We start from the raw sequence: 144179 nt of genomic DNA on the forward strand, positions 1-144179 counted from the left end.
CATGCCTGGGAGCATACTATCCATGTTGCTGCCTGAAGACTGGTGGTGGAGGTGGCTGCATGGCTGTGACTGGTGGTGGAGGTGGCTGCATGCCTGTGACTGGTGGTGGTGGTGGAGGTGGCGGCATGCCTGTTTGCAGCCTGGTGACAGGAGGTTCTGTGGAGGAGTCAAATGATGATAGGGATTAGTACAGTCATATATATGTCCATGTGGGCATACAATGTACATTGATACATGCTAGGGACAATACTCATTCTCATGTCAAACTGTATAACATGCATGTGCACAATGTGATTTGTGATATGAGGGATTTTAATCTGCACAGTATACAGGTATTTGTTTCATACAATAGTTATGTGTACATGTCAGTGATGGAGAAAATGTGTTCTTTAAGTGACACTATGGTCACACAATTTATTTTAGCCTGATGTAGGCACAGAACCTGCTTTCGGAGCTAAAAGTATTGTGATGGCTATAGTATCCATTTACTGAAAACTCAACATGTGGCTTGTGGCCTGTGTTACTCTGAGACATGTTAGTATTGCACTATTCCACCTCATATCATGAATTGCATTGTGTTAAGTAGCATTAATGTCAAATATAATTGTAGATGTTTTTGTTAGTAGGCCAAATACCATGCTCCTCATTGTGTACATGAATGTGTGACATTAAAGGATGTTATGTCTCAAAAACATATAATACTGGTGTGTGGGATGTTACTCACCAGCATGAGGTGCTGTGGTTGCAGCCCCTGAGTCACGAGCCCCTGGAAGTCCATGGACTGCTGTGATACTCAGGGACCTGCGTATCATCTCCTGCCAGGTGTTGTATTCTGGGTCCAGGGGTGGACCCCCTCTGGTGCATGGCTTCCTGCCCCATCTTCTCTTTCACCCACCTCTTGCAATCGTTCCACCTTTTTTTAAGTCCCTCGACAGTCCTCCTCTGCGGGGCCACACTGTTTACAGCATCCTCTACCGCCAACAATGCTGCCTTATGCCTTCGGGCAACGCCTTTGCCCTTCTCCTGGCCAAAGAGGGCACTGTGGTTGTCCATGATGGCCTGGACTAGCGCAACATTCTCATCAAATGAAAAGTTTGGGCATCTCATGCGCTCCTCCTCTGTGGCCACCTGGCTTCCTCCCTGGGATGTCCCTGGTGTGGGTTCCTCCCTATCCTCTCCCTCCTCCCCCCTTCTGTCCCCATGTGCACCCTCTGTCCCTCTTCTAAGTGTCCCTGGTCTCTGGGCATCTCCCCTCCCATCATCCCTTCTAACTCTCCCTCTCCCCACTCCACTAACTCCCTGACGGGGACCCCGCTGCTCCTCCTGTCCGCTACAATACTCCTCTCCCTGCAACTCTGCTCCCCTCCTCCCCTCTGCCCTACCTCTCCCTGACATCCTCACACTACACACACTCACACACTCACACTCACTCCCAGTTCAATCACACACAATCACAACCAAACACTCAGCCTATCACACTGTAAAATTTAAATAAAATGTGTGAGGTGTTAGAAAAAAAAGTGTTGTGTATTTTGTATATGTATGTATGCAATATGTGTGCAATATGTAAAAATAAGTGTAAGTAAATGTACAAGCTTACCCAAACAAAAATCCGACTTAACTAACTATTATGCTGTGCCTCTCTCACTACTCTTACTAATCCTAAACTCACTGTAGTGTGCTGTAGCTCAATGAACCATCCAAACACACTAAAGAAAATGGCGGCTGCGCATGGGTTTATATATGACTTTTGAATAGCGTAATTACGTTGCGCATTTTTAGATGGAGTCGCGGGTAATTTTTACGATTCTTAGCCAAATTTGCATAAAACTACACTTTATTGAGACTTTAGTGAACAAAATACTGGCGTAAGTACTTGCGACGACTAAAATGTGTATTTGCGCACTTTTCGGAACAATGCCAGTTTGTCCTACTTACACCACTTTAGCATCTGATGGCGCCGTATATTGGATAGCCCGATGTGCGAGGTTAAATTACGGGCGGTGCGGGTTCCCTCGCTTGCGCCGAAAACTACGCCGTATATCGGATCGAGCCCCAAATCCTTTACCTGTGGCTAATTTAGAGTTTTTGGATAAAAGTCCCTAAGGTGGGGCTATTTCTACTATTGCCGAATGTAATTCTATCTTATGGAAGATATTTTTTCTTTTAAGGATCCTTTAGATAGGAAGTTCGTATCCTATCTTAAAGAAGCATATTTACATATTGGCTATGGGCGCGATCCAATATACGGCGCATGTTTCGGCGCAAGCGTGGAAACCTGCGCTGCCCGTAGTTTCAGCTCGCACATCGAGCTATCACATATACGGCGCCGGCAGTTGCTAAAGTGCCGTAAGTCGGACAAACTAGCGATGTCCAGAAATAAGCGTAAGTACAAATTTCTGGAGTCGCCAGTGACTTACGGCACTTTAGAAACTGCCGCCGCATAAAAAAAACTAACTAAAATATTAAATCTCCCGTTACTGTCTAACACGCCTCCCAAAAATAACCCGACACGTATAACCCTCTATCCGCAATCCCCCCTCTCACTCCTAATAATAAATATATTAACCCCTAAACCGCCGCTCCCAGACCCCGCCGCAAGCTACATTAAATGTCTTACCCCCTAATGTGAACTCCCTACGCCGCCGCCAGCTACTTTAAATGTCTTACCCCCTGATGTGATCCCCCTACACCGCCGCCAGCTACATTACATGTCTTACCCCCTAATGTGATCCCCCTAGACCGCCGCCACCTATATTAAAATTATTACCCCCTAATATGATCCCCCTACACCGCCGCCACCTATATTAAAATTATTACCCCCTAATGTGATGCCCCTACACCGCCGCCACCTATATTAAAATTATTACCCCCTAATGTGAGCCCCCTACCCCGCCCCCACCTACATTAACTATATTACCCCCTAATATGATCCCCCTACACCACCGCCACCTATAATAACTCTATTAACCCCTAATCTGAGCCCCCTACCCCGCCGCCACCTATTTTAACTATATTAACCCCTAATGTGAGCCCCCTACCCCACCGCCACCTATATTATATTTACTTCCCCCTAATCTGACCCCCTTACACCGCTGCCACCTATATTTAATTTATTAACCCCTAACGTGAGCCCCCTACACCGACGCCACCTATATTAAATTTATTAACCCCTAATCTAATCCCCCCTACACCGCCGCCACCTATATTAAAATTATTAACCCCTAATCTAATCCCCGCTAAGTCTAACCCTAACACCCCCTAACTTAATTATTATTAAAATAAATCTAAATAATATTAATAATATTAACTAAATTATTCCTATTTAAATCTATTCTAATCAGCCAATAGAATTACAGTAGCTCTTATTCTATTGGCTATTCAAGTCAGCCAATAGAATTAAAGTAGCTCTCATCTGTTTGGCTGATTTGAATTTGAAGGCTCAAATCAGCCAATAGGAATTCAAGGGACGCCATTTTTAATCGCGTACCTTGAATTCCTATTCAGTGTACGGCGGAGATCGTATGAAGAGGATCCTCCACGCTCCATGGCTCCGGTCTTCAGTTCCATCATCGACAATCTTCAGTTCCAGCATCGCCGGTCTTCATTTCCAGAGAGGACGGTCTTCAGCTCCGCGGTCATCGGTCTTCAACTCCTCCGCTCTGCGCCGGCTGGTTCCTGGAAGAAGAAGAGGTTGTCGCCTGAAAGAAGACTTCTCCGCCTGGAACAGGACCTACTCCGCCGGTCTTCAGGACTGGTAAGGACCACTTGGGGGTTAGACTTAGGTTTTTTTAAGGGGGGATCGGGTGGGTTTTAGAGTAGGAGTGTGTGGGTGGTGGGCTGTAATGGGGGGGGGGTTGTTCTTTTTTTTAAAGGTAAAAGAGCTGATTACTTTGGGGCAATGCCCCGCAAAAGGCCCTTTTAAGGGCTGGTAATAGAGCTGATTACTTTTTTAATTTAGTTTAGGGTAGGGAAATTGTATTATTTTGGGGGGCTTTGTTATTTTATTAGGGGGCTTAGATTAGGTGTAATTAGCTTAAAATTCTTGTAATCTTTTTTTATTTTTTGTAATTTAGTGTTTTGTTTTTTTTGTAATATAGATTAGTGTATTTAACTGTATTTTAGTTGAGATAATTGTAGTTAATTTAATTAATTTATTGATAGGGTAGTGTTAGGTGTAATGGTAACTTAGGTTAGGATTTATTTTACAGGTAATTTGGTAATTATTTTAACTAGGTAGCTATTAAATAGTTATTAACTATTTAATAGCTATTGTACCTAGTTAAAATAAATACAAAGTTACCTGTAAAATAAATATAAACCCTATAATAGCTACAATGTAATTATTAATTATATTGTAGCCTTCTTAGGGTTTATTTTATAGGTAAGTATTTAGATTTAAATAGGAATAATTTAGTTAATATTATTAATATTATTTAGATTTATTTTAATAATAATTAAGTTAGGGGGTGTTAGGGTTAGACTTAGGTTTAGTGGTTAATATATTTAATATAGGTGGCGGCGGTGTAGGGGGATTAGATTAGGGGTTAATAATTTTAATATAGGTGGCAGCGGTGTAGGGGGATTAGATTAGGGGTTAATAAATTTAATATAGGTGGGGGCGGTGTAAGGGGGTCAGATTAGGGGGTAGTACACATAATATAGGTGGCGGCGGGGTAGGGGGCTCACATTAGGGGTTAATATAGTTAAAATAGGTGGCGGCAGAGTAGGGGGCTCAGATTAGGGGTTAATAGAGTTATTATAGGTAGCAGCGGTGTAGGGGGATCAGATTAGGGGGTAATACATATAATGTAGGTGGCGGCGGGGTAGGGGGCTCACATTAGGGGGTAATACATTTAATATAGCTGGCGGCGGTGTAGGGGGATCAGATTAGGGGGTAATACATATAATGTAGGTGGCGGCGGGGTAGGGGGCTCACATTAGGGGGTAATACATTTAATATAGCTGGCGGCGGTGTAGGGGGATCAGATTAGGGGGTAATACATATAATGTAGGTGGTGGCGGGGTCCGGGAGCGGCGGTTTAGGGGTTAAACACTTTATTAGGGATTGCGGCGGGGGATTACGGTTGACAGGTAGATAGACATTGCGCATGTGTTAGGTGTTAGGTTTTATTTTGTAGGTAGTTTAGGGAGTTACGGGGCTCCAATACTCAGCGTAAGGCTTACTACGCCTGCAATTTGTGGCGAGGTGAAAATGGAATAAGATTTCTCCATTTTCGCCATGTAAGTCCTTACGCTGTATATTGGATACCATACTGCGTGGGTTTGGTATATCACTCTATGGGGAAAAAAAACTATGGCTGAAGGGTGAAATATACGAGCATAACTTCTATGTTACGCCGTATATGTGATACCAAACCAGCGCAAAATTTGGCATCGCAGGCTTTTGCGGGCGACGCTGCAAATAACTTTTTGGTTGGACAGTTTAGTTATCAGATCTTGTTTTGTCTAAGCATTGTTCTTTTACTTCAACATGCTAATCATTTCATTTGTGATGCTATATTTTATGTCATTTTAATTTATATTAAATCTTTGTTTTAAGCCATTCTTACTATAAGAGTTTTTATGGCTTAAATCTCTGATATGGTGTCTAAATTTAGATTACTATCTTATCTTTATAGAAAAGTAATTTTTTTGGTTTTCTATTGGATTTTATTATCTCCACTATTACTGGGGGAAAGGGAGTTTTTTCTGCCCCAAGATAAAAAAATCTTAGGGGTCTTTTTTAAGCTCCCAATTATTTTTTACTTCCCCTTAGGCCTTTAGCTCTAATTAGAGATCTACTCCGAATTTGAATAAATCCAAGCTTTATAAATAAAACCAAATTCAGCCCCTAAGACTGCATGAAGGTGCGGCCCTTAAGTTCAACTTGGGGGGGGGCAGATTGAATTTATTTCAACACATTTGGACAGTTTCTGTTCAAAATCAGTGGATTCAGAATGTTATTTTCTCAGGGGTATCGAATAGGTTTCAGAATAAAGACTTCCATGGGAAGATTCTTTCTTTCCCATGTTATAACAAATCCTGTGAAAGCTTAGGTTTTTCAGAAATGTTTTTAAGATCTAGAGTTTTCAGGGGTGATTGTTTCAGTTCCTCTGCAGGAACAGAGTTTGGGTTTCTATTCAAATCTATTCATTGTACCAAAGAAAGAAGATTCGTTCAGACCAATTCTGGATATGAAATCTTTTAATAGTTTTGTAAGAGTCCCAACTTTCAAGATGGTGACTATAAGGACTATTCTGCTGTTTGTTCAGCAAGGTCACTTCATGTCCATAATAGACTTACAGGATGCTTATCTTCACATTCAATTCATTCAGACCACTATCATTTTCTGAGATTCTATTCTCTAGATAAGCATTACCAATTTGTCGCTCTTCCATTTGGCCTAGCGACAGCTCAGAGATTCTTTTCAAAGGTTCTTATGCCCATCTATCTGTAATTCAGAGAGCAGGGTATTGCAGTGTTTCCTTATTTGGACAATATCTTGGTACTAGCTCAAATCTTTTCATTTAGTAGAATCTCACTCAAAACAATTAGTGTGGTTTCTTCAAAGACATGGTTGGTTGAAGGATCAATTTACAAAAGAGTTTTTTTGGAAAGTGTTATTTCTTTTGGCTATCTCTTCTGCTAGAAGATTTTCTGATTTGTTTGTTTTCCATCAAGATAAAGCTGTTTTGAGGACTTCATTAACATTTTTGCCTAAAGTTGTGAATTCTAACAAATTCAATAAGGAATTTGTTGTTTCTTCTTTGTGTCCTAATTCTAAGAATACTCTTGTAAGGTTTTTTCATGTTTTGGAAGTGGTAAGAGCATTGAAATATTATGTTGAGGCTTTTTAAGATTTCAGAAAGACTTATAGTCTGTTATTTCTCCTGGCTCCAGGAAAGGTCAGAAAGCCTCTGCTATTTCTCTGGCATTTTGATTGAAACTTTTGTATCACAAAGCTTATTTGAAGGCGGGGCAGTTTCCGCCTCAGAGAATTACAGCTCATTTTACTAGATCAGTTGCCTCTTCTTGGGTTGTCAAGAATAAAGCTTCAGTTGATTTAATTTGCAAAGCTGTAATTTGATTTTCCTTTGCATACTTTTTCTTAATTTTACCATTTTGTTGTGTTTGCTTTTTCGGAAGCAGCCTTTGGTAGAAAGGTTCTTCAGGCACTTATCTCAGTTTGATTCTAGTGCCTTTGATTTGAGTTTTTTTGAAATTTTTTAAGAAAATGTATTTATATTTTGAATTTAATTTCTCAGCGGATTTAGCTGTTGTTATTTTATCCCTCCCTCTCTAGTGACTCAGGGATTTCCACATCTTGGGTATTATATCCCATACGTCACTAGCTCATGGACTCTTGCCACTTACATGAAAGAAAACATAATTTATGTAAGAACTTACCTGATAAATTAATTTCTTTCATAGTGGCAAGAGTCCATGAGACCCACCCTATTTTTGGTGGTTATGATTTTTTTGTATAAAGCACTTTATTTTTTCCAGTTCCTCTTTTTGTATGCTTTTTACTCCTTCTTTTACTCCTCACTTCTTGGGTACACATTAAACTAAGGTATGAGTGAGATGGGAGGTGTACTTATAGGCATTTCGAGGTTTGGGAAACTTTGCCCCTCCTGGTAGGAATGTATATCCCATACGTCACTAGCTCATGGACTCTTGCCACTATGAAAGAAATGAATTTATCAGGTATGTTGTTACATAAATTTTGTTTTTTTGCTGATTATTATGGTGATTGACTGAGCCTTGCCTGTTGTCCTTGTTGCAATCCTGCCTTGTTGCCATTTTGCTTACAAAGGGACGCGAGTGTGCGAACACAGTTTTCTGTAAGACAAATCCTGTTGGGACCCTCTTTCTAGATAAGTGATTATTGGGCTTAAATTCTCTTCCAAAATTGGTGCAATTTTTCCCCACAAATGACAATAGAGTTACTGGTAACGTATTAGCAGTTGTTTTATATTTTTAATGTTTTAAATCAAAGGTATTCTATAGCTATAGTTAAATTGTAGCTGTGATTTGTAATTGTAATTTGTAGTTACAGGTAGGTGTTCCATAGGCCTGTGTAGTCTATAAATAATCTAGCATCAAGCAATTTACTGTTAAGAGGAAAGGTTTTGTATTCCATATTGATAAATTCATTTTTATTTACTGTGAACTCTCTTAAGAACTGCACATAAATTGGCTATTGTGTTGAATTGATAATTGTATAACAATCTCTGGTTGATTATTTGAAGTATTTTAAGAATCTTTTGACCCAAATAGTTTAATTGTATTTTTCTGGAAGTTCTATTAGATTTATTTAGATTTGGTAATATTTGTGTTGAAATATTTGGTTATATTGTTAACTAAGCATTGTTAAGTTAGTAGTCCATATTTTGGTATTGGAGTAAGTGTTGCTGGTTAAATACAAATTGTTCTTGTAAAATTAATGTGGAATATTTTTTTATTGATTCATTTTGAGTTAAGATTAATTTATATAAATATTATGTCCATACATGGGATAATAGACAATATCTATTAAATAGTAATTAATCTAAATATCTCTATAGCCTGCTTTATATTTTAATATTGTATTGATAAATTGATAGATATTACTGGGCATAGCTACTACATAAATATTATCAAGGTGTATATAAAGATTAACTGATCAGAATTTAGGAATATTTTATAGTGAGATTAAATATAAATTTTTAATAATAATATTGTTGTCAAATTTATAGATATCCCAATAGTGATATTTTGGGGTACACTACAGAGATTTAACATCTTACTGGAATGTATTGACAAAATACTACTATATTAATTGTAGATATCGCTGACAATAATTGTATACTGCTATTAGTTATTAATATTCATAATTACAATACGTAACACGTTGGTGGCAACTGCTGCTGAGAAATACACCAACATTACTGAAGGACACTCCTGAGACGTATCAAAAACATCATTCCTATACAACCACGTGAATTTAGGCGTTATATTTTCATGAAGGATACCAAATAAATCCACAGCTAATACTGCCATCCCAATATCCCTAATAATCTTTCTGCGAACACAGGGATCAGCCCTCTGGGACATCAACCACCTCCATTTATTGCGGGGAATAATGTAGGACTACCCAACTCTGATCCCATGCCAAATGGTATACTACCACCTCAAATCTTACAACATCATTGTACAAATGTCAGCAGCTGGTTTACTTCCAACATCATTCCAACCCAAGTGTATACTAATCACATCAGGATGACCCCACTGCCTCTCAGCCTCCTCAAGTGATGTGAGTGAGGGGGGTGGAAGTCTTGGTGAGTTCCCACACTTTATTTTGTAGGACTTGAACCCTGGTTGTTATGAATTAGCAAAGAACTTTCCAACTGTGGTCACTGCTCTAAATACTGCCTAGTGACTTGAACCAGACATGTCTCTCTCACAGAGGATCTGAAGCAACGTTCAAACTACTGATGTCTGGAAACCCTTTACTGCTTTTACTGATAACCAACTCCCCAAACCAAACTAGTCAGTCTCGGACCTCTGTATAAAAACTAACATGTTTACGTTGCAACCACCCATTTAGGGATCTTGTATTGCTCTTCATCAAATTGCTCAACCGTAATGCAGCATGATAAGCTAAAACAAATTTACACTCAAATAGTGTAATCTAGTCCCCACTAATTTTTCTAATCTGTGTAACATAGCAGGCTCCCTCAAATCTGGGTTGTTAATCTTCATGCGATCCCACCCTTTTAGCAATGCTTTGGCAAGAAACATTCTCCCTGGGTCCTTCATATTCAAAGCCTTACAGAAAAATTATAATGCTGCCATCTTAGTCTGCACCACCCCAAGACTCACACTAAAGCCTCTCAATCGCACCATCTATTCTGTCAAAAAGTGGTCGGAAACTGCATGATATTAACTGCATGATGTTCTGTGCACAAAATACCTGCCATTTCAACCAACGTTTCCAATAACTGTGCCATGTAACTGAAGCAACTGCATTCCATAACATTTACAGTGTGCCGACCCAAAGGGGGCACCTGCCAAAAGAATGGTGGACAAACATGACTATGAGCCTCGACCTGTGGTGCCAAAATTCTGAACTCAGCCCACTGGAAATGTGACAGCACATCCGCTAACCCATTGAAAACCTCAGGAACATGCTTAGCTGAGAAGCTGATATTAAATCTCAGGCTGTGAGGGAGTTAGGGTGTGGTGTCTGGGACTCCGAATGCACGAAGAGATACACAGAAGTCTTTTTGGAAGCTTTACTGATTGATAAACAAAAGAACAGTTGGTAGTTTAGATTGAAGATCACAGAAACAACAAGCTTGAACATAGGCCTTATGCAAAACAGTCCAATAGTCCAATATAAGGTTCAGAACTTGTTAGGTAGTTTGCAGAAACTAAGTCCAATAGATACTGGTGCTTAAATTGAATCGAAAGGGTGAGGCTGTCACAGAATAGCTGGTAGGTACAGCAGACACAGCTAGTGAGAGGAAGGCAGACACATGTTTCACAGCAGGCACAGGATACCCAGTGAGTACTGTTGGTGAGACCAGATAGGATAAAAGATAGGTAAAGCAGGCACAGCTGGTTTGAAGAAGGCTGTCACTGGTATAGTAGACACAGGTTTCTTAACTGGCACAGGCTACCCAGCAGGTACTGTTGATGAGACTGTCACAGGATACCAGATAGGTACAGCTTTAGGAACAAGGTGAAAATACACAGGTATCAGGTTAGTCTGCTTGGCTTTCAGGAACCAATTGAGCATTCCCAAATGCAGGTGCAAGATATTTATGATTGGTCTCTGGAACATGGTGTGCATACACAGGTACAAGGTAAGTGTGCATGGTGTCTGGAGCAAGGTGAGCATATGCAGGTATCAGGTAAGTATGCTTGGTCTCAAGAGCAAGGAACAAGGTAGATAAGCCAATAACTCATAGTGATGGGCTGAGTGAGCTTTTAAAAGTTGCTCCTGTACCTGAGTCCCTTTAAATCTAGGTAGTGTGTGGCTGTGTGTGCCTAGAGAGCTGCAGCTGTGGAGTCTCAGTGTTCCTCCATGTGGGACACTGAGATGGAAAATACTGTCTGCGTTTTTCAAGACCTCCCTGTACGGCCATTGTAAGTACCCTCACACCACTTCAAAACTAGAAAACAAGCAACCTAGCCACCGGAGGTGAAACCAAAGCCAGTTAATTTTATAGACAATACTCTGATTATCTCTCCAGAATACCAATGCCCAGTCCAACAACAGCGATGATCAGAGCTCCACTACCACCAACAAAATGTGAAACAGCTCCAGCAAGGTCAAATTTTTAACCAAGCCAGCCCGCCCACTCACAAGATAATAGCCAACACCGGACACCACTTGCTCCAAAACAAAAATAACCAGGAGCATTAGTGTACAAAGCCTTGGAACTGTTTGGAATGGGCTTTTTTAAAAGTCGATAAACTTTTTTCTGCCCTTTTTTTTCCCTTAAAGGAATATTTTTGCAGTAAAGAGTATAAAGAAGGCTGAATAGTGCCCATACCAATGCTGTTACTCTACTTGCACTTTCCTGATAATCAGCACAGTTCCTAATATACTCTAATATCAGCTGCTTAAAGTGAATGTCAAATTTGATGAATCAGTGCCCAGTTTTTAAAAACACTATTAAAAACAGGGGCACTTTCATTCATCAAACTTTACATTTCACTCGTTTTGTTAAAATACTTACCTTTTAATCTTGAAAGCCGCTCCAGCACTTCCCTTGCCCGTCGCAAGCCTCTTCATATGTAAAAAATGACAAAACCGGCTTCCTACAATCACGGCGTTGCCTCAGGCAATGATTCCTGTGTGGGGGGGGGGGGGGGGAGATGTGATTGGAGGATGCCGTATTCATCATTGCTGATGTATGAAGTGACGAGTGGCAGGAGGAGGAATCTCTGAAGCGGCTTTCAAGATATTAAAAGGTAAGTATTTTAACAAAACGAGTGAAAGTTTGATGAATGAAAGTGCCCCTGTTTTTAATAGGGTTTTTTAAAACCGGGCAAAGATTCATCAAACTTGACATTCACTTTAAAGGGATAGTCTAGTCAAAAATAAACTTTCATGATTCAGATAGAGCATGCAACTTTCTAATTTACTACTAGTATCAATTATTCTTCGTTCTCTTGGTATCTATTTAAAAAAGCTGGAAAGTAAGTTTAGGAGCCGGCCCATTTTTGACTCAGCACTTGGGTAGCACTTGCTGATTGGATGGCTACATTTAGACACCAATCAGCAAGCCCTACCCAGGTGCTGAACCAAAAATGGGTCGTTTCCTAAGCTTACATTCTTGCTTTTTAAAATAAAGATACCAATAGAGCAAAGATTAATGTATAATAGGAGTAAATTAGAAAGTTGCTTAAAATTACATGCTCTATCTGAATCATGAAAGTTTAATTTTGACTATACTATCCTTTTAACCTTAAAGCAATAATAAACTTTTTTCTTTCATAATTCAGATAGAGCATGCAATTTTAAGCAACTTTCTAATTTACTCCTATTGTCAATTTTTCTTTGTTCTTTTGTTATCTTTATTTAAAAAGCAGGAATGTAAAGCTTAGGAGCCGGCCCATTTTTGGTTGAGAACCTGGGTTATGCTTGCTTATTGGTGGCTTAAATGTAGCCACCAATAAGCAATCACTTTCCATAAGCAGTGTTATAAGGGTTCAAACAAGACTTTTAATTTTAAGAAAGAAAAATTCAATAATTTAAGGAAATCATTAAATAACATAAATTGGGACAAATTATTCTCTAGTAAAAATACAGAAGATAAATGGATAATATTTAAAACTTTGTTAAATAAATATACATATCAACATATACTACATGGTTATAAAAGTAAAAAAAAAACAATCCAAGCCAATGTGGCTAAATAAAAATGTGTTAGGGAAATTAGGAAAAAGCATAGGGCATTTAAATTGTTCAAAGAAAATAGTACAGACTCAACATACCAAATATATAAGGAATGTAACAAAGCATGCAACAAAAAAAAAGCAATCAAATTAGCCAAAATTTAAAATGAAAGATTAATTGCAATGGATTCTAAGTCAAATCCTAAAAAGGTTTTTTAAGTATATAAATGGAAAACAATCTAAGAAGGATAATATAGGTACATTAAAATGTGTGAAGGTTAGCATGAGTAACAGTGACAGGTAGAAGGCTGAGGTACTAAACCAGTTCTTTTCTACAGTATACACAAGAGAGCAACCAATGGGAGATACTTTGTAGCAAACTAGATCAGGCCAGCCCAAACCATTAACTACTAGGTTATCTATAGAGGATATCAAGAAAAAACTGGATAATATTAAGGTAAATAAAATTCCAGACCCAGATGGAATACACCCAAGGGTTTTTACGAGAATTTAGCACTGTTAAAGCCAAACCTCTACTCTTAATTTTTAAGACTCATTATCCTCAGGCATAGTACCTCAGGGCTGGCATAAAGCTGATTTAGTGCCACTTTTTAAAAAAGGGAAGCAGAGCTGATCCAGGAAGCTATAGACCAGTTAGTCTGACATCAATAGTGGGGAAGATACCTGAGGGGATTATAAGGGATTATGTTGCTGAGTATATTAGTGTAAACAAGATTATGGGGCCGATTTATGAAAGTGCGAGTGGACATGATACGATGTAGCGTATTATGTCCGCCGCACATCAATAAATGCTGACAGCATACGCTGTCGGCATTTATCATTGCACAAGCAGTTCTTGTGCAGGCCGCTAGCAGGGGGTGTCAATGAGCCCAATCGTATAGGAGCCGGCGGATTGATGTCCGCAGCCTCAGAGCAGGCGGACAAGTTATGGAGCAGAAGTCTTTAGACCGTTGCTTCATAACTACTGTTTCTGGTGAGCCTGAAGGCTTGCACGGAAACAGGGGCATCAAGCTCCATTCGGAGCTTGATAATTCGGCCCCTATGAGTTCAAATCAGCATGGTTTTATGTTTAATAGGACGTCAAACTAATCTAATTAGATTCTACGAGGAAGTAAGTCAAAATATAGATAAAGGGGAATCAGTTTATGTGATATACTTGGATTTTTCAAAGGCATTTGATAAAGTGCCACATGAGAGATTAATGTACAAAATTATGGGACTGGGAATAGCAGAAAATGTTAGTTAATGGAAATAGCTGGATAAAAGACAGGAATCAATGAGTAGTAGTAAATGGATCATACTCAGATTGGACAAAGGTAATCAGTGGAGTACCCCAGGGATTTGTACTGGGCCCTGTTCTTTTTAATATTTTTATTAGTGACTTGGAGCAAGGATTAAATAGCAACATCTCTATTTTTGCAGAAGATACAAAGTTGTGTAAGGGCATAAGGGCAGCGCAGGATGAACTTGCTTTACAAGGGGATCTACAAAAATTTGAAGAATGGGCTGGTAAATGGAAAATGAGATTTCATACTAAAAAATGCAAGATTCTACATTTTGGAAGTAAAAATAAGCAGGCAACCTATTATATAAATGGGACTAGACTCAGCAAAACAGAGGAGGAAAGGGATTTGGGAGTAGTTATAGATAGCAAGCTAAAGATGGGTGCGGGGCAGAGGCTTGTACGGCTAATAAGATACTAGCATGTATAAAAAGAGGCATTGATGCAAGGGAGGAAAGCATAATTCTGTCCCTAAATAAACCCCTGGTAAGACCTCACCAGGAATATGGAGTGCAGTTCTGGGGACCGATCTCAAAAAAAGACATTGCAGAGAAGGGCCACAAAACTAATAAGGGTAATGGAGAATTTAAGCTATGAGGAGAGGTTAGCTAAACCGGGTCTGTTTTCTCTATAAAAAGGCACTTTAGAGGTGACATGATTACTTTATATAAATAAATTCAAGGCCCATATACAGAGATGGCAGAAGCTCTGGGTATTCTTAGAAAATTGTTTGTGACAAGAGGTCACAATTTAATTCTAGTGGAAAGAAGATTTAATCTCCAGAAACGTAAACATTTTTTTCACTGTAAGAGCAATAAAATTGTGGAATTCATTATCTAAGGAGGTAGTAAATGTGAATACTTTAGATACATTTAAAAATGGTTTAGATACATTTCTGGCTAGAAACAGAAATCAGGAATATGACTGCTTGTGTTAAAAGGGTCACCTTTTTTAATGGAATTAATTTAAGCTCAAATTGTGCTTTTTTGTAAGTATATTGAGATTTATATAGGTTGAACTCGATGGACTTCTGTTCTTTTTTTCAACCTCATCTACTATGTTACTATGTAGAAGCTAGTGCTGGATTAACGCAGGTGCAGAGTGTAATTTTGGCAGCACTTCCCAGTTTATGCCGATTTTGGCTGGCTGTCACTCTAATTATATGTGTTACTTACCCTGCTTTTTATTGCAGTTAGCTCGTTAGGGGACATAAAGCATTTGCCTTACATTCATTTATACAATAATTATTTATTTATTTGCTCATTACTCTAGGGGTGATGTTTTGTATGTGTGTGATTCTTACCTATTCTGCTGCAGCTCCGCTTCAATTTGCTTGAACTGATACCACAGTTTTGATCCTCTCTGGCTACCGTAGATCTGTGTGTGAGAATTGCGCATGCGCATCGACATATACGCATACCATGTCCCTACCTAGGTAGCCCACAGTGACAGGACTCATATAATAGGTTTGGAAAAGGATCATTATTACAATATACATTGTACAAAAACCAGGCAGAAATAATAATAGTAAATATTTGGCAATTTTTATTACTTGGATCGATTTTTAAATGCAGTGTAAAAATGTTTTGAGTTGCATATCCCTTTAAGTAAATTATAATTACTCTGTATGGTAGTGTTTGTTCCCATCAGTAATACAGTAATAATGTGATGCTAATGCTATTGGGTTTGACAGCCATCTATTTCAATCAGTCCTACAAAGTCATTATAGAAAATATTTATCAAATCTAAATTCTTTTGCATAGATTTTTTTTTTTATTATTTTACATTGGTTTAATTTCTAACAACGCTCCAGAATTCAGTACAGAGTATTGATTGAAGGTGTTTTCTTTGGTTATTTTAGAAGACATCTTGGCTAGGCCACCTTTTTCTTTTCAGCCTTCTCCTCCTCTATGGCAAACAGTCTTTCTCTCTCTTTGATCAATTGTACTCCACAGTAGGTTACAAACCAAATTGAAAAAGTGCTGATAGGGAAACCTAGAATGAAAACGGAAGAAAATGTAAGAGCACTGATTGTACATCAACCCCAATACAGATCACAAATGCTCTGTGTCTGACCTATACGGTTTATGAAGAGCCCCATTTATTAACAAGAAGATGAACAAGGTTCCCAGCTAGGGAATCAGTCTGCCCTTGTGTGAGGCTTGCAAGGCACTATTTGCTGTCTGCAGTTATCACTGTACAGACACTTGTGTGGCTCCGCCCCCCGCTTTAGTGCAACGAATCGCACAAAAGCAGGGCTTGTCAATCATCCAAGGCAAATCAATCCAGCTTGATTTTACCATGCAACCTCTAACTAACAGGTTGGAAGATTAAATGATTGAGCCTGTATCACAATGACTCCAAAGCTTGACAGCTTGATGGATACAGCTCAATGGAGCCAGCAATGTCTACTATTTTTATTAAGAGTCAGCTAACAATATAACAGTAATGGTAAATTGAACAAATGTGCTTTGAAAATCACATAACTTACATTATAAGCCCGTGTCTATGTTGAAAGGCAGACACATAAACTCATGGAGCGAGTGTCTAGAGCACTGTATGGCAGCATCTTTTCCATTTGCAAGAGCACTAGCATTTTTTCCTGCCATGTAGTGCTCCGCGCAGCTACCTGAGTATCTCCTTAGCACCGTGGGAACAAAGCAAATTTGATAATAGAAGTACATTTGAAACTTTTTTTTACAATGTGTGTGCTCTGTCTGAGTCATAAAGGAAAATGTTTGGGTCTCATATCCCTTTATTTAGAGTTCAATAGATAGTTGTTCAGTGGCATAAAGTAATAAAACAGTTGACTAAGTGCTTCCCCAGTCTCAAACAGGGACAAATGCTTAGGTGTGAGCAGAACCAGCTGCATCAGCAAGGCACAAGTGAGCTATGACAGAAGGGCTTTATTAGCCAACCATAAATCACAGAGAGGCATGTGACATGGTTTTGGAATAGGGAAGTAAATTGTATATACTGTATAAATAAAAGAGCCGTCATCCTCTTTCCAATGAAGTGCCCCTCAGGGTAGTAATTGATATTACAGAAATCGTAATCTATTGTTTGCTATGTGCTCTGTGATTCTAAAGAATATATATATATATATATACACATATAAACACATACATCTAATCACATGTATACACACACACATATATATATATATATATATATATATATATATATATATATATAGAGAGAGAGAGAGAGAGAGAGAGAGAGATAGTACATAGCCGGTAGCCCAGCACTCCTTCCACACTGGTGTACTCACGGTCCGGGTGCTGTCCTTATATAAATGTATAGAAATGTCTAAATGTGGAAGAACACTCACAGGACTTATATTGAAGTAAAGAACAGTGAAATTTTATTTCAAAATTAGTTTCACATTCATTTTTAATGTCGACGTTTCGACCCATTTGTGGGCCTTCTTCAAGACAATTTATAATTATTGTAATGCAGCAGGCATTACTCTCAAACGGCATGCAAACCGGACTCCTAACAGAGCAGCGGTATCAGTATATATATACTTTGAAGCCCTTTCCACTCAAATACATTTAAAAACATGAAAAAAATCATTTTTAATCATTTTAATATTTTATAATGTGTTTTACTGTTTTTACTGTAAATATTTTACATTCCAATGTTCTTCACGTAGTAGAAAATGTTCTTAGTATTTTTAAATATATATTCCTATATATATCTGTATATATATATATATATATATATATATATATATATATATATACCTATATATATTCATACAGATATATAGATATCAATATATATTTTACAAAGAATAATCATATATATATATATATATAAAAATATATATATAAAATAAAAAGATCATTATCTTCTATGTAGAGAACACTGGAATTTAAAATAATTATAGATGTCTTCAAATTTAGCGCATATGAAGATTTTTTTACTCCTGTCATATTTTAACACACATGCATGTGCGTTCAACCCAACAGGAGTTATATTAAAGTGCATTATGTATATATTTCATATTAAATATTAAAAAAATGGTTAATGCCCCTCTCTCTATGCTTTTCTGTTATTGTCGGTCCTCTCCGCACAACATCTGAAACATCATCTGTTCTCTATACCTGGGTGCCAGGGTGTGCAACGGGGGGGGGGGGGGGGGGGGGGGGGGTTAGGGGACAGAGAGAGACAATTTCTTTAATTTCTCTATTTTCTTTATTTCCTTTAGTTGCCTTTACGTTAAGCTGTGAAAGATTTACTATGTAACATGTTGAACATATTATGGACTAATTGTTAAAGCAATTTGTTTTTTTTTGTGAGAACTCTAACGGCTAGATTTAGAGTTTTGTCGGTAAGGAGCCGCGTAGCTAACGCCGGCTTTTTTCTGGCCGCACCATAAAAATAACTCTGGTATTGAGAGTCCACATAAAGGCTGCGTTAGGCTCCAAAAAAGGAGTGTAGAGCATATTTAACGCAGCTTCAACTCTCGATACCAGAGTTGCTTACGGACGCGGCCAGCCTCAGATTGAGCTTGCATTCTATTGGCTGTTCCGATCAGCCAATAGAATGCGAGCTCAATCTGATTGGCTGATTGGATCAGCCAATCGGATTGATCTTGATTCTGATTGGCTGATTCCATCAGCCAATCAGAATATTCCTACCTTAATTCCGATTGGCTGATAGAATCCTATCAGCCAATCGGAATTCGAGGGACGCCATCTTGGATGACGTCCCTTAAAGGAACCGTCATTCTTCAGTTGGACGTCGCCGGATGAAGATGGGTCCGCGGTGGAGGTCTTCAGGATGGAGCCGGTCCTCATCGGATGAAGATAGAAGATGCCGCTTGGAAGATGATGGTTGCCGGTCCGGATCTACTCTTCTTCCCGGATAGGATGAAGACTTTGGACCCTCTTCTGGACTTCTTCAGTGGATGTCTAGCCCCCGCTTGGGTTGGATGAAGATATCGGAGCCAGGACGGATCGGTGTGATACCCGGTGAGGTGAAGACAAGGTAGGATGATCTTCAGGGGCTTAGTGTTAGGTTTATTTAAGGGGGGTTTGGGTTAGATTAGGGGTATGTGGGTGGTGGGTTGTAATGTTGGGGGGGGTATTGTATGTTTTTTTTTACAGGCAAAAGAGCTGAACTTCTTGGGGCATGCCCCGCAAAGGGCCCTGTTCAGGGCTGGTAAGGTAAAAGAGCTTTGAACTTTAGTAATTTAGAATAGGGTAGGGCATTTTTTATTTTGGGGGGCTTTGTTATTTTATTAGGGGGCTTAGAGTAGGTGTAATTAGTTTAAAATTGTTGTAAGATTTTCCTTATGTTTGTAAATATTTTTTTATTTTTTGTAACTTAGTTCTTTTTTATTTTTTGTACTTTAGTTAGTTTATTTCATTGTAGTTATTTGTAGGTATTGTATTTAATTTATTTATTGATAGTGTAGTGTTAGGTTTAATTGTAGGTAATTGTAGGTATTTTATTTAATTAATTTATTGATAGTGTAGTGTTAGGTTTAATTGTAACTTAGGTTAGGATTTATTTTACAGGTAAATTTGTAATTATTTTAACTATTTTAGCTATTAAATAGTTCTTAACTATTTAATAGCTATTGTACCTGGTTAAAATAAATACAAAGTTACCTGTAAAATAAATATTAATCCTAAAATAGCTATAATATAATTATAATTTATGTTGTAGCTATATTAGGATTTATTTTACAGGTAAGTATTTAGCTTTAAATAGGAATAATTTATTTAATAAGAGTTAATTAATTTCGTTAGATTAAAATTATATTTAATTTAGGGGGGTGTTAGTGTTAGGGTTAGACTTAGCTTTAGGGGTTAATACATTTATTAGAATAGCGGCGAGATTCGGTCGGCAGATTATTGGTTAATAATTGAAGTTAGGTGTCGGCGATGTTAGGGAGGCAGGTTAGGGGTTAATAAATATAATATAGGGGTCGGCGGTGTTAGGGGCAGCAGATTAGGGGTACATAGCTATAATGTAGCTGGCGGCTCTTTGCGGTCGGCAGATTAGGGGTTAATTATTGTAGGTAGGTGGCGGCGACGTTGTGGGGGGCAGGTTAGGGGTTAATAAATATAATATAGGGGTCGGCGATGTTAGGGCAGCAGATTAGGGGTACATAGGGATAATGTAGCTGGCGGCGGCGTGCGGACGGCAGATTAGGGGTTAATAAGTGTAGGTAGCTGGCGGCGATGTTGTGGGGGGCAGATTAGGGGTTAATAAATATAATATAGGGGTCGGCGGTGTTAGGGGCAGCAGATTAGGGGTACATAAGGATAACGTAGGTGGCGGTCGGCAGATTAGGGGTTAAAAAAATTTAATCGAGTTGCGGCGATGTGGGGGGACCTCGGTTTAGGGGTACATAGGTAGTTTATGGGTGTTAGTGTACTTTAGAGTACAGTAGTTAAGAGCTTTATGAACCGGCGTTAGCCCAGAAAGCTCTTAACTACTGACTTTTTTCTGCGGCTGGAGTTTTGTCGTTAGATTTCTAACGCTCACTTCAGACACGACTCTAAATACCGGAGTTAGAAAAATCCCATTGAAAAGATAGGATACGCAATTTACGTAAGGGGATCTGCGGTATGGAAAAGTCGCGGCTGAAAAGTGAGCATTAGACCCTATTTTGAGTGACTCCAAATACCGGAGGTAGCCTAAAACCAGCGTTAGGAGCCTCTAACGCTGGTTTTCACGGCTACCGCCAAACTCCAAATCTAGGCCTAAGATTTTGAAAATTTTGTATTATATCATGTAATGTTCTCATATAAAGTAATAAAAGTTTTATTAAAAAAAAACAATATTCTATTATTATTTTGAATTATTAATAATTCTTACAAAATATACTTAAATAGAATGATTTATTATAATTGTTAATAACCTCTATAATAATTATTTTTTATAATAATATTTTGCAATATTTTATCAATATAAATAAGTACATAACACACCCTAATATAACTCCTAATAATAACTAAAAATCTGCATGTGCGCTAAAAGTAGTCATTAATACTTTACATTTTTATGTTCTTCACATTGATGAAAATGCTTTTTAGTTTTTAAATATTTATATGTATAAATATATATGTTTATATGTGTATAAATATATATGTATATATGTGTATATATGTATAAATATATATGTATATATGTGTATATATGTATAAATATATATGTATATATGTGTATAAATATATATGTATAAATATATATGTATATATGTTTATAAATATATATGTATATATGTGTATATATGTATAAATATATATGTATATATGTGTATATATGTATAAATATATATGTATATATTTGTATAAATATATATGTATATATGTGTATAAATATGTGTGTGTACATGTGCATGTGATGCTGTTATTGGCACGGAATTTAAAAGGTTACAGCAGCCTTTCCTCAGTGCAGGAGCTATACAATTAGCCAAATCTAACAAAAGTGTGATGGGTTTCTACCAATTGGCATACTATCAACCTTTTAAGTCCCTTTAATGTGAAATAATATTTTTCCTTACAATCAGCACAGTATTCCAGTTACATTAATTATTGCAAAAACAAAACAAATTTGTAAGCATCAATAGATATTTATATAGATTCCCTTTGTTTGATTGGCAGGACTTCTACTACAATAACATTAGGATGAACTGCTTACTGAAATCAAACAGCAAAGGAGTTTCTTCTGTAAGTTTGAGTTCTGCTGCCATCTACAGGTCACTACACGGTAGTGTGTTTTATATAAAAACATAAAAGCCACCGTTTATTGTCTCCATTACTCTCATGCTTGTAACTTACAATTTTTAGAGGTTATGTGGGAGGAATGAAATGTCTGTAAGTTAACAATATTAAAGGCTACTGTTCTAAAAATATCCAAATGAATCAGCATCATCTGAACATGATCTATTTCTTTTTTTTTTTTTTGTGAAAAATGCAAAGTAAGAGCTAATTAAATGCAAACAAATAAATTTGTATCAGTTGTATACATCCTACTAATGCTCATTGGCTGAAAGGAGCTTTCTACTAATGCTCATTGGCTGATAGGTACTGCCGACTAATTCTCATTGGTTGGTAGGTACTGCCTGCTGATTCTCATTGGTTGGCAGGTACTTGGCTAAAAGATGCTTCCTATTAAGGTCTAGATTAAGAATGGTGAGTTAACAGTTACACACAAGCAAAAAGGGGTTTATCATGGGTGTTTGCGCTTGTTGGGTTTTTAGCTCGTATTACAAGTTGAAAGTAAACGTGATCGCATAAGCACAATTGAAGTTAACGTGCGTCGGGTTAGTGCAACCTCACAGCTCTGGTTAATTGTTTTGCAAAACAAAAAAGTGTGACATAAACACATAAAAAATACATAACAAAGTACAGTTACACTCATAATAATACCATCTAATAAATAATATTTTAAAAAAAATATTGCACAAAAAAGTTATAAGGTCTAAAATATAATAGGTCTCAGGTGTTAGAGAAAAAAAGACAGGCAAAGGGCTTTAACATAGAGATACCTACATATACACCTCTAAATATGTATTTTTATTTATATATTAGTTTATTTGTGTGTACATACTGTATATATTTATATGTATGTATTTACAGACATACACACATATAAACAAATAAATACATATGCATACATATACAGATATATATTGGCTGAAAGGAGCTTTCTACTAATGCACATTGGCTGATAGGTACTGCCGACTAATTCTTATTGGTTGGTAGGTACTGCCTGCTGATTCTCATTGGTTGGCAGGTATATATGTGCATTGGAGTCCTTTGCATTCAAGTAAATGAAAACATGAAAAAACATATTTGTGCAATATTCATACTAAACAAAATGTTTAACTGTGTATTTACTGCACATTTCACATTCCAATGTTCTGCACAAAGCAGAATTTGTTATATGTATTTTAAATAGATATTTCTATATATATTTGTATATATCTATACCTATATATAGTCATATATATATAGTACCAAAATACCATCAGATATATGTAGAAATATGTATTTATGAATAAATAGAACATATTCTTCTATATCAAGAACATTGGAATGTGAAATATTCATATTTTCATGTTGAGTTAGCGCATATGAGAATATGTGATCGGGTTTGCGCGCATGTAGGATGTTGGATTTTTCTTCCACTTTTTTTCTCTATTGACTTCTATGGGGGAATACGCAAACGTGCAAGAGAGATTGTAAGTTTTGCTTTTTGCAATCATCAAGTTAGAGCACGAGCGAAAATGGTTTACTTTCAACTCATAATACGAGCGCAACCTGATGCGTGCAAAAAGTTTACTTTTAGCGCAGTTAACGGTCAAGCGGGAGCATTAAATAACGCTCCACTTGTTATCTGGCTTTATATTGGATGTAGGTCTCTTGGAATGCTGCAATAAGGTCTGATGCCCAAATAAAAAAAAAATCCAGTTATGGAGTATGTGTTCTATATAAACATTCCACAGGATAAATGCAATGGATATCTACTATTAAATTGTACTCATTAATAGTTGACTTGGCCTGTGATATGAGTATGGAGAAATAGTTTTTGCGTTTACCTTTGAGTAACATCCTGTTGGTAACCACAATGGCAAAGGGCAGACTGTTAAGAGACAATATATTATACAGAATAATAGCCCAGAAATTGGCTGCTCCAAAAATCCCTCTTATTCTTCTGGACATAGATTCAGACATCTTCGCCTGTTACAAAACAGAATAGTAAGATACATTTTTTTTCCAATCTTATCTTTATTTGAGAAAGAAAAAATAATGCAACATACAAAGTAAATGCACAAACTAAAGATGCAAAACACATTCACCATTGAAATACTCAGTGAGAAAACCACATGATGTTCCTTTCCCACATTTTCAAACACATTCACCTCCCCATTAAGTAAACCCTTCGCTCTCACTTGGCTTTTTCCGGTACAGAAAGTCTCAATGTCCAGAGATGTGGATTCTCCTGCTTTGTCCCCCAAACATTATTGGTGTAAATGTATGTTTTAAGTCTCTTTATTTAATAAACACAGTCTATTTACCATCGCCTAGATTTAGAGTTCTGCATTAGCCGTCAAAAGCAGCGTTAAGGGCTCCTAACGCTGCTTTTTACCGCCCGCTGGTATTTAGAGTCAGCCAGGAAAGGGTCTAACGCTCACTTCCAAGCCGCGACTTTTCCATACCGCAGATCCCCTTATGTCAATTGCGTATCCTATCTTTTCAATGGGATATTCCTAACGCCGGTATTAAGAGTCTTGGCTGAAGTGAGCAGTAGACCCTCTACCGACAAGACTCCAGCCGCAGAAAAAAGTCAGTAGTTAAGAGCTTTCTGGGCTAACGCCGGTTTATAAAGCTCTTTACTACTGTGCTCTAAAGTACACTAACACCCATAAACTACCTATGTACCCCTAAACCGAGGTCCCCCCACATCGCCGCCACTCTAATAAAAAATTTTAATCCCTAATCTGCCGACCGCACACCGCCGCCACCTACATTATCCCTATGTACCCCTAATCTGCTGCCCCTAACATCTCCGACACCTACTACATAATATTTATTAACCCCTAATCTGCCCCCCCAATGTCGCCGCTACCTAACTACACTTATTAACTCCTAATCTGCCGACCGGACCTCGCCGCCACTATAATAAATGTATTAACCCCTAAACCGCTGCACTCCCGCCTCGCAAACCATATAATAAATAGTATTAACCCCTAATCTGCCCTCCCTAACATCGCCGACACCTAACTTCAAGTATTAACCCCTAATCTGCCGACCGGACCTTGCCGCTACTCTAATAAATGTGTTAACCCCTAAAGCTAAGTCTAATCCTAACCCTAACACCCCCCTAAATTAAATACTGACGGAGGACGTCAGTGGAGCCTCTTTCCTGGATAGCAGCGACACACGCTGGGAGCGTGTGTTTGATGAAGAAGCCGGATCAGCAGCATACGGCAGGTGGAGGACAAGTCTTTCAAGTCGGGCAGAGTAAGTCACAGCCCCGGAGTCCTCCTTGCGCCCAGAGCGATCGGCTATCAAGGTATATTTCTACCCTTTTCCTGCATATAGAGGTGGGGGGGGGGGGAATCATCTAAGGACAGCACCGTTATTTGTTTCTTAGGTCCTGGTGAAGATTAGCTCCGGTACAAAGCTTTACACAGACTTTTTTTCTACTTATATTTATATGTGAACTGCTGCAGTGTGCCTATTGCGCCTTCAATTCTAGATATCGTGCATGAGCACGTTTTTCAAGCTAGCCGCTACCGTAAGCAACGCTGGTATTGATAGTTGATGTGGCGGTAAATATGCCTGTACGCTTCCTTTTTGGAGCCTAACGCAGCCCTTCAGAGAACTCTAAATACCAGCATTGTTTAGAAGCAGCGCTAGAAAAAAAACACGGGTAGCTAACGCACCCATTTGGACGCAAAACTCTAAATCGAGGCGCATGTGTGAATGTTCTATCTTCCTGCTGAACAAGCAAAATCTTATCATATAGGATTGGTGATTGCCAACACAATAAGTGGCAACATCCCTCCAACCTTCATCTGACGTTGGCTACGTTCTGCCACTCCTCAATTGCTCTTCCAAGATATAAATATAATTTATTAATAGGCAGTATGACTTGTTGCTGTGGTTCTCGTAATGAGATAATACATGGTTCCCATTTATCTATACATTTTTGCACTCTTTTGTCTATATCACATTTGGTATCATATTGTTCAATGACCATCTGTTCCATCAGACGTTTTTTAAAAGTGTGAACAAGGGGAGGGTCAAGTAAAACTTCTGTGCCATACAATCTAACATGTTTTTCTCAGGGACAGAGACGGTTGTAACCAAAGAATATTATTATGTGAAGGTTGCATATTGCAATTATAAATCCTCCCCAGACACAAAAATATTTTCTGCCAATACTGCTTTATTTTAGGACATTTCAAAATTAGATGAATCATGGAGGTATCCAACCCCATGCACTCCCTGCATTTATTAGGTGAGTTTAGGTCCCATTTATTATAAACCCAAGGATTATATAAACTACATGTAAAATATATCATTTATGCTTACCAGATAAATTAATTTCTTTCATGGCGGTGAGAGTCCATGATCAATTACTTCTAAGAATTATACTCCTGACCACTAGGAGGAGGCAAAGATCACAAAACTCCAAGAGCCCTTAAAAACCCCTCTCACTTTACTGGAAACTAGTCTGATGTATAGTAAAACCAGAAAAAAAAGAAGAAGGTGGGAAAATAAATAAGAACATGACAAAAATGACCATGGAAAAAAAAGAAGTGGATACTTGAACCGTCACCAGAAAAAAACAATCAAGATTTAGAAAATGATGGGCAGGGTCTCGTGGACTCTCACCACCATGAAAAAAAATAATTTATTAGGTAAACATAAATTATATTTTCTTTCATAAAGGGGGTGAGAGTCAATGATCAATTAAATCTGGGAAACTAATACCCAAGCTGTGGAGTTCATGAGAAATCTGGGCGGGACCAGACCTATACTATTCCAAATTAATTGGCTGATTAGTTGTTTTTTTATGCAGAAAAAATATATATTCAATAAAATTTAATGCCCAGAAAAAGCTGCCTGAATGACTTTCCTACCAAAAGCTCCTTCAGTAGAAGCAAAAACTTCAAAGCTCTGATCACATTCAAATTATGTCAAAGCCTCTCCTTAGAATTCTTTGGATTAGGATAAAAGAGGGAACAACAATTTCACATTTGAAATTGTCAGAAGAAACCACCTTAGGCAAAAAAATTAAACTTTGTCTCAAAACTGCCTTATCTAGATGAAAAACAAGATAAGGAGGCTCACAACAAAGAGACAATTCAGAAATGTTTCTAGCAGAAGAAATAGCCAAAAGAAACAAGACCTTCCAGGACAAAAGCTGAATATCTAAATAATGCGGAATCTATTGGTGCTCTACAAATAATAGATAATAATAATAATAATAATAATAATAATAATAATAATAATAATAATAAAAAAAGGAGGAGCCTGCAAAACTCTTTAAACCAAATTAAGATTCCATTGAGGAGGAATTGGTTTAATCACAGACTAATTAATCCTGAGTAAGTACTGGACAAAATTCTGAATATCTGGAAATGTAACAATCTTCTTGTAAATCAAGTATGAAAGAGATCTGGCCCTTTAAAGAATAAAGGATAAACCCTTTATCCAAACCACCCGGAAGAAATGGAAGAATTCTAGGAATTATAAAAGATTGCCAACTGAAATGTTCAACACACCAAGAACAGTCTTCCAAAACTTGTGATAAATTGTCCTTGTCACAGGTTTTACAGGCCTTAACCAAAGTTTCAATGACAGAATAATAAAAATCTCTCAGTCTTAAAACGAAGCATTCTATTTCCAAGCCATCAAATTTAGAGATTTTAGATCTTGGTGAAAAAAATGGACAGAAGGTCATGATGCAGAGAAACTGGACATCTGCACCAGATCTGCAAACCAACTCCTGCGAGGCCAAGCTGGAGTAATCAGGATTACTGATTATACTTCCATCTTGATCCTGGCTATTACCCTTGGTAACAGAATGAAATGTAGGCCATACAAAACAACTAAGGAGCTACTAGAGCATATACAGTACAAACTCCAGTATCTCTGGACCTTGCAAAGTATCTGAGGAGCTTGTTGTTCAAATGATAAGCCATCAGATATACTTCCTGATGAACCCACAGGTCTACAATTTGACCGAAGACTTCCACATAAAAAGACCATTCCCCTGTATGAAACCTCCCTCATCGCCAGAGTTCCCCCTTGATGATTGATGTAAGCCACTGCTGTGACATTGTTTGACTGGAAATGCAGATAAGGCTCTTTTTTCAGGGAGGCCAGAACTGAAGGGCCCTGAAAACTGCACAGAGTTTCAGAATATTTATGGGCAACTTCACCCCCCGAAGTAACCAAACTACCTGTGCTCTCTGGGACCCCCAGACTGCACTTCAACCTGAAAGACTTGCATCTGTCGAGATCACGGTCCAATTTGGACAGACAAAGAATGCCCTCAGAACAATGGACTGATGAATAATCCACCAAGAAAGGGATTGACTTGTTTTGGCATGTAAAATAATCTTTTTGAGCTAAGTATAATCGCTGAACTACTGACGAAGCATACAAAGTTGAAGAGGCCTCATGTGAAACCGAGCAAAAGGAATAGCATCTGAAGCTGCTATCATCAGACCTAAAAATTCCATACAAAGAGCTACAGAAGGAGAAGGAACTGACTAAAGTATTGCACAAGCTAAAGGTAACTTCATTCTTATCTGTTCTGTCAAAGAAAACATCATGGAGTCAATTATTACACCCAGATAAGTAATACTATGCTAGGGAGACAGAGAAGGTTTTTGGAAAGATTTATTTTTAACCATGCTCTTGAAGAAACAGCAAATGTCTGTTGTATCTCATACCATATTATTAAATGTAAAAATGGAGCCTTTACCAAGATATCGTCCAAGTAAGGAACCACCAAAACAACCTGAGCTCTTATCACCAATAAAAGAGACCCCAGCACTTTTGTAAAGATTCTGGGAGCGGTAGCCAAACCAAACGGAAGAGCAAAAAAATTAAAATGCTTGTCCAGGAATGCAAATCTTAGAAACTGATCATGATCCCTGTGAATAGGTATATGAAGATAAGCATCCTTCAGATCAATAGAGGACATGGACTGTCCTCATTGAACAAGAGGAAGAATAGTTTGAATAATTTCCATCTTGAAAGAAAAAACCCTGAGAAACTTGTTTAAAGTTTTCAAATCCAGAACAGGTCTGTAAGTTCCTTCTATCTTGCGAAAAATAAAGAGGATGGTATATAAACCCTGACCCTGTTCCAATTTTGGAACTAGAAGTAATACACCCATAGATTCCAGATCTGAAATTGACTGAAAAAAGGCTTTTGCCTTTACAGGATTATTTGGAACATGAGACAGAAGAAACCTTACCCTGGAAGGCCTTGATCTGAAACATATTCTGTATCCTTGGGAAATAATATTCAGCACCTATGGATCTTTAACAAATGAAACCAAACCTCCTAAAAAATGCGTAATCTACCCCTATCAGAAGATCTGGATCAAGAAACACATCTTCATGCAGGCTTGGTAGTGGAAACAGGCTTATTCGACTGTTTAGACCTGTTCCAATTAGGGTTTGGCTTCCAGGAAAAACAGCAAGAACTCTGCTTCTGGTATGAAGAGAATGACTTCTGATTCTTAGATTGATGAAAGGAAAGAAAACCGTTAGAAGCCCTAGATTTACCCTTAGACTTCTGATCCTGCCCAGTCACCGTAGCAATAATGTCATCCAGACCAGACCCAAACAACACCTTCCCTTTAAAAATAAAAAACTGACGTCAAGATTTAGAAACCATTTCAGCAGACCATAATTTCAACCACAAGGCCCTCCTAAAACACTTGTCTTAAAAGAGAACAAAGGTGTCTAAGTTTAAACAAAAAAGAGGAAGATTCAGTTTCATGAGAGAAACTGACTCTTGAAAACACTTCACCCTCAGAGGATAAAAAAGAAGAACCAGAACTTGGAACATTCAGCTTAACATACTTAGACTTATTAAAATCAGATAAGATAGTAAAAGGATTATCAGTAACCACCCTCTTACGCTTAATTGGACTGGGCATGGCCCCAACATCTCAGATATAGTAGAGTGTATAAAATCTTTAGATCCTGGAGCAAAATCTGAATAATTCCTCTGTGAAGAACAAACAGAAGGAGGACAGATACCCTTAGATGCAAGAGCAACATTAGACTGATAAGAATGCATAAGATTCATACATTATTTGCATAGCTGAGCAGGGGGGATTATACCAACTAGCTTGCAAAAAATGCACTTAATATTAGTAGGAAAGACCCGTTGCTCAGTGTGTCTAGAGGGATATGGCTGCACCTCACTGATGAGGCCCCCAATAGGCCGAAACGTACGTCTAGTGGTTTTGCCGTTTCTCTCGTTCAGAGAGGGATTGCCTGGTATTTCGGGGCAGGACAGTACTGTTAAGTCAGGATCAGATTGATATGCTACAGGAAAGTTCTTCTCTGTGAAAGGCACATATTGAGGAAAAAGAGGCTGCTTCTAGGGTGGTAATTAGCCATAGAACAAGCTATTATGCTGTTCATTCCCAGGTTTAGCGTCTCTCTTTTTATTTATTCAAATTATGACTCTTACGGAAGTCTCCCTAAGTGTGATGCGGGAATCCAGACATGGACCCGTTGCTCAGTGTGCCTAGAGGGATATGGCTTCACCTCACTGACGAGGCCCACAATAGGCCGAAACGTACGTCTGGGGTTTTGCCGTTTTTCTCGTTCAGAGAGGGATTGCCTGGTATTTCGGGGCTGGACTGTACTGTTAAGTTAGGATCAGACTGATATGCTTCAGGAAAGTTCTTCTCTGTGAAAGGCACATATTGAGCAAAAAGAGGCTGCTTCTAGGGTGGTAATTAGTCATAGAACAAGCTATAATGCTGTTGTTCGTTTCCAGGTTGAGCGCTTCTCTCTTTTTATTTATTAGTTGGAAAGTGTTTAGAGGATCTAGCTTCTGAGGTACTAGTATAAGATAAGTATAGAAACCTTGGACCCAAAAAGCAGCTCCTAGAAGTAATGAAAATATTTCTCCCTCACCAGAGGCTTAATCAAGCTTCAGGAGCATTAAATATTCATTTAGCATCAGATGAGCTCTAACAGATTTGCACATGAGATGAAGCGAGCTGAAAAACTAAGCAAGCTAAGAAAACAACAACACGTAAATATCAATTGTCGCGACAAGCATATAAGAATAAAGTAAAGGCACAAAACTAATGCCGACCAGTGCATAAGCCAACGCAAGCTAAAAAAGAAAGAGTGCAAACAAAAAACCGACACGCAAAAAAAATTGACGCCAGGAATAAGACGATAACAAGAAATAAGAGCGAAAGAAAAGCCAGCACAAGCTAAACATAGATAAATTCTTAACGCACCTCAAGGCCTACATAGGGTGAAATAAGGTACTTATATACCCAAGCCTAAATTACCTGACATAATGGTCCCCAGGTTATGATATACCCATAAGTGAGTACCTAATAATAGCCTATAAGCTAAACAGAGGCCAACAACAATGCCCACACTTACCTGATAGGCACCCATACGACTGGACTTACCATAAGCAGAGAAGAACTGCTTCCAGTAGAGAGCCAATACAGTGCTGTACGTGTGACAACAGAGGATCTAAATATATGGAACATAACCTTGAACCAACAGGAGGAGGCTAGGGATTGGTCCCTGCAACACCTGTGGAAGGTCTGTGACTAACTCCCATAGGGTGTTTTTGTGCCATTACCCATACTCCAAAGACATCCCTCTGTCCAAACAGTAGCTCTCTCAAGGGAAACTGGGCCTCAAATTGGTCTGAGAACCCTTCTCACAAACACCTGGAACACCTCCCTTCTTCACCTTCCTCCTGGGAATACAAATAAAAGACTAGTTTCCAGTAAAGTGGAGGGGTTTTTAAGGGCTCTTGGAGTTTTGGGATCTTTGCCTCCTCCTAGTGGTCATGAGTATAATTCCCAGGAGTAATGTATTGTGGACTCTCACCACCATGGGGCATATTTATCAAGCTCTGTATGTCTTCCCAGGCTCACCAGAAACAGCAGTTATGAAGCAGCGGTCACAAAAACCGCTGCTCCATAACCTGTCCGCCTGCTCTGAGCAGGCGGACAGACATCGCCGGAAATCAACCCGATCGAGTACTATCGGGTTGATTGACACCCCCCTGCTGGCGGCCTATTGGCTGCGAGTCTGCAGGGGGCGGCGTTGCACCAGCAGCTCTTGTGAGCTACTGGTGCAATGCTGAATACGACGAGCGTATTGCTCGCCATATTCAGCGAGGTCTGTCGGACCTGATCCGCACTGTCGGATCACGTCCGACAGACCTTGATAACTTGGGGCCCATGAAAGAAATTCATTTGTCTGGTAAGCATAAATTATATTTTTTACATGTAGCTTATATATCCCTAGGGTCTATAATAAATGGTACCAAAACAAATGCAGGGGTTGGATCCCTCCATGATTAATTTAATTTGGTAATGTCCTAAAATAAAGCGGTATTGGCAGAAAATATTTGTCTGGCTGGGAAGATTTTCAATTGCAATCTGCCACCTTCACATGATAATATTCTTTGGTTACAACTGTCTCTCTCCCTTAGAGAAACATGTATTACACAGTGGTTTTACTGGCTAGGAGAGAGATTTTAGTAAGTTGGACAGAGGTTGACCCTCCCATTTTTCACGCTTTTAAAAAGATGTCTCATGGAACAGATGATCATTGAACAATATGATACCAGGTGATATATACAAAAGAATGCAAACATTTTTAGACAAATGGGAAACATTAATTGTCTTATTTCCAGCACCACAGCAACAACAAGTCCTGCCGGCTTTTAAAAATTATATTTATATGTTGGAAGAGCAATTGAGGGTAAAGTAGCAGAACATAGCCAATTTTAGTTGAAGGTTGGGAAGGAAGGGATGTTATCACTTATTTTGTTGGCAATCACTAATGATGAGAAGTTAACTCTTAACTCCATTGCTAGAGAGCAGCGTAGAGTGGTTGGTATACTGTGTATGATAGTGGTACTCTCTACATCTTGACCTAGGATTTTGGTCCACTTGCATTGTACTGATCCTAAAGCTAGAGTATTATGATTTTGATGTAACATATTATAAATTGGGGATATAAAACATAACCCCTGATGAGACAATGTAAGTGGGGTATCAACTTAGGGATGAGCTCTCAATGCCTGAACCTCTTTTAATAAGTTAATCACATAATGTCTGGCTTGCAGGTAACAGAACCTATGATTATTTGGGACCTTGAATACCCTTTACAAATCTTGCATGGATATACATCCCTCTCTGCTGTCCTCCAATAATTGCCCTACCCTGCATAATCCCTTGGTTTCCCATTCCTTAAACAGTTCCATTGTCATGCCTGATAAAAAAAAATCGGATTCTCCCTTAGGGGGAGGTACCTTGTTATTTGATGGTATAACCCTAATCTCTTACACAACCTAAACCATGCTTTCAGTGGATCTCTGAATATTACCATCTGAATTATGTCTTTAGAGAGGTGCCTCAACTCAGCATGCAGCACAAATGCTAAAGAATAGTGGCCACTACTGCGCTCTCAGCCGATAAAGTAGTGAAGTGGCCTTTCAGCCTCAGCCAATCAGGCACAAATTTCATTGCTACTGCTAAATTGTAATTTTTGATACACAGCATGCTCAATCCACCTGTCAATTTAGAGGTGTATTATTTCCTGTAATAATCCTCCTTTTCCCATTCCTCCATGAATGCAGAGTTCAGTTGATTAATATGTTTCTTATATAGAAGAAGAGGAAGCATCTACATTGTATAAAGCAGCTTGTAAAGAGTAATAATCTTTAAGATCCCAATTCTACCTGCTACATTTAAGGGAAGTTCTCTCCATCTAGTTAATTCATCCTGCACCTGTTTGATTATCTAAACTGTTATCGTGTTTGTAATGCATCCGTCGCCATCGGCAGTTGCGCATACATCCTCAAAGGAATGTTGGATGCGCCTGCAGCCACCTCAGCGCGAGACAGCTTCAGGAGCTCCAACTCTCAGTTTTAACATAACAGCTGAGAGCTGGAGCTCCTGAAGCTTCAGACATCTGCTGCATATGGAGCCGGAGCGTGATCGGTGCTCCACCTCCATATAAAGCCAGATGCCTGATCGTTACAGACGGTGACACTATGTGTGCCACTGTCTGTAACGATCTTCTGCTGGTGCCAGCGGAAGGTGTGGGCTGGTGGCGGGAGGTAGGCTCAGCAGGGAAGGGGAGGGAGTGGGAGTGCCCTAATACAGAGAAAGAGAGGGGGGATAGGGAGAGCAAAAGAGAGGGGAGGGAGACAAAATGAGAGGGGGAAGAGGGAGAGCAAAAGAGATGGGGGAGAGGGACAGCAAAAGAGAGGGTGGAGAGGGAGAGCAAAAGAGATGGGGGAGAGGGACAGCAAAAGAGAGGGGAGAGAGAGAGAGAGCAAAAGAGAGGGGAGAGAGAGAGAGTGAAAGAGGGGAGAGAGCAAAAGAGAGGGGAGAGAGAGAGAAAAAGAGAGGGCAGAGAGAGAGAAAAAGAGAGGGGAGAGAACGAGCAAAAGAGAGGGGAGAGAGAGTGAAAGAGGGGAGAGAGAGAGCAAAAGAGAGGGGAGAGAGAGAGAAAAAGAGAGGGGAGAGAACGAGCAAAAGAGAGGGGAGAGAGAGAGCAAAAGAGAGGGAAGAGAGAGCAAAAGAGAGGGGAGAGAGAGAGCAAAAGCGAGAGGAGAGAGAGCAAAAGAAAGGGGCGAGAGAGAGCAACAGAGAGGGGAGAGAGAGAGAGCAAAAGAAAGGGGCGAGAGAGAGCAAAAGAGAGGGGAGAGAGAGCAAAATAGGGAAGCAAGAGAGCAAATGAGAGGGGAGAGAGAGATCAAATGAGAGGGGAGAGAGAGAGCAAATGAGAGGAGGAGAGAGAGCAAAAGAGAGGAAAGAGGGGATCAAAAGAGAGGGGAGAGAGAGCAAAAGAGAGGGGAGAGAGAAAGCAAGAGGGGAGAGAGAAAGCAAAAGAGGAGGGAGAGAGCAAAAGAGAGGGGAGAGAGAGAGCAAAAGAGAGGGGAGAGAGAGCGCAAAATAGGGGAGCGAGAGAGCAAAAGAGAGGAGAGAGAGAGCAAATGAGAGGGGGGAGAGAGAGCAAATGAGAGGGGGGAGAAATAGCAAAAGAGAGGGGAGAGGGAGAGCAAAAGAGCGGGGAAGAGGGAAAGCAAAATAGAGGGGGGAGAGGGAGAGCAAAAGAGAGGGGGAGAGGGAGAGCAAAAGAGAGGGGGAGAGAGAGATCAAAAGAGAGGGGGAGAGAGAGAGCAAAAGAGAGGGGGAGAGAAAGAGCAAAAGAGAAGGGAGAGAGAGAGCAAAAGAGAGGGGGGAGAGAGAGAGCATAAGAGAGGGGGGGAGCAAAAGAGAGGGGGTAGAGAGAGCAAAAGAGAGGGGCTAGAGAGAGCAAAAGAGGGGGGAGAGAGAGCAAAAGAGAGGGGGGAGAGAGAGAAAAGGGGTGATGAAAGAATCCACCTGGATGGATTCTTTCACCACCCTGCCTTTTTCAGAATTCACCTGGATGCAGCTGGATGGATCCAGGTGGATTCCAAATATGGCAGGGTGGTGAAAGAATCCACCTGGATGCAGCGTAAGCTGCATCCAGGTGGATTCTTTCATCACCCTGCCATTTTCAGAATCGTAAGCTGCATCCAGGTGGATTACGAAAATGGCAGGGTGGTACCGTCACCACCATAGGCTCCCCTCACGAAAATGGCAGGGTGGTTCGGTGGTTCCGTCACCACAATAGACTGCCCTCTGGGCAGGCTTTCCCACTAGTAGGCAATAATTAAAAGCATACCAAGTATCAGGATTGGCAAAAAATGTAATCCTTAAATAAGTGAAGTTGTCCTGCACTACCTTAAACAGGAAGATTTACATCCCACCAGGGTGTCTTTTGTATAGCCACAAAAGCTCAGAGTTGTCCCTATTTATTACTAACCCCGATAATTAATTAAAAGCCTCCATGTATTCAATTACAGTTGGCAGGTTTTTAAGATCATACAATTTTTAAGAACTTTCTAGTTTACCTATATTATCACAGTTGCTTCATTCTTTAGCCATCCTTTGTTGAAGAAGCAGTAATGCTGCTGGGAGCTAGCTTAACTCATATTATGAGCCAATGGCAAGAGTCATATATTTGCAGTTACCAATCACCAGCTAGCTCCCAGTTGTGCACTACTGCTATGTAGCCTACCTAGCTAGGATACCAAGAGCAGGAAGCAAATTAGATAATAGAAGTAAATTAGAAGTAAACCAGTATTTATTAACTTTGTTATCTTTTATTGTGATGTATGTTGTATAAGCATTTAAGCAAATCACATTATAACTACTGTTTAAGAACAAACAGAAAGTGAAGCAGAGTGCAATAATGTAAAATAAAAGTGCGCTACTTACCTCCATTTTTGCAAATGATTCCCGTTCGAATAATTTTTGTACCCAGAGTTCAAAATTAAGTCCAAAGCAATTGAACACAGACCATACATAAACAATGTCACATGGACCAAGCCATAAGGTAGTTACAGCAAATGTCGCCACAGTAGCTATTAATTCCTTCTTAATGTTATCATGGTTTTCTCCTATGTAGTCATAGACATACCTATTCAAATAAAATCAGATATTCATTTTTCAAAGCAACATGATAAATACTCTAGAAAAAAACATAAACAAGAGAAATTGTGTGTAATAAAATCATATAGCTCTATTCTTTTAGCATAATGCTAAATCAGTCTTGCCTACATAAGTTTGCCCTCACATGCATGTTAAATATTGCAAAATTGATGTTTCTTATTCCCTAATTACGTTTCATGTTGGGCATTGCTGTAGAGTAATGTCTAGCTGCCCTCACAGAACCTGAAACATCCCTAAAGCATACTATATTCTGTGTAAGAGATGATAAAAGTATTGTTATCATTTTTATTTATCTATTAAACTTGCCAAATTCCATAGCTCTGAGTTAATGGTAAAAAAAGAAATCCAAATACATTACTTAGACTAAATAAAACTAATGAATATAAGTGGAGAACCCTGGTCCAAATAGATTACAATCTTCATTAATCATGATTCTACAATACAAATAGCCATAGTGATTATTCATCTGAACAGATTGTGGCTTTCATTATTGAACAGAGGACACTTAGTATCAATATTTAATTACAAAATCATAGAGTTCTTTAATAAGTATACTAGAAGGACAGGTTTATTATATTTAATTAATTATTGCTTTTCATGTTTAGACACTATTAATGACAAGGTTCAATTATTGAGAAACATAAATAATTGTGTAAAAAATGAATGCTATGCACTATCTGTAAATTGTGTAAGGTGTAATTTATTCTGCCCCATTGGGTTAAAGTTCAAGAGTTTTAATAACAATACAGGATTAGATTACAAGTAGAGCACAACTGATGCGGTATCTTTTTGGTGAACTGGCGCAAAAAAATAGTGCACAATCTGGTATTATGAATCTGGTATTATGAATGATTGGTTAAATATTTTAACCAAAGCATCTTAAAGGGACAGTCTACTCCAGAATTTTTATTGTTTAAAAAGATAGTTGATCATTTTATTACCCATTCCCCAGTTTTTCATAACCAACACGGTTATATTAATATACATATTACCTCTGTGATTACCTTGTATCTAAGCCTCTGCAGACTGCTCAGACTTGCATTTTAGCAAATCAATGGCGGCCTTTTAAGGGCTTAGAAATTATCATATGAGCCTACCTAGGTTTAGCTTTCAACTAAGAATACCAGGGGAACAAAGCAATTTTGATTATAAAAGTAAATTGGAAAGTTGTTTAAAATTGCATGCCCTATCTGAATCATGAAAGTTTAATTTTCAGTAGCCTGTCCCTTTAACGTGTCTGAAACTTTTTTAGCACTCCCTATATATGAATAGTGCAGGGAGCACTATTAGTGCACTGCATGTGCTTGCATTACATGTGGTGAGTTAAGTGTAATACCACTGTAAAATATAGTGATTTTTAAAACCTGAAGTAACTCATTATTAATAATAGTATATGACTGAGCTACATTAAGGACTTCACTACTTGTGCACTGTCTGTTATGTGAGGGCTTCAGCGCACCTGTGCTATCTGACCTGCACCCTAGACTGTCGCTTACAAATGATTAATATTGTAATATTGGCACAACATAGAAGCGCTATTGTTTGTGTTAGAGCGATGTGAACTTATAATAGTGTCAGTATATTTGTGCTTCACTTGTAATCAAGGCCATAATGTGTATGAAATGTTGCAGTGCCTACATGTTTTTACGTTAATGGGTGTTTGATGTCAAAATACTCTACAAAACAATCTATTAACTATCAGGAAATGACTTACTTGCACAGCCAGTCATTGATCCCTCTGTCAAAATGCCTGAGAAAGAACAAATAAATAAAATTAGATTGTGATCAGTGAGTAATTGTGGTTGCATAGATTTTTCTCTTTTCTCTCGGATACAATCGAGATGATTGACACCCCTGCTAGCGGTCGATTGGCCGAGAATGTGCAGGGGGTGGCATTGCACAAGCATTTCTGGAGAGCAGAATGCACATTTGCACAAGCATTTATCGATGTCCGGCTACAGTGGATCATGTCCGCCCGACAGTTGATAAATCTACCCCAAAGTGTAAACAGTATCTGGCAGCAACATCACAACGGTGCTGCCCAGTTGTCATGGGCAGAGATATTATTCGTGCCCAGATCTCCCTGCCCACAATGCCCTGATACAAGTATGTTGTGGATGATGATGACCTTTGTCTAAGGAAAATCTGGGGTAGGATCTGATGTTTAGGATTAGCCACTTCAATAAAATAAATGTCTGTAATATAAAGGGAAGGACAACATCTTTATAATTTCAAAAAACAAATTCTTAATGAGAATTTTTCTGTCCATTTTTACTTCTGATTCCTTTGGAGAGGGGATGTTATTGTGAGCTTTACTTCCCCTTTGCAAGTAGTAATAGATATAAATTGAGAGTTTAGTCAAGTAAAGACTATAAAGACTTTAGCCAATCAGTGCTGACTCCTAAATAATTCCACAGGAGTGAGCACAATGTTATCTATATAACACACATGAACTAGCATTGTCTAACTGTGGGGAAAACTGTCAAAATGCACTGAGATAAGAGGCGGCCTTCAATGCTTTAGAAATCAATTAGCCTACCTAGTTTAGATTTTAACAAAGAATACCAAGAGCAAAGCAAATATGATGATAAAAGTAAATTGGAAAGTTTTTTTTTAAATTGCATGCCCTATCTGAATCATGAAAGTTTAGACTGCCCCTTTAACTGACATTAGGGTCAATCCTGAAAATTCTCCATTAATGTATATGGGTATTTTTGTAGATAAATAATTTGGTAATCTTTTCTAAAGGATTCTTTGATAATATCAACTTTTAATTTAATGTCTGTTTATGTAGTAGGATTGAATCTATTCATTTGCTCACTGGTTTATATAACCTTTGTTTTTTCAAAAAAATAATAAAGAACAAACGCCTAGATTACGAGTTTTGCGCTATAGAGGGTGCGAAACGAACGCAACAAAAGCTGCGTTATTTCACCCCCCATAGCGCTGCATTACAAGTTTCTGAAAAGCCTCCTTGTGCGTGCGATATGGTGACGATAAGCTCCATACCACACAAAAGCCAAGGGCAGAGAATACGTGCACGCTTTCCCCATAGACATCAATGGGGAGAGAGTGTTAGAAAAAAAATACCTGAAGCACGGAATGAAAAGCTCTGTAACGCAACGCCATTGATTTCTATAGGGAAAAAAAAGTTATGTTTAAACCTAACACCCTAGCATAAACCCCGAGTCTAAACACCCCTAATCTGCCGCCCCAACATCGCCGACACCTAAAAAAAGTTATTAACCCCTAATCTGCCGCCCCCGACATCGCCGACACCGAAATAAAGTTACTAACCCCTAATCTGCCGCTCCCGACATCGCCGACACCTAAATAAAGTTATTAACCTCAATCTGCCGCCCCCGACATCGCCAACGCCGAAATAAAGTTACTAACCCCTAATCTGCCGCTCCCGACATCGCCGCCACTAATAAAAGTTATTAACCCCTATTCCTCTGATCCCCAACAATGCCGCCACTATAATACATTTATTAACCCCTAAACCTCTGGCCTCCCACATCACCGCCACTAAATAAACCTATTAACCCTTAAACTGCCAGACCCCCACATCGCAAAAAACTAAATTAAACTTTTAACCCCTAAACCTAACAAACCCCTAACTTCATATTAAAATTACAATATCCGTATCTTAAAATAAATAAAAACTTACCTGCGAAATTAAAAAAACCTAAGTTTAAACTATAAATTAACCTAACATACCTTTTATACTAAACTGTTATACTAAAATTAAAATAACTACCAATCAAAAAATCTAAATTACACATTAAAAAAAACCCTAACACTACTAAAAAAATGTAAATCTAAAATAAAAAAAATAAAAAATACTAAATTACGAAAAATAACACACTAAATTATGAAAAATAACAAACGAAATGATCAAAAATAAAAACAATTACACCTAATCTAATAGCCCTATAAAAATAAAAAAAGCCCCCCAAAATAAAAACACCCCCTAGTTTACAATAATCTACCAATAGCCCTTAAAATGGCCTTTTGTAGGGCATTGCCCTAAAGAAATCAGCTCTTTTACCTTGAAAAAAATACAAAGACCCACCAACAGTAAAACCCACCACTCAACGAACTCCCAAAAATAAAAAAAACAAACTCTAACAAAAATCTAAGTTACCCATTGCCCTGAAAAGGGCATTTGTATGGGCATTGCCCTTACAAGGGCATTCAGCTCTTTTACATTGCCCTGAAAAGGGCATTCAGCTCTTTCAAAAAAGCCCAAACCCTGAGTTAAAAAAAAAGCTAAAAACAGTAACCTCCGAAGATCCACTCACAGTTTCTGAAGTCTGGACATCCATCCTCATCCAGGCGGTAAGAAGTCTTTATCCAGGCGGCGTTTCTATCTTCATCCCGGCGGCGCGGAGCGGATCCATCCTTGAAAACATCCAGCGCGGAGCATCCTCTTCATACGGTCACTGCCGTACACTGGATCTTCAATGCAAGGGAGCCTTTTGAAAATGGCGTCCCTTGCATTCCTATTGGCTGATTTGATTCTTGAAATTCAAATCAGCCAATAGGATGAGAGCTACTAAAATCCTATTGGCTGTTCAAATCAGCAAATAGGATGAGAGCTACTGAAATTCTATTGGCTGAATCAAATCAGCCAATAGGAATGCAAGGGATGCCATTTTGAAAAGGCTCCCTTGCATTGAAGAGCCAGTGTACGGCAGTGACCATATGAAGAGGATGCTCTGCGCCGGATGTCTTTAAGGATGGATCCACGCAGCCGGGATGAAGATAGAAGACGCCGCCTGGATGAAGATAGAAGATGCCGCCTGGATGAAGACTTCTCGCCGCCTGGATGAAGACTTCTCGCCGCCTGGATGAAGACTTCTCACTGCCTGGATGAGGATGGATGTCTGGACTTCAGAAACTGTGAATGGATCTTCGGGGTTAGTGTTAGGTTTTTCTTAACTATTTTGGGTGTTTGGGCTTTTTTAAAAGAGCTGAATGCCCTTTTCAGGGCAATGCAAAAGAGCTGAATGCCCTTTTAAGGGCAATGCCCATACAAATGCCCTTTTCAGGGCAATGGGTAGCTTAGGTTTTTGTTAGAGTTAGGTTTTTTATTTTGGGGGATTGGTTGGGTGGTGGGTTTTACTGTTGGGGGGTCTTTTTATTTTTTTCAAGGTAAAAGAGCTGATTTCTTTAGGGCAATGCCCTACAAAAGGCCCTTTTAAGGGCTATTGGTAGTTTATTGTAGGCTAGGGGGTGTTTTTATTTTATTTTTGTATATAGAGAGCAAAATTATGGGGGGGTATCTGCCCTCTCTTGCACCCCCACCTATGGACACCCATTAGTGTTTAGTTCTATTATCAAATTTGCTTTGTACTCTTGATATCCTTTGTTGAAGATTAAACCTAGGTAGGCTGATAGGAGCTTAGGAGTGTGCACGAATCTTTAGGAGTCTATGGCAGCAGTGTTTGCAACTATGTATAACATTGCTATAAAGAATGTTGCAAACACTGCTGCCAGATGGCGTATGACATTACACACTCCTGAGCTCACCTAGGGTTACTCTTTAACAAGAATACTTTCGGCTAGATTTAGAGTTTTGTCGGTAACGACCCGCGTAGCTAACGCTGGCTTTTTTTCTCCCGCACCTTTTAAATACCGCTGGTATTTAGAGTTCACAGAAGGGCTGCGTTAGGCTCCAAAAAGGGAGCGTACAGGCATATTTACCGCCACTGCAACTCTCAATACCAGCGGTGCTTACGGACGCGGCCAGCTTCAAAAACGTGCTCGTGCACGATTCCCCCAGAGGAAACAATGGGGCAGTTTGAGCTGAAAAAAAACCTAACACCTGCAAAAAAGCAGCGTTCAGCTCCTAACGCAGCCCTATTGTTTCCTATGGGGAAACACTTCCTAAGTCTGCACCTAACACCCTAACATGTACCCCGAGTCTAAACACCCCTAGCCTTACACTTATTAACCCCTAATCTGCCGCCCCCGCTATCGCTGACCCCTGCATATTTTTTTTAACCCCTAATCTGCCGCTCCGTACACCGCCGCAACCTACGTTATCCCTATGTACCCCTAATCTGCTGCCCCTAACACCGCCGACCCCTATATTATATTTATTAACCCCTAATCTGCCGCCCCCAACGTCGCCTCCACCTACCTACAATTATTAACCCCTAATCTGCCGACCGGACCTCGCCGCTACTCTAATAAATGTATTAACCCCTAAAGCTAAGTCTAACCCTAACCCTAACACCCCCCCTAAGTTAAATATAATTTAAATCTAACGAAATAAATTAACTCTTATTAAATAAATTATTCCTATTTAAAGCTAAATACTTACCTGTAAAATAAATCCTAATATAGCTACAATATAAATTATAATTATATTGTAGCTATTTTAGGATTAATATTTATTTTACAGGCAACTTTGTATTTATTTTAACCAGGTACAATAGCTATTAAATAGTTAATAACTATTTAATAGTTACCTAGTTAAAATAATTACAAAATTACCTGTAAAATAAATCCTAACCTAAGTTACAATTAAACCTAACACTACACTATCAATAAATTAATTAAATAAAATACCTACAATTATCTACAATTAAACCTAACACTACACTACCAATAAATTAATTAAATACAATACCTACAAATAAATACAATTAAATAAACTAACTAAAGTACAAAAAATAAAAAAGAACTAAGTTACAAAAAATAAAAAAATATTTACAAACATTAGAAAAATATTACAACAATTTTAAGCTAATTACACATACTCTAAGCCCCCTAATAAAATAACAAAGCCCCCCAAAATAAAAAAATGCCCTACCCTATTCTAAAATTAAAATAGAAAAGGGCCTTTTGCGGGGCTGGTAAGGTAAAAGAGCTTTTCTATTTTAATTTTAGAATAGGGTAGGGCATTTTTTTAGGGTTACGGTTAGACTTAGCTTTAGGGGTTAATACATTTATTAGAGTAGCGGCGAGGTCCGGTCGGCAGATTAGGGGTTAATAATTGTAGGTAGGTTGAGGCGACGTGGGGGGCAGCAGATTAGGGGTTAATAAATATAATATAGGGGTCGGCGGTGTTAGGGGCAGCAGATTAGGGGTACATAGGGATAATGTAGGTGGCGGCGGTGTGCGGTCGGCAGATTAGGGGTTAAAAAAATTTAATAGAGTGGTGGCGATGAGGGGGGGCCTCGGTTTAGGGGTACATAGGTAGTTTATGGGTGTTAGTGTACTTTAGAGCACAGTAGTTAAGAGCTTTATGAACCGGCGTTAGCCCAGAAAGCTCTTAACTCCTGGCTTTTTTCTGCGGCTGGAGTTTTGTCGTTAGATTTCTAACGCTCACTTCAGCCACGACTCTAAATACCAGCATTAGAAAGATCTCATTGAAAAGATAGGATACGCAAATGGCGTAGGGGGATCTGCGGTATGGAAAAGTCGTGGCTGCAAAGTGAGCGTTAGACCCTTTCCTGACTGACTCTAAATACCAGCGGGCGGCCAAACGCAGAACTCTAAATCTAGGCGTAAGAAAACTAAGCAAAATTGGTAATAGAAGTAAGGAAAGTTGTTTAAAATTCCATGTTTTACCCAATCAATTCAAGTTTAATTTTAACTTTAGTATTTCTTTAAAGCAGTGGTCAGATGGTCCTTACCAGTTCTTTATTAGTACCACGGCACCAATATTGTTTAGTAATGTTCAAACTGTGGGCTGTCACTAAAAACTACCAGATATCAAAAATAGTTGTCACTTCTGAGATCTAGCCCTATCATTCATTTGTTACAGATGTTAAAACTGACTATTTGTATATCACACTTGCTTTCCTATATTAAATTATCAAAGCAAAATTACTGATTTTAATGCATTCTGATCTGTTGACTAAATACATTACAATGTTTTAACAGAGCAAACCAAACAGCATTTACAAAAAAACAACAACCCATGTTAACTAGAAAAACTCACGTTTCTGCAAAGACGTAGAGCATTGTGATACACTTAGGTGGTTGTGGGGGGTCCAGATGATCCAGTCGGGCAACAGTGTTTATGACACCAAACATCACAGCTGCTTTTACCCAGTCATACACCAGATTAATATAAGCTAAAGCCGCTGTCCAAAAAAACACAAAACCAGTTAATTCTGACAAGTCACTTGTATTGTTCTGATTATATTTTACACATATTGCTAGGGGTACAGATGTGGTGGGAAATATGGTCATTTATTTTTATATTACTTGCAATTGTCTTGTATAATGTATAATGCAGTACTACAATGCTTAGTAAGCCGGTAGACGCAAATGCAAATGGTAGATTGTAATCTGCAGGGGCTGATGTAGGGGTAATGTTCGATTTCCAATGTTGGGGTATAAGGTTCTTGGCGCACATTAGCACTAATATGAGGAGTAACTTCTGAATACGGTTCGGGAATCTAAAAGGGAGGTGTGACAAAAGTATGCTGGGTTTGTGGTTTAAATCCATCTGTATGATTTTACTAATCTCTTTTACTACCGAGTTTCAACTCTTCTAACAAGGGACATTCCCACCACACATGTAACATAGTGCCCTCCATTCCACACCCCCTCCAGCATGTACCATTAGAGATATGCTAGTGAATTTAAATTAAAATATAACTTTTAATAATATTTATTAAAATAGGATTTGAAATTAAAAACACACTTAGGCTGCATAAGGTAGTAGATACATATAAATTGAGTATTGTGTGGTTCTGCTTCACTTGTTCCCAATCTCTTTGTAACTTTCCAGTATTGTTAGAGGTGGTAGCTCATCTAGTGACTGTTTGGAAAATTTTATTTAGGTTGTCTATTCCATACGTAATTTCTATTAATTATTACGATGGTAGATTTGTTATATACTTTCCAATTCCTTACTTTAAGTTAAAAGGTAACAATGTAGTACGTGGCCTGAGGTAAAAGATAGATAGAATATAGATTGATAGTTATCCGTCCCCTTATCTGATAATGTTATTAGATGTAATTCTATGTAACTTGTACACCCTAAAATTCTGGTTATCAGATAGATTTGTTAATAGACACACTATTCAATATTGAAATTATTTGCATACACTTTATGATTCAAAGTTTATTTTAAAGTTTAGCTGTGTTTTGTTATTTCTATCTTTTATAACCCGCAATCTGTACTAGGTACTTCCAATATTGTTTGTATGATTCTCCTACCGATTTTAACAGTAGTTGAATTATCTTGCTTTTAATTCTAGAGAGAGACGCTACTTATTCAGTGTTCTGATAGTAGCTAAATAATTGTTTGTACGTGTTACCACTGCTTCTCGCACACTAAGTAGAGAGCGTAGAAGGTGATTGATCCGTGTGATAGATTGTATAATGTGACTCTTGTGTATGGGCTGAAACAGAGATACATTTGTCAAGTTGGAACATGATACACCATTCTTTGTCAGTAAATGTTTTTGCCTAGGTCCCTATGCCACCTAGGTGTATGTGTATATGCTGGGAGTGTTTCTTCCGGTGGTGTCAGGAGGAGTCTGTATAATATAGAGGTGAGATGTTTGGGCATATATTGTGCCATGCAGAGTTTTTTGAAAGTGATGGTGTCTCTTAAGAATGCTTGTTTGTATTTATGTTATGTAATGGGTAAGTTGTGCATAGGTGAACCAGTTAAGTGTCAGATTTGGATGTTGTTCTTGTATCGCTTGTCTGGTTTTGATGTTATCTTGTTCAATTAAATTACCAATTCTGTTGACTTTGATTTGTATTGTAGTGTGTGTCCGGGGAGGTTGTATCCAGAGGTCAGGATTGCCATATATGGGTGTTAATGGGGAGTAGACCAATGATATGTTTGAATTTGTATGTATAGTTCTGTCCCATTCCCTCAACATCTCCCCTATTATGGGGAAGTGTAGGATAGCCGCCGGCCTGTGTTTCTTACCACAGCAGGCCAGTAAGCCTAGGTTATCGGTTTGTAGGATACTTGAAATAAGATGTAACTATTTTTTGGTCATTCTGATGGCACCACTCTACTATATGTTGGAGCATTATTGCCTGTCTGTAGAGATGAATGTTGGGTAAGCCTAGTCCCCCTCTCTCTCAGGGGAGATATAGGATTTGTCTATTTACCCTAGGTCGTATTCCCTTCCATACATATTCTTCTAGTAATGCTTTAAGAGATGAGAGATAAGTGTGAGGAAGAGGGATTAGAGCTGTTTGGGATAAGTAAAGTATCCTAGGGAGAACATTAATTTTTATGACCCCAATTCTCCCCAGCCCAGGATAAAGTTTTATGTTTCCATGCAGACACATTGTTAGCAATCTATTTTTTTAAGGGAATATAGTTGTTCTGGAAAATCTCTGTAACCAAACTAGCCAGGTTAATTCCTAGGTATTTAATGGAGTTAGATTTTATTATGAATGGGCAGTGATCTTTTGGCCAGTTTGTGGATGATGTTTATTTTTTTAAGTAATTATATTATTATATATAAATATGGATCCAGCATGCCAAACTCCATGGATTCATACCCACAAAAATAAAAATATATAATTATTTTACACACCCACAGACCAGTCTGACAGACGGCTCACAAACTTCAAGTCTGATGGAATAGTCAAAATGTACATGTAGTGGAAGAAAACATCTACCAAGAGAATCACCATTAGATGAACAACAGCATGGAGCCGAATGTTCCACATCTCATTCTCCTTTCGAGTAACAGAACTGGTGTTAACCTGTAAATATAAAATTGTAAAAACCAAGTGAAGTATATAGAATGAGCTTAGATAGTGCTGACATTGTCTTATGACGCTATGCTAAAGTGACAGTTATAACCACATATCATGAGAGGGCGTATTGCATTATCAGGTTCATCTTTTACTTTTCAGATTTTATACAAAGAACATCCATTTTGTTTTAAACTATATGTACATGTTTACTGCATATCAGAACAAAACGTAATGTCTTACATTGCAGTTTTTATCGTAAAATCTGGTTAAAACCTGTGAGACATTAGTGGTAATATTTTTATTGAAGTCAGCATTAAGGTCTATTTTCATATTTCATAAATATACCTTATAAGTCAGCAGACCCACTTTTTTAGTTACATGCCACATCAGACCTATGGCCTCCACCCAATACTCAACCTTGGTACTACAGACCTTCTGTTAGTTGAATTCTACAACCCACCCTAGCTCTGCAGCCCCTCCATCAGCTACATACCCCCATCAGTCCACACCCTTGGTCTTGCAAACTCAGTTAGATGTATACACACATCAGGCCATACTACTGGTTCTGCAGGAACCTCTATTAGTCACATGTCACCAGATCTCTGGCCCAGAACATCTATATAAGGCACCCTAGTCCCTGCATTGGGGCCTGCTTGTGCCATGGTGTAAGGGGAATATAATTGCTAGATCTGGGTACTTCAATACCTCATTGTCAGGAAGAAAGGACACAACCGTGCTTTATTCTTCAATCCTATCTTGCTTTTCCAGTATGGAATCACATTTACCTACTCTTGTTAAAATATATATAAATTAAAGACTAGGTTAAGCTAGGCATGACATGTTGCATGTAGGAAATAGATAATTCAGAATCTTTCATTGATGTTTCCTAAATCTGGTTTTAATTGTTTTGCTTCCTACTGTTTTATTGTAGATAATAGCACAATGCCTAAAGTGAAGATTGTTACAATGGTGCAATATATATATATATATATATATATATATATATTTACTAGTAGAAGAGCAACATAAACCATCATTTAAAAGGATGGTAAACTCTGTATATATTGAATTAAATATTGTTATTGTTGCATTACATTCAGTTTACACACTCAAACTCATGTTAACGTATCTATGTAAAACACTTACAAATCTTTGTCTAATAGCTCTGTCTAATGCCGTCTTTATCCTTCCCCCTGTGACGTCACAACGATTGTTTATAATATTTAACCAATCAGTAAGCCTGTTGCTAGACAGGCTTACTTCTATGCAACCAAATTTACGCAAGCGCAGTACCACATACCTCGAGCATACGGTCAACCAATCAGGAGCATCAAAAAGCGATGATGAATTTGTGCGTTCATGTTTATTCAACGCATGCGCTTTGAACGATTCATTGTTAATTTGGAACAGTGTATGTAGCTGCATGTAATTATAATCTTGGTTGCGAAATAAACATGTTTATTATTGAAAACGATCTAATAGTATTTTAATTTTTTTTTTATTATTGTCATTTATAGATATTTTATGTAATAACATTATATCAGCTCACACTTTCTATACACTCAAACTTTTACTTTAGACTAACACAAGTAAACATTGAATCTCGTGACTCAATGTTTACTTGGTATACGTAATTTTCTCTAATGCGCATGCGTTTACAATTACAGAGTAGGGTGCGCGCAAATTGTCGGAGATGTAAAGAGGGTGGAGAAAAGGTAAGACTGGAGTTTATTACGGACAGTAAATGAGAGGGGCGGAGCGAGGCAGCGCAAAAGTGGATTGAATAAAAAGCTAAATTTATCTAATATTGCATATAAACTTTTAAAATGGATATTGCGTTTTTATATATTTCGTAATAATGAATAGAATTATGGCACTTAGCAATAGTGGAGTTTACCATCACTTTAACTATTTACTTCATAGACTGTAAATCTACATTCAAATATGATGATTACTGAAGAATAAAAGTATATTTTCTGACATAGGAATGATAGAAAAACTCTACAACATAAAAGACGTTGGGGTAGGTGATCCAGTGGGGGGCTAAATTTATCTAATATTGCATATAAACTTTTAAAATGGATATTGCGTTTTTATATATTTCGTAATAATGAATAGAATTATGGAACTTAGCAATAGTGGAGTTTACCATCACTTTAACTATTTACTTCATAGACTGTAAATCTACATTCAAATATGATGATTACTGAAGAATAAAAGTATATTTTCTGACATAGGAATGATAGAAAAACTCTACAACATAAAAGACGTTGGGGTAGGTGATCCAGTGTCAAAACTAAGAAACACAAACTCCAATAATGGCACAATGAAACTATAAAAAAAAAAAATACATAAAAATCAATAAAATCATAAAAACAATCTAACACTCTAGAGAATATATGAGTTTAGGGCTCACTATCAGATGAAAATGAAGCGTTTTAACATTATTTATTTATCTATATGCTTATAAAATAGAGTAGTGTTTCTCAAATGTTATGACGTGGTACACTGGTGTGCCTCAAGAGAACCAGAGGTGTACCATGCTACACTTGTACGCCTCAAGAGAATCAGAGGTGTACCATGCCACACTTGAACGCCTCAAGAGAACCAGAGGTTTACCATGCCAGTCTTGTACACCTCAAGAGAACCAGAGGTGTACCATGCTACACTTGTACGCCTCAAGAGAATCAGAAGTGTGCCATGCCAGTCTTGTACACCTCAAGAGAGCCAGAGGTGTACCATGCCTCACTTGTACGCCTCAAGAGAGTTAAAGGTATGCTGTGCCACATTAGTGTGCTTCAAAAGAGCCAGAGGTATGCTGTGCCATACTGGTGAACCCAAGAGAGTTAGAGGTGTGCCTTGCCACACGTGTGGGCCTCAGGAGCCAGTGGTGTGGCTTGGTACACTGGTGAGCCTTAAGAGAGCCAGAGGGCTGCTGTGCCATAGTAAGAGCCAGTGCCACACTGGTGTGACTTAAGGGAGCCAGAGGTGTGTTTTGTCCCAACGGTGGAGAGCTAGAGGTGTGCCGTTTCACACTGGTGCACCTCAAGAGAGGTAGTCTACGAGTCATGCTAAAGTGCTGCAACATGCCACAGTAGTAAATGCCAATACAATATTTAGTTTGGTACAGTGGGGGGCAGATAGAAAGCATTAGAGGTTTACATCCTTACTTTACCACATTATAATCACTTGACAGTTTCCACCTGGCACATAACTCACCTGCTGATAGAATTTGTCAAAAGTCATGATTGGGCCAAAGAAAAAGAATGGGACGTAGAAGTTGTATTTGAGAAGCTCCAAAGGAGAATAGAAACCTTCTTTCCTTTCACAGGTCTCTAAGGCGAAGCTCATGCAGCGGAAGATTGTAAATCCACTGCCTCCATAGAAGAGGACATCTTGAAGAGTAAATGTTCCTGTAACATATCCACTCTGAAAGTGTAAAGTGAACAGCAGATTAAATGCCTATTATAAAATATAAATCATGGTGTTTTCAGTAATGTTGTGCCTGGTTCATTTGCACTCGCTCTTAGCTGCAACAACCAACCGCAATTTTACAGCTGGGATGTCCAGTTTGGAGAACTTAAAATTGCAAGAATATTGCCAAAATTTGGAAATGGATTGGAGCTGATCTTGGGGATTAGGGCTAGAGTTAGAGCCATAATTGGGGTGAGGGATTGGGGCTAAAAATAAGGATGGCATTTGGGATTGAGACTGTGTAATATATAGGGGCTACAGTTATGGATTGGGGATAGGCTTAGAACAGCAATAATGGTTAGAGATTTGGGCTAGGGTTAATACTATTGTTAGGGTTAGGGATTGAGGCTAAAATTACGGATTGTGCATAGGGATAGGAATTTGGACTGAGGTTATAAAATTGGGGCTAGGGTAAAAACCAAAAGTAGGGTTAGGAACTGAGGCTAGGGTTAGAAATGGGGCTAAGGATAGGGATGTGGGCTGGAGTTATGGATTGGGACTAGGGTTAAAACCAAAATTGAGATTAGAAACGCCAATTTAATTTAGGGATTTGGCCTAAGGTTATGGATTGGGGCTAGGGTTAGAACGTCAATTAGGGTTATGGATTTGGGCAAGAGTTATAAAATTATGGTTAGGGAGTGGAGCTAGGATTACAGCAACACTTATGGTTAGGGAATGGGGCTAGAGTTATAGATTGGGGCTAGGGTAAGAACAAGAATTATGGTTACGATTGGGGCTAGGATTAGAACCACAATTATGGTTATGGATTGGGGCTAGGATTAGAATCACAGTTATGGTTAGCAATTGGGGCTAGAGTAATGGATTGGGGCTAGGGTTAAAACAAGTTAAGGTTAGAAACTGAGGCTACGGTTTTGGCCTGAGTTATGGAATGGGGCTAGGATTAAGGATTAAGGCTACAGTTTGAGGCTATGTTTAGGGATTAGGAATAGGGTTAAAGCAAGGAATAGGTTGAGTCAAGGGTTAGGGACCCACAATCCTATAAAACATACTTGCCAGGAGATGAATGGTTCAAGTTTGAAGCTCGCCAGACTACACAGGCCTGCAGCAAGGCACAGCCACCTCTGCTTGACCAGCGACACTGTGTAGAGCAGTAAGCAGTGAGACAGGATCAGCATTAGGTAGTTGCTTCCCATGATTGCCAGCACAGTTAGTATCCCATAGAGCATGTAAACCAGTGACCTGTACTGTGAGGAGAAACATGTTAAGTCAGAATGAAATGATTACTACATGCACATAATGTTGCTAACAAAAGCTGTGATACGTCTTGTGAGTCCAGTGTATCATAGACCAGGGGAGACCAGGGGTGAGTAAAATGGGGCAAAAGAATGAAACTATTACAATTATAATAATATCAATAAAGACAAATACAGTACATACACTATAGCATTAGATTATTTAACCTCTACAGCCAATATCTATTAAGTTAAATAATTGCCATATTTCAAAAACCGTATTATAACTAGAGAGTCAAATCACCCATCATTTTAGAAAAATTTAATTTAAACAGTATTCAACATAATATTTTAAAGTACAAAATCCCATTAGTTATTCATCTCATTTAATCAATCATGTTCCATCTAAAGGACAATGTTGAACCTCATTTAAAAGAATATCCCTTCTCTTACAGGGCCTATTATTCAAAACCTTGTCGCTCAGGTGAGATATTCTAAGATTTTTTTTTTTTAGAAATGTTTATGTTACTATGTAGTCTTCTTTATGTGAAACAGAGACCACTATACTACAATACAAAGTCTAAAAAAAATCTCAAACATCTTGGGGTCAATTTATCAAAGCGTCAATCTCAGTGCATTCGCCAGCTTCAATACGCTCGCCATACATCGCTGACGCGGATCTGAATACGATACACTTATTTATCAAAAAAGCCGTCAAAAGCACGCACGTCAAGTACGGTGCGAAGAGCATCGGACTGGTGTTAACTAACAGTCATTGATGTTGCGGTTATTCAGGTTTTTCCCAACTTTATTTATACCATTTCATTACTGTCCATGAACAAGCATATTTCTCTAAAGCTAATCTTTTATTTTTCAACTGTTAATGTCCAAGAAATAGCTAGATTTATACCTCAACAAACAATATCTTATAGAAAGTTATTTTTATATTTATTTGTTATACAAAAAAATCTATTATATGATACTTTCACATAAATTAATGTGTATTTGTATTTCTAGAAGTCATGATATGCTTTTAACTATTTTTTTTTTATAAATTATTATTATTGCTAGAATTTGTACATATATCTTTGCACATAACATAACATAACATTGTTGTCTTTCATATCTCTGTGTTTATTTATGCCACTATATGTATATAGTCTAAATGTATTATTATTCTAAACAGGAATAATTGCAAATATAACATGTAATCAAAGTATCATATATATTTATTTGCAATCAATGGATATTTTAAGAGCTGGGACAGTTTTCTCTCTGTTCTTGTGTAACCCCTCTTGATTGTTGCAATCTAGTTTTAAAAACCACCCCTTTACAGGTGTTATAAAATGGACTGGCATATAAGATGACATTTCTTACTGAAAAATAAATTCAAGAGAAGGAAGAAATACACTCAAAATAGCATAACAGTAAAGAGGTGATTTTATTTTCTGCTGTATCTGAATCATAACAGTTTAATGTTAGGTGGGCTATCCCTTTGAGCTATCATATTAAGATTATATTGAATCAAACATCAATTCGAATTTTAAAATCCTTGCCTAAAATATTACACTGTGTGTCCTAATGTCAGCATCAATGTTTATCTTTAATTATAAATTCACATATACATACTTTAAAAGTATAATACACAATATAACAAATGGCACTTTGTTCTGATGAGTGATCAATGACACAAGTATCGAGCAATTTGATTAGTTAGTGATAGTTTAAAATGTGTATTTGAATCAGATTGGCTGATGTCATAAATCATGTGATTATGCATATTCCAATCAAAAGAGGTTGACAAATTCACTAGTGTGTGGGTTGTTTAGGAGTTTGCGTCATAATTGGTGTGAAAAGTGTTGCGTCAAAATTGGTGCGAAGTGGAGAGTGGGACTTGTATTACATGGCTTAAACATGGTGCACATATATTTTTCCAAAAAAATTAAAAGGAAGTTAGCTATATTATTTTGTGTATTTATTTCATAGTTGTAATGTATTTTTCATTTTTATCCCTATATCTACTAGTGCACCAAATGTGGAGCAATAATATTGTTTAATTTAGAAAGGGTATACAATTTTAATAGAGTTTCTATTTTACTTTTATTATGTAATATACTTCATTCTCTTGCAGCATCGAACATAAACTTTCTGTGTTTTCAGACTCCCATTGAGTTCTATGGCATCCGTGACCTCAAGGGTGGCGGATCGAAAACTAGGTAAGCTGAGTCGGAATAGACGCAGCGTACCTGTTAAATGTTTGATAAATTGGGAAAAGGGTTAAAAAGAGTCGAATCTGAATTAGAAACATCTGTAATGACGCAAGCATCGATCTGTGTCGGATTGAAATAGCGAGATCGTATTTTTACGTCACAAATTTCAACATCTGCCGATCTTGATGCTTTGAGAACTACGGCGGATTAATCTCGCGACAAATACTGCGCGGGATTCAAGCATATTTTCAGTTAACGCTTTGATAAATTGACTCCTTTGTGTGATTTCTCTCCATGCCACTGATTTTGGCATGGATATCAGACCCACAGAATGAAGGGTCTCAGGTGTGTTTTTTATTTAATTTTATGGAACATCATATACAGTATCTCACAAAAGTGAGTACACCCCTCACATTTTTGTAAATATTTTATTATATCGTTTTATGTGACCACACTGAAGAAATGTCACTTTGCTACAAGGTAAAGTAGTGAGTGTAAAGCCTGTATAACAGTGTAAATTTGCTGTCCCCTCAAAATAACTCAACACACAGCCATTAATATCTAAACCGTTGGCAACAAAAGTGAGTACACCCCTAAGTGGAAATGTCCAAAGTGTCAATATTTTGTGTGGTCACCATTATTTTCCAGCACTGCCTTAACCCTCTTGGGCATGGAGTTCACCAGAGCTTCACAGGTTGCCACTAGAGTCCTCTTCCACTCCTCCATGATGACATCACAGAGCTGGTGGATGTTAGAGACCTTGTGCTCCCCCACCTTCCGCTTGAGGATGCCCCACAGATGCTCAATAGGGTTTAGGTCTGGATACATGCTTGGTCAGTCCATCACCTTTACCCTCATCTTCTTTAGCAATGCAGCGGAGTGTGTTTGGGGTTGTTATCATGTTGGGATACTGCCCTGCGGCCCAGTCTCCAAAGGGAGCGGATCATGCTCTGCTTCAGTATGTCACAGTACATGTTGGCATTCATGGTTCCCTCAATTAACTGTATCTCCCCAGTGCCGGCAGCACTCATGTAGGCCCAGACCATGACACTCCCACCACCATGCTTGACTGTAGGCAAGACACACTTGGCTTTGTACTCCTCAACTGGTTGCTGCCACACGCTTGACACCATCTGAACCAAATAAGTTTATCTTGGTCTCATCGGACCACAGGACATGGTACCAGTAATCCATGTCCTTAGTCTGCTAGTCTTCAGCAAACTGTTTGTGGGATTTCTTATGCATCATCTTTAGAAGAGTCTTCCTTCTGGGATGACAGCCATGCAGAAAAATTTGATGCAGTGTGCAGCATATAGTCTGAGCACTGACAGACTACCCCCCCCCCACACCCCTTCAACCTCTGCAGCAATGGTGGCAGCACTCAAAAGTCTATTTCCCAAAGACAACCTCTGGATATGATGCTGAGCACGTGCACTCAACTACTTTGGCCGACCATGGCGAGGCTTGTTCTGAGTGGAACCTGTCCTGTGAAACAGCTGTATGGTCTTGCCCACTGTGCTGCAGCTCAGTTTCAGGGTCTTCAGGGTCTTCCTATAGCCTAGGCCATCTTTATGTAGAGCAACAATTCTTTTTTTCAGATACTCAAAGAGTTCTTTGCCATGAGGTGCCCTGTTGAACTTCCAGTGACCAGTATGAGAGAGTGTGAGAGTGTTAACATCAAATTTAACACACCTGCTCCCCATTCACATCTGAGACCTTGTAACACTAACGAGTCACATGATACCGGGAAAAGAAAATGGCTTATTGGGCCCAATTTGGACATTTCCACTTAGGGGTGTACTCACTTTTGTTGCCAACGGTTTAGACATTAATGGCTGTGTGTTAAGTTATTTTGAGGGAACAGCAAATTTACACTGTTATACAGGCTGTACACTCGCTACTTTACATTGTAGCAAAGTGTAATTTCTTCAGTGTTGTCACATGTAAAGATATAATAAAATATTTACAAAAATATGAGGGGTGTACTCACTTTTGATGAGATACTGTAAATGGTAAATCTCTTAACCCCTTAATGATCAGCGATGTGGTCTTTCAATTGGGATTGCTTTTTACATAGTGCTGTCTCTCAACCTCACTATTTCAGGATGCCTGCAGGGGGTGGGACGTCATAAAAGTGTGGTCATGCCGCTGGTGGTGAGACCAGTGCTCTTATGACCTAAAAAAAAACCCTTAATGACCTGTAACGTACAGAGTATGTCAGGGTCGTTAAGGGTAAATATAGTTCTATGTTATATTGATACCCACAAAAAGGCAGTTGTGAAGTTGAAAACAATGAATGCATTGACTTAAAATATTATTCTTGGATTACCCAATATTTAAGATAACAAAACATATATATATATATATATATATATATATATATATACATATTTAAATTTATTTAATATATATTGGAGTCAATGTGGGCCACCAGCAAAATGATACATCTGCAATAAAATATGTAGAGAACAGCCACCAGTCTTCAAAACTGATCTTGTTACAGATATGTACTGGAATAAAACTGGGGATACTCATTGACAAGCAGTTAAAAAACCCACCTGAGGAACCAGCATTGAAAATATCTTGGCAAAGATGACATGTCCCGACAGGGCAAATATGATATAGTTCCTAAACGTGGTAAACCACATCACCCATTCAAAGTCACTGACATCCTGCAGAGAAAAACAGATCAAATGCAGTGAATGATGGATCCAAGGGATTTATGCTACAAGGTAACTATTCAGTTCTAATACATATGGCTGATATTTTAATAGCATCACAATTTATTTACATCTATAAATCTCTTGGTACAATATTTACTGACATTCTCAAAGTGATATAAGAGCAGGTTAATTTTAAAAGAATTCTGGCATATATTCAAATTTAAATATGTTATTAAATTTACTATAATGGTTAAATTATAATCTATCAATCATCTATCTATATCTATTGGCTATCAAATTACTTTAATGCCCCTTAAAATGGTAGATTGACCATACTGATAGTGCCAGCAGTGCTAGATTACTCAAAAGAAAATGTAGACACCTGCATAGACAAGCTGCTCTCTTAAAGGAATTGCCTTCTTGGCTGGACATTTAAAAAAAAAAAAATCATCATATCTACTTCCCATAGTCTGTTACAGGATACGGGGTGTCTAGTATAGCATACTTCATAGAGCTTATAATGTTTAGGATGTTCTCCAGCAGATTTTTTTTTTTGAGGGGTAGAAGTATGGAGTGAACATATTAATGGTGACAGCACCAGACACAAGTGGTTTAAAAAGTCAAGAAACATTTAATTAACAAACAAGTGCCCAATGGTGTTGTGCATAACTGCTCAGTCCTTTATGCTGGGAGGCAGACCTTAATCACATTGTCTCCTCTTTTTTTCTGACTTACCATTTTCCTACCAACGTAATACCAGCCCTCCTTTATACTTTCTTTAAATGACTTTCGATCCATGCTTTCTGTAAAACAGAATAGAGTTAACATAGAAATGGGGATATTGAATCATAATCAAAGGTTTAAACATGTAAAGTATAGATCAATTAATGTAAGACAGCAAGACTGCATTAATACAAAATCAAAATGATGCTAGTTTAGCTTAAGTAGTAGGGACATTAATGTAAAGTCTCTTAAAAGAAAGAATTTTGACTTACATAAAGACAAACAATTCAGAGGACCAAAATCTGCATGGTTTTACTTCAGGGAGATAATTTCAAACTAATCTAATTGTTTTCTTTGATTATGTAACAAAATTATTAGACCAGGGTGGAGCAATTGATGTAGTATATCTAGATTTCCGCAAAGCATTTTACACCCCCACACACAACAAAGTAATTCACTCAAAAGTTGTGAACTGGGTAATGTTGGCTTAAAGGGACAGTAAAGTAAAAAAAAAATCTTTCATGATTTAAATAGGGCATGTAATTTTAAACAACTTTCCAGTTTACTTTTATTACCAATTTTGCTTTGTTCTCTTGGTATTCTTAGTTGAAAGCTAAATCTAGGAGGTTCATGTGCTAATTTCTTAGACCTTGAAGACTGCCTCTAATCGAAAAGCATTTTGACAGTTTTTCACCACTAGAGGGCGTTAGTTCATGTGTTTCATATAGATAAGATTGAGCTCCGGCACGTGAAGCTCCTAAGAGCAAGCATTGATTGGCTAAAAATGCATGTCTGTCAAAAGAACTGAAATAAGGGGGCAGTTTGCAGAGGCATAGATACAAGGTAATCACAGAGGTAAAAAGTATATTATTATAACTGTGTTGGTTATGCAAAATTGGGGAATGGGTAATAAAGGGATTATCTACCTTTTAAACAACAAAAATTCTGGTGTTTACTGTCCCTTTAAGGATAGAAAACAAAGTGTCTTAGTAAATGCTGTTACTAGTGGTGTTCCTCAGGGGCCAGTTCTGGGGCCTGTTTTGTTTAACATATTTATCAAAGATATTAGCAAAGGGTTTCAGGGGAAAGTACTGTATGTCTGTTTGCAGATAATACAAAAAATTGTAATAGAGTAGATGTTCCAAGGGGGGTGGACAAAATGAGAAGTGATATACAAAAAATTAAGGATTGGACAATGACTGGGATCTAACGTTTAATAATGCAAAGAGCAAAATTATGTATTTAGGGGAGAAAAATTGAAACGTTAATTACAGACTCAAAGACACTTTACTGACTGTTGCAAATGAGGAATGTGATTTAGGTATTATTATTTCAGATTATTTAAAGGGACAGTAAACCTTAAAAATAATGTTATATAATTCAGCACATAGTGCAGAATTATATAACATTATATTAGCGAAAACATTGTAAAACCTAATTTCCCCTTTGAATTTTAAAAAAACCTGCTGTTTTACAGACCCGCTCTCTGTGATCTTCTGAGCGGGTCTGTTTTTTTCAAACAGCGCATCGGGCCAGCTGTATAGTCACAGCCCGGCCCGACCGCGCCATAGCACTAAGTGCAGCTCGCTCCTGCTGTCTGACAGAGCAGGAGCGAGCTGCACTTAGTGCTATGGCGCGGTCGGGCCGGGCTGTGACTATTTTATGGTTTACTGACACTTTAAAATCTAGTAAACAATGTAGTAGTGCAGCGAGTAAGGCCAGTAGAATGCTTTGTTGTATTGGTAGATGTATTTGCAGCAGAAATAGTAATGCTCTTATGCCACTTTACAGATCATTAGTTAGGCCTCATCTTGAGTATTGTGTGCAGTTCTGGAGGCCATATCTCCAGAAGGATATAAGTAAACTAGAATCTGTGCAAAAGAGGGCTACTAAAACGTACCAGGAGAGGCTCAATGACCTAAATATATATAGCTTAGAGGAGAGAGGGGAAAGAGGTGATATGATAGCAACTATCAAGTAAATTAAGGGGCTTAGTAAAGCTGAGGTTGTAAGTATTTTTCATAAAAAGAAAAGTTCAAGAACAAGGGGTAATGATGTCAAGCTGAAGGGTAGTAGATCAAGGAGTAATTTGAGGAAGAACTTCTTTACAGAAAGGGTGATTGGTTCATGGAATAAATTTCCACAAGAGGTAGTAATGACAAACACTGTGGGGGACTTTAAGAATGCCTGGGATAAGCATAAGACTGTCCTACAAACTAGATACCTTTATACTTTTAAGTAATATTGGGCAGACTTGCTGGACCTATAGATCTTATCTTCCAACAAAATCTATATTTCTATTTTTAATAGTTTAATGAGTCATTGTTCATTCCTGGTTAAGCGCTTCTTTTTCTATATAAGCCAGTTTTGCTTACCAACTGCCAACTGATTCATTTCTTATACATATATAATAATGAATCTTAATTAAATATGTATTACATATAAAAAAAAACACAGAGCAGTCCCAGGCTAGAATTCAGTTATTAAAAGACAAACTAGAATGATGCTGGGGGTATATCATACTGGGACATCTGGCTGGCTGGTTATATAACACTATATTTAGGGATGTTTTTTATATCAAATAGTAGAACAAATATCCCCTTGACTTTTCTTCTACTGTTTTAATATTTCTATACATTAAGTTACATTTGACACTCTAATGTTGCATTGGATATTGGAAAATATTTAACAAAAATTAAAAAAATAATAATAAATAAAATTCATATAGAGCATACAGCAGTGTATGAAGAAATGTTACCTGTAGAGGGAGCTACATCAGGGTAAATCTGTAGAGGGAGCTACATCAGGTAAACCCATGGGTCTGCCTTCATTTAATATTATTATTATTATCATTTATGTGTATAGCGCCATAACACTCAGTTGGATGTCTCTTGACCAAGAAGAGTTGCTCAATTTTTTGTTCAGCCTTTTTCATTAAACAGTGTTTCTAGCTGTACAACCTATTGGGCTAAAGCTACTGTAGTGTAAAGGTCCCTCTACTGGGTGCTTGTATAACATTGTAGGCATGTGCACACACCTAAGCCTACTTCACTATGCTCTTATGGAAAGAGGCCAAGTATCAACAAAAGAGACCAAAAGAAAAAAGGTGCATTTGCTAAAACAGGTACATTGGGAAGTTGTTAAATTGTTTGATTGAAACTTTGTGTTGATTTTGTCTCTAGGTTGTTGTTTGTGCAAGTTTATAACATTATGTAGACGTAGGCTTTGGTCAAGCTAGAGCCCATTAGGTAACAAGGCAAAAAGTGATAGGGTCCTAGACTTACAGTGGAATCACTCATAAAACAAAAGAATGTACAGTTGAATGATGACAGTAGACCAGTAGTCAACATTCTAAAGCGATTTTTTAAACTCTGTATTTACTTTCAGGCAGAAAAAGCAAAAGTCTAACCCTCCACTGACTTATGGAACACAGCAATTGCCTTTCATTATCTAGTGAGGTTATCTGATGCCACCTACTAAAAATAGTGAATAAGGAAACACACTATCACTTTACAATTTCCATGAAAGAAAATGAATCAGAGCTTTCTCAGTTACGAGAGAACAGCACACAGAAAACACAAGATCTGTAATCATTTATTTACTCATGTTCAACTGAAATCCGATAGCATTTATTTACTTATTGCCATACAGTTTTTATTAAAAAAATCATTTTCCTAGACCGCACTTTCTCTAGTAATTTATTAGATGGCTTGTACTTATGATGACTGCAGTTTGAGATATATACAAGTGTCTGATTACCTATGAATTTATTAATTTCTTAGATATTTCAACCCTCACCCCACAGTTCCTTCAGTATAAATACCTCTATGCTCCTGTTCAAAGCTCTCAAGTTAGTTAGCTTAGTTAGCATTATACCTATACTTATTGTGGGGAGTTAAAATTGTGTTTTACTGTTCTATAGTGAATAACCGAACCTTTTTTTACTTCCTCGGATTTAGGGGCCAATTAATTAATTGACGGACGGACATGATTCGCTGTAGTGATCATGTACACCCGACATCGCTGAATGCCGACAGCATACGCTGTCGGTGTTCTCTCAGATTCTGCTTCTTTGTCAGAATCTGCTCCCTCTGACTGTGCATGCTCTGTATGACGTTATCGCACTCCACATATGTTAAATAGGAATGTGTGGAATGCGATTATGTCAATCAGCAACATGCGCAGTCAGAGGGAGCAGATTCTGACTTGGAAGCTGTAGTGTCGGATTTTGCTGCCCAAACAAATGCGCACATGCGCTGTTAGATAGCTTGTCACGGGGAGGAGGATAAAGGCTACAATTACAGCGTGTCCTGCATACAGTATATATATATCAAAATATAAAAGCCAAGAGGGAAACTTCAAGTGTAGAAAATGCTCAGTCTGTGATAATATGCTAAGATGTAGTGCATTCTATGATAATGAAGGTAAACAGCATAGAATTAAGGGCCGCATAACTTGTAGAACAGAGGGGGTGGTGTATATGCTCCAATGTAATTGTCCAAGTGTTTAGGTAGGAAACAAATACTGTGAACTTTAGGAACGTATCAAAGAACACAAACAGGACATTAAAAATAAATGCATACAGTATAGCAGTGTAGCCAGACATTTCTTTTCAAATCATGATAGTAATGAGGAGGAGTTACAATTTAGAGGTTTAGAACTGGTTCATTTAGGGGATAGAAAAGGCAACCTAGATAAATTCCTCCTTCAAAAGGAATGCAAATGGATCTTCAATTTGGGATCCCTTAAACCTAGGGGTATGAATGAGGAATTTAATTTTGCTCCGTTTCTGGGTTAAATGTGTATATCCTTTAAGAAATTTCTCTTCATGTATATGAAAGTGAATACGTAAATTGTATATATGAAATAGAGTGCCAAAATGTTTTGGGAGGTATTCAAAATATAAAAATATCAAATGTTCAATTTTGCTGTCAACATTAGCTAAAATGTTTAAAAAATGTATCAGTTATAGCCACATTGTTGAGCCACAAGCATCTACAGGAGTAAACATAAGTTTCCTATTTCACCCAATAGGCTAAGGAGGAGAGTGATTCCTCTTTAAAAAGCTAAGTCATCAGATCAAGCCGGACGAAGCCCCGTGCTGTGTTAGGGGTGAAACGCGCGTAGCAGACAGCTACTCAAATGCTCCACTGGATGCATCACAATACCTGCAAAGGTCTCAAACCGACTACGGTAAAAAGGTGATACTAGAAACCCGAAGAGCGATGTGGCACCAGGGACCCCACGTAAGTCTGTGACGGACACTACATACGAAATGGACGTTCGGAAGGAGGGTAAGACATAACTGCAGACACTGGTTTACTAACCACGCTGAGAGAGGTGTTGCTCCTCTGCGGACCAGAAAACCGTTAACCCATTTTGATCTGGGGAATATGTATTGAAGTTTTGGTCTTTCTCTGGAGGGTTATGAATAAGATCTGAATTGCCTTGCTTTACTAACCATGCTGGCAGAGGTGTTGCTTGCTGGACTAAGCTGTATTTTGCATCATTAACCCATCCAGATTTTAGCTACCAGTATTGCAGCTGTGGGGGTGCACATTGAAGATTTTCGAAAGGGTCATTCTCATGTATGCAAAAGCAAACAAGTGGTTTTGGGATACAGAGGATAAAGTGAATGAATCATTCAACTCTGGAATATAATAGACAGGGAGCTCCCTGACAAATTAAGGGTACCCTTCAAATGTAGTCCTGTGGACTTGTTGTGACTCTTATTGCTTGTGGCTTAGTGTAATTAGTATGAATTAATGTAGATTAAGTTGCATATCCCAAGTATTGCCCTGATTTTATTAATTGTTTTCCTCTAGGTTTGTGCCAGATAAGGGTATACTGGATTGCACTGTGTAGGGGTGGGTAGCCCTTTGTGACTCTCCATCTCCAAGGAAGCCAATTCTTCTTTTTGTCTACTGTATTTAATGAAATTATACCTCTGTGAACTGCTCACCTGCTACTACTTACAATTACAGGTGAACATTAACCAGGATTTTCATTGTTTCTGGTGCCAGTCTTGTATTATATATCACATAAGTATATATATATATATATATATATATATATTCTCACTATCATGTCACATTGAATTTCTGGCTCCTCCTTGAGTCTCCTCCTAGCGTTGTTCTTTAAGGTGGAATTATATACCGGCTTCATACACAGGCTTCATTTACACATCGCTTTTATTTAACCCACTGTAGCCTTTATCCTCTTCATCATGACAAGCGATCTAACAGCACATGCGCGTATTTGTTTGGGCAGCAAAATCCGACACTACAGCTTCCCAGTCAGAATCTGCTCCCTCTGACTGTGCATGTGTCTGATTGACATAATCGCATTCCACACATTCCTATTTAACATATGTGGAGTGTGATTACGTCATACATAGCATGCGCAGTCAGAGGGAGCAGATTCTGACAAAAGAACAGAATCTGACAGAACACTGGCATTTAACATTGCACAAGCAGCTCTGGTGAACTGCTTGTGCAAATCCGCCCCCTGCAGATTCACAGTCAATCGGCCGCTAGCAGGGGGTGTCAATCAACCCGATCATATTCGATCGGGATGATTGCTGTATGCCGCCTCAGAGGTGGCGTACGAGTTAAGGAGCAGCGGTCTTAAGACCACTGCTTCTTAACTCCTGTTTAAAGGCTCGTGTGGAAACAGCTGCATTAGGCAGCATTCGGGGGATATTAAATCGATCCCCTAGTGTGATCTATAGATCTCAATATTTTAGCTATGATGTTAGAGGGTTTGTCATTTTAATTAAAGCATACCTTCACCAGAGGGTAGGAGGCAACCAGGCTCGTCTCTCTCTTCACTGTGTATCTTCTTTTGTGTGTTAAATTTATTAATATTTGTTTAACCCTGATTATACCATCTATAACAATATTTGTGAAATATAAAAGTACCTAGAAAACATATTGTATAGTTAGTCTATCTTAGTGTTTGGCAGTCAGCTAGCCAGCCCTCTTCTGCTAACCCTCCTAACAAGTGTATCTATCAACACCACATGCATATATAAGTTGTCTTTGGTGCTATTGTCTGCTCTGGGGAAGCAATCTTATAAAGGTACATATATATATATACAGTATATACTTTATTTTTTCCCCCTCAACTATGTACACCATCCTGATTCAGTAGGACTGCCTAGATACAATATAACAGAATATCATGGGGTTCTCTATCATGCTAGTTTGTACTAATTATTTTGCTTCTACTAGTAAACTTAACATTGATTCAAACTTATTTTATTGCCTGCAATGTGTTATATTGTCAAGTGACTATATGATTGTCATTGGAGATCCACAACGGTTCTCTTGCTTATGTCACGTGACCTTCTGTAATTAGATGGTCCTGATAGGGCCTGGTCTAAATCTTTTATTCCTTCTGTAAGTTTGGTCTGTATAACATTGGTCCAAGTCCTCTCTTCATTTCAGATGTGTTCTGGGTGATATCAATTATTGCTATGTTAATTCTACCTCATTCTTTGCTATGTACCTTATAATTATTATGTGTGTGTAATATTATTAAACTTTAATAAAAATCCTTTAAAAAAAATAATGTATTCAGTACAGGGTATCCATGTGGTACTATTACTTTGCACAGATGTAGTTAGAATAAAATTAAATGTATACCTATGGATGCTTCAAAAATTCCACTTAAGGAGTAGACCAAAGCACCGCTCACAACAAGAGCATAGAAGCCCAGCTCATAATGAGGGAGTTCCGCCTTTATCCCCATGATGTCAGGTCAGCACCTGCAGCGTTAGGATCACAACCTAGGGAATAAAAGAAACAAACATATGTGTTTCAGGTGAATATACAGTGGATTCATTACATGTTCTGACAGCTATGGACTGGGATCAAAAATAGGCCCGGGTTTTTTAATGGGAATGTCTATGTGAAAATTTTTATTTTAAAAAAAGATAGATAATCCCTTTATTATCCATTCCCCAGTTTTGCCTGACCAACCTAACAATACTGTTATATTAATATACTTTTTACCACTGCAATTTTAAACGATTTTCCGATTTACCTCTATCACCAATTTTGTTTCGTTTTCTTGGTATTAGTTGAAAGCTAAACCTAGGAGGTTCATATGCAAATTTCTAAGCCCTTGAAGGCTGCCTCTTATCTCAGGGCATTTTGACAGTTTTTCACCACTAGAGGGTGTTAGCTCTTGTGTTTCATATAGATAACACTGTGCTCACGCACGTGGAGTTTCTAGGAGCCAGCACTGATTGGCTAAAATGCAAGTCTGTCAAAAGAACTGAAATAAGGAGCAATTTGCAGAGGCTTAGATACAAGATAATCACAGAGGTAAAAAGTGTATTAATGTAATTGTGTTGGTTATGCCAAACTAGGGAATGGGTAATCAAGAGATTATCTATCTATTAAAACAATAAATATTCTGGTGTAGACTGTCCCTTTAAGGACGAGCAGCCCCCTCTGTTATTTAATAAAACTACAAAACTGACAAGTATAATTTACTTGTTTGATTTACAAAAACATGTAAACTTTGTAACATCCTTCTGTCCCTGTATTTTGTAAAATATATGTAATTAAATAGTAAAAAAGGGAAATGTAATATAAAAAATGGAAGCTATTGAATGCCACATTTAAATCAAGAATAAAAGCTTACTGGTCATCAGCCTGTGTAGTCAAAGTTACTCGAAATAACAGGCACCTGAGTGGGACAGGACCACCCTAACCTGGCTCACAGACACAGCAGGTCTGGCCCTGCATCATGCACAAATAATAATGCTGGATTGGGTGGGTCTAAGGGCAACAGGCCCCTGCCCACCTGGCAAATGTCCTGTAATGCCCTATGCTCAGTCCGGGCCTGCTTTCTGATATCTTTAAGTAGTTTGATGGGGCATTTCTTATTATATTACACTGCAAATAGTCCGGTTGAGTTATGCAAAATTAACTAAGCTACATACAGATTTTTATTTTTTTACATTGTATGTGCTTGTAAGTAAATTAATAAAGTCTAAAATCGACCTTAATTCTCGTTTTAAAAAGCATACACTGTATATAGTTAATCGTTTGATAATTCCAAGTCGTAATTGTGCTACTGCAGTAGAATTAATATAAAAAAAAACATCATGATATGGCACAAAGGTTTTTTTTTTATAAAAAGGATACGTAAGATTAACCCCTTTGGCTGGCAAAAAGGGCTGCATTAAATGTCTATTGAATGTGATGTAATTTACTGCCAGACCGGATGTAAAGTGAGAATTTAAACGTTTATGATTCAGTTAGTGTACAATTTAAAAAAGAAAATATACCTTAATGACTTAAAGGGACACTAAACCCATTTTTTTTTTCCTTTCATGATTCAGGTAGAGCATGCAATTTTAAGCAACTTTCTAATTTACTTCTATTTGATAATAAGAGTAAATTAGAAAGTTGCTTACAATTGCATGCTCTATCTGAATCATGAAAGAAAAAAATTGGGTTCAGTATCTCTTTAATTCATCATATTTACTCCTTTATCTTAATATGCCTGGTTAACAATGAATCTCATTTTCATGACAACATAGTGTGGTACACTCAGGAATGTACAGGAAAATTTAGAACACTTTATATTTGCAATAATATTTATAACAATAATATACATATAGTGCTCCTGACTATGAGTCTCTCATGGATAACAGTTAAAGGTATAGTGTACTGTAAAATTGTTTTTCAATTACTTGTTATACTCGATGCAGGGTTTAAAATGTATGGGAAATAATTCCTTTATGTTAGTTTTTATATGTGAAATAACCATTTTTGTTATTTGAAACCACAATCCAATTCATTGGGCTGAGCTTGCAGAGAGAGCAGACCTCATTATATTCTCCCCCTCTCTCTCTCAAGGTAAAAATTGCCTTTAAAACTTTTTCTGGGGGGCCTCATAATACTGATGAGGCATCTTATAGAATCTTGCAAGATCAGAAAGCTTTAGAGAATCAGGTCCTTAGATAGAACAATGGGAAATGAACATTTGAGTACCTCTCTGTCCTAACCCCAACTTGATTTCTTCTAAACTTTAACTGTTTACATAGTTTTTCTATATCCAATACAAGTATAGCTGGGAAAATAACAGCTATTTCAAATGCTAAAATAAAGGTAAATGATCTATTTAATACACTTTCACGGGTAAATGGATCATTGGGAAGACATTAAAGGGGAGAAAACATTCACAGAGCCCCATGAATGGCTGATCAAATCTGACTTAAAGGGACACTGAACCAAAAAAAAATTATTTTGTGATTCAGATAGAGCTTGACATTTTAAGCAACTTTCTAATTTACTCCTATTATCAAATTTTCTTCATTCTCTTGGTATGTTTATTTGAAAAGCAAAAAAGCAAGAATGTAAGTTTAGATGCCGGCCCATTTTTGGTGTACAACCTGGGTTGTCCTTGCTGATTGGACAGCACCAATAAACAAGTGCTGTCCATGTTTCTAAACCAAAAACTTGATGACTCCTTAGCTTAGATGCCTTCTTTTTCAAATAAAGATAGCAAGAGAACGAAGAAAAATTGATAATAGGAGTAAATTAGAAAGTTGCTTAAAATTGCATGCTCTATCTGAATCACGAAAGAAAAAATTTGGGTTCAGTGTCCCTTTAAATTTGTCAGTTTGTTTAAAAAAATCAGTCACTACAAACCCTGAAATGTGAAGAAAATAAATGTAGTACTTTTGAGTTATTAAGATGCAATATACAAGTTTTCTCTATGTGACCATATGCCGATATTTAGACAAAGCTGCAAGAGTTAAAATTGATATTGTACTTGTGCTTTAAAAGCACTAACTTCTATGTAAAATAATTTATATTAGATGAGAATCTAGATACTTGCTAGAATGTAAGTTTTAGCTACCATAGAATATAGAAAAACCTAGAAAGTACAATCTGTTTAACTTAAAGGGACATCACATGAAAAAGAACATGCTCTAATAAAAACATCTGTTGAGTCGATGACATGACACATTTGTGGGTAGCCACCAATAACTAGCTAGCTCCCAGTAATGCATTGCTGCTCCTGAGCCTACCTAGGTTTGCTTCTTAACATACAATAGCGAGAGAACATAGTACATTTAATAAAATAAGTTAATTGAAAAAGTCTCCTAAACTTGCATGCTCTATCTGAATGACGAACGTTTAATTTTAATTTGTCTCTTCAACCTAGCAGATGTATTGCCTTAGCTGGCACAAATGTAATAATCAGTAAAGCATCATGGGAAAATCATGCTAATCTCTGGTATCAGTATTCAGTTCCCAGTGGTATGGATGGATTCTGTCACTGTACTGACACAAGCGAATTGTGGCACTTGTACAGTGTTACCTCGTGTGACCAAAGTGGAGTTGGCAGGTCTCATTACTGAACAGTTTCTTAGGCCTAGATATTCAAAACATTGACAGACCAATGAGAAACTGCCTGTTTGGGTTCGCCAGGCTTGCAGGCTGTCTGTCAATATAGTCTAAAAAGGGGGGCTGACCCGCAAAGTGCTGATAAGTGGCGATGCTTCTTCCTTTGGAAATAATAGCTTCTGCAAAACTCATCTTTGGTTAGTACCATCTTTGGTGAGTACCATCTTTGGTGAGTACCATCTTTGGTGTGTACCATCATTGGGGTTTAGTGATTGTTTTTTTTGGGTGTGTTTGGTATTTTAATGGGCAGCAACAGAGCTAAATGCACAGCCAAATGCCCTTTTCAGGGCAATTTTTGGAGTAGTTTATTTTAGATAGCCTTTTTTATGGGGTTTAATTGTAGAGTTTGTAGATTTATTTTTTAACAATTTAGGGCAATTCCCTACAAAATGCCCTTTTAAGGTCTATTTCTGTAGTTTAGTGTTAGTATAGGTGTTTTTTTATTTTGAGATGTCTTTTTTTAAGTGGGATTCGATAATAGGCATAACTTTATTTTTGTTAATTTGTTTGTTGTTTTTTGTAATGGTAGTTTGTTTTTTTTTGGTAAGTTTTTTTTATAATTTTAGGTTGTTTTTTTCAGTAATGTTAGGTTTGTTATTTTTAAGGTAAGGTTAGGTTTCTTTCATGTAATTAGCAAGAGTCCATGAGCTAGTGACGTATGGGATATACATTCCTACCAGGAGGGGCAAAGTTTCCCAAACCTCAAAAATGCCTATAAATACACCCCTCACCACACCCACAAATCAGTTTTACAAACTTTGCCTCCTATGGAGGTGGTGAAGTAAGTTTGTGCTAGATTCTACGTTGATATGCGCTCCGCAGCAGGTTGGAGCCCGGTTTTCCTCTCAGCGTGCAGTGAATGTCAGAGGGATGTGAGGAGAGTATTGCCTATTTGAATTCAATGATCTCCTTCTACGGGGTCTATTTCATAGGTTCTCTGTTATCGGTCGTAGAGATTCATCTCTTACCTCCCTTTTCAGATCGACGATATACTCTTATATATATACCATTACCTCTACTGATTTTCGTTTCAGTACTGGTTTGGCTTTCTACAACATGTAGATGAGTGTCCTGGGGTAAGTAAGTCTTATTTTCTGTGACACTCTAAGCTATGGTTGGGCACTTTTTTATAAAGTTCTAAATATATGTATTCAAACATTTATTTGCCTTGACTCAGGATGTTCAACTTTCCTTATTTCAGACAGTCAGTTTCATTTTTGGGATAATGCATATGAATCAATCATTTTTTTCTTACCTTAAATATTTGACTTTTTCCCTGTGGGCTGTTAGGCTCGCGGGGGCTGAAAATGCTTCATTTTATTGCGTCATTCTTGGCGCAGACTTTTTTGGCGCAAAATTTTTTTCTGTTTCCGGCGTCATACGTGTCGCCGGAAGTTGCGTCATTTTTGACGTTCTTTTGCGCCAAAAGTGTCGGCGTTCCGGATGTAAAAAAATATGGGCGTCATTATTGTCTCCACATTATTTAAGTCTCATTATTTATTGCTTCTGGTTGCTAGAAGCTTGTTCACTGGCATTTTTTCCCATTCCTGAAACTGTCATTTAAGGAATTTAATCAATTTTGCTTTATATGTTGTTTTTTCTATTACATATTGCAAGATGTCCCACGTTGAAACTGAGTCAGAAGATACTTCTGGAAAATCGCTGCCTGGTGCTGGAGCTACCAAAGCTAAGTGTATCTGCTGTAAACTTATGGTATCTGTTCCTCCAGCTGTTGTTTGTACTGATTGTCATGACAAACTTGTTAATGCAGATAATATTTCCTTTAGTACTGTTACATTACCTGTTGCTGTTCCGTCAACATCTAATACTCAGAGTGTTCCTGATAACATAAGAGATTTTGTTTCTAAATCCATTAAGAAGGCTATGTCTGTTATTCCTCCTTCTAGTAAACTTAAAAAGTCTTTTAAAACTTCTCATTTTTCAGATGAATTTTTAAATGAACATCATCATTCTGATTCTGATAATGGTTCTTCTGGTTCAGAGGATTCTGTCTCATAGGTTGATGCTGATAAATCTTCATATTTATTTAAAATGGAATTTATTCGTTCTTTACTTAAAGAAGTCCTAATTGCATTAGAAATAGAGGATTCTAGTCCTCTTGATACTAAATCTAAACGTTTAGATAAAGTTTTTAAATCTCCTGTAGTTATTCCAGAAGTTTTTCCTGTCCCTGGTGCTATTTCTGAAGTAATTTCCAGGGAATGGAATAAATTGGGTAATTCATTTACTCCTTCTAAACGTTTTAAGCAATTATATCCTGTGCCATCTGACAGATTAGAGTTTTGGGACAAAATCCCTAAGGTTGATGGGGCTGTCTCTACTCTTGCTAAGCGTACTACTATTCCTACGGCAGATGGTACTTCCTTTAAGGATCCTTTAGATAGGAAAATTGAATCCTTTCTAAGAAAAGCTTACTTGTGTTCAGGTAATCTTCTTAGACCTGCTATATCTTTAGCGGATGTTGCTGCAGCTTCAACTTTTTGGTTAGAAGCTTTAGCGCAACAAGTATCAGATCATAATTCTCATAGCATTATTAATCTTCTTCAACATGCTAATAATTTTATTTGTGATGCCATTTTTGATATCATTAGAGTTGATGTCAGGTATATGTCTCTAGCTATTTTAGCTAGAAGAGCTTTATGGCTTAAAACTTGGAATGCTGATATGTCTTCTAAGTCTACTCTGCTTTCCCTTTCTTTCCAGGGTAATAAATTATTTGGTTCTCAGTTGGATTCTATTATCTCAACTGTTACTGGAGGGAAAGGAACTTTTTTACCACAGGATAAAAAATCTAAAGGTAGATTTAGGTCTAATAATCGTTTTCGTTCCTTTCGTCACAACAAGGAACAAAAGCCTGATCCTTCATCCTCAGGAGCAGTATCCGTTTGGAAACCATCTCCAGTCTGGAATAAATCCAAGCCTTTTAGGAAACCTAAGCCAGCTCCTAAGTCCACATGAAGGTGCGGCCCTCATTCCAGCTCAGCTGGTAGGGGACAGATTACGTTGTTTCAAAGAAATTTGGATCAATTCCGTTCACAATCTTTGGATTCAGAACATTGTTTCAGAAGGGTACAGAATTGGCTTCAAGATAAGGCCTCCTGCAAAGAGATTTTTTCTTTCCCGTGTCCCAGTAAACCCAGCGAAGGCTCAAGCATTTCTGAAATGTGTTTCAGATCTAGAGTTGGCTGGAGTAATTATGCCAGTTCCAGTTCTGGAACAGGGGCTGGGGTTTCATTAAAATCTCTTCATTGTACCAAAGAAGGAGAATTCCTTCAGACCAGTTCTGGATCTAAAAATATTGAATCGTTATGTAAGGATACCAACATTCAAAATGGTAACTATAAGGACTATTCTGCCTTTTGTTCAGCAAGGGCATTATATGTCTACAATAGATTTACAGGATGCATATCTGCATATTCCGATTCATCCAGATCACTATCAGTTTCTGAGATTCTCTTTCCTAGACAAGCATTACCAGTTTGTGGCTCTACCGTTTGGCCTAGCAACAGCTCCAAGAATTTTTACAAAGGTTCTCGGTGCCCTTCTGTCTGTAATCAGAGAACAGGGTATTGTGGTTTTTCCTTATTTGGATGATATCTTGGTACTTGCTCAGTCTTCACATTTAGCAGAATCTCATACGAATCGACTTGTGTTGTTTCTTCAAGTTCATGGTTGGAGGATCAATTTACTAAAAAGTTCATTGATTCCTCAGACAAGGGTAACCTTTTTAGGTTTCCAGATAGATTCAGTGTCCATGACTCTGTCTTTGACAGACAAGAGATGTCTAAAATTGATATCAGCTTGTCGAAACCTTCAGTCACAATCATTCCCTTCGGTAGCCTTATGCATGGAAATTCTAGGTCTTATGACTGCTGCATCGGACGCGATCCCCTTTGCTCGTTTTCACATGCGACCTCTTCAGCTCTGTATGCTGAACCAATGGTGCAGGGATTACACAAAGATATCTCAATTAATATCTTTAAAACCGATTGTACGACACTCTCTGTCATGGTGGACAGATCACCATTGTTTAGTTCAGGGGGCTTCTTTTGTTCTTCCGACCTGGACTGTAATTTCAACAGATGCAAGTCTTACAGGTTGGGGAGCTGTGTGGGGGTCTCTGACAGCACAAGGGGTTTGGGAATCTCAGGAGGTGAGATTACCGATCAATATTTTGGAACTCCGTGCAATTTTCAGAGCTCTTCAGTCATGGCCTCTTCTAAAGAGAGAATCGTTCATTTGTTTTCAGACAGACAATGTCACAACTGTGGCATACATCAATCATCAAGGAGGGACTCACAGTCCTCTGGCTATGAAAGAAGTATCTCGAATTCTGGTTTGGGGCGGAATCCAGCTCCTGTCTAGTTTCTGCGGTTCATATCCCAGGTTATAGACAATTGGAAGCGGATTATCTCAGTCGCCAAACGTTACATCCGGGCGAATGGTCTCTTCACCCAGAGGTATTTCTTCAGATTGTTCAAATGTGGGGACTTCCAGAAATAGATCTGATGGCCTCTCATCTAAACAAGAAACTTCCCAGGTATCTGTCCAGATCCAGGGATCCTCAAGCGGAAGCAGTGGATGCATTGTCACTTCCTTGGAAGTATCATCCTGCCTATATCTTTCCGCCTCTAGTTCTTCTTCCAAGAGTAATCTCCAAGATTCTGAAGGAATGCTCGTTTGTTCTGCTGGTGGCTCCAGCATGGCCTCACAGGTTTTGGTATGCGGATCTTGTCCGGATGGCCTCTTGCCAACCGTGGACTCTTCCGTTAAGACCAGATCTTCTGTCGCAAGGTCCTTTTTTCCATCAGGATCTCAAATCCTTAAATTTAAAGGTATGGAGATTGAACGCTTGATTCTTAGTCAAAGAGGTTTCTCTGACTCTGTGATTAATACTATGTTACAGGCTCGTAAATCCGTATCTAGGGAGATATATTATAGAGTCTGGAAGACATATTTCTTGGTGTCTTTCTCATCATTTTCCTGGCATTCTTTTAGAATTCCGAGAATTTTACAGTTTCTTCAGGATGGTTTGGATAAAGGTTTGTCTGCAAGTTCCTTGAAAGGACAAATCTCTGCTCTTTCTGTTCTTTTTCACAGAAAGATTGCTAATCTTCCTGATATTCATTGTTTTGTACAAGCTTTGGTTCGTATAAAACCTGTCATTAAGTCAATTTCTCCTCCTTGGAGTTTGAATTTGGTTCTGGGGGCTCTTCAAGCTCCTCCATTTGAACCTATGCATTTATTGGACATTAAATTACTTTCTTGGAAAGTTTTGTTCCTTTTGGCCATCTCTTCTGCCAGAAGAGTTTCTGAATATCTGCTCTTTCTTGTGAGGTCTCCTTTTCTGATTTTTCATCAGGATAAGGCGGTGTTGCGAACTTCTTTTAAATTTTTACCTAAGGTTGTGAATTCTAACAACATTAGTAGAGAAATTGTGGTTCCTTCATTATGTCCTAATCCTAAGAATTCTAAGGAGAAATCATTGCATTCTTTGGATGTAGTTAGAGCTTTGAAATATTATGTTGAAGCTACTAAAAATTTCCGAAAGTCTTCTAGTCTATTTGTTATCTTTTCCGGTTCTAGGAAAGGTCAGAAGGCCTCTGCCATTTCTTTGGCATCTTGGTTGAAATCTTTAATTCATCATGCTTATGTCGAGTCGGGTAAAACTCCGCCTCAAAGGATTACAGCTCATTCTACTAGGTCAGTTTCTACTTCCTGGGCGTTTAGGAATGAAGCTTTCGGTTGATCAGATTTGCAAAGCAGCAACTTGGTCTTCTTTGCATACTTTTACTAAATTCTACCATTTTGATGTGTTTTCTTCTTCTGAAGCAGTTTTTGGTAGAAAAGTACTTCAGGCAGCTGTTTCAGTTTGAATCTTCTGCTTAGATTTTCAGTTTTTTTTCTATAAGATTTAAACTTTATTTTTGGGTGTGGATTTTTTTCAGCGGAATTGGCTGTCTTTATTTTATCCCTCCCTCTCTAGTGACTCTTGTGTGGAAGATCCACATCTTGGGTAGTCATTATCCCATACGTCACTAGCTCATGGACTCTTGCTAATTACATGAAAGAAAACATAATTTATGTAAGAACTTACCTGATAAATTCATTTCTTTCATATTAGCAAGAGTCCATGAGGCCCACCCTTTTTTGTGGTGGTTTTGATTTTTTGTATAAAGCACAATTATTCCAATTCCTTATATTTATGCTTCGCACTTTTTTTCTTATCACCCCACTTCTTGGCTATTCGTTAAACTGATTTGTGGGTGTGGTGAGGGGTGTATTTATAGGCATTTTTGAGGTTTGGGAAACTTTGCCCCTCCTGGTAGGAATGTATATCCCATACGTCACTAGCTCATGGACTCTTGCTAATATGAAAGAAATGAATTTATCAGGTAAGTTCTTACATAAATTATGTTTTTTTATTTTTAAATGTAAGGTTATTTATTTTTATTTTTTTCAGGTAAGTTTTTTTTTTTTTTAAAAAGGTAAGGGTTGGCTGTTTTGGAGTAATTTAGTTGGTGTTTAGATGTTAGTGGGTTAATTTGCAATGAGGGTTGTGGTGGATTAGGGGTTAATAGTGTAGCAGGTTACTTTGCGATGAGGGTTATAGCGGTTTAGGGGTTATAGTGCAGTGGGTTACTTTGTGATGGGGTTGTTGCGGTTTAGGGGTTAATAGTGTAGTGGGTTACTTTGTGATGGGGTTGTGGCTGTTTAGGGGTTAATAGTTTAGTGGGATACTTTGTGATGGGGCTGTGGCAGTTTAGGGGTTAATAGTGTAGTGGGTTACTTTGCGATAGGGGTTGTGGTGGCTTAGGGGTAAATAATAAAGTGGGTTACTTTGAGATGGAGGTTGTGGTGGTTTCAGGGTTAATAGCATAGTGGGTTACTTTGTAATGGAGTTGTGGCGGTTTAAGGGTTAATAGTGTAGTGGGATACTCTGTGATGGGGTTGTTGCAGTTTAGGGATTAATAGTGTAGTGGGTTACTTTGCAAAAGGGGTTGTGGTGGTTTAGGGGTTATAGTGTAGTGGGTTACTTTGTGATGGGGATGTGGCTGTTTAGGGGTTAATAGTGTAGTGGGATACTTTGTGATGGGGCTGTGGCAGTTAAGGGATTAATAGTGTAGTGGGTTACTTTGTGATTGGGCTGTGGCTGTTTAGGGGTTAATAGTGTAGTGGGATACTTTGTGATGGGGCTGTGGCTGTTTAGGGGTTAATAGTGTAGTGGGATACTTTGTGATGGGGCTGTGGCAGTTTAGGCATTAATAGTGTAGTGGGTTACTTTGTGATGGGGCTGTGGCTGTTTAGGGGTTAATAGTGTAGTGGGATACTTTGTGATGGGGCTTTGGCAGTTTAGGGATTAATAGTGTAGTGGGTTACTTTGTGATGGGGCTGTGGCTGTTTAGGGGTTAATAGTGTAGTGGGATACTTTGTGATGGGGCTGTGGCAGTTTAGGGATTAATAGTGTAGTGGGTTACTTTGCAATAGGGGTTGTGGTGGTTTAGGGAAAAGTAATGTAGTGGGCTACTTTGCGATGGGGGTTGTGGCGGTTTAGGGGTTAATAGTGTAGTGGGTTACTTTGTGATGGGGTTGTGGCAGTTTATGGGGTTAATGGTGTAGGGGGACTTTGCGGTGGGCTATGCCATGGGTTAGGGATTATTACAGTATTGGGGTTAAGGCGATTTGGGTTAGCGCGAGTATGGGTGTTAGTTTTTTTTTTTACTTTTCTCTCTCCATTGAAGTCAATAGAAAAGTACGTTACGCAGTCGCAATATTGAAACTTCTGCTCTTTGCGTGCGTTGGGTTAATGTGCAAATGAAAAGGATTTACATTCAATTTGTAATACACGCGCAACCAAATGCGCCCAAAAAGCAGAAGTCGAGCAAAGTTAATGTGCGAGCAGGAGCAGTAATTACTGCTCCAATCTTAATCTAGTGTTAATAAGACCAATATGCAACAATTCAGAAAAAAAGCAAACTGCATAAAAAGATCCTTGATAACTAGACAGATGATCTCTGTAATAAGATGCATGATGCCTGGTCATGTGACAACATTGTCCTATAGAGGGACATCATGAACAATGTGGAGTTTGTATATATCAACCACCAAAGTTTTTTTCTGATCTATAAATTATTTTATAGAGTTTCTTACTGATGGAATTCACAAGAAAATTCTTCAGACATGGTATAATAATTAGATCATATACATTAACCAATGGCTATGGATTTTGAGGTCCATGATGGAGTTCTCAGACCCATAGAGGAGTAATTACATAGTAATCAGATACAACAGCCAATATCTACACATTTTGACATTCATTTTTACTTTTTGTATATAGTATGATTATGTCTTTTTTCATAGTTTTTACATTGACTTCAAATGCATTAGACATTTGTCTATTATTTTTTATTATTATATAGTAAGCCAATTTTGGATCTATCACATGACCTATTTATTTGGAATTGAGATTCAAATGCCTTTTTTATATTTTTATTGCATCTTATACAAACACACCATATTGATGATACATGAGTCTATCAAGTACAAGTAAAAAACATATTATAAAACTATTTGATTAAAGATAAGGTTCCTTATATACAGTATGGTTTACTATTATTTAGGAATGAAGCAATAAAAAGTGATCTAACAAAATCAAATCATAAGTATCCATGAGTGGTTGACCTTTAATTGCTCATTAGGCTTTTAGTTACGTTGGTTAAATGGTATATTTCATACAAAATAAATGTTTTCTTAATTTGAGTAAAATAAGATTTAAAACACATTTTTGCGACTAAGCCATTGTAGGATTGTAATATACTTAACTGAATTAACATTTTTAAATGCCTGTCTCATACGTCTTTAAGAAAAACAGATGAAAGTCAAGGGCCTACAGTGCACAAGTATGCATCATACTCTAGGGATCGAGTATAGGGTTGAAATAACCGGGATTAGCTGTTCCTTTTGGTGGGAGTAACCTTTTCTTGGAATTAAAGAAGTATAAGAACAACTGTGATAGTATGATGGTGTAGCATAGGTTTGTAGAACTTGTTAGGGATATGGACGTCTTTATTAAACATTCATGATTTATATTGAAGATTTCTTTTTTGAATAAAGCTTTCCAATTTATTACTATTAGCAAATGTTCCTCTTTCTCTTGGTATCCTCTGTTGAAATGAAGTGCAAGAGTCTTAAGCAATATTTGTAAAACATTGTTACAAACATTGTTGCAAACATCGATACCATATTTTTTTTAAAAATGCCTGATAGAAATTTGTTGAGTTAAATGTCCCTTTAAGCTATACTTATGTTTTTTTTACTCCAACCCTCATAAACATTAAAGGGACATGAAACCCATTTTTTTTTCTTCATGATTTCGAGCATACAAATTTACACAACTTTCCAATTGACTTCTATAAACAAATTTGCTTCATTCTCTAGATATTCTTTGATGAAGTAGCAGTATGCAGTATTGGGAGCTAGCTAAACACATTGGGTGAGCCAATGACAAGAGGCATATGTGTGCAGCCACACTGCTGGGCCTACGTAAGTATGCTTTTCTACAACGAATACTAAGAGAACAAAACAAATTATATAGTAGAAATAAATTGGTAAGATATATCTAAATGTATTAATATTTCAACAAAATTGTCTTATTTTTTTTCCTATCCACTTATCATGTATTGATATAAGTAACTTTCTGTGTATATCTACAGCTGCACCATGACCATGAATACCTTCCAACATTTCCCAGTTAGGATCCATGGCCAGTGCAATCCAGAGTTTGAATCACAGCAGCCTTGGGCAGCCTCAATCGGGGGTTGGGGGTCATGAATTATTTGTGGGCGTGGCTAAGCAGTCCCCAGTGTCACATTGTAAAACTAATATATTTATAGGGATGGGGGAGTAGTAACATGTGGGAGAGTTAGGAACTCTGTCATTGGGATGGCAGTAAATTAACCACTTCTAGAAACCAGCCTGTCCTGAACCCATTCATGAAGCAAAAGTGTAGCAGTGGTAGAAGTGGGTCAGCTGTGCGTGGGTGCAGTTTAGAGTATTCAGTTATCCTTCCCAGTCACTATGAGCTGTCCTTAGATGTGCTGCACGATAAGTGGCTCTGAGATGTACTCTTGCAGTTTTAAAGAATATTTATGGTACTAAACTCATTTGTAGTCATCAGATGACAAGTTCATGCCCTTCACACTGAAGGCTTCCAAGACTGGGATGTAACTGCATTACTATGATTGCTCCAACCAAGGAACACTTACGTTATCCCCAACCAAGCACTTTCTAACCTCCATAAAAGAACAATTCCCCCTCTAATCAGCAGCCCATGAATGCACTTAGGTAATATTCTACACACACAGAAAACCTTCTTCCTAAACTTTTAGTCTGGTTCATAGATTTATCAAGCCCAGTAAATTATATTTTATTGGATGAATACATAAAAGTCAAAATTAAAATGTAATGATTTAGCTAGAGCCTGCGATAAAAAAAATATTTTTGCAATTTACTTATGTTATCAAATTTGCTTTGTCCTCTTCTTCTCCTTTGTTGAAGAGCATACCTATGTAGGCTCAGGAGCGTGCACATGTCCTGAGCACTATACGGCAGCCTTGTTTGCAACAATGTATAATTGTTGATGTCTCTTTCTAAATGGGTTGAAGCTATTCTTATATCATTTAATACCATTAGACCTACAACCAAGGCTTTTCACTAGGATTTTCCTAGAGTGGTTGAATCAGACAATGACAATGCTTATTAATTAGTTGGATATAGTATGACAATGTTAAGAATCGCTAAGTATCCAACAAAGAGTAAATATTCCATCATTCATAATCAGAAGGAATGACTGAAAGCACAAAGCAAACTTCCAAGAAAAGAAAGAAATTTTACTCAAGAAAATTGTTTGGGTTAATAACGTGCAAGAAATTTGAAGTCAAATGGTCTACACCTAATGCTCAATCTGCAGTTATAAATGATGATAATAATTATTATATAAAATGTTAACAATAAACAACTCTGCTGTGTCTGCTATTAATTATCATTACTGCAAATTTGATTTTTCTCTGTTTATGATGAGTAAAGGAAGTAGCCTAGACTTATTCCAAGAACAAAATAAACCAGAACATAGTTGGTTAATATGTCAGGTACCATGAGATGATTTACATTTGGTCACCATGCAACAGGATGAGAGCACACACTTATGAGTTGGTGTATGTGTAGGCCTTACCTTTATATGCATGTACCAGAGCTCACAAGAATGACACATTTTGCAAGATAGTCCCATCTTGGATGCTCTTTTCCACCTTCTCTAACACTAAAAAGCATTCCATATTATTATTATTTGTAGAGAGCTAACAGATTCTACAGAGCTATAAACATAGCAATAATATGCAATGGTAGCATTTATAGGAGAGAAATGCATAGAGAGCCCTGACAAGAGTTGCACTGTTGTAAATCACCTCTCATAAATGTGATCTACAAAACAACTGGGCTTGTTGTAGGCTTATATGCTAAGGGGGTTGGTGATGACAAACGAGGAGAAGAGGAACTGAGGTAAGAAAGGTTACCGTATATTGTATACATCTCTGATTGAAAATATGTGTGAGGATTGGAGTAAGAGAGGAAGGGCAGACGTTGTGAGGGGATGGGATTGAGGCGGCAGGTAGGGAGGCGAGAGGAAGATATAAGGGTCTCCTCAGTAACAGGGGAAAACGTGGTGAATTTGTGGCTTTGTGGGTTTTGGTTGTTTGTGAATAGTTGAGTGGGGGTTGAAGACTGGAAGTTTGTTGAGAGATTATTTTGTTTCTGATGGAATCAATTCTGTTGTTGAAGTGGCTGGCAAAATCTTGAGCTGAGAAAGATGTGGTAATAGGATGTGGGGGGGGGCAGATAAGTGTATTAAAAGGGGAAAACAGAAGTTTTGGGTTTGACGAAAAAGTAGAGATAAGTAGAAAAGTGGTTAAGGGCAAAATGTTCAAGTTCAAGATGAAGTCGTAGTGAAGAAAGTCAGTTAAACACAGAGACTTTCTCCAATGTCGTTCAGCAGTGTGGGAACATCTGCATAGGTAGCGTGTTAGAGCAGTACGCCAGGGCTGAGGATTAGCGTGTTATTTGTGAGCTATGGTAGAAAGGGCCAAATTATCAAGGACTGGCATAAGAGTGGAATTATAGTGACATATAGATTGGTCAGGGCAGGAAAAGGAAGAGATGGAAGAGAGCAGAAGTTTGAGAGATGTTGTTGATCTAGTGACTTAATGCTTTTGTGGAGTTTGGTGTGAGGGTTAGATGGAGGGAGAGTAATAGGAAGAGCTGTGATGTTGCAAGTGAGGAGATGAGAAAGAGGAAAACTGGAGAGTGCATTGATAGCTGGAAATTAGATCAAGGGGGCATCCACCTTTGTGAGAGGGAGAGTCGGTCCATTGTGACAGACAATAAAATGAGGTAAACTTGAGAAGTTTTTCTGCTCCAGGGGCAGTAAGATTATCAACAGGGAGGTTGAAATCCCCAAGAATGAGAGGTTTCTAAGGAGAGGAACGGTAGCCAGGCCACAAAATGATCAAGAAAATGAGATGAGGTGCCTGGGGGGCGATATATAAAAATATTTCCTATAAATATTCTGGTTTTACAAAATGAAACTAGGTACCACCCAGTACTTCCCCTGGATCTTCAAGCCACATCAACCTTAAAGGGACAGTAAACATTTTTTGATTACAAGATTTTTCTGCAGTCTTGCATTAAACTAACACACTGGCTGTGTTTAATATGTTTTGAATGCATTAGCTTCCTTGTTTGCTGCAGTCATTTTCAACACCCACCTCTTGCCTTACCAGGAGGAGCCAATCCAGACTAGATGTCACACAGCCATCCACATTGTGTTTAGCAAACTCTTTATTGTTTTGAAGCTCAATAAGTACCTTTTGTGTGTTTTTTAAATTTAAAGCAAAAAATATTGTTAAAATCACAATGTTGCAATAAACTATAAGTCATTAGGGTGTGCGTGAGTGAATCTCAATGTGCGCTATCTTCAGGACTCCATTTATTGCAACCGTGTTAACGTATTCTTCACCTAGACTTCAATGTAGCAACCTTTAAAAACGAACAAACGAACATTGCTCAGGTGCTAACCCGACACTGCACTAAACCTGAAGGGATGTAATTCATATTTTACTTTCCAATGTTCCTCATATAGAAGAAAATGTTCTGTTTGTTTTTAAATATATAGATAGATTGATAGATAGATAGATAGATAGATAGATAGATAGATAAAGCTATATACAGATATATATTGGAATATATATTTTAAAATACTAAGAACAAGGGGGCGGAGCCAACCGCCGAGCTGACTGGATGCAATGGTCTAAATCTCCGTGAAATATTCCTTTAGTAACTTAAGATCTCCTCAGAATATTAAGCTGCTATATATGATACTATAACCAATAACTCTGTGAGTATCTAGTGGTCAACTTCAGACGCTAATTCTCTTCTCACAAAGCAAATATAGAGAACTAAAGGGAGATTTCAACATCCCCTCCCGGGGAACTAGGCCTGAGGAGGCAGGCTCACAGCCACAACAACACCGCATGCAAGCTAAAATGGAGGCAGACTACGTGACTATTCAAGCTCTCCTGGCTGACTTTGAACACCAGATGTGTAAGAGATTTGATCACCTCCAGCATCTCATTGATAGTACTCATCTACGAGTCGAGGTTTCTGGGTCTACTGAAGAAGTGGTAGAGAAACCGGCAACTCAGAGTGCAGTTGAACAGATGAACCTCGCGGATTCCTGGAGACCTGTCTTTTTACCGGAAAGGAGAGAGGAGACTGGCTTGCTGCTGGAAGCTGACAACGGCTTCCAAATATGAAGAGAATGTTCTGCAGCTGAAGCGATGGCTCAGTTGAGCGATCTGTTTGCTTACCAACCTGAAGGTGATTACTGGCACGACACTGACATAGACGGCTGTGGAGGTCTCGCTGAGCTGCCATTACAGATGCACGGACAGGCTGGCTTACTCAGTACTCGAACCGGCATAGGATGAACTTGTTTTTTTATTTAAGAGACCTGCCTTCGAGTGCTTTGGCCCCATCAACCTAAATGACGGCTCTCTAACCAGAATGACCCGAATTATGGGCCCCAAGGTATGCTGACCGGCTGTTTGATAGTACCGCAGACTTTCCCACATGGGTCTCACTCTAAGTATAATCCTCTAGATTTGGAGGCAGCAGCTCCCAGCACGTAGCAAGCTACTATGTGCTATGCATTTTTGTGAACAATATTGTTTTGCTTTACATATTATTGCTGGCCTGTTTGCATGCCTATACCTTCACAACTAGGACTTGCTGTTTTGTGATTATTGGCTGTGTTGTTATGTTGATAAATTGCAGTGCTATAGTTGTTTCAGTACCAATCCTTAACTTTAATATAACATTAACCCCTATACAACAATTCACTAGCTAACCCCCTGAATGGATATACTACTGCATCCCCCGCACTTACATGTTTTAACTGTGGTTAACTTTGCTCCTGATATTTGCGAGCTCCCCCCCCCCTTGCCCTCCCCCCACCACTTACTGGTATGATAGTTATATGCCTCCTGCCTCCTTAACAGGAGAGCCTTAGATAGATGATATTAATCAGTATATGGGTCAAGGCATACCTTCTCAGACTGAATTAGAGTGTATGTTAATAGCTATGCCAAACATGAGTAACCTGCTTAGTTGGTTGGATGATACCAGAATTGGAGTGTTATGCTACATACAACATCTAGAATAAAGGTGAAGTATACATGCAAGCAAATCTAACAGTGAGATTAATGACACCTATAGGAGTTGTAACTATATTCCCCTTCACCTGTTCAGCCTCTGCCTAATCTGAAGAACCAGCAACCAGTTTCTCCTATACTCTTTAGACTGGTTCTTTAGGCCCTAATTCAAGCAATTTACTGTGTCTACTATTTTCTGGTTATTTGAAGACTGCCTGGGCTACAAGTTTCATTATTGTGCATGTTATTACTAATGTTCAGTGTTTGTATCCAACTATGTTTGTAGAGGTAACAGAGGCCTGCTTTAATATAACACCTCTACCAGTTTATCGTGTTTGATGCTAAATTACATTAACTACAAGTAAATTAAGTACACTGCTGTACTTCTATATTTTATTATTGTTTACAGTCTCCCAATTATGCCGCTATTTTATACACATTGACACTGGACTCATTGAAATCAGCTTTGTCTATGGGTCCTCAGTGACTGATTAATGTTCCTGGTCCCTCAAGCGGACCTGTTTGCATGGAGGTCACCACGATCTAACAAACTCAAAAAATTGTAAATGTATGATGTTTTTTTCATGATAGCATTGTGATAATTTTTGATGCTTATATATATGCTTACGTGTATTCTATGCGATAGTTATCTACAGACCCAAAAGCGGTCTGTATCATACTAATCCCCTCAGTTAGTGTGAAGTGAAATCGAGGGTCCAAAAGTGGCCTGAGCATTTATGGAGGGGCAAAAATAGAGGGTGGTGGTGAGGTTACTCCCCAGTTTATCTATTATATTGTGAGATATTCATGTTAATTGCTTTATATGTATATGTTTCATTGAGTAACCTGTATGCTGTATACTTTATTACCCTCAATAAAAAATATTAAAAAAAAAAAAAATACTAAGAACATTTTCTACTTTGTGAAGAACATTGGAATGTAAAATATTTACCGTAAATACGCAGAAAAACACTTTATCAAAAATTACATTTTAATAAAAAGGATTTTTTGTTTGTTTTAAGGTACATGAGTGAAAAGGGCCCCAAAGTGTATATATACATATGCGTATATATGTATTCATAAATTATATATGCATTCATAAATACACATGTATATACACATATATGCACACAAATATATATATATATATATATATATATACACACACACACATATTTAGAAATACCTCCCAACATTTGTCGCTAGGTATTAGGGTGGGATGTCTGGCATGTCTAGGTGGTCAGTGGGTGTGTCTGTGCAGTTTGTGGGTGTGTCTGGTGGTTTATGGGTGTGTCGAAGGGAAATTATGCAAATAGAGACAGATGGACAAAGCTCAAAAATTATTTAAATAAAATATTATACACACAAAAGTTATAAGGGGTCAAAGATATGAGATCTCAGGTCTTAGAAAAAACAAATCAGCCAAAGGGCTTTAACATAGACATACATACATACACATGTCTAAAGATGAATATGTATGTATATATGTCTATATATGTGTACCTATGTATTTATATGTATATATATGTATTTACAGACATATATACACATATAAACACATAAATACATATGTATACATATTTGCAGTCAAGTAGATGAAAATGAAAAAAATGATTTATGCAATATTCATATTTAATAAAGGTTTTAACTATGTATTTACTGTAAATATTTCACATTACAACGTTCTGCACATAACAGAATATGTTCTATGTATTTCTAAATAGACATAAATATATCTGTATATATATATATTTATATATATATATAGTACCAAAAAAAATCATATATATAAAGATATATATATTTATCAATAAATAGAACATATTCTGCTATGTGAAGAACATTGGAATGTAAAATAATCATATTTTCATGTCGGGTTAGCGCACTTCAGAATATACGATCAAGTTTGATCCATTGACTTCTATGGGGGAATGCTTGTCTGGTTAGTGCTTGACAGAAAACAGTTTACTTTCAACTTGTAATACCAGCGCAACCCAACAAGTGCAAAAAGCTTACTTCTAGCACAAGTAACACTCGAGCGGGAGTGTTTGCACAAAAGAGAGGCAGCTGCACAAACAGTTCTTAAATAAAATGATGCTTTATTGGAAAGTGTTTGTTAAAACAAACACATTTACCTTAGGAGGGGGACTCCATCTGACATGTTCCAAGCTGTTACAAGCGCTTAATCATAGATAGACTGTTTTCAGATGTGAATGCTATTTTAAATGTGTAGAGATCAATCAGACAGCATGATACAACAGACCAATTGGTGAGAAAAATTGCTATATTCTGATACATTCTCAACACAATTGTTACAAATTTTAAAAGACACAAAAAACAGCAAATTATAATACAAAGTATCAAGAATTTGCACACTAAGACAGTAATCATAAGTCCAATAAAGGAATTAAAATAAAAAAAGAAGATTGTTGTCACAAAAAAACGGATTATAAATTACATCGTTTACATGAAGTCAATGGGTATAGTATACATATGTCCATGATTCCAGCACAGTTGAGGACGTACAGAGTTATTATACAAGATGTAAAAAACAAAAAAAAATGTATGCTTACATGATAAATGTATTTATTTCCGGATATGGTGAGTCCACGGCTTGAGTAATTACTGTTAGGAATATCAATCCTGGCCAGCAGGAGGAGGCAAAGAGCACCACAGTTAAACTGCCAAGTGTCACTCCTTTACCAACAACCCCAGGGCCGGTGCTAGGATTTTTGGCCACACAGGCAAGGATACATTTTGCCGCCCCCCCCCCTCATTACATACCATCCCATTGCTAGTTAAAGGGAAATGAAACCCAATTTTTTCTATCATGATTCAGATAGAGCATGACATTTTAAGCAACTTTTTGATTAACTCCTATTATTAATGTTTCTTTGTTCTCTTGGTATCTGTTTTTAAAAAGCAGGAATGTAAGCTTAGGAGCTGGCCCATTTTTGGTTCAGCACCTGGGAAGCGCTTGCTGATTGGTGACTAAATTAAAATCAAACGGTGGTAGTGAAGCATAGCAAATCAGACAGTGGTAATGCAGCATAGCAAATCAGAGAGTGATAGTTCAGCATAGTGAATCAGACAGTGGTTGTGCTGCATAACAAGTCAGGCAGTGGTTGTGCTGAATAACAAGTCAGGTAGTGGTTGTGCTGCATAACAAGTCAGGCAGTGGTTGTGCTGCATAACAAATCAGACAGTGGTTGTGCTGCATAACAAATCAGACAGTGGTTGTGCTGCATAACAAATCAGTCAGAGGTTGTGCTGCATAGCAAATCAGTCAGAGGTTGTGCTGCATAGCAAATCAGACAGTGGTTGTGCTGCATAGCAAATCAGACAGTGGTTGTGCTGCATAACAAATCAGACAGTGGTTGTGCTGCATAACAAATCAGACAGTGGTTGTGCTGCATAACAAATCAGTCAGAGGTTGTGCTGCATAGCAAATCAGACAGTGATTGTGCTGCATAGCAAGTTAGACAGTGGTTGTGCTGCATAACAAATAAGACAGTGGTTGTGCTGCATAACAAATCAGTCAGAGGTTGTGCTGCATAGCAAATCAGACAGTGGTTGTGCTGCATAACAAATCAGTCAGAGGTTGTGCTGCATAGCAAATCAGACAGTGATTGTGCTGCATAGAAAGTTAGACAGTGGTTGTGCTGCATAGCACATCAGACAGTGGTTGTGCTGCATAACAAATCAGTCAGAGGTTGTGCTGCATAGCAAATCAGACAGTGATTGTGCTGCATAGCAAGTCAGACAGTGGTTGTGCTGCATAGCAAATCAGACAGTAGTAGTGCTGCATAGCAAATCAGATAGTAGTTGTGCTGCATAACAGGTCAGACAGTGGTTTTGCTGTATAATAAATCAGTCAGGGGTTATGCTGCATAACAAGTCAGACAGTGGTTGTGCTGCATAGCAAGTCAGACAGTGGTTGTGCTGCATAGCAAGTCAGACAGTGGTTGTGCTGCATAACAAGTCAGACAGTGGTTGTGCTGCATAGCAAGTCAGACAGTGGTTGTGTTGCATAACAAGTCAGACAGTGGTTGTGCTGTTTAACAAATTAGAAAGTGGTTGTGCATTACAGCTTAATCTTATTGATTATTACTGCCAGTGACAGTGAATGAGGGGGCAAAGTGTGAGTGACGCAGCACAGCAGTCTGACTGGAATAGATCATAGTTAGAGCCACCTTCCCAGGAGGACTTACCTCCCTCAATATTGATAATGTTCTCCCTCAGTGCATGGCCATTTGTGTTGTGTGTATATGCATGTATATTGTTGTGCGTGTTTGTGCATGCATATATATATATATATATATATATATATATATATACATATATGTGTGTGTGTTTGTGTGCAAAAGTGTGTGTATGTATGAGTGTCTGCATGTTGTGTGTCTATATGCATGTGTATGAGTGTGTGTTGTGTGTGTTTGCGTGTACACATGTAAATATATGTGTGTTATGTGTATGTACAAGGGTGCGTGTGTGGGTGGTGTATATATATATATATCTTTGTGTGTATATGCATGTGTGGGTGTGTACATAAAGTGTGTGTGTGTGTGTGTATGAGGGTTCTGTGTGTATACAGGTGCATATATGTGTGTATATGTGTATGTATATATATATATGTGTGTGCATGCAGAGTGTGTGTATAAGGGTGCATGTGTGTATATGCGTGTATATGTTTGTGCAGTGCTTCTATGTATGTAGAGTGTGTGTGTGGTGTACAGTATGTGTACATACTTGTGCATGTGTGTATATTTGTGTTTATGTCTTTTTGTGTTTTGACAGTTTATTGTTTCACCCTTATGATTAAGATACAAGAAAAAAAATTGTACACAGCACTCACATATGTTTTACATGGGAACACATTCCGTAGCACTTATTATCTATCTGAGCAATAAAATCATTAGACCTAGATTTGGAGTTCGGCGGTAGCCGTGAAAACCAGCGTTAGAGGCTCCTAACGCTGGTTTTAGGCTACCGCCGGTATTTAGAGTCATGTAGGTAAGGGTCTAACGCTCACTTTTCAGCCGCGACTTTTCCATACCGCAGATCCCCCTACGCCATTTGCGTATCCTATCTTTTCAATGGGATCTTCCTAACTCCGGTATTTAGAGTCGTTTCTGCAGTGAGCGTTAGAGCTCTAACGACAAGATTCCAGCCGCAGAAAAAAGTCAGTAGTTAAGAGCTTTCTGGCTAACGCCGGTTTATAAAGCTCTTAACTACTGTACCCTAAAGTACACTAACACCCATAAACTACCTATGTACCCCTAAACCGAGCTCCCCCCACATCGCCGCCACTCGATTAAAATTTTTAACCCCTAATCTGCCGACCGCCACCTACGTTATACTTATGTACCCCTAATCTGCTGCCCCTAACCCCGCCGACCCCTATATTATATTTATTAACCCCTAACTTGCCCCCCACAACGTCGCCGCAAGCTACTTAAAATAATTAACCCCTAATCTTCCGACCGCAAATCGCCGCCACCTACGTTATCCCTATGTACCCCTAATCTGCTGCCCCTAACCCCGCCGACCCCTATGTTATATTTATTAACCCCTAATCTGCCCCCCACAACGTCGCCGACACCTACCTACACTTATTAACCCCTAATCTGCCGAGCGGACCTGAGCGCTACTATAATAAAGTTATTAACCCCTAATCCGCCTCACTAACCCTATCATAAATAGTATTAACCCCTAATCTGCCCTCCCTAACATCGCCGACACCTACCTTCAATTATTAACCCCTAATCTGCCGACCGGAGCTCACCGCTATTCTAATAAATGGATTAACCCCTAAAGCTAAGTCTAACCCTAACACTAACACCCCCCTAACTTAAATATAATTTACATCTAACGAAATAAATTAACTCTTATTAAATAACTTATTCCTATTTAAAGCTAAATACTTACCTGTAAAATAAATCCTAATATAGCTACAATATAAATTACATTTATATTATAGCTATTTTAGGATTAATATTTATTTTACAGGCAACTTTGTAATTATTTTAACCAGGTACAATAGCTATTAAATAGTTAAGAACTATTTAATAGCTACCTAGTTAAAATAATAACAAAATTACCTGTAAAATAAATCCTAACCTAAGTTATAATTAAACCTAACACTACACTATCATTAAATTAATTAAATAAAATACCTACAATTACCTACAATTAACCTAACACTACACTATCAATAAATTAAATAAACACAATTGCTACAAATAAATACAATTAAATAAACTATCTAAAGTACAAAAAATAAAAAAGAACTAAGTTACAGAAAATAAAAAAATATTTACAAACATAAGAAAAATATTACAACAATTTTAAACTAATTACACCTACTCTAAGCCCCCTAATAAAATAACAAAGCCCCCCAAAATAAAAAATTCCCTACCCTATTCTAAAATACAAAAATTACAAGCTCTTTTACCTTACCAGCCCTGAACAGGGCCCTTTGCGGGGCATGCCCCAAGAAGTTCAGCTCTTTTGCCTGTAAAAAAAAACATACAATACCCCCCCCCCAACATTACAACCCACCACCCACATACCCCTAATCTAACCCAAACCCCCCTTAAATAAACCTAACACTAAGCCCCTGAAGATCTTCCTACCTTGTCTTCACCTCACCAGGTATCACCGATCCGTCCTGGCTCCAAGATCTTCATCCAACCCAAGCGGGGGTCGGCGATCCATAATCCGGTGCTCCAAAGTCTTCCTCCTATCCGGCAAGAAGAGGACATCCGGACCGGCAAACATCTTCTCCAAGCGGCATCTTCTATGTTCTTCCATCCGATGACGACCGGCTCCATCTTGAAGACCTCCAGCGCGGATCCATCCTCTTCTTCCGACGACTAGACGACGAATGACGGTTCCTTTAAGGGACGTCATCCAAGATGGCGTCCCTCGAATTCCGATTGGCTGATAGGATTCTATCAGCCAATCGGAATTAAGGTAGGAATTTTCTGATTGGCTGATGGAATCAGCCAATCAGAATCAAGTTCAATCCGATTGGCTGATCCAATCAGCCAATCAGATTGAGCTCGCATTCTATTGGCTGTTCCGATCAGCCAATAGAATGCGAGCTCAATCTGATTGGCTGATGGGATCGGCCAATCGGATTGAACTTGATTCTGATTGGCTGATTCCATCAGCCAATCAGAAAATTCCTACCTTAATTCCGATTGGCTGATAGAATCCTATCAGCCAATCCGAATTCGAGGGACGCCATCTTGGATGACGTGCCTTAAAGGAACCGTCATTCGTCGTCTAGTCGTCGGAAGAAGAGGATGGATCCGCGCTGGAGGTCTTCAAGATGGAGCCGGTCGTCATCGGATGGAAGAACATAGAAGATGCCGCTTGGAGAAGATGTTTGCCGGTCCGGATGTCCTCTTCTTGCCGGATAGGAGGAAGACTTTGGAGCACCGGATTATGGATCGCCGACCCCCGCTTGGGTTGGATGAAGATCTTGGAGCCAGGACGGATCGGTGATACCTGGTGAGGTGAAGACAAGGTAGGAAGATCTTCAGGGGCTTAGTGTTAGGTTTATTTAAGGGGGGTTTGGGTTAGATTAGGGGTATGTGGGTGGTGGGTTGTAATGTTGGGGGGGGGGTATTGTATGTTTTTTTTTACAGGCAAAAGAGCTGAACTTCTTGGGGCATGCCCCGCAAAGGGCCCTGTTCAGGGCTGGTAAGGTAAAAGAGCTTGTAATTTTTGTATTGTAGAATAGGGTAGGGAATTTTTTATTTTGGGGGGCTTTGTTATTTTATTAGGGGGCTTAGAGTAGGTGTAATTAGTTTAAAATTGTTGTAATATTTTTCTTATGTTTGTAAATATTTTTTTATTTTCTGTAACTTAGTTCTTTTTTATTTTTTGTACTTTAGATAGTTTATTTAATTGTATTTATTTGTAGCAATTGTGTTTATTTAATGTATTGATAGTGTAGTGTTAGGTTAATTGTAGGTAATTGTAGGTAGTTTATTTAATTATTTTATTGATAGGGTAGTGTTAGGTTTAATTATATCTTAGGTTAGGATTTATTTTACAGGTAAATTTGTTATTATTTTAACTAGGTAACTATTAAATAGTTCTTAACTATTTAATAGCTATTGTACCTGGTTAAAATAATTACAAAGTTGCCTGTAAAATAAATATTAATCCTAAAATAGCTATAATATAAATGTAATTTATATTGTAGCTATATTAGGATTTATTTTACAGGTAAGTATTTAGCTTTAAATAGGAATAAGTTATTTAATAAGAGTTAATTTATTTCGTTAGATGTAAATTATATTTAAGTTAGGGGGGTGTTAGTGTTAGGGTTAGACTTAGCTTTAGGGGTTAATCCATTTATTAGAATAGCGGTGAGCTCCGGTCGGCAGATTAGGGGTTAATAATTGAAGGTAGGTGTCGGCGATGTTAGGGAGGGCAGATTAGGGGTTAATACTATTTATGATAGGGTTAGTGAGGCGGATTAGGGGTTAATAACTTTATTATAGTAGCGCTCAGGTCCGCTCGGCAGATTAGGGGTTAATAAGTGTAGGTAGGTGTCGGCGACGTTGTGGGGGGCAGATTAGGGGTTAATAAATATAACATAGGGGTCGGCGATGTTAGGGCAGCAGATTAGGGGTACATAGGGATAACGTAGGTGGCGGCGGTTTACGGAGCGGCAGATTAGGGGTTAAAAGTGTAATGCAGGGGTCAGCGATAGCGGGGGCGGCAGAATAGGGGTTAATAAGTGTAAGGTTAGGGGTGTTTAGACTCGGGGTACATGTTAGAGTGTTAGGTGCAGACATAGGAAGAGTTTCCCCATAGGAAACAATGGGGCTGCGTTAGGAGCTGAACGCGGCTTTTTTCCAGGTGTTAGGTTTTTTTTCAGCTCAAACAGCCCCATTGTTTCCTATGGGAGAATCGTGCACGAGCACGTTTTTGAGGCTGGCCGCGTCCGTAAGCAACTCTGGTATCGAGAGTTGCATTTGCGGTAAAAATGCTCTACGCTCCTTTTTTGGAGCCTAACGCAGCATTTTTTTGGACTCTCGATACCAGAGTTAATTTTATGGTGCGGCCAGAAAAAAACCCGCGGAGCGTTAACAGCCCTTTTACCGCCGAACTCCAAATCTAGGCCTTAGTTAGTTGGAACTCTTACAAATAGGCATTAAAATATTTTATCCCATAAAAGTGTAGAATTAATTTCATATTCAATGGTGAGGCCAAACTCCACTCCAATGGTACCTAAAGGTTAAAGATGCAGGCTCTAATTATCATGTTACAACTTACATTCTAACATGTGCTTGGAGTTGGTTTAATTTCACTGACTTACTAGCTCATAAAAAAATAATCTTAAAAAATGAAGTATGATCCAGCAGAAGTACAGTACTGATACAAAGGTGGGTTCTAGCTAACTTAGACAGACAGGTTGTGCAGTGCTGCATAAAAAATAAGGCAATGGTAGTGCATTACACCGTAATCTAGTTAATTATTGCTGCCCAGTGCCAGTGAATCAAGGGGGCAAAAAGTGTGAGTGACACAGCACAGCAGTCTTACTGAAGTCAATCATAGATAGAGCCACCACCGTCCCATCCCCAGGAGGACTTACCTTGCTTCACTCAATATTGAAAATATTACATTCTCCCTCAGTGCATGGCCATGTGGTTGTGCAGTTCATGATGGGGCTGCCGATGTAGCTGGGAGAAGTTCTCCGGGACCGGGTGGGCGTGGGAGCACTGCGGAGCTGGAAATCACACACCACCAGTGGGAGAGTAAAGGAGGAGGATCGCAGCGTAACCTGTCTGTGCTGTAAGCCAGGCTGGAACCAAGCTGCATCGCTGATCTCTGCGCAGCACAGGGCCCGGTGTCCGGTCCGGTTTCACACAGTCACTCACACTTCAGTTCAGCTCCGCCTCCAGCATTGGGCTCTGGCTCTGCAGTCTGCACGGACGTTACCCAAACTTTGCTACACGTGGTGTGTGTGAGTGTGTGCAACACTGTGCAGCAGCAGGCAGCAGGCTAAGTTTGTTATCACAGCAGGCAGAGGCAGGCAGCCCTAAGCTAACACTTTGTTCGCTGCGCTGTAGCCTGTAAAGCTGTCTGTATGTTATATGCGGATTGATTGCGCATAATGCGTTCACCTACCCACATGTAAAATACCAAATCATCCGCTCCAAGATTGCGCCCCCCTCAATTTGGAAAATTTGGAAAAAGTATGTAGAGAAGACCAAGTTGCAGCCTTGCAAATTTGTTCCACAGAAGCTTAATTTTTGAAAGCCCAAGAAAAGGAAACAGCTCTTGTGAAATGAGACGTAATTCTCTTAGGAGGCTGAATTATACTTCGTAACCAAAAAGAAAGAGTAGTAGCAGTAGCTTTCTGACCTTTACGTTTCCCAGAGAAACAGACAAAGAGGGCAGAGGACGAAAATCCTTAGTCGCCTGTAAGTAGAATTTAATAGCATGTACAACATTCAAATTGTGTAACAAACGTTCTTTGGAAGAAGAAGGATTAGGGCACAGAGAGGGAACAACAATCTCCTGATTGATATTTCTATTAGAAACAACCATAGGAAGGAAACCTAACTTAGTACGAAGAACAGCCTTATCGGCATGAAAAATAAGATAAGCGGAATCACACTGCAGAGCTGAGAGTTTCGAGACTCTTCGAGCAGAAGAGATAGCAACAAGAAACAAAACCTTCCAAGATAACAACTTAATGTCTATGGAATGCAACGGCTCAAACGGAGCCAGCTGTAAAACTTTAAGATTAAGATTAAAGGGACAGTTTACTCAAAAAATGTCTCCCCTTTAATTTGTTCCCAATGATCCCCTTTACCTGCTGGAGTGTATTAAATTGTTTACAAGTAGCTCCTTTACCCTTATATTGGCATTTGAAATGGTTGATTTAGCATGTGGTATCCCCACCTATTCTGAAAGTTTGTGGCCGCGCGTACCAGCTATAGATAAGCTTTGTAAACACAGCCAGCAGAAGAAATTACACTCCCAGTTGGATATAGCAGAGATAAGGTAATAAAATGTTGATTTTCCATTGTTCTCTCAAGGTACTGGTGATTGTTTTAAGGACAGATATAAGATAAAGAAGTAGGTATAAGTGCACAATGTGATACAGTAATGAGATCTGATTATACCTACAAGCTCAACCCATTGTATTAGGTTGTGGCTTCAAAACACAAAATCAGAGCTTTAATATACACAAATAAGCCTTAAAAAGCTAATTTTCATAAATTTTTTACTGTGCAGTTGGTAAAAAAACCAATTGTAAACACACTAAGGGAAAAACTATTTTACAGTATACTGTCCCTTTAAGGCTCCAAGGAGGAGCAAAAGACTTAAAGACAGGCTTGATTTTGACCAAGGCATGACAAAAAGATTGCACATCTGCCAAACGTTTATGTAGTAAAACTGATAAAGCAGAAATCTGACCTTTTAAGCTACTGACTGACAATCCCTTCTCCAGGCCTTCCTGAAGAAAAGATAAAATTCTAGGAATTCTAATTCACACCAATAAAGATATTTACGCCATATCTTATAGTAAATGTTTCTAGTAACAGGCTTGCGAGCCTGAATCATGCTCTCAATGACTGACTCAGAAAAACCACGCTTAGACAGAGTTAAGCGTTCAATCTCCAAGCAGTCAGCTTCAGAGAAGCGAGATTTGGATGAAGAAAGGGACCCTGAATTAGGAGGTCCTTCCTCAGAGGTAGTCTCCAAGGTGGGAGAGATGACATCTCCACTAGGTCTGCAAACCAAATCCTGCGAGGCCACGCAGGGGCTATTAGAATCGCTGATGCCCTCTCCTGTTTGATACGAGCAATGACTCGTGGAAGAAGAGCAAACGGAGGAAACAAGTATGCCAACCTGAAAACCCAAGGAACCGCCAGAGCATCTATCAGAACGGCCTGTGGATCTCTTGAACTTGAACCATACCTTGGAAGCTTGGTGTTCTGATGGGATGCCATCAGATCTAACTCCGGCACCCCCCATTTGAGGACTAAGCTGGAAAACACCTCTGGATGGAGTTCCCACTCCCTGGCATGAAAAGTCTGTATGCTCAGAAAATCCGCTTCCCAGTTGTCTACTCCTGGAATGTGGATGGCAGATAGAAAGTAATTGTGGGTCTCTGCCCACTGAAGAATCCGAGTAACCTCATTCATGGCTAAGGAACTCCGAGTTCCTCCCTGGTGATTGATGTAAACCACAGAGGTTATGTTATCTGACTGGAACCTGATAAACTGGGCTGAGGACAACTGAGGCCAAGCCAATAGAGCATTGTAAATCGCCCTCAACTCCAAAATGTTGATGGGAAGAGCAGACTCCTCCTGAGTCCAAAGGCCCTGAGCTTTTAACGAGTTCAAGACTGCTCCCCAGCCCAACAGGCTGGCGTCCATGGTCACGATCACCCAGAAAGGTCTCCGAAAGCATGTGCCCTGATACAGATGTTCCTGAGAATTCCACCACAGGAGAGAGTCCCTTGACGACTGATCTAACTCTATTCTCTGACATAGATCCCCATGATCACCATTCCATTGTCTGATTGTCTGCATGCACAACTGGAGAGCTCTCAAATGGAATCGAGCAAAAGGAATAATGTCCATGGAGGCCACCATCAGACCGATTACCTCCATACATTGAGCCACTGAAGGATGAGCAGTAGCCTGAAGAGAGAGGCAAGAGGAAATTATTTTGCTTTTCCTGACCTCTGTCAAAAAAATCTTCATCAATAGAGAATCTATTATGGTCCCAAAGAGCACTACTCTTGTAGCAGGGGAAAGGGAGCATTTTTGCAGATTCACATTGCATCTGTGGGAACGAAGAAAAGACAACAATATCTCTGTGTGAGATTTTGCTTGTTGAAAAGATGGCGTCTGAACCAATATGTCATCCAGGTAGGGTGCCACTGAAATTCGATGAGAACGGATCACTGCCAAAAGAGCCCCCAGAACCTTTGAAAAAATTCTGGGAGCCATGGCTAAACCAAATGGAAGGGCCACAAACTGGAACTGTTTTTCCAGAAAGGCAAATCTCAGGAATCTGTGATAGTCCCTGTGAATAGGAACATGAAGATATGCATCCTTTAGGTCAATGGTTGTCATGAACTGACCCTCTTGTACTAAAGGAAGAATGGAGCATATAGTCTCCATCTTGAGGGATGGAACTTTGAGAAACTTGTTTAGACACTTCAAGTCTAGAATGGGACGAAAAGTTCCCTCTTTTTTGGGAACCACAAATAGGTTGGAGTAGAACCCGAGACCCTGTTCCTGCACTGGAACTGGAACTATTACTCCCAGGGAGGAAAGATGTTGTATACATTTCAAGAACACCTCTCTCTTTATCTGGTCTGCAGACAATCTTGAGAGATGGAATCTGCCTCTGGGAGGAAAAGTCTTGAATTTCAATTTGTAACCCTGGTATACTATGTCCACAGTCCAGGGATCTGGGACATCTCATATCCAGGCTTGAGAGAACTGAGAAAGTATGCCCCCCACATAATCAGATCCCAGATCGGGGGCAAACCCTTCATGCTGATTTGGAGTCAGCTGCTGGTTTCTTTGATTGTTTCCCCTTGTTCCAAAACTGATTGGATTTCCAAGAAGACTTGGATTGTTCCAGCTTGGAAGTAGAAGGGGAAGGCTTTCCTCTGAAGTTATGAATGGAACGAAAATTACTCTGAGATCCTTCAGGCCTATTCTTCTTATCTTGAGGTAGGAAATATCCTTTTCCACCCGTCATATCAGAGATAATTTCTGCCAAACCGGGTCCAAACAAGTTTTTGCCATTGTAAGGAATCGCCAGAAGCTTGATTTTAGAGGAAACATCCGCAGACCAGGATTTCAACCATAATGCCCTGCGCACTAGGAGAGCGAAATTAGAAGTTTTAGCTCCAAGTCTAACAACCTGTAAAATGGCATCTGCAATAAAGGAATTGGCCAACTTAAGAGCTATAATCCTATCTTGAATTTCATTCAAGGAAGACTCTACTTGAAGAGAATCAGACAAGGCATCGAACCAATAAGATGCCGCACTTGTCATGGTGGCAATACACACCGCAGGTTGCCATTGGAGACCTTGATGAACATACATATTTTTGAAATAAGCCTCCAGCATCTTGTCCATTGGATCCTTAAAAGAGCAGCTTTACTCATAAGGAATAGTAGTTTTCTTAGCCAGAGTGGAAATGGCCCCTTCAACTTTGGGTACAGTATATCAAGGGTCTTTAATGGAGTCCTCGACAGGAAATTTTTTCTTAAAAATGGGAAACGGGGAAAAAGACACCCCTGGTTTCTCCCATTCCTGTGAGATAATCTCCCTAGCACGGTCCGGCACAGGAAAAACCTCAGAAGTGGAAAGTTCATCAAGGAAACTATTAAGTTTACTAGATTTCTTAGGAGTGACAACGACAGGGGTATCGGAGTCATCTAAAGTAGCTAAAACCTCCTTTAACAATACACAAAGGTGTTCAAGCTTAAATCTGAAGGATACCACCTCAGTCTCAGAAGAAGGAATTATACTGTCCGAATATGAGATTTCACCCTCAGAAAGTCCTGATGTATCTTCCTCATCAGACTTATGAGAAAGGGCAACTTGGGAAGCAGAACTGAGGACAGGCACCTTATTTTCTGAATTTCTAGATTTCCTCTTGCGTTTTCCCTGTAATCTGGGAATGGCAGCTAATGCCGCAGATACAGCTGAATATACCTGGGCAGCAATTTCTGCTTTTAAATAAACTCCACTAGGAGTTATAGAGGAACCGCAGGGCACTGCATGTTATGCAATTGAGGCTTGGGACGTAGCAGGAGAAAGCTGAGGTATTATTTTAACAGCATCATCCTGAGAGACATTAGGCTCAAACATTTTACCTTTATTTTGCAAGGTTTTCTTGACAAATGTACAAGAGGTTAGTGTTAGACTATAGCTATGGGACCAACAGAACAGCCAACCTCACTTACCGCACCTCTCACTAAAAAGTGCAGTTGAAAATGAACAAACAGATAAAAAACAGGGTGGAGGTGGCGCCTACGGCAGTCTGAGGTTTGTAAATAAAGTACTCAATTGGTGATAATTTCTCATAAAATCCACAACTATGACACAAATGTGTTTCACAATAAAATTGAAAGTTTATTAACACATTCTAAAATTGTCCTAAATCATAAAATTATAAAATTAATGCAGCTAATACATTCTGTCTAAAAATAAGATTATATAAAATGACACCGGTGTCTATATTGATACTTAGAAAGCTTAAAAACTCTAAACACTATAAAAACTCTCTAAGACTGTTTAATAGAATTCAAAATAGTATAAAATGGATGCGGGTTGCTTTCGCCAAACTTACAACTTTATGTATCACAGGGTTACAAATTTATGTATCACAGAGTTACCGCTTTATATATCACAAAGAATTGATACGAATAAATAAGTTAATAACCAGCATTTATAAATTGATTGTTAAGTGAGTAGAATAACTCTTAAAATTTAGTCCAAGGAGTGTTTGTACATAGTTCTCCCGGGCTCATAAGCCTTAAGTTTATTTGTCTCCAATGGCTCTAAAAATAGTCAATTGATACCAGATCGTTTGGTTTTTGCAATGTTAGATTTCTAAAGGGTTCCACAATACTTTATCCGGTTTTAGGATGTTTTCCTTGTTCCCAATATTGGAAAATGTCTTTTGTGTATGCAAGTAGATTCACACTTACCTGTCTTTTAACTAGCAGCGGTAGCGGTTGTTGTATTTACCCGCTTACCTGCTTGCTCCGAGTTCACTGGGTTTTTGTGTGCGTGGACCAGGATTGGTCACGCTACCGCTGCTAGTTAAAAGACAGGGTAAGTGTGAATCTACTTGCATACACAAAAGACATTTTCCAATATTGGGAACAAGGATAACTTATCCTAAAACCGGATAAAGTATTGTGGAACCCTTTAGAAATTTATTTAAGCTTGAACACCTTTGTGTATTGTTAAAGGAGGTATTCGCTACTTTAGATGACTCCGATACCCCTGTCGTTGTCACTCCTAAGAAATCTAGTAAACTTAATAGTTTCTTTGATGAACTTTCCACTTCTGAGGTTTTTCCTGTGCCGGACCGTGCTAGGGAGATTATCTCACAGGAATGGGAGAAACCAGGGGTGTCTTTTTCCCCGTTTCCCATTTTTAAGAAAATGTTTCCTGTCGAGGACTCCATTAAAGACCCTTGATACCCTGTACCCAAAGATTTTTTTATTTTTTTTCGTAGTGTTAGTTTTTTCTTAAATTTGTAATTTAGATTTTTTTTATTTTATTAGAATAGTAATGTAAGGTCAATTTATAGTTTAATGTTAGATTATTTTTTTTTTCACAGGTAAGTTTTTATTTATTTTAAGATAGTTATATTGTAATTTTAATTTTAAGTTAGGGGGTTGTTAGGTTTAGGGGTTAATAGTTTAATTTAGTGTTTTGCGATGTGGGGGGCTGTTTAGGGGTTAATCTGTTTATTCCCCAGTTTTGCACAACCAACACAGTTATATTAATATACTTTTTACCTCTGTAATTAACTTGTATCTAAGCCTCTGCAAACTGCCCCCTTATTTCAGTTCTTTTGATAGACTTGCATTTTAGCCAATCAGTGCTAACTCCTAGGTAACTCCACGTGTGTGAGCACAACGTTATCTATATGACACACATGAACTAACGCCCTCTAAGGGTGAAAAACTGTCAACATTTATTCAGATAAGAGGCGGCCTTCAAGGTCTAAAAAATTAGCATATGAGCTTACCTATGTTTAGCTTTCAATTAAGAATACCAAGAGAACAAAGCAAAATAAGTAATAAAAGTGAATTGGAAAGTTGTTTAAAATTACATGCCCTATTTGAATCATGAAAATGTATTTTGGTCTAGACTGTCCCTTTAATTTATATGTCCCTATATGGCCACAGCAAAGAAGGTGAAATAAACCCTTCTCAAGATGTCTTTTAATAGGTATGTCCCTGGACTGCAAACTAATACAAATTGTGTTAACAAAATGAGAGTTTTAAAAATGTAAACCTAGATTACGAGTTTTGCGCTAAGCAGGGTGCGAAACTAACACCAAAAAAGTTGCCTTATTTCACTCTCCATAGCACTGCCATTATGAGTAACTGAAAAGCCTCCTTGTGCGTGCAATATGGTGGCGTTAAGCTCCAAACCACACAAAAGCCAAGGGCTGCTTTGACGTGCTCGTGCACGCTTTCCCCCATAAACATCAATGGGAAGAGAGTGTTAGAAAAAAACCTAACACCTGAAGAGTGGAATGAAAAATCTCCGTAACGCAACCCCATTGATGTCTAAGGGGAAAAAAAAGTTACTTTTAAAACCTAACACCCTTACATACACCCCATGTCTAAACACCCCTAATCCGCAGCCCCCGACATTGCCGACACCTAAATAAAGTTATTAACCCCTAATCCGCCACTCCCGACATTGCCAATACTATAATAAAGTTATTAACCCCTATTCTGCCGCTCCCCGACATCGCCGCCACTAAATAAACCTATTAACCCCTAAACCTCCGGCCCCCCACATCGCCGCTACTAAATAAACCTATTAATCCCTAAACCTCTGGACCCCCACATCGCCACTACTAAATAAACAGATTAACCCCTAAATCGCCAGCCCCCCACATCGCAAAACACTAAATTAAACTATTAACCCCTAAACCTAACAACCCCCTAACTTAAAATTAAAATTACAATATAACTATCTTAAAATAAATAAAAACTTACCTGTGAAAAAAAAATAAACCTAACATTAAACTATAAATTGACCTTACATTGCTATTCTAATAAAATAAAAAAATCTAAATTACAAATTTAAAAAAAAACTAACACTACAAAAAAAATAAAAAAATCTAAAATTACCAAAAATAAAAAAAACAGAATGTTTACAAAAAATAATAAACAAAATTATCAAAAATAAAAACAGAAAAAACACCACCTAGCCTACAATAAACTACCAATAGCCCTTAAAGGGCCTTTTGTAGGGCATTGTCTTAAGTTAAACAGCTCTTTTATCTGTAAAAAAAATACAAAGTCCCCCCAACAGTAAAACCCACCACCCAACCAACCCCCCAAAATAAAAAACCTAGCTACTGAAAGCCTATTGGCTGTTCAAATCAGCCAATAGGATTTCAGTAGCTCTCATCCTATTGGCTGATTTGAATTTGAAGAATCAAATCAGCCAATCGGAATGCAAGGTACGCCATTTTGAAACGGCTACCTTGCATTCAACTTCAGTGTACGGCAGTGACTGTATGAAAAGGACGCTCCGCGCAAGATGGGGTCAGCTTCCAGGATAGCACCGCTCCGCGCCGCCGGGATGAATATAGAAGACATCCCCGAGATGGATGAAGGTGTCGCCGCCTGGATGAAGACTTCTCGCTTCCTGGATGAAGATGGATGTCCGGACTTCAAGAACCGTGAGCAGATTTTATGGGGTTAACGTTAGGTTTTTTTCAGGTTTTGTTTTTTAGTGTTTATAATTTTTTGTAATTTTAGATTTTTTAATTTTTTTTGTAGTGTTTTTTAAAATTTGTAGTTTAGATTTTTTTATTGGTAGTTTTTTTTTAATTTTATTAGAATAGTAATGCTAGGTTAATTTATAGTTTAATGTTAGATTTATTTTTATTTCACAGGTAAGTTTTTATTTATTTTAAGATAGTTATATTGTAATTTTAATTTTAAGTTAGGGGGGTGTTAGGTTTAGGGGATAATAGTTTCATTTAGTGTTTTGCGATGTGGGGGGCTGGCAGTTTAGGGGTTAATAGGTTTATTTAGAAGCGGCAATGTGGGGGGCCAGAGGTTTAGGGGTTAATAGGTTTATTTAGTAGCGGCGATGTGGGGGCTGGAAGTTTAGGGATTAATAGGTTCATTTAGTAGCGGCGGGCGATGTGGGAGGCCGGAGATTTAGGGGTCAATAGCTTTATTATAGTGTCGGCAATGTCGGGGAGTGGCGGATTAGGGGTTAATAGCTTTATTATAGTGTTTGCGATGCAGGAGGGCGGCAGTTTAGAGGTTAATAGGTAGTTTATGGGTGTTAGTGTACTTTGTAACAGTTTAGTTATGAATTTTGTGAAACATTTTTGTTTCGCAAAATCCATAACTACTGGTCTCAGATGGCGGTATGGATCACGGCGGTATAGGCTGTAATGCAAGCTTTTTTGCCTGAACGCACAACCTGTAATACGGCGCAATAAGAATCCCACACAAAAACTAATTTTTTTTGAGTGCGGAATGGACTTTGCGTTACAAGCTTAAATGCTTGCGTTACAGCTATACCGACACGACTTGTAATATGCGTTCCTGACCATTACGCTGGAATTGCCATTTTTTCAGCATTATAGCCGTTATTTTGCAGGAAGATCTTTTGCAATGCAGTGGTATATATATGTATATACACACAACACATAGAAAGTATGGCACTCTCTTGCAAGCAGACAGTTAGATTATATATACACACGCAGATATATATATATATATATATATATATATATATATATAAATAAAGAATTACTTTAACATCCCATTAAAAAACAAAATCTGAGCTGATATTTAAGATATTCAAGAAATTTAGCTAGACACGCAAACCAGCTAAATGCAGGTATATTAACACTGAAACAAAACTCATTTGACTGATTTGTCTTAAAAGGATAGTAAGTACTTGCAACACAAAGGGCCAGATTACAAGTGGAGCGCTAATTTATTGTGCGCCCATAAACTGGTAAATTTGCCTCTTTACGGGCGCGCAATAAATAACCAGCCATTACAAGTGGCTGGTTATTGCTACCGCAAGCTCGTGGTAGTAATTAGCGCTCAGAAAATTAACCAGAGATCAAATCTCTTGTTAATTTCTAAAAGTCCCCCAATTGGCCCCAAAGTACAGTATATTATAGTTTTGTTATAAAAAAAATATATATAGCATTTCCCCCCATACAAAACAACTGCACTAGGCAGTTTTTAGGGGTTAAAGTTAGCAGGTGTGGGGTATTAGAATAAAAACGGCACTGAAAAGTGCCTTTACATTGCAGTCTATGGGAACTGTGTGTTCCCAGTAAATATACATGTACTGTATATGGTTAAATACATATATATTTATATTTGCTGCCCATCAATGAATGACTTACACCCTTCACTGTGCTAGGTAATAGGAGCCTAAGGAAGCACGCTTCCTAGCAATGCGAATGCGAGGTCGCATTCACATTAGAGTGCGCTGGTATTACTCAGAGTTGCGCTCAATTTATAATCTAGACCAAAACGTTTAATCGTGTAGTAGTAAAAAAAAACTTTGCAATATACTTTTACTTTTTATTCTACCAATTTTCTATATTTAAATGACCACTCAATGCAGTAGAATTTCATAATTAACACGTGCATAATACAAACACAATGCAATAGAACTTACTCTGAATTTCAAATAAGCAGTAGTTGTTTTTTTTGGACAAATTATTTTTTTCTCCCATTTTCTGGACCCTTGTATCATGTGACAGACATCAGCCAATCACAGACTAGTGTAAGTATACCATGTGAGCTTGTGCACATGCTCAGTAGGATCCCCAGAAAGTGTGCATATAAAAAGACTGTGCAAAATTTGATAATGGAAGGAAATTGGAAAATGTCTTAAAACTGCTGCTCTTTCTAAATCATAAAAGTTTATTTTTACTTGAGTGTCAGTCAACTCAAAATTGTTTATTGTTTTAAAAGATAGATAATCCCTTTATTACCCATTCCCCAGTTTTGCACAGAAAACACGGTTATATTAATACACTTTTTACCTCTCTGATTACCTTGTATAAGCCTCTTCTGATTGCCCCCTGATCACATGACATTATCTATTGACTTGCATTTAAGTCAATTAGTGCTGTGTTGTAAGAATCCACAGGCGTCAGCACAATGTTATCTATATAGACTTGTGCAGCTTCGCAAAAATTTGTTTCGGTTCGGTTCGGATCGATTTGAATTTCAGTTCGGATCGATTCGAATTCGGAAAAAATCTAATTAATTTGTTTTGGATTAATTCGGATTCTTTTGGATTCGAAAAAAATTCGGCTGGATTCGGTTCAATTCGGTTCGGTTCGGAAATTCGGAATTTCGGTAAGTGTTAGGTGGGATGTGCTGTGTATTACACTAGTATAATGTACTGTATATTAGCTTTAACCCATAGCAGAGTGATAAAGCCTAATATACTGTACAATACTAGTGTAATACACGGCCATCCGAATCGACCGAATAAATTCGAATTGATTCAGATTTATTCGGTAGATTCGGCACTACCGCAATTCGGAAATTCGAATCGATCCGAATCTCCGAATTCGATTCGGACCGAATCGAATTACACATGTCTAATCTATATGGCTCACATGAACTAGCTTCCCCTGATGTGAAAAGCAAATACAAAAGCATGTGATCATGGGGTTGTCTTTAGGGACTTATAAACAGGCAGAAATTTAGAGGTTTAAATGTTATAAAGTATGTTAATATAACCATGTTTGTGCAAAGCTGTGGAATGGGTAGTAAAGGCATCATCTATCGTTTTAAACAATAACAATGTTTGCGTTGACTGTCCCTTTAAGTTAGAAAATTAATAGTTTTCCAATTCTGAGAACTGGTAGTACACAATACAAACCTCACCAATCCTAACCCTGTCACATTTCAGTCCCTAATTGGATTAACAAAGATGATAAGATAATAAACTGCAAAACAATTGATATTTTGCTCACAAAATAACAAATGTGTGCTCTAATCCAGTAGCAAGTCCTTTAAACCGTGGGTGGAGTTTAGCTATTTAAAAACGGATGCAGCAAGCAACGAGTTGATGCATTCAAAACATGTCAGACTACCCCAGCATGTTCATTTATTGTTTGACTGCAGAAAAATGTTGTGATGGCAATGTGCTTATTGTTCGTAAGTCATTGTACCCCTAAAAGTTTTATAGTGAATAGCATGACAGTTACAGTATTTATAGGGTGTTATCATATAATTGCAGTTTAATCTGTAATATTATTTTATGTACAAACTCTTGAGATAAGCACAGTAGACTATCATTTTATTTTGTTATTAAATGTGTAAATGTAGCTAGTTATATAGTCCTTGATCTAGTGGTGATTTTATTACTGAAGGGCATTGCAGGTTTTTTTCCTGGTGTGTAAAGATAAAGTTAGTGAATCAGGTTACTTAAAGCAGATTGCCAAGCCAGCATTGCTGGTGGGAAAAGCCTTATTCAGCTGCATGCCGCATCGCTTTCCAATTATAGCTCAGCCTTCGGTGTCTGTAGCTGCAGTGGTATGTGACACTTACAGGGCACAGTGCAGGAAAATGGCATTCTGTCTCAAATATATATTTAAAGCCACATAGTCATGTAACTGAATAGTTTAAGGGTGTGTAAAGGCAAACATTGGTAATAATAGTAATGATAAATAAAATAAAAATGTTTTTTATTTTAAGGCTCATTTGAATTAAATTAAGTTTTCTGATGCTTCAGAATATTTTAGAATAAAATAAAAATATAAACATCATATCCATTTGATGTTATTATATGTTTATATAACTATTATATCAATGTGTCTATATCTCTCTATCATATATACAGTATATATCTAGAGAAAAAGAGACATACATAAAAAGGGGTAGACATAATTATATATTTATCAAAATAAACTGCTCTCTATATATAAATTTGCCTGTCTGTATGTGTGTCTGTCTGCCTGCCTATCATCTATCTATCTATCTATCTATCTATCATCTATCCATATAAAACAAAGCATGCACAATTTACTTCAACACATCTTTTAATTAGCTGCACTCAATTCCCTTTGGAGCGCTTGCCATAGACAAGATTATTGCAGTACAGCTAAACATTTCACTTTACATTTATTGGAGCAGTGCAGAGCCACAATTCTAATTTGCAATGCAAATACAAACAAAAACAATGCATCCATTATTTTGATTTATGTCTTATTGGCATTAATTAATCCCCCCCCCCCCCCCCTGCTACTAACCTTGAAAAAACGTGTAGAAACCAGCACAGATTTTAGGATTTCAGAAGTGTTGTTGAAGTGATAAAATCCCTTCTGTAAATTAAATATTAAAGAGGAGAATGTAGCTGAACACTTGCAAGAAGGACAGAGCCATATGTCCAGGCAGTAAAGTGGTCAGGCACTCAGAAGCTCCCTAAGTAAGTTCAGATCAGGCTGATATGTTTGAAGAAGAACAGTGCAGAGATAGGCTGGTTTGGTAGCTGCCTGTCACAACACAGACTGTGACACTAAGCAGGACTCTTAGAGAAGAGAGTACAGGTGTGCAGTGGGCTTGGTCAGACTCAGAACTAGAACCCACCTTGGTGGAAATATCCCATAAAAAGTACAATTCTGCATGGTCCGTAGATTCTGACACGTGCACATGAATTATTCATTAATGCTGCAGTGAGCAAACTCTGCGTTTTCTAATCACACTTATCTGCAGGATTGCTGTTAACATTATAATGTCATTTTTGTTTTAGATATTTCTTTTTGAAAAGGAAATTCAGAATCAAATCTTTGTTATTTGTCTCCAAATAGGGATTATATTATTTATTGCAGTCATCTATACATAAATGATTTTTTATTATGTTATTAAAATTTTATTATGACATTGCAAAAGAATAGACTAAATATTATAGAAAAAAAAGGAAATAGTTTAGTATATTGCTACTAATGTTATTTTCTCTGACAGCATCAGAACGAGGCCCTATAGGAGCCTATGAAAGCGCGCTCTTGTTTCATTAAAGCGATATTTAGTGCTCCACTTGTAATCTGGCCCAAAATTTTTGGGCGCCCCTGGTATAAACCAATATATATTATTGTCTCTGTGGAATTTATAATGTAATGCAAGTGTAAAAACCTTTATCCAAACTGCTTGGAATTGGAAAGGTTTGGATTTCAAAATATTTGTATATTTGCATTTGTAAAATGGGACAGTTTGGAGAGGGGATCGGACAAAGGGGCGAATTTATTAATTGTCAGGCGTACGCTGTCAGTATTTAACATTGCACAAGCATTTCTAGATAAATGCTTGTGCAATGTCGCCCCCTGCAGATTCGCGGCCAGGGGATTTCAATCATCCTGATCATCTCTGATCGGCATGATTGCTATCCGCTGCCTCAGAGGTGGCGGAAATGTAAATGTAACTTATATTTCCGGCAAGTCTGAAGGCTCATGCGGAATAAGCAACATTGACTGCTTCCTTAATCGGCCCTATGGTGTAAATAACAAAATCTTATGTCATTTAGGTAAAATTTACATGTCATAATATAGCTTATACGTGTAACCTAAATGTAGTTTTATATCATGCTTTATACTTTTGTATACACAGTAGAATCAGAAAGATAGTGCAGTATTGTAACCAGAAAGGCAATAGTTGTTGTTTTCAATAAATAAAGACTATAACAGGCGTACCTCAGAGATATTGCTGCTTTAGTTCCAGACCATCGCAATAAAGCGAATACAGCAATAAAGTGATACAAGTTATATTTAAACTATAATGTAGAATATTAAGTGTGCGATAGCATTATATATAAAAAAAAAACAATATACCGGTACATACCTTAATGAAAAAAATGCTTAAAAATGCTAACCATCATGATCCGAGCCTTCAGTGAATGGTAATGTTTTTGCTGGTGGTGTTTATATATATATATGTGTGTGTGTATATATGTTTATTAATGTGTATTTATGTGTTTATATGTTGGAAAACTGGCGCCAATAGACTTGCTCGACACAAGGTTGCCACAAACCTTCAATTTGTAAAAAGAGCAATATCTGCAAAGGGCAATAAAGTGAAGCGCAATAATACGAGGTACGCTTGTATTTGCATTTTAGAACCCAAAAACCAAAGACGAAAGCAGAGAAGATTGGGACTTATTGTATTTTTTAATAATTTTATTTATAAAAAATATTAATCAAATAATTACAGGTTTTGTATTTGCAGATGTAGGCATTTCTACCGGTTTACAAATATAAGCACAGGTGGAGTCAAAATGTGCGTGTCTACAACTCAGAAAACCTAACAAATATATCTAGAATTATACTTTAATCCTCTCCCACAATTTGCCTAGAATATAAACAAGAAGCCTTAAAATCTATTCTGGGAGAAGATATTGGTCTAGATTCAATCCAACCCATTTACAAAACTAATATCTTGAACAACAAAAAAATTGGCGCAACATCACAAGAGCTTTGTAGAGCCGACCTCTCTTCACCACAGTAAGTTGGGGTTACTCTGTATTATATTTAGTGGAGCAGCATCCATCAAGTAGCTGTTCACATCTTGACACACAGGGGTCAGTCAAACAAATGTCAGGCGGACATGATTTTCTATAGCGAACCATGTCTGCCCGACATTGCTAAATGCCATCAGCATACGCTATCGGCATTTAACATTGCACAAGCATTTCTTGTGGACTGCTGGTGCAATGCAGAGAATCATCATTTGCGGCTGCCAGCAGAGGATGTCAATCATCCTGATCGTATCTGATCGGAATGATTGCAGTCCGCCACCTTTTAAGACCGCTGCTTCTTAACTGCCGTTTCTGTTGATCCGGAAACTACTTATTAAATCTGCCCCATAAAATGAGTTACAGAACAAGCTAATTCAAATATAAAAAAAAATGCTCTATGAAGCAGATACTCACAGTAGAGTCCTTATAAACAGTAGGATCACCAGGGTGGGGGCCAAGGGGCCCCCCCCCCCCAGCATAATGGCTGGCTCCCCCTTGTGCCCACCAACATTGGTAATGCCTTATTTTACCCAACCACTCTGCGCAGCTCCGCCCATGGCACACTTTACTCCAGCTCTGCCAACAAATCACCAGTGGGCTTCCATGAAGTGACTGTCTGGAGACACCACTGCTTATGAATTTTGCATGTTGGACTGAGGTGTAAGTAAAGTGTCCCACCCACTCCTCTAGAATTCCCCAGAATGCTCACGACTGGTCCCCTGAGACACTTTTTGTTCTATCCAGTGAGACTACGTTACCATAGAAAACCAGACATTTTACACTTACAAACATACATAACCCAAGTGTTGCAGCTGTAATGATTGTTTCCTCATGTTGCTAACGGTTCACATTTGAAGTGCAAGAGATCATGTATTGTACACCTCACACAAATATAGATGTTAATGGCAGTAACATCCCACTAACAAAACTGGAAAATAAAGGTGAAGCGATGCTCGATGGATTTCAAACTCACATTTCAAACAAGGAGGCACCAAGTAACCTCACAAGCATCTATAAAATCTAATGCATCTTGGTGTTAGATTCTACAGAGAAACAAAGCAGATCTGCATCAAAAAGTACAGCTACCGTAGGGATCACATTATGAAGTGGAAATGGGGCAATTTAGCACAATTTAGGAATAGTCTACACCAGAATTGTTATTGTTTAAAAAGATAGGTAATCCCTTTATAACCCATTCTCCAGTTTTGCATTACCAACACTGTTATATTAATACACTTTTTACCTCTGTGATTATCTTTTATTTAAGCCTCTGCAGACTGCCCCTTTATTTCAGTTATTTTGACAGACTTTCATTTTAGCCAATCAATGCTAACTCCTAGGTAACTCCACGGGCGTGAGCACAATCTTATCTATATGGCACACATGAACTAACACCCTCTAGTTGTGAAAGAAAACTGTCAAAATGCATATAGATAAGAGGTGGCCTTCAAGGGCTAAGAAATTAGCATATGAGCCTACCTAGGTTTCACTTTCATTTAAAAATACCAAGAAAAGAAAGAAAAATTGATGATAAAAGTAAATTGGAAAGTTGTTTAAAATTACATGCCCTATCTGAGTTTATTTTTGACTAAACTGTCCCTTTAAAGGAGAGAGGTATTATTCATCCCATCCCAGTCTCAATTCTCATAAATGAAGTCTCTGTACCTGTATATCCAGTTGCATTCCTGCCATTTCCGGGTAATGCCCATTAATCTTGGCACTTTCTTCTTTACTGGCAATTAGAGGATTATTTGCAGTGTGGAGTTTGAAAGTTTCCATGGTTATGTGCGTTGTTGGGTCTGGAGGTTTAGATGGTTATGTGCGTGTGTGGGATCTGGAGGTTTAGGTGGCTGTGCAGTGTGGGGTCTGGAGGTTTAGGTGGCTGTGCGGTGTGGGGTCTGGAGGTTTAGGTGGCTGTGCGGTGTATGGGGTCTGGAGGTTTAGGTGGTTATGTGCAGTGTTGGGCCTGGAGGTTTAGGTGGTTATGTGGGGTGTTTGGACTGGAGGTTTAGGTTGTTATGTGCACTGTTGGGTCTATAGGTTTAGGTGGTTAATTGCAGTGTGGGATCTGGAGGTTTAGGAGGTTATGTGCAGTGTGGAGTCTGGATGTTTAGATGGTTATGTGCTGTGTAGGTCTGGATGTTTAAGTGGTTATGTGCAGTGTGGAGTCTGGATGTTTAGATGGTTATGTGTGTTGTTGGCTCTGGAGGTTTAGGTGGTTATGTGCGGTGTTGGTCTGGAAGTTTTGGTGGTTATGTGCGGTGTAGGTCTGGAGGTTTAGGTGGTTATGTGCGGTGTTGGGCCTGGAGGTTTAGGTGGTTATGTGGGGTGTTTGGACTGGAGGTTTAGGTTGTTATGTGCACTGTTGGGTCTATAGGTTTAGGTGGTTAATTGCAGTGTGGGATCTGGAGGTTTAGGAGGTTATGTGCAGTGTGGAGTCTGGATGTTTAGATGGTTATGTGCTGTGTAGGTCTGGATGTTTAAGTGGTTATGTGCAGTGTGGAGTCTGGATGTTTAGATGGTTATGTGCGTTGTTGGCTCTGGAGGTTTAGGTGGTTATGTGCGGTGTTGGTCTGGAAGTTTTGGTGGTTATGTGCGGTGTAGGTCTGGAGGTTTAGGTGGTTATGTGCGGTGTTGGGCCTGGAGGTTTAGGTGGTTATGTGGGGTGTTTGGACTGGAGGTTTAGGTTGTTATGTGCAATGTTGGGTCTGTAGGTTTAGGTGGTTAATTGCAGTGTGGGATCTGAAGGTTTAGGAGGTTATGTGCAGTGTGGAGTCTGGATGTTTAGATGGTTATGTGCTGTGTAGGTCTGGATGTTTAAGTGGTTATGTGCAGTGTGGAGTCTGGATGTTTAGATGGTTATGTGCAGTGTAGGTCTGGATGTTTAGCTGGTTATGTGCAGTGTGGAGTCTGGAGGTTTAGGTGGTTATGTGCAGAATGTATTTTGTTCATGTGTTTATTATACTAGAAGTTGTTCTTGCGCTATTCATATAAGCCTTTAGAAACTATCCCTTGTGATAATTGGTGTATTCATTTTGGATATACATTTTCTATTAACTAGAATATGCCAGCATACATGTGTCAAATTTATAATGCACTATTTCCCAGCAGTTGAAATTGGTGGGTAAAACAATCGTTTAGTCATTTATCCAGCCTTGGAGATAATACTGTAGATCAATATATATATTATATTGTGCCAAAACTTTACATAAGAAAACCCAGCATATTGTATTTCATCAATAATAAGGCTGATATAGGCAAACTATGCCTTTAAGACATACATTGTTACCTCTGTGGTTATGACCTTGCTATTGAATCAGGTGTAGAGAGAATGAAGCATAGTTAATCAACCAATTAGGTCATTTTAACGTCTTTTTAAGGTTGCACTGAATCACACACAGTAGGCTATGATTACGGCAGTTTGCCGAAAAGTGTAAGCCATCTGCAGGGCCGCCATCTGGGGGTGACAGGGGTGACTCCTGTCAGGGGCCCAATGGGCAAGGGGGGCCCCATGAGGCAAGAACTAAAAAAAAATAAAAAAAAAGGTTTTTTTTTTGTTTTTTTTTATATTTTGGCAGCCACCAGTGGGTACTACAGCAGAGTGCTAATTGAGTATGGGAAATGTTGTTACAAGGAGTAAAGTATTAGCATTTGAGAGGATATCTGAGTGTGCACTAAACCACTATGCACATTGTGAGACAGACTTGGCACTTTGTTTGTACAGTGTGTGCCTGAGTCAGACGGCAGATTACTTTCATTTGCAGAGGAGGTAGGACTTACGTAGCAAATGTTTTTTATTTCTTTGTGCAATTTCAGATTGTAACTTCAGTGTGGTAGTAGTTGTATGGTGGGGCCAGGGGTCCATAAAAACACATTTTTTTAGCAGCAGTGTATTTATGACTATTTGACAATGCTGTAGAAATTCTATATTTAAAACCATGCAGAAATGTTTCCTCCTCAATACACATATGGTAGGTGCCCTTTTGGCAGATATGCATTAATATATATATATATATATATATATATATATATATATATATATATATATATATATATAACATTCCAGTTTACTGCCCCTTTATTCAAGAACTTTCCAGATGCAAGTAGGCATTTTATATTTTATCTAAGATTTTTACATCTGCATAAAATGTTATACTCTCAGACTAAGATTGTTCAGTGTTTGAAATGAGACAGGTTAACTTAAAACTGTTCAGTTTACACTGCTGCTGACTTCATTTTGAAATATGTACCAACAAGCCTAAATCCTGCATTTAACCAGATCTAATGGTATGAGTACCACAGCTTATGGTTCCACCAAGACCATATAGAGTACAGCATTTTCAAAATCCATAAGTACAGCTGACAGATTGGAACATTTGTACACTATATTTGAAGTGGTGCTCTTGGTTGGGGAAAATGGGGAAAAATCAAACAAACATATATCAACCTTTTAAAAGTACTTTTCTTCATCTAGCCATCTACCCAGATCATTAATGTACAGTTTTGAATTCACAGAATTATTTTTGTTTGCACATTTAAAAATATGATTCTTTATAAAGTGATCTCTTAATTTCTGCAATTTTTTATCATGCATGTCACACACTGTTTATTTAGGGGATGCAAGGTGCATACATGTTTCTTCCTGTGAGTGTTTCTGTGGGTGTCTGTGTTTAGGTCTTTGTGCTTTGGTTTGTGTCTCTATGAGTGTGTATGTATTTAGGTCTCTCTGTGAGGGTGGGTGTGTATGTCTTTGTGAATTTTCTGTGGATGTCTGTGAGGGTGTGTGCATATGTCTTTGTGCTTTTTCTATGGGTGTCTATGTGAGGGTGTGTGTATGTTTGTCTTTGTGTATTTTCTCTGGATGCCTCTGTGAGGGTGGGTGTGTATGTCTGTCTTTTCTGTGGAGGTCTCTGAGGGTGTGTGTGTGTGTGTATGTATGTATGTATGTCTGTGTTTTCTGTGGATGTCTCTGTGAGGGTGTGTGTTTTCTGTATGTATGTCTTTCTGTGTTTTATATGGTTGTCTCTATGTGTGTGTACGTCTTTGTGTGCTTTCTGTGGGTGTGTGTGTATGTATGTCTTTGTGTGTTTTCTGAGGCTGTCTCTGTCTGTGTTTCCTTGGGTGTATGTGCAAGTTTGAGTTTGTTATGTGTGTGTGTGTCCATTGTCTGTTCCTTTTTAGGACATTTTGACCTTACTATTGATTATTCACATCTTTCTACAGACTTTGAGACTAATGAGACCTTTCCGGAAGTCACCAATCTACCATTTAACATGCTGTTGTCATCATTTAGTTGGCATCTTCCTTTACAAAAAGATAATCAGAACAACATATTTTGTTTTCTAAATCTCTTTTTTTTTTTTACAAAACTGTAGTTTACCTCATTACTTGTCAGGTCAATGTAAACAAGTGCTGAGTTTCTGTTTGGGTGTCTGTGTCTGAGTGTGTTTCTTTGCGTGTCTGCTAGAGTGTCTATATGTGAATCCTTATGTGTGTGTGTGTGTTTCAGTGTGTCTGTGTGTTTGTATTTTACTACCTTTACAATATTTCCAAGTTTAAATAGACACTTAAGAATAAAGTGCATATACGTTTTAGTCACTTGGTCAAAAATTGCACATGTAAAGGAAGGGGGGGGCTGATCAATTGTTAAGTCAGGGGCCCCAACATTTCTAGTGGCGGCCCTGGCCATCTGTGCTATGCTACATTCACATTTTTTTCTTTGCTCTGAGCGGTACTGTCGCTATTTTAAACTGCCTAATAAAATCAAGTTTTATTTTATAGAGCGTGGTTTGTCCTCACATTTTCTCTTATGCATAGACCGGTTCCACTCTCTATTCTTTTAAATAGTAGTGGCTGTCCTCACGATTGGGCTGTAATATACACACCCCCTATGATGTCAGTACACAGATGAACGGAGCAGGAAGTTCGGGAGAAAGCAGCGGTTCACAGTTTTACTTATCCACACTGTTCAATACAGCTTCAGAGAAACCAAACATAACAGACAGAAGCGAGAGCCACGAGAGGTGGTCAGTGTAAAAGTACTGTAACGATCTTACGGAGGCAACCGAAGGAACAGACAGCCCCAGGGAAACCCGAAGAAACATAGTGACGTCGGAAGGGTCCGCAGAGGGAGCTTTACTTACCAACTGTGCCTTAGCATCTGATAAAGGTGCGCTTTAGCACATAATTCACTGCTTCATCTGAAAATCAGGCTTTATATAACAAGGGTATATGTTATTGTATATGAGCACCAGTATTGAAAGCGTGTTGTTAAAAGAGCACTAAAATCGATGAAAGTTGTGTCTCTCACCTAATCCACACAAGAAGTGTGAGAAGGGAATACATCGCAAGGTGAATACATTAACCTGTTATCTATTGTAACAGCAAACAGAGCATCTGACAGGGGTGATATATAGAGTGTATATCTTTATTGCCCCAATATATATAATTCTTACTGTGGATACAAAGACTATTATACTGTTTAGAGTTTAACACCTTGCAACCTAGACTTTACTTTGTAATATGCACAAATTATTTTGCATTAGCGGAGGATGCCATTGGTTGCATTGGTTAAATCTTTTCTTTTTTTTCAAGTGATGTCTTATTGATACTGTTTGGCCTAGTGCTAATTAGCAAGAAATGCATTATCAGTATCACATCCAATGTGATCTAGCCATTAATAGTTTTGAAAAATTACAGGAGCACTATAACAAAGCATTCGCTATTATTAATGGTAGGTATTGATGGTGATTGTGTTATAAACCTGTTATAAAAGTTTATAGGATTAGTATCTAACAATTGCCTTACTTGATAACATGAGCCACAATGTTTTTTGTAGGGGACTCAGTCTAGTTATCAGAAAAGGCACAAACATAGCTATAATGTGGTCATCACACAACCCTTTATTCTTTACCAAATCCCTAAATGTATAATATCACTGTCAAATGCAGTATAATTGCATAACCAACACTTGCATAAAAAAAGACAATGCAATAGCACATCCAATACATTTTTCCTAACAAAATTCAACATTTCCTTAAGTTTGTTTGCCCCCTGTATCATGTGGTAGTCATCAGCCAATCACAGACTCATGTACATATACACTGTAAAATCTTAGGAGCTGGTGCCTAAGAAAGTGTGCACATAAAAAGACTGGGCACAATTTGATAACGGAAGTACATTTTTACTGTTTCTTTATCAAAGTGGCAATATCTATTATATCACGGGCTGATGGGCCTGTTTGTTGATTTATCCCTTTTTAACAGTAGGTAGTGATGTGTATATGTCTCTCTAAAGCATGGGTCAACAACCTTGGCACCCTAGGTGTTTTGGAACTACATTTCCCATGATACTTAGCAAGGGTCCTGCTCTAAAGGATTTGAATAAGGCCATTAGGAATGTAGTGGGCATGTGTGTTTGTTGTGTTATAGATTTTGCTGATTTTTATTAGCGTGAAAGTGCTTTTTAATATGTTTAAATAGCGTTCTTTCATATGCATTGTAAGAATTGTCCAAGTTTTTTTTATCCATTTCATTTTAACATTTAGTACCAATTTGCAATACCTTCAGCTGTCTATAGGGTTGCCACCTGAATACTTATGAGTTACACATGCTGCAGGGTATGCAGGGAGGAACATGTATTGTGTTTCTAGACAGCACTATTCATATCCCTCCCTGCACACCCTGCAGCATGTGTAACTTATAAGTGTTCTGTATTTTAAGGGACTGGTGGCAACCCTAGCTGTCTATAAATGATGACTATGAATGTTTGCTGTTTTAAGCAGAACCTATGCAGAAGCTAAAGGGTAACTTGGCAATTTGTCTCACTATTCTTTAGTTTGCAAAACATACTGCCTCACTTCCCCAAAATTTTGCGCAGAGACATCTTTGTCTAAATTCCAATTACATCTTGGCAGCAAAGAAAGTGGTTTAAACAGAACTAAGATTGTGCAGGAAACAGACAACAATCCCAGAGCCTGTGCAGTTTCTATTTAATAGGGATTCTTGTATTTCCAAAAAACAAAAGCTGCAGGAGATTATTGTAATACAGGTCAGGATGTGAGGAAGGCCTGTCTACTACTTCAACAGTAACTCTGTTGTCGTTTACCAAAGAGATACCATGATACTCCTTATTATGTAATATTGCAATCACCTTTGATATTGGTGTTTAGAAGGGGATATGCTTCTGGATTTGCATTGCTCTATTATCATTTAAAGGGACAGTCTGGTCAAAATTAAACTTTCATGATTCAGATAGGGCATGCAATTTTAAACCAGTATACCTTTATCATCAAATTTGCTTTGTTCATTTAGTATTCTTAGTTGAAAACTAAACCTAGGTAGGCTCATATACTAATTTCTAAGCCCTTGAATGCCGTCTCTTATTCCAGTGTATTTTTTTCACAGCTAGACATCGCTAGTTCATGTGTCCCATATAGATAATGTTGTACTTACTCCCGTGGAGTTACTTATCAAAGGGCACTGACTGGCTAAAATGCAAGTCTGTCAAAAAGGGGCAGTCTGTAGAGGCTTAGATACAAGGTAATCACAGAGGTAAAAAGTATATTAATATAATCATGTTGAGTATGCAAAACTGGGGTAATAAAGGGATTATCTATCTTCTTTAACAATACAAATTTAGGAGTAGACTGTCCCTTTAATTATATTTATAAACAGAACTTTCTCACAGTTTTCAGTCTTTAAAGTGTGGAAGTCATCAAACTATTTCAAATTTGTTAAGGGGGCATTCTAATTTAATAATGCTATTCTCTAACTCTTTTGAGCATTTTGGAAGTAAACAAATATTCACTACTAAACACGTGTTTAACTCCTCAAAATGGGTGAAATACATAAAAAGTCAGGCTGAAGAGCTGCTATGTTTTGCTGCTCCTAAGAAGAGCCATCAGTCACCATGCATGTCCTGCTGCAGTTTTTGTTTCTTGATTTTTAATAAATGTCCCTGTGCTTAAAGGGCCATTGTGATGAGAGTGGGAGTGTGACATCACCGCATGGGGCGTGGCTTACAGCCATTTTAGTCTCTGTCACAGTTACTAAGTTAGATGTGTTGTGCCAGCTTTATACTTCTATGCTCTGCAATAAAATAGGGTTGTACCTTCTATGCTGTGTCCTGCATCTCATGACATGGTGTCAGAAGTACTTGCCTGCACTTCTGTTTCCTGATTGATGACAATGTCGAAGTTTACTCCGCCTGAGCCTTTTGATTTCTCTCAGCCTGCAGCTTGGCCCACATGGCATCAGTGGTTTCAACGCTTCAGGATTGCTTACAAGCTGGACAAGGAGAGTGGTGAAATACAAGTTAATTTTCTTTTACACTCTATGGGGAAAGATTAAGAGCCAGTGTTTAATGCCTTTACATTACTGAATAGTTATGACCAAACTCAGTGCTCACTTTGTGCCCAAAAGAAATGTGATTCATGAGAGGTCTTGTTTTCATAAACATGTTCAGCGTATGGCAGAATCTATGGAGTCATTTGTGCACAGCCTGTATGAACTAGCGGAATACTGTGAGTTTGGTGTTGCTAAAGAAGAGCAAATCAGAGACAGAATACCCATACCCATGATCAGAATGTTGTATGCCTCGCTAAAGATAAAAGATGTAGAAAGTGTAACCGAATGGGCCATTTTGAAGTGGTGTGTAAAACTGAATACATTAAGGAGATGCAGGGGGATAGTGACTAGAAGGGTCAAGAAGTGTCCTTTGTAGGGTCTGTTCTTGAACGGTCGGGTTCAGACAAAGATTGGCGGGTTACCCCTACTGTAATGGGAGCCTAGGTTGCCTTTAAGATTGACACAGGAGCAGACATCACAGTAATGTCCCTTGCAGCATTCATAAAACTGCCTTGATAGCCTCAGCTGGCTAAAGTTACAACGAAAGTTCATCGTTCTGGTGGCCGCATCGATTGTACAGGGACATTTCTTGCCAGCTGTGAGTACAAGCAGAGGAAATTCACCATGTGGGTGCATGTGATTAGAGGTCAGTGTGTTAACAACCTATTGAGCAGAAAAGCAGCCTGTGGTTTGGGCCTAGTCGCCAGAGTGAATGAGATTTCAGAAGACATGTTTGGTGAATTGGGCCTACTGAATTACAACCCAGTCCGAATATCACTTAAGAGTGATGCAGTCCCATACAGCATTACCACTCCTCGCAGAATTCTGTTCCCGCTCATGCCTCAAGTGGAGAAGGAACTTCTGCGTATGAAGAATATGGGAGATATTGAAGAGGTTGTTGAAGAAACTGACTGGTGTGCTTCCATTGTGCCTGTTGTGAAGAAAAAGGGAAGGTATGCATCTGCATAGATTTGAAAAGGCTGAATGAGGCGGTTTAGAGAGAGAGATGTGTGCTGCCGACGCTTGAAAACATAGCTCCGAAACTAGCTGGGGCAAAGTTCTTCTCTACACTGGATGCTTCCAGCCGCTTCTAGCAGATACCTCTAGATCCACAGTGCAGCAAACTGACTACCTTCATTACACCGGTAGGTCGGTTTTGCTTCTGCAGACTCCACTTTGGGATATCCTCTGCTCCTGAAATCTTTCAAAGAGAGATAAATTCCCCCCTAAGGGACCACGAGGGCACAGCAGTCGTTATGGATGACATTTTAGTGTATGGGTCTACATTGGAAGAACATGATCAGTGATTGAGTTGTGTGTAACTTTGGGCATATCATCAATGGAGATGGTATCAAGCCATACCCTGATAAAATCCTTGCTATTGAAAAGATGAAAAGTCCTTCTGATGTATATGAGCTGAGACAAATATTGGGCCTTGTGAATTATGTGGGCAGGTTCCTTCCAGATTTTTCCACAGTACTACACCCTATCACAGAGTTGTTGAAGAAAGATGTTGCTTGGGTCTGGGGTCCTCCACAGGAAGAAGCTTTTGTACAGGTCAAGCCCTTGCTGGGGTCTGCACCAGTGTTAGGGTTCTACGACCCTTCTAAAAAGACTGTGGTTATTGCTGATGCGAGCAGTTATGGGCTAGGGTCCGCCCTCCTGCAGCTGAATGAGAACAAACTACAGCCCATCGCCTACTGTTCTCGTACATTGATGGCTGCTACTGTTCTCGTACATTGATGGCTGCTGAGTCAAAATACGCCCAAATTGAGAAAGAGTGCCTGGTTGCAGTTTGGGCCTGTGAGCGCTTCCCGGTGGGTTTAGAGAAATTTAGTCTGGAGACTGACCATAAACCGCTAGTCCCTCTAATCAACTCCTATAATATTGACAAAATACCTCTAAGATGCCAGAGACTTCTGATGAGGCTGCTCAGGTTCAATGTTCAGGCAATGCATCTGTTGGCGAAATAACTGTTAGTGGCAGATACACTTTCCAGGCTCCCGCTGGCTGCTGCTGAAGAATCTTTAACAAAATCAGATGTGAAAGTATATGTGGATTCAGTTCTGGCATCCAAATCCATTTCATCAGGAAAGCTAGAGTAAATAAGAAAGGACACATATTTAGATACTGACCTTCAAGAAGTTATTAAGTAAAAGAAGGTTGGACCGAGAGCCGGGCAGCCTGGATGTCTTTAAATTCTTACCAGTCAGAGAGGTCACAGCTCACGGAGTTGGATGGGTTAGTGCTGTTCCAAGACCACATTGTCATTCCTGTTAGCATGCGGCCGGAGATGTTAAGCAGGATTTATGATGGCCACTTGGGTATTACAAAGTGCAGAGAAAGAGCAGCTATGGCAGTATGGTGACCTGGGATCAGTTCTGACATTGCAAGCCACGTGTCAAAATGTGCCTTTTACCGGGAACGCCGGCCTACGCAGAGAAGGAAGCGCTTGATTTCTACCCCGCTGCCTGCAGACCCATGGCAGAAAATAGCTGCAGATTTGTGTGAACTGCATGGGAAGGCGTACCTAGTCATGATTGACTACTATTCCAGGTATTTAGAGATTGCACCCTTGAATGAGATCACCAGTCAAGCTGCTATCACTCGTCTCAAGAGCTTGTTTTTCCGTTGGGGCATACCAATGGAGATAGTGAGTGATAACGGAATGCAGTTTGCTTCCATAGAGTTCAGTTCTTTCAGCAGTGAATATAATTTTGTCCATTCTACATCAAGTCCACATTAGTGGGCAGTTCAAACAACAAAGTTCATTTTGAATCATTTGGAGCCGTACCTAGCTCTTTTGTCCTATAGGGCGACTCCCATCCAAGCCACAGGCTTTAGCATAGCACAATTTATGCTAGGACGACAGATCTGCACTACACTACCCTCTGTGGGTGTTTTCCAGCCAGCCTGCTCTGTTCTTCGGGGACAAGGTCCTTTGGAGGGATGAAGAGGCGAAAAGGGGTTACCGATTCTTCTACAACAGAAAACAATTTCACCTAGATTACGAGTTTTGTGCTAAACAGGGTGCGAAACGAACGCAATAAAAGTTGCGTTATTTCACTCTCCATACTGCTGCCATTACGACTTTCTGAAAAGCTTCCTTGTGCGTGCGATATGGTGGCGTTAAGCTCCATACCGCACAAAAGCCAAGGACTGCTTTGACATGCTCATGCACGCTTTCTCCCATAGACATCAATGGGGATAGTGTTAGAAAAAGACCTAACACCTGAAGTGCGGAATGGCAATCGCCGTAATGCAACCCCAAGTCTAAACACTCCTAATCTGCCGCCCCCGACATCGCCGACACTAATAAAAGTTATAAACTCCTATTCCGCTGCTCCCGACATCGCCGACATTATAATAAAGTTATTAACCCCTAATCTGCCGCTCCCCGACATCGCCGCCACTATAATAAAGTTATTTACCCCATATCTGCTGCCCCCAACATCGCCGCCACTAATAAAAGCTATTAACCCCTATTCTGCCACACCCCGACATCGCTGCCACTAAATAAAGCTATTAACCCCTATTATTAACCCCTAAACCCCTAAAATTAACCTATTATTAACCCCTAAACCCCTAAAATTACAATATAACTATTTAAATAAATAAAACTTACCTGTGAAATAAATATTAACCTAACATTAAACTATAAATTAACCTAACATAACTAACCTAATAAAATAAAAAATACTACCAATTAAAATATCTATTTTACAAATTAAAAAAAAACTAACACTACAAAAAAAATTAAAAATGTAAATTACAAATAAAAATACTATGAAAAATTTAAAAAATCTAAGTTTAACAAAATTAAAATCACGAAAAATAAAAACACTAAGATTACAAAAAATTAAAGAAATTATCAAAAAAAATAATAATTACACCTAATCTAATAGCCCTATAAAAATAAAAACACCCCCTAGCCTACAATAAACTACCAATAGCCATTAAAAGGGCCTTTTGTAGGGTATTGCCCTAAAGAAATCAGCTCTTTTACCTGTAAAAAAATACAAAATCCCCCCAACAGTAAAACCCACCACCCAACCAACCCCCCAAAATAAAAAACCTAACTCTAAAAAAATCTAAGCTAACCATTGCCCCTAAAGGCACATTTGTATGGGCATTGCCCTTAAAAGGGCATTTAGCTCTTTTGCATTGCCCTTAAAAGGGCATTCAGCTCTCAAGCCCAAAGTCCTAATCTAAAAAAAAAACACCCAAAAAAACCCAAAAAAACAACCTAACACTAACCCCAGAAGATCTACTCACGGTTTCTAAAGTCCATCTCCAACCAGGCGGCGAGGTCTTCATCCATCCCGGGGGTGTCTTCTATCTTCATCCCAGCGGTGCAAAGCGGAGCCATCCTGGAAGCTGATACCATCCTGCACGGAGCGTCCTCTTCATACTGTCGCCGCCGTACACTGAAGTTGAATGCAAGGTAGCCGTTTCAAAATAGCGTACCTTGCATTCCTATTGGCTGATTTGATTCTTCAAATTCAAATCAGCCAATAGAATGAGAGTGTCAGGGTTTTTCTCCCTGTTGTGTTTGCCATGTGCTGCTGGCAGACATTTTACTCACCTCTCTTCCTGACTATGGTGCATTGTGGGGGATGCTGCTCATTTCCTGCACTTCCTTTTTTGGCTAGACTGGTGTGCATCATCCATGTGAGACAAGATGCAGTCTCAGAATTGTGATGTCATCATTTATTATTTAAAGGGCCTCTGTTCAGTATGCTTTGCCTTTGCGTTGTCTCAGACCTGTTTGTGAGAGTTCCTGAGTATTACCTGGCTGCCTGACATCCTTCCTGGTTCCTGATCCCTGGCTTGTTCCTGACTCTGCTGTTTCCTTGTTCCTGATTCCGGCTCGTCTGACTATTCGCTTTGGCTCCTGACTCGGCTCGGCTGACTACCAGCTCTGGTTTTGACTCCTGGCTTGTTATTTGACTTGTGGAGTTTTTATTATTTTTTGCTATTAATAAAGGTGTGATTATTTTTGCACTTCTCGTCTCAGTCTGATTCCTAATAATCCACCTTTACCTGCCATCATTTCCAGGATGGATGAACAGGATCACAGCTTGGATCAATTTGCACTAGCCCTGCAAACCCTACTGACTCGTACTGCACATTTTGGACCAAAGTTATGGCTGCTCCTGTTTCCGCTGCTGCACCTAGTCCTACCAGGAGCATGTCTGGTTCTGCACCTCTACCTCAGCGATATTGAGGCGATCCTATTCAGTGCAGAGGGTTTTTGAACCAGGTGGGCATTTTCTTTGAGATGTTACCTCAGGCATTTCCCTCTGACAGAGCTAAGGTGGGATTTCTCATCTCGTTACTCTCTGACACAGCTCTTTCCTGGGCTAATCCCTTGCGGGAGACTAATAAACCTGTGATTTCAAATTACCCTGAATTTGTGGCCTCCTTTCGAAGGGTATTTGATGTCCTGGCTGACTCCTCCTCTGCTGCTAAACGACTCATGTCCATTCAGCAAGGTACAAGATCTGTTGCTCAGTATGCTATTGAGTTCCGTACGCTTGCCGCAGAGGTAGGTTGGAACAATGAAGCCCTTGTTGCCGCCTTCTTTCATGGGCTCTCTGATGTGATTAAAGACGAAGTTGCTGCCAGAGATTTACCAGAGGATCTCGAGGCATTGGTGTCTTTTTTGATCCTAATTGACATCAGACTCAAAGAGAGGCCCTCTTTCAAGGAGCGCTTGCGGAAGCCTCCTGTCCCGTTGTCTCCTACGTGTTTGTTCCCACCCATGCCTCCCTCTCCTCCCATGCCTCCTGGTCCCGAGTCACCAGGTACTGCTGAGCTGATGCAGCTGGGATTCACGTGTCTCTCTGTGGCAGAGAGGGCCTTTAGGAGGAGGGAGGGGCTCTGCCTCTATTGTGGGTTACAGGGCCACCTTTTGAAGTCTTGTCCTACACGGCCAGGAAACGCTCACATCTAAGGTCCTGTCTGGGGCAGACCTTGGGTGGTTTATCCTCATCCCTGGAACCGCTTAAGGAGAAACCTTTGGTCACGGTTGTCCTTTCCTGGGTGGACTCCTCCATAGTCACTCAGGCTCTTGTTGACTCCAGTGCTGCAGGCTATTTCATTGACAGTGCTTTTGTATCAAAGCACTCCATTCCTGTTTTGCCTCGGTCCGTTCCGCTTGCTATTGAGGCCATTGATGGCAGGCCCCTTCAGCCCGCACTCGTTACTCAAGAAACTGCTCCGTTGTCCATGGCTGTTGAAGCTCTCCATTTTGAAACCCTCCAGTTCCAGGTGATAAACCCTTCGCATTTTTCGGTTGTTCTGGGTTATCCCTGGCTCCAAAAGCACAATCCCAGTCTCGACTGGCGCAGGTCCAAAATTTTGTCGTGATCCCCGCAATGTATTTCCACTTGTCTTTGGAAACCAGTTAAAGTCTTGTGCACTTCTTCGGTATCTCAATTGCCAGAGGAGTACCGAGAGTTCCTATACGTGTTTAACAAGGTGCGTGCCGGTACTTTGCCTCCTCACCGGTATTACGATTGTGCCATAGACCTGCAACCCGGAGGGAGCCATTCCTCCTCGGGGCCGGGTGTATCCTCTGTCTGTTGCAGAGAATTGTGCTATGGAGGAGTATGTTGCCGATGCTCTGTCGTGGGGGATGATCCGCAAATCCTGCTTTCCTGCAGGGGCTGGCTTCTTCTTTGAGAAGAAAAAGGGTGGCGAGTTAAGACAATGTATTGATTATAGGGGTCTTAATTGTCTTACCATTAAGAATGCTTACCCTATTCCGCTTATTACGGAACTCTTTGACCGCCTCAAGGGAGCTACTTTCTTTACTAAACTTGATTTGAAAGGAGCGTACAATCTCGTTAGGATTAAGGAGGGCTACGAATGGAAAACAGCATTTAACACCAGGAGCGGGCATTATGAGTATCTTGTAATGCCCTTTGGCCTATGTAATGCTCCTGCTGTTTTTCAGGAATTTATTAATGATGTCCTATGAGATATGTTGCAACAGTGTGTTGTGGTGTACTTAGGTTATGTTATCTCCGTTGCAGGGTTCTCCATGGATCATGACAAGTTATCTGCCGTTCTGCAGTGGCCTCACCCAGTTGGTCTTCAGTCTATTCAACGTTTTTGGGGTTCGCCAATTACTATAGAAAGTTTATTAAAAAAATTTCTTCCTTGGTCTAACCTATCACAGTCATGACCCGTAAAGAGAATGATCCACTCCATTGGTCACCTACTGCGATTAAGGCCTTTGTTAGTCTTAAGAATGCCTTTGCTGCCGCTCCAGTTCTGGCTCATCCTAACCCTGTCCTGCCTTTCTTTCTTGAGGTCGATGCGTCTGAGACTGTAGTAGGTGCCCTCTTGTCTCAACGTCCTATGCCTGAAGGTTCCTTGCATCCATGTGGTTTCTTCTCTAAGAAATTGTCTCCAGCGGAGTGCAATTATGAAATTGGCGACAGGGAATTAATGGCCATAATTTTGGCACTTAAGGAATGGAGGCATCTTCTCGAGTGTACTAGCGTGCCAGTGCTCATTCTTACTGACCACAAGAATTTAACTAAACTATCTGAAGCAAAATGTTTGTCACCCCGACAGGCCAGATGGGCGCTATTTTTGTCTTGGTTTAATTATGTGGTCTCCTACCTGCCTGGTAGTAAGAATGTTAGGGCTGATGCCCTCTCTCGACAATTTTCGCCTCTGTCCAAGGAGGAGTCTGTACCTACTCCTGTTATACCTCCTGACCATATTTTGGCTACCTTACGTACTAATTTGACTTCTCCCTTGGGTAAGTGTTTTGTTCCTGAGAATCTTCGAACTAAACTTTTGCACAATTACCACTATCCTAAAGCCGCAGGTCACCCAGGCAAGAACCAAATGATTTGGTCTGTTACTCGACAATTCTGGTGGCCAGGTCTTCGTTCTGATGTTGCTGCATATGTTGCCTCCTGCTCAGTTTGTGCACAGAATAAGACTCCTCGACGTCTTCCTGTGGGTCTTCTTCAACCTATTGCTAATGGTGAGCGTCCTTGGACACATCTTTCCATGGACTTCATTGTCGAGCTCCCTGTTTCCAATGGCAATACTGTTATCCTTATGGTGGTTGACCGTTTTTCTAAAATGTCACATTGCATTCCCTTGATGAAGCTGCCTACCGCTCAGGAGCTTGCTTCAATTTTTGCCCGGGAGGTCTTCTGTTTACATGGGTTACCCAAGGAGATAGTGTTGGACCGGGGTAGCCAGTTTGTCTCCAGATTTTGGCGTTCCTTTTGTGCTCAAATGCGGATGCAGCTTTCCTTCTCCTCGGCATATCACCCTCAATCCAATGGGGCTGCGGAACAGTCTAATCAAGCTCTGGAACAGTTCTTTCATTGCTATGTCTCAGATCACCACAATAATTGGTCTGAACTGTTACCTTGGGCAGAGTTTGCTCATAATAGTGCTATTAATGCTTTCTCCAAGTTATCCCCGTTCATGGAGAATTATGGGTTTCAACCATCCTTGTTGCCCGATTCATTCATGTCTCAGGGTATTCAGGCTTTGGAGGAGCATCTCCGTCAACTCCGTTCCACGTGGGTGCAGATTCAGGATTGCCTTCATAGTTCTATGCAGCGCCAAAAGTTCCAGGCTGATCGTAGGCGTCTGCCCGCACCTTCCTACCAGGTTGGTGAGAGAGTTTGGCTGTCCTCACGCAACTTGAACCTTCGTGTGCCTTCCAATAAATTGGCTCCCCGTTATGTTGGTCCTTTCGAATACTCCGACGGGTTAATCCTGTGGCCTACGCTCTTGACCTTCCTCCTGCTATGTGCATCTCCAATGTTTTTCATGTCTCCCTCTTGAAACCATTGGTTTGTAATCGGTTTACCACTGTGTTGCCTCGTCCCCGTCCTATCTTTGTTGACAACCATGAGGAGTATTAGGTCAGCAGCATTATTGACTCTCGTATGTCCAGGGGCCGTGTACAGTATTTGGTTCACTGGAGGGGCTATGGTCCGGAGGAGCGTTCTTGGGTTCCCTCCTCTGATGTTCATGCTCCCACCCTCCTCCGTGCCTTCCATGCCCGTTTCCCCAATAAGCCTTTTGTCCTCCCGTGGGGGAGGGGTCGTTGAGGGGAGGCTACTGTCAGGGTTTTTCTCCCTGTTGTGTTTGCCATGTGCTTCTTCCTGACTCTGCTGTTTCCTTGTTCCTGATTCCGGCTCGTCTGACTATTCGCTTTGGCTTCTGACTCGGCTTGTCTGACTACTAGCTCTGGTTTTGACTCCTGGCTTGTTATTTGACTTGTGGACTTTTTATTATTTTTTGCTATTAATAAAGGTGTGATTATTTTTGCACTTCTCATCTCAGTCTGATTCATGGCACCCTGACAGAGAGCTTCTGAAATCCTATTGGCTGTTCAAAACAGCCAATAGGATGAGAGCTACTGAAATTTTTTTAAGGCCAATGCAAAAGAGCTTAATGCCCTTTTAAGGGCAATGCCCATACAAATGCCTCTTTAGGCAAAGGGCAATGGGTAGCTTAGTTTTTTTTTAGAGTTAGGCTTTTTATTTTGGGGGGTTGGTTGGGTGATGGGTTTTACTGTTGGGGGGACTTTGTATTATTTTACAGGTAAAAGAGCTGTTTAACTTAGGACAATGCCCTATAAAAGGCCCTTTTTGGTAGTTTATTCTAGGCTAGGGGGTGTTTTTATTTTGGGGGGGGCTTTTTTATTTTTATAGGGCTATTATATTAGGTGTAATTGTTTTTATTTTTGATCATTTTGTTTATTTTTTGTAATCTTAGTGTTTTTATTTTTCGTGATTTGATTTTTGGTAAACTTAGATTTTTAAAATTTTTCGTAGGATTTTTTTTGTAATTTAAATGTTTTAATTTTTTTGCGGTGTTAGGTTTTTTAAATTTGTCATTTAGATATTTTAATTGGTAGTTTTTATTTTATTTTATTAGAATAGTTATGTTAGGTTAACTTATAGTTTAATATTAGGTTTAGATTTATTGTAATTTTAATTTAAAGTTAGGAGGGAGTTAGGTTTAGGGGTTAATAGTTCAATTTAGTGTTTTGTGATGTGGGGTTTAGGGGTTAATATGTTTATTTAGTGGCAGCCATGTTGGGGAGCGGCGGAATAGGGGTTAATAATGATTAACCCTTTATTATACTTTATTATACACTTTATTATAGTAGCGATGAGGGATTAATACTTTTAATTTAGTGTTTGCGATGTGGGAGGGTGGCGGTTTAGGGGTTAATAGGTAATTTATGGGTGTTAGTGTACTTTGTAACAGTTTAGTTATGAGTTTTGTGAAACAATTTTGTTACGCAAAACTCATAACTACTGCTCTCAGATGGCTGTATGAATCGTGTCGGTATAGGCTGTAACGCAAGCATTTTAGTCTCTCCGCACAACCTGTAATACCGGCGCTATGGAAATCCCACGCAAAAAACATAATTTATGTAAGAACTTACCTGATAAATTCATTTCTTTCATATTAGCAAGAGTCCATGAGCTAGTGACGTATGGGATATACATTCCTACCAGGAGGGGCAAAGTTTCCCAAACCTCAAAATGCCTATAAATACACCCCTCACCACACCCACAAATCAGTTTAACGAATAGCGAAGAAGTGGGGTGATAAGAAAAAAGTGCGAAAGCATAAAAAATAAGGAATTGGAATAATTGTGCTTTATACAAAAAAATCATAACCACCACAAAAAGGGTGGGCCTCATGGACTCTTGCTAATATGAAAGAAATGAATTTATCAGGTAAGTTCTTACATAAATTATGTTTTCTTTCATGTAATTAGCAAGAGTCCATGAGCTAGTGACGTATGGGATAATGACTACCCAAGATGTGGATCTTTCCACGCAAGAGTCACTAGAGAGGGAGGGATAAAATAAAGACAGCCAATTCCGCTGAAAAATAATCCACACCCAAAATAAAGTTTAAATTATAAGCAGAAGATTCAAACTGAAACAGCTGCCTGAAGTACTTTTCTACCAAAAACAGCTTCAGAAGAAGAAAATACATCAAAATGGTAGAATTTAGTAAAAGTATGCAAAGAAGACCAAGTTGCTGCTTTGCAAATCTGATCAACCGAAGCTTCATTCCTAAACGCCCAGGAAGTAGAAACTGACTTAGTAGAATGAGCTGTAATCCTTTGAGGCGGAGTTTTACCCGATTCGACATAAGCATGATGAATTAAAGATTTCAACCAAGATGCCAAAGAAATGGCAGAGGCCTTCTGACCTTTTTTAGAACCGGAAAAGATAACAAATAGACTAGAAGTCTTTCGGAAATTCTTAGTAGCTTCAACATAATATTTCAAAGCTCTAACAACATCCAAAGAATGCAATGATCTCTCCTTAGAATTCTTAGGATTAGGACACAATGAAGGAACCACAATTTCTCTACTAATGTTGTTAGAATTCACAACCTTAGGTAAAAATTTAAAAGAAGTTCGCAACACCGCCTTATCCTGATGAAAAATCAGAAAAGAAGACTCACAAGAAAGAGCAGATAATTCAGAAACTCGTCTGGCAGAAGAGATGGCCAAAAGGAACAAAACTTTCCAAGAAAGTAATTTGATGTCCAACGAATGCATAGGTTCAAACGGAGGAGCTTGAAGAGCCCCCAGAACCAAATTCAAACTCCAAGGAGGAGAAATTGACTTAATGACAGGTTTTATACGAACCAAAGCTTGTACAAAACAATGAATATCAGGAAGATTAGCAATATTTCTGTGAAAAAGAACAGAAAGAGCAGAGATTTATCCTTTCAAGGAACTTGCAGACAAACCTTTATCCAAACCATCCTGAAGAAATTGTAAAATTCTCGGAATTCTAAAAGAATGCCAGGAAAAATGATGAGAAAGACACCAAGAAATATAAGTCTTCCAGACTCTATAATATATCTCCCTAGATATAGATTTACGAGCCTGTAACATAGTATTAATCACAGAGTCAGAGAAACCTCTTTGACTAAGAATCAAGCGTTCAATCTCCATACCTTTAAATTTAAGGATTTGAGATCCTGATGGAAAAAAGGACCTTGCGACAAAAGGTCTGGTCTTAACGGAAGAGTCCATGGTTGGCAAGAGGCCATCCGGACAAGATCCGCATACCAAAACCTGTGAGGCCATGCTGGAGCTACCAGCAGGACAAACGAGCATTCCTTCAGAATCTTGGAGATTACTCTTGGAAGAAGAACTAGAGGCGGAAAGATATAGGCAGGATGATACTTCCAAGGAAGTGACAATGCATCCACTGCTTCCGCTTGAGGATCCCTGGATCTGGACAGATACCTGGGAAGTTTCTTGTTTAGATGAGAGGCCATCAGATCTATTTCTGGAAGTCCCCACATTTGAACAATCTGAAGAAATACCTCTGGGTGAAGAGACCATTCGCCCGGATGTAACGTTTGGCGGCTGAGATAATCCGCTTCCCAATTGTCTATACCTGGGATATGAACCGCAGAAACTAGACAGGAGCTGGATTCCGCCCATACCAGAATTCGAGATACTTCCTTCATAGCCAGAGGACTGTGGGTCCCTCCTTGATGATTGATGTATGCCACAGTTGTGACATTGTCTGTCTGAAAACAAATGAATGATTCTCTCTTTAGAAGAGGCCATGACTGAAGAGCTCTGAAAATTGCACGGAGTTCCAAAATATTGATCGGTAATCTCACCTCCTGAGATTCCCAAACCCCTTGTGCTGTCAGAGACCCCCAAACAGCTCCCCAACCTGTCAGACTTGCATCTGTTGAAATTACAGTCCAGGTCGGAAGAACAAAGAAGCCCCCTGAACTAAACGATGGTGATCTGTCCACCACATCAGAGAGTGTCGTACAATCGGTGTTAAAGATATTAATTGAGATATCTTTGTGTAATCCCTGCACCACTGGTTCAGCATACAGAGCTGAAGAGGTCGCATGTGAAAATGAGCAAAGGGGATCGCGTCCGATGCTGCAGTCATAAGACCTAGAATTTCCATGCATAAAGCTACCGAAGGGAATGATTGTGACTGAAGGTTTCGACAAGCTGATATCAACTTTAGACGTCTCTTGTCTGTCAAAGACAGAGTCATGGACACTGAATCTATCTGAAAACCTAAAAAGGTTACCCTTGTCTGAGGAATCAATGAACTTTTTGGTAAATTGATCCTCCAACCATGATCTTGAAGAAACAACACAAGTCGATTCGTATGAGATTCTGCTAAATGTGAAGACTGAGCAAGTACCAAGATATCGTCCAAATAAGGAAATACCACAATACCCTGTTCTCTGATTACAGACAGAAGGGCACCGAGAACCTTTGTAAAAATTCTTGGGGCTGTAGCTAGGCCAAACGGTAGAGCCACAAACTGGTAATGCTTGTCTAGGAAAGAGAATCTCAGAAACTGATAGTGATCTGGATGAATCGGAATATGCAGATATGCATCCTGTAAATCTATTGTGGACATATAATGCTCTTGCTGAACAAAAGGCAGGATAGTCCTTACAGTTACCATTTTGAATGTTGGTATCCTTACATAACGATTCAATATTTTTAGATCCAGAACTGGTCTGAAGGAATTCTCCTTCTTTGGTACAATGAAGAGATTTGAATAAAACCCCAGCCCCTGTTCCAGAACTGGAACTGGTATAATTACTCCAGCCAACTCTAGATCTGAAACACATTTCAGAAATGCTTGAGCCTTTGCTGGGTTTACTGGGACACGGGAAAGAAAAAATCTCTTTGCAGGAGGCCTTATCTTGAAGCCAATTCTGTACCCTTTTGAAACAATGTTCTGAATCCAGAGATTTTGAACGGAATTGAACCAAATTTCTTTGAAAAAACGTAATCTGCCCCCTACCAGCTGAGCTGGAATGAGGGCCGCACCTTCATGTGGACTTGGGAGCTGGCTTTGGTTTTCTGAAAGGCTTGGATTTATTCCAGACTGGAGATGGTTTCCAAACTGATACCGCTCCTGAGGATGAAGGATCAGGCTTTTGTGACGAAAGGAACGAAAACGATTATTAGACCTAAATTTACCTTTAGATTTTTTATCCTGTGGTAAAAAAGTTCCTTTCCCTCCAGTAACAGTTGAGATAATAGAATCCAACTGAGAACCAAATAATTTATTACCCTGGAAAGAAAGGGAAAGCAGAGTAGACTTAGAAGACATATCAGCATTACAAGTTTTAAGCCATAAAGCTCTTCTAGCTAAAATAGCTAGAGACATATACATGACATCAACTCTAATGATATCAAAGATGGCATCACAAATAAAATTATTAGCATGTTGTAGAAGAATAATAATGCTATGAGAATTATGATCTGTTACTTGTTGCGCTAAAGCTTCTAACCAAAAGGTTGAAGCTGCAGCAACATCCGCTAAAGATATAGCAGGTCTAAGAAGATTACCTGAACATAAGTAAGCTTTTCTTAGAAAGGATTCCATTTTCCTATCTAAAGGATCCTTAAAGGAAGTACCATCTGCCGTAGGAATAGTAGTACGCTTAGCAAGAGTAGAGACAGCCCCATAAACCTTAGGGATTTTGTCCCAAAATTCTAATCTGTCAGATGGCACAGGATATAATTGCTTAACACGTTTAGAAAGAGTAAAAGAATTACCCAAATTATTCCATTCCCTGGAAATTACTTCAGAAATAGCACCAGGGACAGGAAAAACTTCTGGAATAACTACAGGAGATTTAAAAACCTTATCTAAACGTTTAGATTTAGTATCAAGAGGACTAGAATCCTCAATTTCTAATGCAATTAGGACTTCTTTAAGTAAAGAACAAATAAATTCCATTTTAAATAAATATGAAGATTTATCAGCATCAACCTCTGAGACAGAATCCTCTGAATCAGAAGAACCAATATCAGTATCAGAATGATGATGTTCATTTAAAAATTCATCTGAAAAATGAGAAGTTTTAAAAGACTTTTTACGTTTACTAGAAGGAGGAATAACAGACATAGCCTTCTTAATGGATTTAGAAACAAAATCTCTTATGTTACCAGGAACACTCTGAGTATTAGATGTTGACGGAACAGCAACAGGTAATGTAACAGTACTAAAGGAAATATTATCTGCATTAGCAAGTTTGTCATGACAAACAGTACAAACAACAGCTGGAGGAACAGATACCAAAAGTTTACAGCAGATACACTTAGCTTTGGTAGCTCCAGCACCAGGCAGGGATTTTCCAGAAGTATCTTCTGACTCAGCTTCAACGTGGGACATCTTGCAATATGTAATAGAAAAAACAACATATAAAGCAAAATTGATCAAATTCCTTAAATGACAGTTTCAGGAATGGGAAAAAAATGCCATAGAACAAGCTTCTAGCAACCAGAAGCAAAAAATAATGAGACTTAAATAATGTGGAGACAAAAGTGACGCCCATATTTTTTTAGCGCCAAAAAAGACGCCCACATTATTTGGCGCCTAAATGCTTTTGGCGCCAAAATGATGCCACATCCGGAACGCCGACACCTTTGGCGCAAAAAAACGTCAAAAATGACTCAACTTCCGGCGACACGTATGACGCCGGAAACAGAAAAAATTTTTGCGCCAAAAAAGTCTGCGCCAAGAATGACGCAATAAAATGAAGCATTTTCAGCCCCCGCGAGCCTAACAGCCCACAGGGAAAAAGTCAAATTTTTAAGGTAAGAAAAAATTATTTATTCATATGCATTATCCCAAATATGAAACTGACTGTCTGAAATAAGGAACGTTGAACATCCTGAGTCAAGGCAAATAAATGTTTGAATACATATATTTAGAACTTTATATAAAAGTGCCCAACCATAGCTTAGAGTGTCACAGAAAATAAGACTTACTTACCCCAGGACACTCATCTACACGTAGTAGAAAGCCAAACCAATACTGAAACGAGAATCAGTAGAGGAAATGGTATATATAAGAGTATATCGTCAATCTGAAAAGGGAGGTAAGAGATGAATCTCTACGACCGATAACAGAGAACCTATGAAATAGACCCCGTAGAAGGAGATCACTGCATTCAAATAGGCAATACTCTCCTCACATCCCTCTGACATTCACTGCACGCTGAGAGGAAAACCGGGCTCCAACCTGCTGCGGAGCGCATATCAACGTAGAATCTAGCACAAACTTACTTCACCACCTCCATAGGAGGCAAAGTTTGTAAAACTGATTTGTGGGTGTGGTGAGGGGTGTATTTATAGGCATTTTGAGGTTTGGGAAACTTTGCCCCTCCTGGTAGGAATGTATATCCCATACGTCACTAGCTCATGGACTCTTGCTAATTACATGAAAGAAACATAATTTTTTTGAGTGTGGGATTGACGTTGCATTACAGGCTAAAATGCTTGCGGTATAGCAATACTGACACGACTCGTAATATTGCGTTACTGTCATTACACTAAAATTGACATTTTTCCAGCGTTAAAAGCCGCAACGCAAAAATCGTAATCTAGGTGTCTGTGAGGCCCTTGCAGGAGCTGAATGTGGGCCAAAATGTCAGAGTTAAACTGGTTGATGAGAAAAAACAAAATTTATGCTTACCTGATAAATTTATTTCTCTTGTGGTGTATCCAGTCCACGGATTCATCCATTACTTGTCCATTACTTGTGGGATATTCTCCTTCCCAACAGGAAGCTGCAAGAGGATCACCCACAGCAGAGCTGTCTATATAGCTCCTCCCCTAACTGCCACCTCCAGTCATTCGACTGAAGACATGCAAGAGAAAGGAGAAACTATAGGGTGCAGTGGTGACTGTAGTTTAAAAATAAAAAACACCTGCCTTAAAATGACAGGGTGGGCCGTGGACTGGATACACCACAAGAGCAATAAATTTATCAGGTAAGCATACATTTTGTTTTCTCTTGTAAGGTGTATCCAGTCCACGGATTCATCCATTACTTGTGGGATACCAATACCAAAGCTATAGGACACGGATGAAGGGAGGGACAAGGCAGGCGCTTAAACGGAAGGCACCACTGCCTGTAAGACCTTTCTCCCAAAAATAGCCTCCAAAGAAGCAAAAGTATCAAATTTGTAGAATTTAGAAAAAGTATGAAGCGAAGACCAAGTCGCCGCCTTACAAATCTGTTCAACAGAAGCCTCATTTTTAAAAGCCCATGTGGAAGCCACCGCTCTAGTGGAATGAGCTGTAATTCTTTCAGGAGGCTGCTGGCCAGCAGTCTCATAAGCTAAGCAGATTATACTTCTTAACCAAAAAGAAAGAGAAGTTGCTGAAGCCTTTTGGCCTCTTCTCTGTCCAGAGTAGACCACAAACAATGCCGATGTTTGACGAAAATCCTTAGAAGCTTGTAAGTAAAACTTTAAAGCACGAACCACGTCAAGATTACGTAATAGACGTTCCTTCTTTGAAGAAGGATTAGGACACAGTGACGGAACAACAATCTCCTGATTGATATTCCTATTAGATACCACCTTAGGAAGAAACCCAGGTTTGGTACGCAAAACTACCTTATCTGCATGGAAGATCAGATAAAGGGAATCACACTGTAAGGCAGATAACTCTGAAACTCTTCGAGTCGAAGAGATAGCTACCAAAAACAGAACTTTCCAAGATAAAAGCTTGATATCTATGGAATGCAGAGGTTCAAACGGAACCCCTTGAAGAACTTTAAGAACTAAATTTAAACTCCAGGGCGGAGCAACAGGTTTAAACACAGGCTTAATTCTAACTAAAGCCTGACAAAACGCCTGAACGTCTGGACAGAGCAGAAATCTGTCCCTTTAAGGTACTAGCTGACAATCCCTTCTCCAACCCTCTTTGGAGAAAAGATAATATCCTGGGAATCCTGACTTTACTCCATGAGTAACCCTTGGATTCACACCAATGAAGATATTTACACCATATCTTATGATAGATTTTCCTGATGACAGGCTTTCGAGCCTGAATTAAGGTATCAATGACCGACTCGGAGAACCCACGTTTTGATAAAATCAAGCGTTCAATCTCCAAGCAGTCAGACGCAGAGAAAGAGAGTCCATGGTGGAAGGGATGACATGTCCACCAGATCTGCATACCAAGTCCTGCGTGGCCACGCAGGTGCTATCAAAATCACAGAAGCTCTCTCCTGCTTGATCTTGGTTCAGGTTGAAGGACCAAGGCGCTGCTAGAACATCTATCAGCGCTGCCTTGGGATCCCTGGACCTGGATCCATAACAAGGAAGCTTGGCGTTCTGACGAGACGCCATGAGATCCAGTTCTGGTTTGCCCCAAAGTTGAATCAACTGTGCAAACATCTCCGGATGGAGCTCCCACTCCCCCGGATGAAAAGTCTGTCGACTTAGAAAATCCGCCTCCCAGTTCTCTACTCCTGGGATATGGATAGCTGATAGATGGCAAGAGTGAACCTCTGCCCATAGAATTATTTTTGAAACCTCCAACATTGCTAGGGAACTCCTTGTTCCCCCTTGATGGTTGATGTAAGCTACAGTCGTGATATTGTACGACTGAAATCTGATTAACCTGACCGCAGCAAGCTGAGGCCAAGCCTGAAGAGCATTGAATATCGCTCTTAGTTCCAGAATGTTTATTGGAAGGAGTGCCTCCTCCTGAGTCCACGAGCCCTGAGCTTTCAGGGAGTTCCAGACTGTACCTCAGCCCAGAAGGCTGGCATCTGTCATTACTATTGTTCAATCTGGCCTGCAGAAGGTCATACCCTTGGACAGATGGACTTGAGATAGCCACCAGAGAAGAGAATCTCTGGTCTCTTGATCCAGAATTAGTAGAGGGGACAAATCTGTGTAATCCCCATTCCACTGACTGAGCATGCAAAGTTGCAGCGGTCTGAGATGTAGGTGGGCAAACGGCACTATGTCCATCGTCACTACCATTAAGCCGATTACTTCCATACACTGAGCCACTGAAGGGCGAGAAGTAGAATAAAGAACACGGCAGGAATTTAGAAATTTTGACAACCTGGCCTCTGTCAGGTAAATCTTCATTTCTACAGAATCTATCAGAGTTCCTAGGAAGGAAACTCTTGTGAGAGGGGATAGAGAACTCTTTTCTCCGTTCATTTTCCACCCAAGAGACCTCAGAAATGCCAGCACAATGTCCGTATGGGACCTGGCGATTTGAAAATTCAACGCCTGTATCAGAATGTCGTCTAGGTAAGGGGCTACTGCTATAGCCCGTGGCCTTAGGACCGCTAGGAGTGACCCTAGAACCTTCGTAAAGATTCTTGGTGCCGTAGCTAACCCAAAGGGAAGAGCCACAAACTGGTAATGCCTGTCTAGGAAGGCGAACCTGAGAAACCGATGATGATCTCTGTGTATCGGAATGTGAAGATAAGCATCCTTTAAGTCCATGGTAGTCATATATTGACCCTCCTGGATCATAGGTAGGATGGTTCGAATAGTCTCCATCTTGAAGGATGGGACCCTGAGAAATTTGTTTAGGATCTTGAGATCTATGATTGGTCTGAAAGTTCCCTCTTTCTTGGGAACTACTAACAGATTTGAATAGAAGCCTTGCCCCTGTTCCTCCTTTGGAACTGGGTGGATCACTCCCATAACTAGGAGGTCTTGAACACAATGTGGTTTGCAGATAATTGTGAGAGATGAAATCTCCCTTTTGGAGAAGAAGCTTTGAAATCCAGAAGATATCCCTGGGACACAATTTCCAACGCCCAGGGATCCTGGACATCTCTTGCCCAAGCCTGGGCGAAGAGAGAAAGTCTGCCCCCTACTAGATCCGTTTCCGGATCGGGGGCTGATCTTTCATGCTGTCTTAGAGGCAGCAGCAGGTTTTTTGGCCTGCTTTCCTTTGTTCCAAGCCTGGTTAGGTCTCCAGACCGGCTTGGACTGGGCAAAATTTCCCTCTTGTTTTGTATTAGAGGAAGTTTAAGCTGCGCCACTCTTGAAATTTCGAAAGGAACGAAAATTAATATCAGTAATATCAGAAATGATCTCCTTCAGTCCAGGCCCGAATAGGGTCTGCCCCTTGAAGGGAATATTGAGAAGCTTAGACTTTGAAGTAACGTCAGCTGACCAGGATTTAAGCCATAGCGCCCTACGTGCCTGAATAGCAAAACCTGAGTTTTTAGCCGTCAGCTTGGTTAAATGAACAACGGCGTCAGAAACAAATGAATTGGCTAGCTTAAGAGCTTTAAGCTTGTCAAGGATATCATCCAATGGGGTTTCTAGCTGTAGAGCATCTTCTAGAGACTCAAACCAGAAGGCCGCAGCAGCAGTGACAGGGGCAATGCATGCAAGGGGCTGGAGAATAAAACCTTGTTGAATAAAAATTTTCTTAAGGTAACCCTCTAATTTTTTATCCATTGGATCTAGAAAAGCACAACTGTCCTCGACAGGGATAGTTGTACGCTTCGCTAGGGTAGAGACTGCTCCCTCCACCTTAGGGACCGTTTGCCACAAGTCCGGTGTAGCGGCATCTATGGGAAACATCTTTTTAAAAACAGGAGGGGGTGAGAACAGTACACCTGGTCTATCCCATTCCTTAGTAATAATTTCTGAAAACCTCTTAGGTATTGGAAAAACATTAGTATAAACAGGCACTGCATAGTATTTATCCAATTTACACAATTTCTCTGGGACTACAATGGCGTCACAGTCATCCAGAGTTGCTAAAACCTCCCTGAGCAACATGCGGAGGTGTTCAAGCTTAAATTTAAATGTAGACATATCAGAATCAGGTTGAAGTGTCTTCCCTGAATCAGAAAAATCAGATAGAAGCTCTCCTTCTTCGGCTTCTGCACATTGTGAGGGTATATCAGACATAGCTACTAAAGCGTCAGAGAGCTCTGTATTTGTTCTAGCCCCAAAGCTGTCTCGCTTTCCTTGTAATCCTGGCAGTTTGGACAATACTTCTGTAAGAGTATGATTCATAACTGCCGCCATGTCTTGTAAAGTATACGCAATGGGCGCACTAGATGTACTTGGCGCCCCTTGAGCGGGAGTTATAGGCTCTGACACGTGGGGAGAGTTAGTCGGCATAACTTCCCCCTTGTCAATTTCCTCTGGTGATAAATCTTTTAAAGCCAGAATATGGTCTTTATAACTTATAGTAAGATCAGTACATTTGGTACACATTCTAAGAGGGGGTTCCACAATGGCTTCTAAACATAATGAACAAGGAGTTTCCTCTATGTCAGACATGTTTAACAGACTAGTAATGAGACCAGCAAGCTTGGAAAACACTTTAATTAATGTGAAAAAGCAGATTATAAAAAACACAAAAACTGCAAAACAGTGAAAAAAGCAGTTAACTTTATGAAATTTTTACAGTGTGTATAACAGACTAAAATAGCATTGCACCCACTTGCAAATGGATGATTAACCCCTCAGGCTCAAAAACGAAGCAAAAAAACGGTAAAACCGTTATAACAATCACAATCAAACTGCCACAGCTCTACTGTGGCTCCTACCTTCCCATAAAACAACTTTTGTAGGCACAAAAACCCTTTACAGAGGTCCAATATGTCAGGGGACTCCTTCAGGGAAGCTGGATGTCTCAGAATATAAAAACAACTGCGCAATTAGAGCGCGAAAATAGGCCCCTCCCACCATGCACTAAAAGTGAAAGGGCCATAAATAACTACTCCTAGGATAAATCTAGTCAGCCATGTGGAAAACTAGGCCCCAAATAAAGATTTATCACCCTCAGTAAAAAAACGTTCTTTATATATATGCAAACGTTTTACATACTAAGCCATAATAGAAAGTAATATGAATATTACCCTTTACTAAAAGCATGATTCCAGTCGTTATTAAATCACTGCAATCAGGCTTACCTTAAATATATCAGGCAATAGTATATATACTGAACATACCTCAGGGCAGTTAATTCTGCAGGCCGTTCCCCCAGCTGAAGTTTCCCCATACTCTTCAGTTATATGTGAGAACAGCAGTGGACCTTAGTTACAACCTGCTAAGATCATCAAAAACCTCAGGCAAAACTCTTCTTCTAATTTCTGCCTGAGGTAAAAAACAGTACAACGCCGGTACCGTTTAAAAATAACAAACTTTTGATTGAAGATAAACTACACTAATTCACCACATCTCTCTTGATACTTCCCTTGTCGAGAGCTACAAGAGAATGACTGGAGGTGGCAGTTAGGGGAGGAGCTATATAGACAGCTCTGCTGTGGGTGATCCTCTTGCAGCTTCCTGTTGGGAAGGAGAATATCCCACAAGTAATGGATGAATCCGTGGACTGGATACACCTTACATGAGAAAATTGAAAATGCCTGCTACGGTAATAGGACGCTTTCCAGAACCAAGGTCTTATGTAGTCCTTACTGAAGGAGGAACAGTCATACGTTGAAATAGAAGATATCTTCAGCCAGTACCTGAGAGTTTGGGACTGGATGCTTCAGAGCCACAGCGGTGGGATCCCCTGTTTTAAAAGAAGTACCTTCACCTCAGCAAGACCACAGCGGAGATACTTCTTTGCTTCCAGCAGACTCTCAATCACCTTCTTCTGTATCAGAGGACAGTTCATGTAAAATGACGTCAAGTGGGAGAGTTATGAAACTTCCAGCTACTGGGATTAACACTAGTTAGAGCAGTGACCGGAAGAATGGGCAGAATAATCCCATGGTCACTGTGGACTAGGGTAGTCTACCCCGATGTTCAAGTCAGGATTGTATTTCTTGTTGTTCATATATATTCTCTCTAATTTTTTATTTGTTGTACACTAAACAAAACTATTTGTGTATGCTTCTTGTATACCTTGTTATTTGCTGTACTCTAAAAAAAAAATGTGTTTTGTCCTTTGAAAAAGGGGAAGATGTGATGAGAGTGGGAGGTGACGTCACCGGATGGGGCGTGGGCCATGGCTTACAGCCGTTTTAGTCTATGTCGCAGTTACTAAGTTAGATGTGTTGTACAAGCTGTTTACTTCTATGCGCTACAATAAAATAGCGTTGAACATTCTATGCTGTATCCTGCATCTCATGACAGCCATGAAACCCAAAATTTTTGAGCATACATTTTTAAACAACTTTCCAGTTTAGTTCTATAATCAAATTTGCTTCATTCTCTTGGTAGTTAACGCTCTGGGTGAGCCAATAACATGAAGCATATATGTGCAGCAATCAGCAGTTTCTGAGTCTACCTAGATATGCTTTTCAACAAACACCACCAAGAGAACTAAGCACATTAGATAATAAAACTAAATTGGAAAGTTGTTTAAAATTGTATTCTCTATCTGAATCATGAAAGAAAAAAATGTGGGTCTCATGTACCTTTAAAAAAATAATATAAATTTGCTTTTGGAAGATGACACTGACCACTAATAAAGTTGTGGGAATTGTTCTCACCATCATGTGATCAATTCGTCCCTTTGTATGAGTTGTGCACAAACATGTTAGTTTTAAAATCAGTTTACACAGAGAAGTCAAAATGAAAATGTCCTGATTTAGATAGAGTTTAGTACCTCTATTATAAAATAACTTTTTCTCTTGTTGAACTTTAGCACCTTTCCATGAGAACATATCAAGATATGCTCAGATTGTGCATGTGTCCTGAGCACCATATTCCAGGTGTGTTTACAACAATATTATACATATAGTGCTCAAAACCCGTGCACACCCCTTAGCCTACCTCAATGATTTTGATTTTCATACCCTTTTAACCTTTTTTTTTCATTGCAAAAAAAAAAGAAATATAACAAATTATACACAATAGATCGGTTTAGTTTAATGACGCTTGAAAAACAGAGATGTAATCATTTAGCAATAACAAAGTACTGACTTACAGCGTGAAGAACTCTTCGTGCGTTGCAAGTTCCCGTATACTGTGCCCATTCTGTTGAAAGCTCATTTGATGCTTTTTTTTCTTCCTTGTAAGTTCAGAAGACAGTATTTGCTTCAGGCTACATAGGTTGACGTGCCTATTTTTCTTTCACACTTTTTTTAATTGGCACACAGGGATATTAATGAAATGAATTATATTATAAAGTTTACTGTAAATTTTATGGCCATTTAGGACAATGATTAAAACCTGTTGATTCTTGTATTGTATTTGGATATTTTTACAATAAAGCTTGAATATTGAAAGAAGGTGCGGTTGTGATTATCATCTATTTGTTATGATTGAAGGTTAAGTGCAGAAACCTACAGCACTTGTTCTTGAAGGATCTGGAATTGGGGCGCGATCCGATATAGATCGCAGTTTGTGGCGCAAGCGAGGGAACCCGCGTCGCCTGCAGTTTCAGCTCGCAACTCGAGCTATCCCATATACGGCGCCGTCAGATGCTAACATGCCGTAAGTCTGATAAACCAGCGATGTCCAGAAATCTGCGCAAGTACAAATTTCTGGCGTCGCCAGTGACTTGCGGCACGTTAGAAACTGCCGGCGCCTACAAAACCTGACTAAAGTCTAAATCACCCGCACTGTCTAACACCCCTCCCTAACATAGCCCGACACGTCTAACCCTCTATCCGCTATCCCCCCTCACTATCCTAACAATAAAATATGTATTAACCCCTAAACCGCCGCTACCTAATAAAGTTATTAACCCCTAAACCGCCGCCAGCTATATTAAATCTATAACCTCCTAAAGTGAGCCCCTAACACCGCCGCCATCTACCTTACCTACCCCCTAAAGTGAGCCCCTACCCCGCCGCTATTTTAAAATTATTAACCCCTAATCCTACCCCGCCGCCATCTATATTAAATTATTTAACCCCTAAAATACTAAACTATCCCTACCACTAAACCTAATTCTAACCCTACAAATAGCCCTGAAAAGGGCTTTTTGCGTGGCATTGCCCCAAAGTAACAGCTCTTTTGCCAGCCCTTAAAAGGGCTTTTGGCGGGGCTTTGCAACAAAGTAAACTGCTCTTTTGCCTACAATCTACATCCCCCTACACCGCGGCCACCTATAATAAATGTATTAACCCCTAATCTAATCCCCCTACACCGCCGCCAGCTATATTAACTATACTAACCCTAATTATATTAGGGTTAATATAGTTAATATAGTTATTATATTATATATATTAACTATATTAACCCTAATTATATTAGGGTTAATATAGTTAATATCGTTATTATATTATATATATATTAAGTATAATAACCCTAACTAACTCTAACATCCTAACTAAACTCTTATTAAAATAAATCTAATATTAATATTATTAATTAAAATATTCCTATTTAAATCTAAATACTTACCTATAAAATAAACCCTAAGATAGCTACAATGTAATTAATAATTACATTATAGCTATGTTAGGGTTTATATTTATTTTACAGGTAAATTGTTAATTATTTTAACTAGGTATAATAGCTATTAAATAGTTATTAACTATTTAATAGCTACCTAGTTAAAATAATTACCCAATTACCTGTAAAATAAATCCTAACCTAAGTTACAAATACACCTACACTACCAATAAATTAAATAAACTACAAATATCTATCTAAAAATACAATTAAATAAACTAAACTAAATTACAAAAAAAAACCCACTAAATTACAAAAAATAAAAAAAGATTACAAGATTTTTAAGCTAATTACACCTATTCTAAGCCCCCTAATAAAATAATAAAGCCCCCCAAAATAAAAAAAATTCCCTACCCTATTCTAAATTAAAACAAGTTCAAAGCTCTTTTACCTTACCAGCCCTTAAAAGGGCCTTTTGTGGGGGCATGCCCCAAAGAAAACTGCTCTTTTGCCTGCAAAAAAAAACACAATACCACCCCCCAACATTACAACCCACCACCCACATACCCCTAATCTAACCCAAACCCCCCTTAAATAAACCTAACACGACCCCCCCTGAAGATCTCCCTACCTTGTATTCACCCCGCCGGGCAGAACTCCTGATCCGATCCGGGCGATGTGTTCCAGCAAGCGGCAGTGAAGTCTTCTTCCATCCGGGCGATGTCTTGAAGCAAGCGGCAGAGAGTCTTCTTCCATCGGTGACGTC

The 144179-nt window shown here is 38.9% G+C and overlaps 1 protein-coding gene across 1 annotated transcript; it reads right to left on the minus strand.

The window, feature by feature from the left end:
- Positions 1-15719: 15719 nt before the first annotated feature.
- Positions 15720-106916, minus strand: HHATL (hedgehog acyltransferase like). The gene is made up of 12 exons (XM_053713755.1): positions 106681-106916; positions 65083-65225; positions 57449-57516; positions 56609-56722; positions 51658-51852; positions 50393-50602; positions 47008-47179; positions 44430-44574; positions 38187-38222; positions 36239-36440; positions 23763-23904; positions 15720-16192 (listed from the first exon to the last, which is right to left on the minus strand). Exons 2-12 carry the CDS (start codon positions 65186-65188, stop codon positions 16071-16073), a joined length of 1512 nt encoding a protein of 503 aa, XP_053569730.1. The 5' UTR covers positions 65189-65225; positions 106681-106916; the 3' UTR covers positions 15720-16070.
- Positions 106917-144179: the final 37263 nt, after the last annotated feature.

The sequence above is a fragment of the Bombina bombina genome, chromosome 5 (genome assembly GCF_027579735.1).
Source record: "Bombina bombina isolate aBomBom1 chromosome 5, aBomBom1.pri, whole genome shotgun sequence".
Taxonomy (NCBI): domain Eukaryota; kingdom Metazoa; phylum Chordata; class Amphibia; order Anura; family Bombinatoridae; genus Bombina; species Bombina bombina.

Excerpts from the sequence above, each read along its gene's own strand:
- HHATL (XM_053713755.1), bottom strand. The coding sequence starts at position 65,188 with ATGGGGATAAAGGCGGAACTCCCTCATTATGAGCTGGGCTTCTATGCT. Across the intron at positions 51,853-56,608 it reads TTTCAATGCTGGTTCCTCAG|TACAGGTCACTGGTTTACAT; the intron begins GTGGGTTTTTTA and ends TTCTCCTCACAG. Across the intron at positions 16,193-23,762 it reads CAACAGGATGTTACTCAAAG|GTTTCCCTATCAGCACTTTT; the intron begins GTAAACGCAAAA and ends TTTTCATTCTAG.